We start from the raw sequence: 127,309 nt of genomic DNA, 5'->3' as shown, positions 1-127,309 counted from the left end.
GTCTGCACAAACTAACACTTTACTAACAAAACAACAAAACAGAATATACACTGAGATGTCCCAAAACACGTACAAACAATTTATAGGAGGTCTATAAATCTTAATATGTGCCTGTACCTAGCTACCTGTTATAGTTTACCTGTAAGACTTCTGCTCTTCCTTTCAATACAACTTCTCATTGCAGTTCTGTTTACCAACCCCATTGCCAAAATTGTGAGTTTTAACTCCCAAATACATGTACAGGCTTAAAAAGTATCTTTTAATAAATAAATCTAGAATAAAAATATAGAAAAGAAAAATAATATGAACAGCAGGAGTGAGTGGAGACTATACAGCGAGTAAAACTCTGACTACTTATATAAGCTGTAAAAGTGTATACATCATAGAAACATAGAAACATAGAATGTGACGGCAGATAAGAACCATTCGGCCCATCTAGTCTGCCCAGTTTTCTAAATACTTTCATTAGTCCCTGGCATTATCTTATAGTTAGGATAGCCTTATGCCTATCCCACGCATGCTTAAACTCCTTTACTGTGTTAACCTCTACCACTTCAGCTGGAAGGCTATTCCATGCATCCACTACCCTCTCCAGTGGCGTACATACCAGGGTCGCAGGGGTCGCGGCTGCGACCGGGCCCGGCCCACCAGGGGGCCCGGCCGCCCCTGCGACCCGGTATGTACCCACAGGGCCAGCCTCTTCTGCTGGGGGGCCCAGGAGCTGGCCACCTCCGGGCCCCCCGAGGCTGGCCCTGCTGTCACCCGGCTGGCGGGCGCGCGAGGGAGCACTGTCCCCTGGGTGCTCCCTCTTCAGCTCCCTCGCGCACCGCACTGAAACCGGAGCCGGAAGATGACGTCATCTTCCGGCTCCGGTATCAGTACGCGGCGCGCGAGGGAGCTGAAGAGGGAGCACCCAGGGGACAGTGCTCCCTCGCGCGCCCGCCAGCCGGGTGACCAGCAACACCACTGGACCCCAGGGAATCCCCCCAGCTCTCACACAGGTAAGGAGGCTGGGGGGATTAAATTAAAAAAAAAAAAACAGAAAAAACGTGTGTGAGTGTGTGTTAGTGTTAGTGAGTGTGTTAGTGAGTGTGTGTGTGTGTGTGTTAGTGAGTGTGTTAGTGAGTGTGTTAGTGAGAGTGGTAGTGAGTGAGTGTGTTAGTGAGTGTGTTAGTGAGTGTGTTAGTGAGTGTGTTAGTGAGAGTGTTAGTGAGTGAGTGTGTTAGTGTTAGTGAGTGTGTTAGTGAGAGTGTGAGTGAGTGTGTTAGTGAGTGTGTTAGTGTGAGTGAGTGTGTTAGTGAGTGTGTTAGTGAGTGTGTTAGTGTTAGTGAGTGTGTTAGTGAGTGTGTTAGTGTTAGTGAGTGTGTTAGTGTTAGTTTGTGTTAGTTTGTGTGTGTGTTAGTGAGTGAGTGTGTTAGTGAGTGAGTGTGAGTGAGTGAGTGTGAGTGAGTGTGTGTTAGTGAGTGTGTGTTAGTGAGTGTGTGTTAGTGAGTGTGTTAGTGAGTGTGTTAGTGTTAGTGAGTGTGTTAGTGTTAGTGAGTGTGTTAGTTTTAGAGTGTGTTAGTGTTAGTGTGTGTGTCTGTTACTGAGTATGTTTGTGTGCGTCTGTCACTGAGTGTGTGTCTGTCAGTAAATGTGTGCGTCTGTTCATGAGAGTGTGTGTGTGTGTGTGTCTAAAGCACTTACCTTTCTCCAGTGCCGGGCTCCCTTGGCGCTGGGGATCTCTCCGTCCCGATCCGCCTCTCAGCTCCGAATGCACATGCGTGGCAAGAGCCACGCGCGCATTCAAACCGCCCATAGAGGAAAGCATTACTCAATGCTTTCCTATGGACGTTCAGCGTCTTCTCACTGTGATTTTCACAGTGAGAATCGCAGAAAATCCTCTAGCGGCTGTCAATGAGACAGCCACTAGAGATGGATTAACCCTCAGTGAAACATAGCAGTTTCTCTGAAACTGCTGTTTTCAGCTGCAGGGTTAAAACTAGAGAGACCTGGCACCCAGACCACTTCATTGAGCTGATTTGATCTGGGTGTCTGTAGTGGTCCTTTAAGTGTATGTGTTTATGCACTGACCCCATACACACACACTGACCCCATAAACACACTGACCCCATACACACACGTCCCCATAATCACACTGACCCCATACACACACTGACCCCATACACACACACTGACCCCATACACACACTGACCCCATACACACACACTGACCCCATAAACACACTGACCCCATACACACACGTCCCCATAAACACACTGACCCCATACACACACTGACCCCATACACACACTGACCCCATACACACACACTGACCCCATAAACACACTGACCCCATACACACACGTCCCCATAATCACACTGACCCTATACACACACTGACCCCATACACACACTGACCCCATACACACACGTCCCCATAATCACACTGACCCCATACACACACTGACCCCATAAACACACTGACCCCATAAACACACTGATCCCATAAACACACTGACCCCATAAACACACTGACCCCATATACACACTGCCCCACAAACACACACTGACCCCATAAACCCACTGACCCCATAAACACACTGACCCCATAAACACACTGACCCCATAAACACACTGACCCCTTACACACACGTCCCCATAATCACACTGACCCTATACACACACTGACCCCATACACACACTGACCCCATACACACACGTCCCCATAATCACACTGACCCCATACACACACTGACCCCATAAACACACTGACCCCATAAACACACTGATCCCATAAACACACTGACCCCATAAACACACTGACCCCATATACACACTGCCCCACAAACACACACTGACCCCATAAACCCACTGACCCCATAAACACACTGACCCCATAAACACACTGACCCCTTACACACACTGACCCCATAATCACACACTGACCCCATAATCACACTGACCCCATAAACACACTGACCCCATACACACACTGACCCCATAAACACACTGACCCCATAATCACACACTGACCCCATAATCACACTGACCCCATACACACACTGACCCCATACACACACTGACCCCATAAACACACTGACCCCATACACACACTGCCCCACAAACACACACTGACCCCATAAACACACACTGACCCCATAAACACACTGTCCCCATACACACACTGACCCCATAAACACACTGACCCCTTAAAAACACTGACCCCATACACACACTGCCCCACAAACACACACTGTCCCCATACACACACTGACCCCATAAACACACTGTCCCCATACACACACTGACCCCATAAACACACTGACCCCATAAACACTGTCCCCATACACACACTGACCCCATACACACACTGTCCCCATACACACACTGTCCCCATACACACACTGACCCCATACACACACTGCCACACAAACACTGTCCCCATACACACACTGCCCCCATACACACACTGTCCCCATACACACACTGCCCCATACACACACTGCCCCCATACACACACTGTCCCCATACACACACTGCCCCCATACACACACTGCCCCCATACACACACTGTCCCCATACACACACTGACCCCATACACACACTGTCCCCATACACACACTGTCCCCATACACACACTGTCCCCATACACACACTGTCCCCATACACACACTGACCCCATACACACACTGCCACACAAACACTGTCCCCATACACACACTGCCCCCATACACACACTGTCCCCATACACACACTGTCCCCATACACACACTGTCCCCATACACACACTGTCCCCATACACACACTGACCCCATACACACACTGCCACACAAACACTGTCCCCATACACACACTGCCCCCATACACACACTGCCCCCATACACACACTGTCCCCATACACACACTGCCCCCATACACACACTGCCCCCATACACACACTGTCCCCATACACACACTGTCCCCATACACACACTGTCCCCATACACACACTGTCCCCATACACACACTGCCCCCATACACACACTGCCCCACAAACACTGTCCCCATACACACACTGCACACCCATATACACACTGCACACCCATACACACACTCCACACACACACACACAGACACATACAGTGCCGTACACACACTGCTGCCCCCCCATACACGCATTGCCCCACACACACGACCCCCCCCATACACACACTGCCCCACACATACATACAGTGCCTCCCCATACATACAGTGCTCCCCATACACACACTGCCCCACAGACATACAGTGCCCCCCATACACACACTGCCACCCTCACACACACACTGCCCCACACATACACTGCCCCCTAACACACACACTGCAACCCTGAAATACACTGCCGCCCTTACGCACTCACACACACTTTACCGCTCACACACACACTGCACCTTTCACACACACCACTTCTCCTATGCCCTATATCCCAGCAGACCCCAGGTAAGTTGTCAAACTGTTCTTAAACGGTATGACTACTTACTCTGGGGTGGGATCCTGGCACTACTGGCACCATAACTACTATACTGAGCTGTAGTGGTTATTGTGCCATGATTATTTATTTAAATAATCTACAAGTGCCCCTCCCGAGATCAGGCTCTGGATCCGCCACTGACCTTACCATCAAGACCTTCTGCAATATCACTAATAAAAATATTAAAGAGAATGGGTCCAAGTACAGATCCCTGAGGTACCCCACTGGTGACAAGCCCAAGCTTCGAATATACTCCATTGACTACAACCCTCTGTTGCCTGTCACTCAGCCACTGCCTTACCCATTCAACAATATTGGAATCCAAACTCAAAGATTGCAGTTTATTGATAAGCCTTCTATGTGCAACAGTGTCAAAAGCCTTACTGAAATCTAGGTAAGCAATGTCTACTGCACCACCCTGATCTATAATTTTAGTTACCCAATCAAAAAAATCAATAAGATTAGTTTGGCATGATCTCACTAATGCTGAAGCAATACTGTTTTGCTATAATATAACATCAGGGTATTCCCAAGTAATAGAAGTGATACTGTATTAAATATCACTAATAGCTGTAACAAGAGGGGGGAGATAAGACGACTGCTAAACCAGTGATGTCAATAGTTAAAAGATTTATGGAGAAGTAAATCCCTACATGATAGTACAACTAGCGACATGGGCTAACTCCACATACAATAATTGATAATGTTCTATGGTGCTTAACCTCAGAAAGATTCAAGAAAATGGTTCAGCTGAGACAGATTTCTGACAGACTGCGATTAGCCAGTTAAATATCACAAAAGCTGCCTAGATCATAGCAGCGTATGGATAATAAACTAGGTTGCTGTCAAGCAGTAAAGTTTAAAATAAGGGGTTGCTGACCTGGCTCCGTTTTTCCTCCAAGATACCTAGCAGTATATTCTAGTGTAACAACGGCTGCCTGCACTGAATGATGATATCTTATGCTTGACCACAGTGGAGCACAAAGTAGTAGTTCACCTGTGAAGGTCTGCTGACAGACAGCAGTTAACCGGTTAAAAGTCACACAAGGGGGCGGGGCCTGACTGCAGAAGGGAGCAGACGCATGTCGCTGATGCTCCCGCAAATCAACTTGCCTAAAGCCGATTTTTGATTACCGGAGGCAGTAAACTGGACCCCCGGTGCTCCCAAGCGTTAAGGGACATCGGGACCAACATGTCGACACCACGCAAGTGGCTCCAAGTTCCGGACCCGACCCATACAGGTTTGCGGCCTACAAGCATGGTAGCGGTGGGGGGGACGGCCGCTCCCCCACTGCCGACTCACACAGCGAGGCACAGCTGGAAACCCCGTTCCCCCCCCTATGGACCGGCGGGGGTTATCCCGGTCCCCACCGAAGCGATGCACAGGGTTACACGGAAGGCATCTGCCAAGCCGGGCTTGGGCCCCGGACGTTCCGGGCCTAGCAACACTGCAGCCCCATGCCTCATGGCTCCTGTACCCGCACAAGCCACGAGCCTGGATTTAATCTTTCAGCAATTTCTAGAAAAACTGGACAGACTCTTTACATCTCCCAACGTAGGTACAGCGAGTGGGAAGGGGAATCAGGGGCGGAACGGGCCTCCTATGGGCACCACTTACCCTTCAGCATTACAGCCAAGCACCGACCGCCATCCCGGGCCAGGGGTCACCAGGAGGCTAACTCCTCGGCATCGGCCACATCGCCGGAAGCCTAACCGCCGCTGGGGGCGACGAACCACCGAGGCTCCCCGACGCGCCCTCACAGGGAAGAACTCGACCTCTCATGGCACCCGTGTTCGTGGATCCAGGATGCAGACCCCACACGGAGCCTGGGGCCAAGGGGAGACCCGAACGCCCTCACACCCCTCCCGCACTCAACGAACACAGCCCCTCGTCGGCAGCAGACATGAACGGAGGTTTTCGCCAGGATCTGTCGGAGAGGGCAACTCAACAAGGCAGCAACCCGACCTCGATGTCTGGCCTATCTATTCAGCACTCAGAGCTGGCATAGGCTGAGCAAACCGAACTGTCTAGGACTTAAGCATACCCGGTGCCCGACTACCAGCTTGGAACACAATAGGACTGGCGATGCTCTGAATGCCACTGCTAACATGCATACTTCACTGATGTCAGACATTTCCGTTTAGACTTTGTTTTATGTTGGACGTTTAAAATGTTGAGATAGGACATGCAACAATCCTTAGTTTAACCGTATAACTATTTTAAAGAACTACTGGGCCTTCCTAGCTGCCATGTTAGCTTGGACTGCACAACGACCTAGGGAAATGCAGTCGACAATAGTTTGCGTTCACTCTATAGCGACACTGTGGTTTATAGATTCCGTGTACACATCTTGAAATAGTTCTCAGCTAGCATGTACTGATGTTACTGTCTCTAACACGTTTATTGTTTTCAGCTGGAGTAAGTTGTAAATATGTGAAGCGTCCCTTAATGTGACTACCCCCTTCGCCTGGCCTGCCAGTTCATGTTCCAGATAGGAAAGTCGTATGCTCAGTACAGTGTAAAACACTTAGATTCCTGTACATTAATGATCGTATTGAGCCTGTACGACCTACCTCTTACTAACATAGGATCACTAGCCTGTTATGTTCTAAGTCTTACTAAACAATCTATGGTTCAGCCTGTCTCTTTAAATCTTTAAATGGGAAAAAACGCAACTGTTTCATCTGTCATGGCATTACATGCGTAGCTGATCTAGCACTGTTAAGCAACAAGTACCTTTATTATTATTTGATTTTTATTTTATTAACCAAGCTTGTATTAATCTGTTTACATGACGTTTCTAAAAACAAAAAATATGGCAGTCTTTCTTAGAGGTGTATTGTTCACTATCTTGTTATCGTCAACTCGTGTTCCCTCACAATGCCTCCTCTTTCTTTTCTGTACCCCATATCGCATATGCCATAATAAAAGAAATATTTACAAAAAAAAAAAAAAAAAAAGTCACACAAGTAGCCTAAGTGCTAGCTGCATCTAAATAATAGGTCAAAGTATAAAGAGAGGGTTTACAAACAGTTTTGAACAGGTTGCCTAGGTAGTAGAAAATATACAGGCAGTGACAGAGGAAGGCGTATAGAATAAAGATTCCTGAGTCTTGTGCCTTTGAGGGCACCCCTTAATAAAATGCCTGGTCTTATCAATCTCCCCCCATAAATGTAATAAAGGAAAAAGAAAGATAAATAAAGTGTGTACAGAGTACGCAAAATTAGTGTTAAGAGTCTCCACCATGCACTCCTGAAATGCTGGACATGAATTAACTTGATGTCGTCAATTTAGCAATTGATAAGCAGAGAGTTAGGTGCCAACACCAATAATGTGTCAGTATGTGTCCAGAGCCCCTGACGTGCACGTTTCGCCAGTGAAGCTCATCGTCATATCTCCCCCCTCTTGTTACAGCTATTAGTGATATTTAATACAGTATCACTACTATTTCTTGGGAATACACTGATGTTATATTGTAGCAAAACAGTATTGCTTCAGCATTAGTGTTATGTTTACACTTTTACAGCTTGTATAAGTACTCAGAGTTTTACTCGCTGTATAGTCTCCACTCACTCCTGCTGTTCATATTATTTTTCTTTTCTATATTTTTATTCTAGATGTATTTATTAAATGTTACTTTTTAAGCCTATAATCTTCTCAGCAAATCATACACAGGTAGAATGGCATTTTTTTTTTAATCTTTTTGTTTATTCTCTATGTTGTTTATTTGTCATGTTTCAGTGTGCAGATGACACAAAATGTAGAGAACTGTAGAGAAATGCAAAGTTATGCACTTCAGGGTTAAGAATGCACAAGCAACTTACAACCCAAATGGTAGTGAATTAGGGATATCCACACATGCGAAGAATTTGGGAATTGTTATAGACAACAAATTAGGCAGCAATATGCAATGTCAATCTGCAGTTGCTAAGGCCAGTAAGGTTTTGTCATTTATAAATAGGGGCATAAATTATCGGGATGAAAATATAATTTTGCCTTTTTATACATCGCTGGTAAGACCACACCTTGAATATGCTGTGAAATTTGAAACCTGTTCTAAAGAAGGATATCATGGCACTAGAAAAAGTACAGAGACGAGCTACAAAATTGATAAAAGGAATGGAGCATTTTAGTTCCGAAGAAAGGTTAAACAATGTAAATCTCTTTAGTTTGGAAAAACGGCACCTCAGAGAGGATATAACATTATACAAATTTTCCGGGGCCATTATCTGGAAATCTATTCATAAACAGGGCTACACATAGGATACGAGGTCACGCATTTAGGTTGGAAGAAAGGAGATTTCATCTAAGGAAAAGAAAAGGTGTTTGTTTTTTTTTACAGTAAGAGCAATAAGGATATGGAATTCTCTTCCTGAAGAGGTGGTTTTGTCAGAGTCTATACAGATGTTTAAATTGCAATTGGATAAATACTTGCAAAAACATAACATACAGGGATATAATTTCTAATTAGTGGGGTAATAGCTGCTTGATCCAAGTAGACATCTGACTGCTATTTTGGGGTCAAGAAGGAATTTTTTCCTAGTTTGTTGCAAAATTGGAAGCGCTTCAGACTGGGTTTTTTGCCTTCTTTTGGATCAACAGCAAAAACATATGTGAGGAAGGCTGAACTTGATGGACGCAAGTTTCTTTTCAGCTATGTAACTATGTAACTATGTAACTGGTTCTTACCCATTTCTGGCTGATGTTCTCTGGAGTATGTGACCCAGGCTTGGGTTATTTATTTTAAGTATTTCTGATTACCTTTTTATGTTCCAGGCTATTATTAATTTTACTTAAAATTGTCCTAACTGATATTACAAACCATACTTTACTAGGAGAACAAGTAAGAGCTTCCATTCTGTACACACACTCACTCACATTAACACACTCACTTTTTATTTTTATTTTTTTAAATCCAACCCCCGCCTCCTTACCTTTGGGAATGGTGGGGGAGTGAGGAGGGTTCTCCCTTTCCCTGGGGTCCAGTGGCTGCTGGGCTGCTTGGCTGGCGGCACTGGCGAGGGAGCACTGATTAGCAAGCTCTCTGCTCAGCTCCCTTGCGCGTCACAGAGTGATGCCGGGAGCCGGAATATGACGTCATATTCCGTCTCCCGGCATCACTCTGCGGCGCGCGGAGGAGGAAAGTGCTCCCTCGCCAGCACCGCCCGCCGACCGGATTGTTAGTTAGCCGCAAGGCTAACAAGACATTTGCCCTGGGCAAATCCTGCCTGTCAGGTTGCTCGTTCACCCCTTGTTTAGGCTGGTCCATTCCTTTTTTGGATGACACAGCTTATGGTAATCCAATTCTGATATTAACCACAGTATAACCTTAAACCCCCTCTTTACCCTAATCACTTCTAACATTATCTTTAACCCTGCATGCATTTACACAGCTGCTCTTTGCTCACAAATTCAAACAACAGATTACAAGCAGAGCACAAATATGCACAGACATACATTTATACATAAGCAGTTGTCAAATACGAATATGGTTTGTTTGTTTTTTAGATCTTTTTAGGCCTGCAATGTGCAGCTAATCAATTCATTATACCCAATTTATCTGCAGTATTTTGGTGTTGGGGAGCACAGGACTCAGGATTTTTGTGTCTACAGGCACCTGACATCTAAATCGGGCACTGACTATCTGTAAATGTTATTTTTATTACATCTTGATTTTCTATTCAATTAATTCAGTACTGGAAGAAACTGTTGGCTTTATATAAACAACTGATAATAAATGTTAGTTTAAACAAACAAAATGTGTTCTTTTGCAGACAACGAAACTTCCAAAATGCGTTACAGAAAGACATTAATTGCTTTTCCCTTACAATTCATCTTTGGCTAACAAACAGGCGGATGGATGGTAAGTTAGATAGCTAGATGGATGTATAGGTAGAAAAATGTATAGACAGACAGATAGATTGACAGATTTAATTTTGCAATTTTACATAATAGAAGATACCACTTCACTGGAATTTATATGTCAGAAAATTCAAATCAACTGAAAGTTCATAATACGAGAAATAAAATTTTAATAAAGTTCCATATAAATTCAAGAACAATTATTACACAAATATCTCACTATATATACACCTGGAGGTAAGAGCTAAAGGGGTGTTACAAAAGCTTGACTGGCAATGGGGAGAATATTTTGTTAACAGCGGGTCCAGCGCTAGGCTTTGGGAGAGCATAAAGGGAAGGAGATTTGAAGATAAGCACACTGTTCTCCCTTCAGTAAGCATACCTCTTAAGTCAGTCTATATATCTGGGAATTGTCTGTTAGCCAGGATACATGTTTTTCATATTGGTGGCTGAGTCTCTGTCATGCATGTCAGTCCTGTGTATGTCAGGTTACTACTCTGATAGCGTGTCTAGGTCACCACTTACATGAGAAGCTGTCGCACATCGTGAGATGTCATCACATATTTTGTATTACGATATATGCAAGAGACATGGGTATGAATCTATTACCAACCTTTTTTTATGTAAGCTAAACATGTATTGTATTTAGATGTATGTCCTACAGCACTGCAGAATATGTCAACACTTTATCAGTATTAATAATGTATCATGGTATAATAACAAAGGGTATTAGACAGTACTCTTGTGCCAGGGGGTATTTCCCTGCTACTGGAGTTTGTGAGTACACAATTAAAGTTTTAATGTATGCATTGTGTATGGTATGATTACTGCAACATTCAACCTGCAAGTTTATACAGCTGCTCTATCATTAGAAATGTTCTTCATGCCATCACACAGCACCTTAATAAATGCCTGTGATATATATATATATATATATATATATATATATATATATAATAAGTGATTACACATCTCTCCCATGTCCACCACATATGTAACAAAGTTTGAGAAGCCTCACATAAATGAAAGTGGAGTCACAATGCCACCATCATTCTACAGGACCTGCATTGGTCCTACTGGCATGGACTGTATCTCCACTGGTTGGACTTCTTCACAGATGTCTAGGGCAAATTAGATTTTTTGAATCTCTTTACTCAGCTCTACAGTTTTAAGTTTACAATTCTTCATAAAATTTAAAAAACATTCATTATACTTATCAGATCAGGTATTCTATAATATCCTCATATTTGTCCTATTCTCCTCTACTTCCTTTCTGTGTTATGAAGCCTTTTGCTAAACATAATTCAAAATAACATTGCATTTGTATGACATTCTTAATGGGTATTTTTTTTTCTATTCTGAACATATATATTAATATATATTAATCTAGAATGCAGATTTTTAAATGTTGATTCAATGTTTGTTGATGTGATGAGCATCTTTTAATTCTTTATGGACGTTCACTTGTTCACAGCTAACAGAAACTGATCATCTTTCCTGAACTCTGTAATGTGATACTTGTCAGAAGTTAGCTGGGCAAAATCATACTACATTCAATCAAAACATAGTTAGATGTGTTTGTCAAAATACATTCTACTCTATGTCATTTAACATGCTTGCTTTCTGTCTCTATGATATAAGGAGTTGCACATCGCTGGGAGCATGATCTGAAGCAAAGGCTATTATTAAAAATGATGTATCTATTCTAGGGAAATGTCACTGATTGATCTGTAATTGGTCTTTATAGCGTATCGGTACTATATGCATGGCTCTAAGTTAGCAGATATTGGCTCTCAATATGCTAGTATGGAGTTCAGGGCTCTGTATTAGGTTGTGTGGTTTCTAGTTAGCTAGTATGGCTCTGTATAGATAAACAGTGTTACGACACATGCCTCTGTATTAGAAAATGTGGCTCTCAGTTAGCAAATATGGCTCTATATTGTGTTACAGTGTTAGAAGACATATCTCTTTATGAGACAGTGTGGCTCCACGTTAGCTTGTTTGGCTCTGTAAGGAACAGCTGGTAGAAGACCTGTTTCTTGAATTGGATACGTAGCTCTAAATTAGCGTTTATAGCTCTATAGTAGCGTGAGGAAACATGTCTCTGTATTAGAGGGTCAGACTTTATTGCTGCGGTGTCTTTGCCAAGTTCTTCCTCTTTTTGTTCTCACGTACCACTGTCAGAAGGCATTGTGGTGATTAGAGACATGGCTCAGTGTTTTCTGAGGCTCAAGGTGGAATTACATGTCTCTGTTTGGAGGTGTTTCTCTTTGATTGAAAATTAAGGAGCAGCTTCCAGTGATGAAGAGGATGACATTGACTGGCTGCGTGGCAAGTTGCTTCCTCCAACCACCCTCCACTGAAAAATGCTGGCATCCTTCCCACCCAGTGATACAAGGTGCCTGTCATCATATGAAAAGCGGACGTTGGTCACATGACTTCCGTGACCAGCGTACACATGGCTGGGTGCCTGTTGAAGAGACATTATTTTCATAAAAGTAAGACAATAACTTCACACCAATTCCATGTGATGTGTAACCCTGTGCTACTTGCGCCATGATGGTGCGGATTGTTAATTACATGATGTTATTTGCTACATCATATTTTGACATATTTTTATAGAATAGTGAGTTTCCTAAACTATGTTAGACAAGGCAGATCTGGATTGGAAATTATTATCCCTGTAGATAAAACTCAAGAAACAGCAAATAAATTCCTATAGCCCTTGCACCATTCCCTTGTTACCTTTGGCTTATTGCATGGATAGCGGAAGAGATGAACTTTACAAAAATCATCAGCCACGGAGATTAATGTCATCCCACGCGAACGTGCAAGTGCATTAATATCTGTCCCATCTGACCCCTCTGGCCAGACCCCTGTAAACGTAAAGACACAAATAAACAGATGCACATGTGTAAAAGTGTTACTTGCAGGCATTTTATAATGTATTCATTCCACTAAGCACTGCTGCATATATCCTTATTCGTCAAACAGCAAAGGAAAGTATAATTAAAACCTGTCACCTCTGGCAACACACATAGATAACATGTATGTATCTGTAATGATTTGACCATGTAGGTCTATGTCTAGCCTTCACAAGGCCAGTTTATAGTGAGTCTACCTGCATCTAACACTCGGAACAACAGTTGGGATAAAGGAGACAAACCATTATGTATGAGAGTAGAACAGATTTCTTGAAAAGGCTAATTGGTTATCTGTGGTTTTTATAATAGACCCTCTGCCCCTGCCCCATGCAGCTTCTTTTATAACAGTGGTTCCCAACCCAGTTCTGAAGTACCCCCCACCAGTCCAGGATTTAGGGATTACCCTGTTGTGTCTAAAGTGACTTTTTTTTTTCTTTTGCTTTCTAAAAAAACCTTCGACACAACAGGGTAATCCTTAAATCCTGGATTCTTAGGGGGTACTTGAGGACTGGGTTGGGAACCATGTTTTATAGGACTATAATTGTAATTATGTGGAAGGTTATCAGAAACATCAGCTTGTCACCACATCCTTTATCTTGCTATTGATATCAGGTTAAGGGCCCTAATTTGCTTTCTACCAAACTTCATTTTAACAAATGTCTCTGGCTTAATCTCACTACATTTGTCTTTTAATTGGTAATATACTTTAAGCAGTATGCTATTTGATAATGTATGTTTTACTTGTCTTCACTTTTTTCTTCTGAAAAGTTATCTGCATTCTCTAGACATGAATACACTTTGTTCTCTAGCAGATATTTAGAACACTTGCAAAATTGTTTCGGATCTCTCTTCTTTCAGTGATGATATCTGTAGTCAGCCAACCCTACCAAACATTACAATCTTGATGTTATACAAGATGACAATATTAAGAGTTGCAGAACGAAATTTTAAAGAATTGATAGAGGAAGTGTGAAGTTCTATACCACAATTTTTTGTTGACTCAGCACTTGAAGAGTGGCCTGGGTGGTTGACAAGGGTGGTTACTAAATCCTATTTCCCATGACGGCTATGTCCTTAGTTCTCTGTCTCTCTGCTCCATCTTTACATGTGGACCCCAGAATATGGATGCTGGCATGGGATAGGTGTAAAATTCTTGGGTAAGAAATGCCCAGGTAGTGATGTCAGCTACATATATACGTGGACTCACTCACCAAACACATGATATCCCAATACACATGTATATGTGGCCCATTCACGGTCTCTGCTCTCAAATCTATTCCTGAGAAGTTTGCAGCCACTTGCAATATCCCCTGTAAAGTGATAAAAAAATAAATTTTAAATACTCTTTAAGAATAATTTTGTCAAATTATCTCAGATTTTAGCAAAATTGTCAAACTGATTAGTAGCTGCTAGTCTTTTTTACCAATCTTGAATGAATAAAAGAGTTGACTCTGCCTTGAACAGAACCTGCAACCCCGAGGTTTGAACACATAATAAGCTTGGTGTATTAACTAACCAAGGCCTCAATATAATATTGCTGGATAGGCTTTCCAAATGATTTAAAGCAATTCAGACCCAAGCACCAAAGCTTGACTTGGGTCTCCAAGGACCTCTTAAACTGGACCAGGCTGCAGTGATTAAAGGCTCAGGAGACCTGCTCTCCTGTAATGCAGAGACTATACCTTTCCCCCCACGCATTAGAAGAGTCTAATTTTAGGGGATATAATGATCTTTATTGCACAGCAACAGTTATTTATATACAGCAATTATATATATAAAATGCAATGTACAGTACAATTGTCACTTCCCAGTCACTCTGCTTGGGGACTCAATTACATTATCAGTCATCTAAAACAATAGGCTCCCTGCTGTGTCCTCAGAGTCCTAGAGGCACAGCACACAAAATGTCTGCCAGAATCCCCTTTTTCTGGACCATACACAATATTTAAGCCTGTCCAACTGGTGCCCTGATCTGAGAATGCATGTCTAGGTCAGGGCTATTCTCAGAACCAGCGAGGAGTTCCAGGTGTGTGGCAGTATAGTCCTGATCTCACAAAAGTAGTTCCCAGACCTCTGGGGAAGGGAGCACCCTGAAGCCCCAGGTGTCTTCCAATGCCTCCCAGACCTCCCCTCCAATTAGCGCTCTTTGGAGGCCGGGGAAACAAGCAGTACCCCCATAAAGATTCACTGGATCTCTGCACAGTCCCGATCTGAGGAACAGTTTCAGAGTGTTTAAGGGTGTCTCCCGGTCTGGTGCTCGATATGCAAAACAAATTCAGGCGATGCCCTCAGGTCCTCAAGTCCAGTTGAGAAACACAGGTAGCATTCCCTCGCCACAGTGACAATTAGCACTTTTAGGGGCTCTTGGGACCAGGTCCATAGTCTGTGTGATAGAGGCTGGCCTTCAAGCCTCTCCAAAAGTCAGTGGCACAGAGTTTCCATTACAGAGAAAGATAGCAGTTTCTCTAAAACTGTAATGATTAAGTGATCTGGGTGCCTATAGTGTCCCTTTAATATTCTTGGCTAAACTTTTTCAATGATTTAATATATATATATATATATGTATATATGTATATTTGTGTGTCAAAAACAGATACAATTTGTATCTTGTAATACCTTTTTTATTGGACTAACAGATTTTTTTAATGACAAGCTTCCGGAAGATCCTCCCTTTTTCAAGTCTGAATCATTTCTGAGCAAGACGACACATAGAATTCAAAGTTAAATTGTGATACAGAGGACAGGAGTGCAAAGAAGACACAGGTTTGATAAAAAATAGACAACATTCTTGCAGAGGGTCGTAAATATCTTTCTGAAGATCAGAGTGAGGGGGGAAAGGGCGAAAAAAACCAAGCAGACAGTGCAAAAGATAGTACACTTTATAGATACACACACACACACAAATATATATTTGTATATGCAAACACATGAATACATATACAAATACATACACAAACACATATACATACACATATATATACATGCACATGAACTCATATACACAAATATAAATGCACAGTCACATATATAAGCATACATGCATAAGAGCATGGGAAAGCATAGGTCTACACATAGTACTTTGTATATTGATAGAATAAATATATTGGAATGCGTTTTAAAGTGTTTATACATATGACTGAATAGTAAGATAATGTGGGGAAGTGTTCATGTAAAGTGTTGGTAGTGGGACAAGAAACCCAAATCAATATTTAGTCCTCTATTCTTGCTGTTAAAATGTATGACCCTCTGCAAGAATGGTGTCTATTTTCTATCAAACCTGTCTAATCTGCACTCATGTCGCTTTAACCCCTGTATCACAACTCAACTTTGAATTCTATGTGTCGTCTTGCTCAGAAATGCTTCAGACTTGAGAAAGGGAGGTTCTCCCGTAAGCTTGTCATTAAAAAATTCCGTTAGTCCAAAAAAAAGGTGTGACAAGATACAAATTTGTATCTGTTTTTTACATCTACATCACTGGACTAATACGGCTACAATCTCTACTTGAACATTATATATAGATAGTCATTCAAATTCCTTGCACTCCAGGCTCAAATATATCCTTGCCGGGTGCTTAAAGCCCAGGGCTAAATATCCAATAGGTACAAATTGATATAGGCTAGCACTCACTGTCTTGTAGTTAAAAGTTTTCTTCCTTTATTAAAAAAATCATTAAAATATGCAGATCGACGTTTCAGTCCCGGTCTGGGACTTTCCTCAGGATCATAAACCCTGATCCTGAGGAAAGTACCGGACCGGGACTGAAACGTTGATCTGCATACTTTATTAAATTTTCAATAAAGGTATGAAAACTTTTAACTACAAGACCATAGAGAGATGATCCTGATGAAAGTTCTTGGAGAGGACTGAAACGTTGATCCTGAATTTAAAATGACACAATAAAAGTTAATTTTTACTTGGAAGACCGTGAGTGCAGCCATCTACTTTCTACTGTTTATTTTGGAGCCCTGGTAGTGCACCGGGCCAAGAACATTTTTTGCAGCTTGAGTGCAAGGTACTGTAGTCTTTATATATATATATATATATATATATATATATATATATGATATATTTTTTGATATTTGAATATGTCAAGAAAATTATTTAAAACGTTTATCCAAAACTTAAATTATTCGGAAAGCTTATCTAACAATAATAGATCGAGACCTAAAGCATGTAAACCAATGCATGTTAACATTGCCTGTTACATACAATGAGTGTTCTTTTCTTCATCTAAAAATCAAGAACTAAAGTTAAATAAAAATATTACTTACAATACAGTATCTCATAGTCACCAGAATTTGACATGATATGTTTTCCATCTTTTGACCAGTCCAAATGTGTGATAAAACTGGAATGACCCTAGGATTGGAGGATAGAAAAAGTCGCAATGAGAGAGGAAAATAAATCTGTGTAGTTGGATTGTTACATTGATTTGAGAACACAAGAAATTAAATGATAGTGGCAAAGTACGTGAAGGTGGGGGAAAAGAGGAGAAGAAAAACAATGCGTACGTTGAAATTACATTACTAAAGGTGGACAAAACTGTGCAAAAATGGTTGAGACAGCATGTGCTGGAAAGCAGCTACTAAAATGCCAAATGGAGACTAACTCACCACACACTTTCCATATCGTGTATATCGGAATGTGCCGCCTTCGTCTGACTTGGAATTGTCCACCTCCTCTCTGAGAATGTCCTCTTCTATGGTGATATCTTGAAAGCCCTCTTTCTCGACCCGACGATCTCTCTGTCCTGTGCTGTATATATAGATGACGTTATCATGGGATCCAATGGCCAGGTAATTTCCATCTGTGAAAGGAATTGGAAGAGGAGAAAGGAAAGGGAGGGACAGGAGACAATATATTATGACATTGAAGAGGCAGATGGGACAGTGGTGAAATTGTAAGGAAGGGTGAACTCTGCTCACATGCATACACTCTGCCACTCACCAGGGGAGTATCTAACCACAGAAAGCTGCTCGTTTCCATCAGAGTGCACAGAGAGAGTACTGTGAGACAGCATGTCCAGTACTAACCATCTGCAAAAGGAGGATCAAACTGTGAATAAGACATGTAACTGGAGGAGTAAGAAAGAGTAGAGAAAAAGCATGAACTGATGGAAGAAAGGGAGTGAACAAGGAATCAGAGAGAAGGGCATTATGGCCAAACTGAGTGAGAATATGCAGATGGGTTGTGTCATGTCCCTTCTTCTGCTGTATATTTTTTATTCACCCTGTCCTTACCTTCCAGCGCTTAGTCCCACACAAGCCTCTCTTCCATTGGGATGGAAATCAGCACACAGGCCATGATCCTGTAATAAAGGTAAGCGGTCACTTTCCATGCCCCTGTTTATTAGTAAGATTAGCCATGTTACATTGTAACTGCACTTTCGATGGAATTAATTGTACACCAATCTGCATTATTTTGCATCCAATGTCATTTCACAGTGTGCATCTTATGGAGGATTATTTATCGAACAGTTAGATGTTAATTAACTTCAAAATTTTAGGACAAAATGCCAGAAATAGAAAAAATTTACAAAATAAATTCAGTTAAAAAAAAAAACAACCACACAAGTAGTGAAGGACCAGAGAGATTAATAGGAAATAAAATCAAAATGACAAAACTATTTCATCAGGGTATTTCAACTTGATAGGTGAACATCACTTCCCACGATTTTTAATGTTTAGAACTTCTTCTCGGCTTTCCGTCAGTCATTCTTACAAGCTCTGTCCTTTGTAGCTAGCAGACAGCATAGAGAACGTCTGCAGCGAAGAGGAGAAATTAAACAATGTTTCTGTTCTCTCCTCTTCATTTGCATTGTTTGCCATGGCTGTGACTGGACTAAACTAGATTTTGATGCGATTTGCTAACTATTTCATATACATGAAAAAAAATACAAGTTATAGGTGAATTACATTTTTTTTAAAATAGTGTAATCTCCAGATAAGTGGCAGTTCCCCTTTAACACATAGGTATTCACATGTTTGTCTCCATGTCACTTACAGCCAGGATTAACTGGAACAACATTTAGCTCCAACAGACTTGTGACTCATGGAACTGTGAAAGTACAATGATGACCACAGTATGAGGAAACAACTTCTCTAAAGTTGCAGTACAAGACTTAGATGGCAATCAGGTATATAGTGTTATGTATGTAATATACATCTTATGAATTTTACTAAGATTTCCACCTTTCCCCTGGGGGTCAGCTATGTCCCATTGTATTTAGTTTTCAACTTGGCCACTTTGCAAGATAGCTGTAAACCAACAACACACCTGTTTATTAAAATAAATATGTATTAACACAGGGGTACCCAAAAGGTAGAGCCCCTTATGTTGTAAAACTACAGCTTCCATAATGCTTTGTCATTCTGTAAGCATGCAAAGCATCATAGGAGTTGTAGTTCTACAATATCTGGGGCATTCCTGTATTAAAGTATGTTTCACATCAGTGCATACCCTTGTCAGATTCACATGTCCCACCATTGGTATGCACACCAAGCTCCCTGTTTGTGACTAAAAGCTAGGTGACTGTGTGTGTCTCACCTCCAGTACACAACTCCAACTCAGTGCGTGTTCATTGCCGTTCCAGACACACAACTGTTTATCATGTCCACAAGTTAGAAAGATGTTCTGTGAAGGGTGTGTGGCCAGTCCCCACAACTCATCTGTATGTCCCTGTAAACAACATTTACATACAATATTAACATTGAGGTATTGTCATCTTGCACTCAGACTGTTCAAACCAGGGTTTTTATTTTCACATTTTGATGTTGTGTCATGGCTCAGGAACATTATTTGAACTGTGAATTTCTAGCAATATACTAAAGTGAAAATTGTTTGGATTTCACAGTGAATTTCACATGTAAGGCCAAATCAGCTAAACTGGAAACAAAGATGACTTGGATAAATATTACGAGAAAACAAGGGGCTGGTTGCACTCACCTAAATATGCATAAATAGGGTGCTGCTTGGAGCCAATAAGTACAATAAAAATGAAAATCCAGTGCACTCCACTAATCCAGTTGCTCTTTAGTGGATAAGTGAGTGCGCTGTACCTTGTACTGCAGAGAACTCGAGATGGAATTTTTTCCCCAAGTAAGTAGCTCATTTAGTTGCTATTTAGTGCGCTGAATTTTCATTTTTTTATTGGATAAATATCACAGCATGGATAATCTAGCCTTAAAAAAACACTATAGGGTCAGGAGCACAAACATGTATATCTAACCCTATAGTGTTAAAACCTAAATCCTTTTCTGGTGGCAGTCTGGTTCAAGAAAAGAACAATGCAAACATTTATAGGTTCGCGCAAATCTGATCCTCCATGACCATGATGTGTGACGGCTCGGAAATTAGAATTTCGGCCAACCACCACATTGGCTAAATTGCAGTTTGGTCCAAAAATAAATATAGTATTCATTATGGATTGCAAATGGGCAGTCTGGACTTAAGGAAGGTTCGGGTTGCAGTAGTCAAGATAGGAGATAATCAGATCATGGAGTTAGAAATGGGCACACATGAACTATGTTTCTAAAATGAAAGTGAAAGGAATGACTGGATGTGGGATGTGATGAAAGATCAGAGTCACAGAGGTGGCCAAGGTAGCAAATTCCAAAGGTGATTATCAGGGTGTTTTGGTGAATTTAATTTCATACCATACTTTGTCCTTCTGTTTAAGGTACAAATGTTCCATGAGTCTGTTCTTAAATTAACACTCAGCTCACCTCATTCAAGTGGTGGCAATAAGCACTTGGCTATTTTGGAAAATATCTTCCATTATGTCTTCAGACAGCCAGCCAGTATGTCATCAATGATTTATACTATGACAGAAAGCCTGGCCTTTTTATTGAGTTTATGACACATGCTCTCTGTACTTTAATTAACGACAAAGATGAAGCAGATCAATTCCAACCTGTATAACGGGTATGAATCCATTATCCATTGAACCTTTGAACATAGCGTTCTTTGTTGTGCCAATTAACAATTCCCCACCAATGCCCTCTGCGATGGATCGAACTGCACCAAAGTGCTCAGGGATCTGTAATGGAAGGTAACTGTTAATTATGAGAAAGTGGGAGCTGTGCCGTGACATGCCATAAGAATGGCTCCACACTCTGCAGGGTTTCTGTGCTGCTGCTTCCTCACCTCACATTCCTTTATCTGGGTCAAAGTTTCACTCCACATCACCAGTCTCTTATCCTTTCCACCTGCACTAAGCACGAAGCCATCGCGAAGAGCAGTGAGCGAGGTCACGCTACCATCATGAGCGCGCGTGTGGCGTACAATCTGATAGGTGTCTGGCCAGAGAGCAAGAAATAAAAATAGTGTGAATATTACATTACAGTGATAAATATGTGTAAAGAAATGCATGCACAGACAGTATACGAAAATAAAAATATGAGAATAATTTTTTTATTTATTTCAGCATTCTTTCATGTTCATGTAATAATGTCTAATTTTCTTTGCCCATTACCTTATAATCCTATTATCTGATTTCTATTTCCCATAAATCATGCTATTAAAACCTTAATTACCTTACGTTAGGTATGTTGCAATTCAAGTGTCTTAGCTAAGTCTCGGTCACACCTATACTTTCCTCACACCATTGAGCAAAAATAAAATCTATAAACCTATCTCAATACCTAATATGAACATGTTTGGTTTTAAAATGTGTTTCAATATGAAATACATATAGGTTCCCTATTTCTCCTGCGTTGGTTCTCACAATCCGTTATGCCAGCATGAATTATAAACTGGCTTAAACTGCACTAAAAACTACAACTCAATTGCTTACAAAATTTCTCATACTTGAAAAAAAAAAAAAAAAAAAATTAAAAATAGATAAAAAAAAATTATTGTATCAATATTTGTATTAGGTGATAACCCTCATTTTTAATATTTGTTATTTTTTTAATTTTTACTAAATTATGAGTAAGGCGGTAATCCCCTTTTTTAGTCATACTTTTTAAGACTGATTATTTTTACATTTTATGGTGATTTTCCAAGTTTGATTTTTTATAATATGAATATGGAATCATTTTTTCCATATAGGTTTTTGAAGGGATTTTTGGTGTGTTTCTCTTTTTTGTTTCTCATTCAGGTGATTATTCCCCCATGAGGGAGGATTTACTGATGAAGTGGATTTGCTCCATGAAACGTGTTGGGCTATTGTGGACAATTAACCTTGGCAACCTGGAAGGCATGTGGAACGCACACGAGACGGAGCTACTGATTGAGATCCAGTAAGATACAGCGTGGGCAACAATTTACTACATATCTATTTGTGTGTTGGACTATTCCATTTAATGTATGTCTCCAATATCGATACAGTTTCTTGTATCTATAGTATCCATAATTTGTTTTGGACTCTAGTAGGCTAATTTATTTGTTTATTTATTTTGATTACTTTTTTATATTTTTGTTTTTCGAACTCTGGACTCCATGCATGGTGTCTCTTACTATTGATTTCCTTTGACACTTTTCGTAGACATTCTCCTAATTGTATTTTATTGGATCTGGCATTTTATTTCCTAACTGTTTAATAATTTATACTGTGCCCTGTCATTTTTAAATGATACAATTTATCATAATTTTCTCTGTCAGACAAAAATGTTTTGCTTCATGTCTCTTATTTCAGGTCATTACGAACAGGATTATCTACTAAAGTGAGACTTCAAAGTGAATTCATACAGAATTTCACATTTAAAAGGCTACTCAGTGAGATGGTCTGGGCACAGTCACCCTGTCCTCTTAACCCTGCAATGTAAACATTGCTGTTTTTGAGAAACTGCAATGTTTTACATTGGAAAATTATTTCCACCTCTAGTGGTTGTCAGTATGACAGCAACAAGGATATTTACTAAATTCAGAATTCAAAGTCCATTTCAAATTTAAGGGAAAATAGCTGAACAAGAAAAAGCATCTAAGTCAACTATGCTTCCAGTTCAGCTACTCTGGCCTTAAATTCGAAATTCACTTTAAATTCTCACTTTGGTGAATAACCCCGTGAGTCAGCAATGTTTTTAGTTTGGCTACCTTTGCCTTAATGGAACACACATATGTGTTCCTAATGTTATAGTGTCCCTGTCACTGCTCTTATTGACTAGCCTGTTTGCTATAAAATGAAAAAAATAAAAGCTTTACTTACCTTTTTCCAGCACCAAGGCTCCCTTGGCACTGCTTACTTCTCTGCAACCTGCAACGTCACCGATGTCCAATCCAACACTCCTCAGAGGAGCATTAGGAACTTTGCACATTCAAACTTATCTGTAGGAAAGCATTGAATCCATGCTTTCCTACATGGCTTAGGCATTACGTGACCATGTTTTACTTGGTCAGTGCAGTGGAAGCACCTCTTGTAAAGATACTTTTTCCAATTCACCTATTTTTACCTTAAAGGGACACCTAAGTCACCAGAACAACCACATCGTATTGTAGTTGTTCTGGTGAGTAGTCAGTGCCTTTAGGTTTTTTAATGTAAACTCTGTCTTTTCAGAGAATAGGCAGTGTTTAAATTACAGCCTAAGAACACCTCCAGTGGCCACTCTTTAGACAGTCACTAGACATGCTTCCTGGGTCTGTGCTGTACAATGTGTTTAGCCTCACCACCTTGGCTGAGATCATGAGAATTGACAATCTTAGCCAATCCAATGCTTTTCTATGGGAAAGCATTGTAACTGGCTGAGATCATCATGTCAGCCAAGGAGGTGGATCAGGGGAGGGGCCAGTGCCGGCGGACCCGCACTGTGCTGGAAATAAGGTAGGTTTTCTTTATACTGAAGGGGAACAACCTTAACATATATAACTACATAACTATAAGGGCAAGGTTAATTTATAAATGTGACAAATTCTATTGAAATCTGCACTTTTTCTAACATGAAAAGAGATGGCACACATTTCCCACCTGAACTACTTCAGCGAACGGAATTGCTTTAGGTGTTTGGTGTGTCCCTTTAATAATATGAACATATTTGAGACCAGAAATGAGACACCTATATAAATCTCCCCTATAGACACTTGGTTACAGAATATTTCTCTGTTCCCCAATCTCATATTTCCAAGCAACTGATTTCACAAAGGAGTTTGGGGTCTGAGGTTACAATTTTTTTTTCCTGATGGTTTTCTCAATATCATTTGTTTTGAAGAAACAAAGAATTCAGTTTTTTAGATAGCACACTTAAGAAGGACTTATGACCTTTCTTTTTATTACCTTAATGTATTATTTAATGACAGTTCACGGGGGTTTCACTGGCCTCTATAAAAAGTTCCACTACAAATTGAACACCCGTAGGGGATTATGCACTTGCACAATCATATCCTGTTGCATTATACACTTGTAGGAGTGTTTCATTTAAAAATAGAACGTGACTGAAAAATACAATTGTTCTAAAAAAGCATTAACTCCAATCTCACTTTATATTTTTTACATGCAATAATGTGCCCTCGGAAAGACCTCTTAAAATCAATGTCAATTCCACTAACAGCCTACCATTAAACAAATATAAAGTCCTGATGTGTCCAGGGAGCTGGTTCTGGGGAAGATTAGTTATACCTCCCCCATATTGTTTCCTATCTCTCCACTTACTCGTCTTAAAAATGTGTGTTTTATTTATTTCTCCTTTATTTTTAAATAAATAGAAATAATGCAATCCTCATGAAGAAACAACAAACTCCTCATAATCTTGAATATCCTATAAGAACACAGTAATCTTGAATATCCTATAAGAACACATGTATGTTGTATATTTTATGGACAACCAGAATAGCAATGTATGGCATAGAATGTGGGGTTATTAATATAATGCATGCAAAAATTACAGAATAAACAATTTGATAAATATCTGGATGGCATTACGGAAGTAACAATTCAATGGGAATCTCAATAGGAACTTTGCGTATTAAATATATGGTGTGGGGGGCGGAGCCGACACCCGAACCGTCTGGTCGCACTCACCGTGAGCTCCACAAGCTTACAGCATAAAAACTGCAAAATCTGACTAAATTTAACTTCTACTCACCTAAATAAGCCCTGCTCACCGTGTCCAACTGGCAGAGATGGGCAGAAAAAACAAAAAACAGAAACCTGAGCAGCCCAGACCCGGCATGAGCATCGGGGATCTGTGGCGGCGCGCACATGGCGCCCAGGAGCACGATGTGGCCTCGTACACCGACTACTTCGAGGAGTCAGATGAACAACCATCGGACCCTGAGGAACCATGCTCACCCACTAAGCAGACGCCACCGCAGCCCAAACAGCAGCCGGACTCAACCCCGATAACAAAAGCAGTGATACAAGAACTGCTGGCGGAACTCCGTCGAAATATTCAGACGGACGTAGCGGACATAAGAAGGGACATACAGGGCCTGACAGGCCGCACGGTCTCCCTGGAGCAGGACACCAGCAACCACTCACAGCAAATAACCGGGCTGCAACAAGAAATTAAATCACTGCGACTCCAGCACATGGCCTTGGACCTAAAAATGGCGGCAATGGAGGACGCACGCCGCGCTCAAAATGTTAAAATAAGGGGCATAGCAGACTCCATACTGGATGCAGAACTACCACATTACATAAGGCGCCTGATGACCGCACTGCTTCCACCGAGGCAGGCCAAAGGACTGTGCCTAGATGGAATTTTCAGAATCCCCAAACCGGCAACGGCCCCGGCAACAGCTCCAAGGGACCTAGTTGTTAGGTTCCAGAAACGGCAAGATAAAATGGCTGTCCTGACCGCCATTAAGGACAACGCACCAGATGCTTTCGAGGGCATGGCCCTCACTTTTTATGCGGATCTATCCAGGGGAACAATGGCCTGGCGAGCATCCCTTAAGCCTTTCACCTCACTGCTACGCACGCATAACATCATCTACCGGTGGCGCCCGACCCACAAGCTTCAGGTGACACACGGAACAACTATCATCTCGATAACAGACCTGCAGGAAGCGACGACGCACCTTTCAACACTGGGCCTTCAAGCAGACCTGACGCAGCAACCCCGCTCAGCTTCCCACCCCCACCAATGGAACCCAGCAACCTCAGGGACATTTGTTCCAAGGGGATCCAACCACGCGACGAAGACGACGGCCCCGACCTGACTACTCCCTGCAGACCAGCAGTACCACGCCAACCACCCCAACGGCAACCCTGGGGGTGACGAGGGACTGTTCATAGTTAGCCGATTTTAATTTGTTGATTACCTGTTTTGTTTGCACCTTTCCACTGAGGCTCCCACACGCCCATAGGGACACCCCCACTGCCACATAGCATTCAGCCACACATAGCCCTACCGTACCCACGACCTTCCAAGAGGCCAGGATAATGGCCCTCACTTAACACCATCACCTACCGATACTGATTCCCATGGCCGAACCCCAACGGGAAAGGTGGGGGACATGTTGAAAACTCCCCGTGGCTAAGGCAGTTCGCCTCCCCCCACTAGCACAGCTTACACCAGGCTATACAAAAGAGTACTGGGCAATTGCCCACTGCTCTCCAAACATTCATCTCACACATTACCAACCTATTGTTCAGACACCTAGTCTTTCATACACCCATGGCTCACTTTGTCAGCGGCACACAAAAGAGACACTACCCTGCTCCCCCAAGCATTCGCACAGATTGTTAAAGTTCGCCGTAATTTCGCTGAGTGATATATGCCTGTTTTTTTCTACATATATATGTTTAAATTTGTTTGTTGTATGTGTACCTCCCTTGCTGATCTCTTGATCTTCCTATCTGGGAACGAGGGTACCAATTGATCAACCGGTCAGCAATGACTGTCACTCATGTCGATTTGCCTATTAACTGTTATACCGCATTGTTGAATATAGATGGTAACCGCACTCTAGACTCATATAGGCGCGTAACACTGTCACACATAGCAGTGCAGCACAGCCAAGGTGTACATAGCCTGACCAGCACGCTTACAGCACAAAAACTGAGACAGACCAACAGGAATTTAGTCATTGACCACATATATTTAATTTTAGTGTATGCAACGATTCCTCTACTCTTTACTTTTATACAAAAATTGTGCAGAACCCTCCATATGCTGACCAACTGTTAACAAATGCTTACGTATATGCTTGTCAAAGCTGTTGGGGCATGACAAGCCCACCTGTTATTTTTTACATGCACGCAAAAATAAAGAATTTAAAAAAAAAAATTACAAAAAAAAATATATATATGGTGTAATACAGTACAGGGTTGATTTGTTTCTTACTGATATTTCAAACATACTTCATCTGCTGACTAGGATCAGATAATTGTAGGTCATTTCAATATCTGGGTGCTGATAGTAGATTTTTGTAGACCTATCATTGGTAATTTAGTTTGCTAATAGTTACCTTTTAAATACTAAGATAGATGGGTACAAGCTCAATGTGACCTTATAAACCACCTGCAAGCCTTCTTTCAGGTTACTTATGGATATATATATATATTTAAATCTGATTCAATCTGTGGGTTAGTTTGACCACAAATATATGCAAAACTTTTGTAGACAGTAGTGATTTATTTCTCCAGTGGTCTTTGTCCACCTCATGGTAATTAGCTTGCAACAAGATCAACATCAGAGGAGAAAAGCAGATGCCATGAAGTAGCCAAACCCTAACTGCTATAGTAAAACTGACTAAAAAAAATACAAAGTTTGGGGTCCTTGGAATTCTCAATGAGACAGATGTCAGGCTTAAACCATTTGTATACATGTTAGATATGCACCAAGGACCAAAATAGTCTGCTAACACCTAACTTTTTTTTCATATCAAACAGACTTCGGCTGTCTGGACAAATCTTGTTTGAATTGTCCAGTATTACCTGCCTGAAAACAACAATATGTTGGGATTATTTATCTTTATGTTTATAACTTAAATCTAATTGAAGAATTTTGAGTAAATATCTTTAGTAACCGATGGATTTCTGTGTATATTTTTTATCTTACCCTTTGCCCCTCTTCCCAAGGTCCTGGTATCTGCTGCACTTCTTCCCCAGGTCAATATCTGACCCTCTGAATCTCCAGTCAAGACATCCCCAGTTCGATCAAACAGCAGACATTGCACATAACGTGGCTTTTTGTACTTCTACAGGGCCATGAACAGAAATGTTAAATCAATAGAGACATTATACTGCACAAACCAATGCCACACGCCACAGATGAAATATTTACAGTGATATTCAAACTTTTGAGTATTCAAGGTCATACATGGCATATACGTATTGGTACATGTAAATGTATGTTGCCTGAAGGTATACCTGCATATATCATGAAATTATACAATAAGAGGGTAGCATAGAGACCAAGACATGGAGATCAGTGCCTAAAACAGATTAAACTGAAAAAAGAAGAGCAAAGATTGGTGAAGTTATCTTACCCCAAAAATACCCTGCTTCTTGGTAAGAGAAACTCCACTCCAGGTCCAAAAGTGCACATGAGACTTGCCAACAGTGACAATGTTGCCGCTATCCACTGGGTTAAAGGCCACACACAATACCGGCTCATTAGTGCACTGTCAGGAAAGAAAGATTCTGCTGTTCAACTGCTCCATGAATATAGATATTGTCCATGAATGCTTCATAAACAATGTCAAATAAAAAAAAGAAACTACTGCACGGGATTAACGTCTTACTAGAAATTGTTGCAATTCTTCAATAGAAGAAGGTTACGATCACTCTCTCAACACAGCATGAATCATATAAATAAATATTTTTTTCCCATGATCAGAATGTCCAACATGACATGGTTGATTCAATCCCAATGTCCTTATGTTGTTGGGCATTAAATTCCATTCAGTATAGATTAAAACGCTAATGTATTTTATTCCTTCACTGCATAAAGTCATGCACAACTTTTGTCAAAACATATCTAGTGCTTCCTTTAAACAGAAGAGCATTAACAGCATCCATTACTGCCGCAGAACACAATTCCAGCATAAAACGGCATTTTCTATGAACAGCACAGTGGAATTGATATGGTACTATAACCACTGGTTAAATTAACTTTGGAATAGTATAAAGAGAGAGCTTTGTCGCTTTAGGTTACTCAATCTTGGGTTACTTTAAACTTGGGGCTAACACAATACACAATGGGTTTGGGTATAAAACCTTTCTACATTGTTCTGTGGAGCAGCATAAAACCAGCCATCCCTAGCAGTATAGTGAGATTTGTACCTCTCACTGAATCTAGAGTAATATTAAGGAAGAATTTACCTTGGTCTCTGCAATCTTGTTCCCCTTTACTGTGTCCCATACAGACAGCACGTGCTCATTAGAATCATCAACTACACATAGGTATGAGCCAGAATCCTGGGATCAGAGATAAAGGTGTGGAAAAAGAGTCCATGAGGGGAATAAGGGGTCATTGTTTTTAGAACGGTGAAAGATAAGAAAAGTGCTATCTGATATACAGAGATAATTTCAAAAGCAGGCTTGTACTAGCATAGCACATTATATTTTATTTAATTTATTGAATATGCAATGAGTTGCGGTTCACATTCAATCAAATAGCAAAATTACTGCTAAGTAACATTTTAAAGCATATTAAAAATCAGCTGTTAATGTTCTACAATTCACTGTATATTAAACCATGCCTCGAGAAAATCTCAGTCAGTTGCTTTGCAATAAGGAAGAAGTGTATTGCAGGTTTTTTAAGTAACATTACCCTATCGTTCTCTTTAATTTTATCTTACCATAAATCTTTACAGTCAGTTGGCTGGGTATATTCACTCCGACACTTGACTTAGCAACCCTGTTGCCAGGGCAACTCTAAATGCTTACTAAATATTTTTATTAAGAGCTTAAGTTACCAGGAGACTTGAAAAAAATGAAAATAAATATCTGCTTCATTTAGGCTCTTTAACAATACTTTGTAATAATATGGGAAGCAGCAGGGGATATTTTAAGGAACTGTTTTATAAAACCAAAAAATACATTGTATTTTCATTGCAATGGGTATACAGAGCAATACATAACAAAATACTAAAAAGCAAATTGAAGTGTATGGAAAGTTATAAACTTGAGCTGTAATTTATTATTTTTGTTTTATTCTGTGGATGAAACTATTTATCAAGACAAAACAGGGATTTTTTATAGTAAATGCAAGTTTACCTAGCAAATCTAGCACGTTGCCCCAGAAGTGCATTATTAAAGTGTCTCTATCACCATCTGGGGTCTTTGCATAATTTGACATTGGTTGTCTGGTTGCCGCAGAGTGGAGGGGAAGGTGAATTACACTTACCTGAACCTGTCCTTTGCCACTTCCTCCACGCTCTTTGCCACTTCCTTCAGCTCCTGGCGCATCAGCTGTCAGAAGCCAATATCAGGGTAGTACACTTGCGCATGCACAAGAATACAACAATGAGGTCTATGAACACTGAGGGATACTCCACAGACAGTCTTTTTCCCTTCAGTCACTTGTGACTGCTGGGGGCTTGAAAAAAATTTAGCTCTGCCTTTTTTGTCAAGTGTCCCTAACTTGTCTTAATATAACTTTTGACTGGATTGGAGTATTAGTGGAATTCCAACACAGTCAATGTGATTCGTTAAAAAATATTTTACATTTATGAAAAAGTCATTTGTGGGGTGACAGTTCCGCTTTCATATGGTTTTGCGTATAGGTGCTGATATATCCACTGCTCAACTAATGACATGGGTCATTTTCATGCACATGGAGACCATGCGTTTGAGATACTATCATCTTGTCAGTTACATCTTTATATCAGAGGCATCCATTATTAGATAGCAAGAGAAGCCAAAAATGCTGGGGAGGAGGACAGGGGATATTGGAAGAAAAGATCACAATCACTAGGAATGTTATGCATATTATTATACTTATGAAACATAAAATTATAGATGTTTTAAAAAAGAAATATGATTAATGAATATAAATCAGCAGTTCTCATTTTAATATGGAAAGACTTACCACAGTGGAGAAGGTGAGACATCCTACTCCTCTTTCAAAAAAGCCAAAACCAATCTGATGTAATGCAAGAAGAGTGCAGGAGTCCCATATATATACCATAGGCTGAAAAGTAGGAAAACATGCAATTTAGTTGCTAAATATGTCATTCATAAATGGATGTTTTCAAACCATGTACTTCACAGTGTTACAATATAATATGTATTAACGCTTATATCATACAAATATAATAGTGAAGTTTGTATTTTGGGGGAAAAAAGCCATTCAGAAGTCAAAACTGCTTTATTTCCTCCTACTGCATGATTCCGCACTATGTATCTGTTATATTCCATGTTTTGTTCAGAAATTAGGATCAGGCTTCAGAGAACTTTTTTTTTTTTTAAATATGCAATGAAATAAAGAATGTAAAAAAAAAAAAACACCATATGGATAATTAATTATTCCTTAAAGAATGAGACGAAATCCTTTCTAACTGTTCCTTCCAATTGATCCAACTTATATTTAAATATTCTTGAGAGATAAAGGAGAAATTGAAAGAAGAAATGACCTGTTGGTTGACCAGGAGAGCGTTGAATTTAAGGAGAGGGACAACATTTTGCATAGAAATCTAAAAAATTCGGATGAGAAAATCGCGGATACCAAAAGTAAAAAATATAGGCGGGATAAGGAGGATAAAATTCACAATACGTTTGCTACGACTAAGAGACACGATGCCCGCTTATTTTAGAAAAGATCAGATCTCTAGGACTCCAATAAATAAAAGTAAAAAGATCAACTCAAGTGGGAATAACCATAAAAAGTTGAACTTTAATTCACACCACACCAACTTTAGGGGGACTAATTATACATCCATTAAAGATAGATTCAACTCAAGACCCCTTAGGAGAAGTTCTCAGGGGGATGATAAGAAATCAAGATTGTATGCCCAAGTGGTGAGGAATGAAACAGATACCAACAGGAGGAGTATTCAACATAATGATAGGGAGGAAAATTTTCAAGGGAGAACCAGGGCACCGAAAGAAAATTCCATCACTAACTACTTCCATCCAAGAGGAGAGACATGGGAACACCGCAACCGTTTCTCTCCTCTTTATGTGGACTCCCAACAAAAGAGATCAAGAGTGGAGGATTAAATAGGGATCCACAGGGACAGTTACTCGTAAGCGGAGAAACAGAGAAGGGCATATTTAATTTAACAGAGACCCCACTGTCAGATGATGAAATTAACCTTTTGGAGAAAGGCATGAAATTTACCCCCAATAAAATATCTAATGATTTTGATCTTTATATAGATCTTAAAAAAATATCAAATCCATGACTATTAAAAGACATTTTTTACTACACCACTCATCCATTCAATCATACAGCCTTTGGGGGAGATAAGCAGAGATTACAACGCTTTAAACCTAGGTCTTTATCTGGAAATCTTTGAGCTTATGGTGGATCAGGAATTTCTTTCTTTTGAAGCTAAGAGAAATGGAAAGAAACACACCAATAACCTTACTAAAAAAGAAAAATTAAGTTCAATAATGGAGTAATAATCGAAAGAGAAGCCAGAGATCAGTAACCAGAAAATCCAAATACAGAGTAACGCTCAATGGTAATCCAAAGACCACAACAGGGCACTGAGGCAAGGGGGAGGTTAGCTTTTATACACACAGGATGTGTCTTATTTGGCTAACCTCCAATTATTGTTAATCACATCACGTGGGAGGAGTTTCTTCCTTCCCTTGTGGTCTCTGAGGTCATCACTGTGTGCCGGGTCACATGACCGGGATAGGCACACATATAAGGATGCTGCTCTGGAGCTTGCAGTGTCAGACACACTGCCAGTCTGGAGTGTGGTGGCGGGGACAGCCGCATACCGCAGACAGGGACCAGATGACGCCCCTGGGGTGATGGGGTAAGCAAGGTCGCCACGGGCGGCGCGGGGGCAGGGGACCTAACAAGTTGGGCCACACTCGATATTTCATTTCTCTATACTGTTAGCAGTCACAACCTAGGCTTGGAAGCTATCAATCACTACATGTGCTTAGATCTTAATCTCAATCATTTATTTTGATTTCGGTTACATTTATTTTAGAACAATTATTTTTTCTTTAATGGCCAATTCTATTTACAAATCACTAGGACCACCATGGGCACCAGGTTTGCCCCCGGTTTTGCCAACACCTACATGAGGTGGGAGGATTTGTTCATGTGGAGTGCGGACTGGAGGGCAAACCTGGTGCTCTGGCGACATTATATACATGATATTATAATTTGGAAAGGGCCTTCTTCCTCATTTTATAATTTTGATAATTAGCTTAATCATAGTGAGTATAATCTTAAATTTACTGCAGAGTGGAGTAAGAATGAAATTAATTTCTTTATTTTAACTTTATTCTATGAAGAGGACCAGATAAGAACCAAGTGTTTTTTAAACCTATGGATGGGAATGGATATGTACGCCACAAAAGCTGCCACCATCGACCATGGCTGAAGGGAATAGCAAGGGGAGCATTTTACACGTGCTAGACGTAACTGTTCACATCTCAAGGATTTTAAATCCCGATCAGTACATATAAAAAACAAACTTTTGGAAAAAGGTGATAAAAAAAACCCTATAAAAAGAAATCAGGTTAACCACACAGATGGATAGAAATTATTTTTTGATTGATAAATTACATATCAAATCATCCAATGAGACTTTTAGGTATGCCTTTACAACGTAATATAATGTGGATCACTGGCAAATTAAAAAAAGTTTACAAAAACATTGGTCAATCCTATTACAGGATCCTGTTTTAGGAAGTACATTACCTCAACACCCCCAACTTATCAAATCAAAACTTAAAAAACTTATTGGCGAAACCTCCTAGCACAAAAGTGGAAGACCACCGACTGCCCCTCCATGCCCCAACTAATAGACAAAATTCACCAATTCTATATATATGAAAAGATGACGATTGACCTAGCGCACAAACGTCCTCTATTCGAGGAAACATGGGAAAAATGGGAAAAGACTATAGACGACAGAATAAAAGAATAGGATCCGATAGGACATAGATCTAAGACCAGAAAATAACAAATATGGACATGTACCCATGTATTGCAACATAAACCTAAACAACCACATACCCTAAAATACACTCGCTTCCCCTTCCACTCTCTCCCTGTTCGACTGATACCAGTTATACCCCTACCCCTACCACACAGGATTATAAGGAACCTGAACACAAGCACAGACCAAGATAGGTCCGTACCAGTGAAATAACTGACACCAACGTGTCCCGGTAAAATAACTGGTCATGGATATGTAATTCCTACTAAGCACACTATTGAACGACTGTCCAATCGATAACTAATCGGGCAGACGAGGTTGTTGTTGTTGTTATTATTATTATTATCAGTGTGTGATATATTGGATACCACCAATGTTGTAGATTACAGAGAATATTGGGAAATGCTTGTGATGTTTACCCCATACCCCTCTTATCTTCTGTACCCCTGACCTATATAAAGAAAACTAATAAAGAAATAATTTAAAAAAAATAACCTTATTGGCATCTAGTTATGCAACCAAGACCAACATAAACAACATAAGTAAAAAACAAGGATTTTTTAGAGCTTGTAAATCATGTAAAACATGTTCTACTGTTCACATCAACAGGTCAGATCAGTTTTTAAGCTCTACCACAGGCCAATGCTTCAATATGAAGTCTAATCTTGATTGCCGCACAAACTTTGCAGTTTATTTGCTGCAGTGTCCGTGCGGCATGCAATACGTTGGCCGTACAAAAAGAATTTTGAAAGTACGGATCCTTGAACATATTAATAATATCAAAAAGGGTCTTTTGTCTCATTCTGTCCAGGTCCATTGCATGACTTGTCCCCATTTTTCATTTAGCAAATTCACATGTATAGGCATTAAACATATTTTGTCACACTGGAGGGGAGGTGACAGGGTTAAAAAACTGGCCCAACGTGAGACTTATTGGATCCATAAACTTCAGACACTGGAACCTAAGGGAATGAATGTCGACATTATCCTTGTTTGTTTCTTGTAGTGGTCCCTTTTCTTTTATGAAAGTCTACCAATAAGTTTCTTCTGTATCATTTATATTCCAGTATGCTCCAGTCCTTGTTTTTGCTTTCGAAGTTTAGATGATATGGGAGTATTATATATTGCATTAGGAGGGATTATGAAAAACCTCATAAGTGTGCGTGGCTTCATATATATATATTTATTTATTTATTAATCAGTTTTATTTTTATTTTATTAGTATATGGATTATATTATTATATTTCAACATCTAGAATGGTGAATTGCAGATGGTCTCCTCATGCACTATGGATATGGCAATAATCATTTTGGCAGATCTAGGCTGCAGAGGGGGAGTATCATCTAAAATGTTTGTATGGAACATTGAATCAAATGCTATTGTATTGGCTTCAAATTAATGTTTATAGTGTATTAATCAAAGTCTCTCCTTAGTAGATGGGAGGTTTGGGCACTCCTGAATCCATGGGTAATTTTTTTGGTAAAGTTATATGATGATCATGGTAGAGAATCGCCTAATACGTTCCAAAGTGGAATGCATGGCCATTTTGGCAGCTGATGAGGACGGAAGTCGTCATTGGAATGTGGAAGTACCGTTGGAACGCTTGCCGCTCCATCCATTGCCCGGTTAACAAGTATCAGCTGAATATCCGAGATTCGAATGGGTTATCGCTCCTTGAACTGTATTAATTGGATTCCGGAAGAAAGAAGACACCCACTGGACCACCAATGAACTGAGGGACTAGCCCTATTTAAAGTGACTGGTGGGTGGGGTGGTTAGGCTGCTTTTTCAATTTCAATTTCAATTATTGTTCTGTAATTATCGCTGATTTATTTGTCCCTGAGGAAGTCCCATACACTAGGGACAAAACGCGTAGGACCTACAGCTAATTTTACACTATTTTAATTTATTTTAAACTTTGGTTTTATTTATACCAATAAAACTGATTTAAAAGTACATCTGTCACCCGGAGTCCTGTTTTACCTTGGAGAGGACAGATCCAGGAAGGGCTTGGAGCCCCCCATTTCCATCAGGGGAGGCGCCTTTGGAGCACTTAATCTACCAAACCCTTGTGAGTGCACTATATTACAGCACAAAAAACATTTTCATACTGTATTATGTTTTTTTTATCCTGTTCTTTCTATAAGTTAACAGCTGTATCCCATTTTCTGTGTATAGATATTGGTTGTCAAGGGATTACTACCTGGGAAGTAATCTAAGGGATGTTACATAGTTACATAGTTACATAGCTGAAAAGAGACTTGTGTCCATCAAGTTCAGCCTTCCTCACATTTGTTTTTTTCCTGTTGATCCAAAAGAAGGCAAAAAAACCCAGTTTGAAGCACAATTTTGCAACAAGCTAGGAAAACAATTCCTTCTTGACCCCAGAATGGCAGTCAGATTTATCCTTGGATCAAGCAGTTATTACCCTACATTGAAAGATTATATCCTTGAATATTCTGTCTTTGCAAGTATGCATCTAGTAGCTGTTTGAACATCTGTATGGACTCTGATAAAACCACTTCTTCAGGCAGAGAATTCCACATCCTGATTGTTCTTACAGTAAAAAAAAAGTTCCTTTGCCTTGGACGAAATCTTCTTTCTTCCAGTCTAAACGCATGGCCTCGTGTCCTATGTAAAGTCCGGTTTGTGAATAGTTTTCACATGATGGTTTGTATTGGCCCCGAATATATTTGTATAATGTTATCATATCCCCTCTCAGGCAACATTTTTCTAAACTAAATAGGTTTACATTTGTTAACCTTTCTTCATAGCTGATATGTTCCATTCCTTGTATTAATTTTGTAGCCGGCCTCTGCACTTTTTCTAGTGCCATAATATCCTTCTTTAGAACAGCTGCCCAAAATTGCACAGCATATTCAATATGTGGTCTTACCAGTGATTTATAAAGAGGCAAAATGATATTCTCGTCCCGAGAATGAATGCCCTTTTTCATGCATGACAATACCACTGCTGATTGACATTGCACATTGTTGCATAGTTTGTTGTTTATAACAATTCCCAAGTCCTTTTCGTGTGTTGTTATCCCTAATTCACTTCCATTAAGGGTATACGTTGCTTGTGTATTCTTTACGCCGAAGTGCATAACTTTGCATGTTGTCTTTTTATAGATAAGTATCATTTCATTTTACTATCAATTTGTAACCACCACAAGATGATACGTTTTTGAGGTGTTTTAAAAAAAAAAAAAAAGAAAAAAGTTAGGGTTAGAGTTACTTTCATCCTATGTCATCACCAGGAATATCTTCACCACTCACAAGCAACAGCCGCCATCCAGTGACATTCTATTGCTCAAATAAATAAAAAAAAACATTAGGGGTGTATCTAAAAAGAGCTTTCAAAATCTGAATCCTGGCTGAATCCGTTGCAAGCCTTCTCTTTCTGGACAGCCCAGACTTTCTGTGGCTGTCCAATCACAGACATTTCAAAGTGAAGTCTTTGCAAGGTAGGTGCTCTGCGCTAGGAAGTAGCAGGACCAGTTGTCTGATTGACAGCCAGGGGGGTGGGGGGTGTGTCCCTTTATATCGGCCTCTCTTTAGTTACTGAAAGTAAGGAGCCAGGGACTCTTCTGGTCCCTTCAGCCCCTCTCATGGTAAAGTGATGAAAGGAAAGAAGTTGAATTAAAAGAAAAAAGCTAATCATGTTTACAATGTATCAATAAAATTTGTGTGGTTAATATAAAATGTCATAAACTCATTAAATGTTGAAAAAACCTGCATCAAAGGTTTACCGCACATAAATCAAAGGATGTTTTTAAACATCACCCTTCCTACTGTTCTCCAAGTGTATGTTAATGTACCAACAAAGTTTAAAAATAATACTGGCACCCTTTTGTAAAAGGTCAGGTTAATTTATTTTTATTTTTTTGCGGGTAATCAAGATCAACAGGTTACATTGTGTGAAGTAAGGGTATCCATCAGAGATCACATTGTTCAACAACAGCATCACATGCTTACTATAAACCCAGTTTTGTAATTTTCTAGCTTAAATTCCTCATGACTGCACGAGCTGTTAGACCAAATAGTAACTGGAGTCTGCCGATTAGTTGCTTATGCACCCTCAAGGGTTTCAGGATATAAGGCTATGTCTTAGAGTAATACCGCTTAGGGTGCGTGTTAATTAATAAAAGTTGTCGTAGGGCATGTAAGAACCTAGTTCTGACCTGGCGGTTAGCCAGTAGGTAGTCGTGCCAGCTAGGTCGGCTGATTAACGTGCCCCAGAGCGATAGCTCGCTTGTTTGGGGAAGGAGCACGTTAAAATAGAGGGGAAGGAGACTGGCTGTGACTGGCTGTCAGTTCGCGGAGCCAGATATAGGTATCGGTCATATGTCTATACAAACTAAAATTACATAAAATATTAGTGAACTTATATAAAAATAATACAGTATCAAACATTGTTAGGCAGAACTTTGAGTGGTAGCACAGGCTGCAGTCCATGCCGGTTTCAGGTAGGTGAGTCATGTGTGCTCGTTCTTGTTCCTCTGGGCACAAATGGGTTGATGTTTGCGACAGACCAAGAAGGGCTGGTGTCCGCTGGGGCCGCCTCCATTGGTAGACCCAGGGCCCGAAGAAAAGCCGGTGCTTCTGATTTGTGCGTGAGGAGGTGCATTTCGCCTGCTTTCTCTGCCATCAGTCGGTTCTGCCCCCATTTATATGTGATGGTGTGCTCTCGAAGCTGCTGGGTAATTTGTCTGAGAGACCTTCTCCATTTCAGGGTGTGCCTGGAAATGTCTCTGTATAAAGTTAGGTGTGCCCCTTCAAAGGGAACCGTGGGCGAGCCTCTTGTGGCTTCCATGAGAGCCCCCCAGTCAGAGTCCCGAAAAAATTTGACAAGTATATCCCTGGGAGCCCCCCTGGGGAGCTTTAGGTGCTTTGGGGAGCCGAAAACAAGAGTCTACACCTATTTTCTTTACTTGTTTGGGTAGTAGCAGTGTGGCTATCAGCCTCCGGCAGTAATGGGGTAGTTCAGAGTCAGTGACCGATTCAGGCACCCCTCGGATCCTCACGTTCCGTGCCTTTGCCTTATCCTCCATAGTAGCTATTTGTGTAGTTAGGGTGCTGCATTGCTTTTGCAGTGATCCCAGGGCTGCATCTGTGGCAGTTTGGGCTACCCCAACCCTTTTAAGGTCCTCTTCCACCGTCTTCACCCTTCCTGTGAGCGTGGAGATTTCCTCCCTAATCAGGGCCATGTCAGCATGGAACATTGCTTTTATTTCCTTTACTAGAGCCTTTATGTCGGCCTTCGTGGCTGGAGCTGAGTCACCTAGCTCCATGTGTGTCGCGGGCTTTGCTGGTACCTTAGGTGGAGGTGAGTGGGTGGCCGTCTGGCTCTCGTCATCTGACGAAGGCGAGGTATAGGCCCCGGCCGGCGCCATCTTGCACGGGTCCTGCCGCATGGTCGTGCGCATAAAAGCTCCGATATCTCGGGAGCCCGAGCCGGGATCAACTTTATATTTTTTTGCCTTTTTGCCCATGATGTAAGGCACACAGGAGGCGGTTGGTGGCTCGGTAAAAGTGCCGTTTTCGCTTGTATTCAGCATTTGGGTGGATTTCCCCGAGGAGCTGCTGCAGGACGCGTCCAACTCGCTTGGGTGCTGGCTCCGCCCCAGGTCAGGTTAATTTAACCCCTTGGTGACTGACCATTTTCTGAGTTTTTGTCATTTTGTGAAAGACCTTTTTTAAAAAATATTTTATGCAATTATTCGTTATTTTGTTATTTCATTAGCTGTCCCCATAAATAGTACTTTTTTTTTTAAAGGATAATTAGGCATTTCTTTTTATTTGTATAAACATACATAATTTATTTGTTTATAAAATATTTCAAAAGGAAGGATACATTGAGATTTCTAGAGGTTTTTAGAGGAAAACTTTCAGCAGGACACACACGTATAATTATAGAAACACTATAGGCACCCAGACCACTTCATGTAAAATACATTGTACTTCCCTACAAAATGACCTTACTTATTTAGACGTGCACTCTTCTTTTCCTTCCATAGCAAAACATGGCATATGTTACTTTAACACTGTCCCATTAATTTTCCCACCCTAAAATTGCACATCATTCATTTAGGACAACCATACTTTATTTACACCTCATGCAAATCACCATGTTATTCAACAACTGTTTTAATAAATTATAAGAAGCATAACAAAATAAAGTGTGAAAGACCAGGTAGATGGTAGTCACTAGTCAATACGTCATTGTAGCATAGACCCCTGTCCGGGGGTAAGACCTCATGCGTACTCTAGTATATGTACTTTATAGAACCCAGGGGGCTTGACCACAGCTTCCAAACATCTCTTCCTTTGTGCCTGTTTTTTTTTTTTTTTATATTCTTTATTTTTGTAGTGCACAGCGTAACAATCAGAGTACACAGACAATTCCTCATGGGTATACTCAGCAATCACATAGTGGTAACATAGTAGAAAATGTCATGAAATACTGCACTTTTTATATTTATGGTAGCGAAAGAAATTCCAACAAGTACAGCTGGTATATCTATATGTTTCCAGCTGGGGAGACATCTTGTCAGAGGGGAGATGCGGGAAATTATGAGTGATAGACATTTATGTTCTTAGGCTGGCTATCTAGATATAATCATAAGAGCTGGCGAGTAGTGCTGATTATGGTTTAGGAAACAGGCTAGGTGACCATGGTAGTACTGACTATGCCAGGCTTAGAAAAGTGGGGTGAGTTATTCTATATTCAGGCCAGCCATACAACGGTATTTTTACTACTGAACCTACAGCTGAAGAAAGTCACGCCCTTTCCTATACATACAAGCATATTGAAAAGTAATTGAGTAAACTAAACAGCTTAACAAGGTGAATACGTATGGTCAATGCGTGATTGCATTTTGAGTATTTCCACCCCGGGTGACCCCCAGTCCAGCAAGGTGATAGTCGATGGTTTTGTGTCAGGAGAGCACGGCTGCACTGGCAAAAGAAGGGGGTGTAGCGGTACTTACCCTTTCCAGGGGCTGGCTGGGGTCCTCTGTTCGAGCTGCGCGCGGTCTTGCTGCTGCACGTGTCCCGCCTAACTCTAAGAGCGTGCCGCGGGTCTCGGGCGCGCTCTTAAAGGGACAGTGGGAGCCTAAATTGGAAAAGGCATCCCATTGGTCCCTGTCATGCCACACTCCCCATACACTTACCTTTTGGGGGCGTGGATGTGACAGGGACCAATCAAAATAAATGTTTAAGTATATAAACTCACCTTTTTCCCTTAGTTCCTTCCCCTATCGTGGTTTCTGTTTCAGTTCCCTTTAGCGCTTGTTGTGTTCAGTTGTGTTCCTTCGTACTTGACCTTGGCTTTGTTTCTGACTACGTTTTCTCTTTATCCTTATCTGTTCTGTTTGCCGGCTTGCTGTTTACTGTGTACCAGACCCCGGCTAGTCCTAGTTTACGCTGTCTCTTTATGCCCTTGACCTCGGATCGCTCCTGACTCTGTCCTCCTCTTATATACGTCGAGTCCGGCCACTCTAAGGTCCGGTAGACGTTTCTCCCCTCTGTGTTGTCTTCTGTTGAGTTGAATCCTGCGTGTTGGGGTATATTTTCGTTACATTACGATAGGGCCATGGACCCCGCAGATTTAGCTCAGCAGATGGCTTCTCATGAGGCTAGATTTGTAGAGCAGGATCACCGTATGGATCAGATAGCCCAGGCTCTCCAGATGCTCTTATCTAGAACTATTCCAGCAACCACACCTAACCCTCCTACACCTCTCCTTCCTGAAGTATCTACTTTGCCTAATACTTCGGCCCATTTAACACCTCTTCCTAGGTATGGAGGGGACTCTAAGACATGCAGAGGTTTCATTAATCAAATAGAATTCCACTTTGAGATGTATCCACGTTCCTTTCCCACAGATAGGTCTAAAGTGGGGTTCCTTATGCACCAATTTACCGATAAAGTACTTTAGTGGGCAAATCCTATTTGGGAGGTTAATGGACCTATGGTGCATAATTTCAATAGTTTCCTTACGGCTTTTCGTAGAACTTTTGACACAACTAAAAGGTCAAAGAATGCCGCTAGAACATTAATGAGAATTAAAGAGGGTTCTAGGTCTGTTGCTGACTATGCCATTCAGTTTCGTACCCTTGCTTCACAGGTAGATTGGACCAACAATGGGCTAACTACTGCATTCATGGAAGGTTTATCTGACACTATATTGGATGAGGTAGCAGCTAGGGAGCTTCCTATTGCATTAGAGGACCTTATTGACTACCTCATTGATATAGATAACAGGATTCGTGACAGGCTCTATACTAAAAACAGGAATAGACGTTTGGTTACACCTATTAACCCCAGTGTTAATAAACCAGAGAGTGTCAAAGTATCAGAGGAGGAACCCATGCAATTAGGGGTTGCCAAACTCTCTGATACTGAAAAATTGCATAGGAGAAGGGACGGACTCTGCCTATACTGTGGTAGGAGAGACCATATGATAAAAGAATGTCCCGTGCTTCAGGAAAACTCACACCTAAGACCTTATAGGGGACTGGCCTTGGGTGTGATATCTAAGTCTCCTAAATTGCCTCCTAACCGTTTGCTTCTCCCTGTTTCTTTGTATTTGGGAGAGAGTTGCATAGCTGAGCACATACAAGCCCTGGTTGACTCCAGGGCAGCTGATAATTTCATGGACTCGGTTTTTGTTAAGAAAAACAACATTCCCATCAGAGAGAAGGAGATACCCTTGGCCGTTGAGGCCATAGATGGTAGACCATTAAGTTCTCCAGTTGTTACTCATGAAACTGTACTGTTACACATGTATACAGGGGTTTTGCACTTTGAAACCATTCGGTTCCAGGTCATCACATCTCCCTCTTCTCACATCGTGTTAGGGTACCCATGGTTACGTACTCACAATCCCATTTTCGATTGGGAGTCAGGGCAAATAAAATCATGGAGCAAAGCCTGCCATGAGTCTTGTACTACTGAAGTCACCCCTTTGAATTATGTTAATGTTCCTACTACTCCTCCTTTGTCTACTGTTATACCCCCTCAGTACTTATTTCTCAAGACTGTCTTCGATAAAAGGGAGGCTGACAAATTACCGCCTCACAGACCCTACGATTGTGCTATCAATTTATTGCCTGGCACTATACCTCCAAAGGGCAGGGTGTACCCTTTATCTGTTCAAGAAAACCGTGTCATGGAGGAGTATATTAAGGAATCATTAGAAAAGGGGTTTATTAGGAGATCCTCTTCTCCAGCTGGAGCGGGGTTCTTCTTTGTATCAAAGAAAGAAGGTGATTTAAGACCATGTATCGATTATAGAGGTCTAAATTAAATTTACCATCAAAAATGCATACCCTATACCTTTAATCACGGAATTATTTGACAGGCTCAAACATGCTACTGTATTCACTAAATTGGATCTTAGAGGTGCATACAATTTAATACGTATTAAGAAAGACCACGAATGGAAGACGGCATTCAACACTAGATCTAGCCATTACGAGTATACTGTTATGCCATTTGGTCTATGTAATGCCCCAGCGGTATTTCAAGAATTTATCAATGACGTCTTAAGAGACTTTATTCACACATTTGTAATTGTGTACTTGGACGACATATTAATATACTCTACAGATTTACACACTCATCACAGGCATGTCACAACAGTTCTGTAGAGCCTTCTTGCTAATGGTCTTTATTGTAAATTGGAAAAATGTCTATTTGACCAATCCGAAGTCCAGTTTTTGGGGTATTTGATTTCCGCTAAAGGTTTTCGTATGGATCCCCAAAAGCTTTCTGCTGTCATGGAATGACCTCTACCACAAGGTTTGAAAGCCATTCAGCGTTTCCTTGGTTTCTCTAACTATTATAGACGCTTTATTAAAGGTTTTTCCTCTATTGTAGCGCCTATCACCTGTATGACAAAAAAGGATGGCAATACTCGTGTCTGGTTTCCCGAGGCACTTAAGGCCTTTGAATTTCTTAAAACTACTTTCGCTTGTGCACCAATTTTACAGCATCCTGTCCCCACACTGCCCTATATTCTTGAAGTTGATGCTTCTGATATCGGGGTAGGTGCTGTCTTATCCCAAAGAGAGTCGCCTGAAAAGCCATTGCATCCTTGTGGCTTCTTTTCCAAACTTGTTCCTTGTGGGCTGTTGCATCCGTTACCCATTCCCGAGAGACCTTGGTCTAAACTGTCCATGGATTTTATTGTTGAATTACCCCCTTCAAATGGTAACATTGTTATCCTAATGATAGTAGATCGGTTTTCCAAGATGGCTCACTTTGTGTCTCTTCACAAGCTGCCCACGTCTAGGGAACTGGCACTTATCTTCGCTAGAGAGGTGTTTCGGTTGCATGGCATTCCCGTTTCTATTGTGTCCGATAGGGGTAGCCAATTTATTTCCAGGTTCTGGAAAGCCTTTTGTTCGGAAATGGGTATTACTCTCTCATTTTCCTCCGCATACCACCCCCAGTCTAATGGAGCTGCTGAACATGCCAATCAATCTCTAGAGCAGTACCTTCGTTGTTTCGTATCCCACCATCAGAACAATTGGTCTGACCTTCTTCCTTGGGCTGAGTTTGCTCGGAATAACGCTTCTCATGATTCTTCCGGCAAGAGTCCTTTTTACGTTGTCTATGGCCAACATCCCGTTGTTCTTCCGGCTGCTTTCTCCTCACAGGGCATGCCAGTTCTGGATGAGCATTTGGCTGGTTTGCGTAATACTTGGGAGCAGGTTCAGCGTTCTTTGGTGGATTCCGCTGCTCGCCAGAAGGTGCAGGCTGACAAGCATCGCAGGGCGGCTCCTTCTTATGTCGTGGGGGACAGGGTTCTGCTTTCCATGCAAAATATTCGCCTCCGGGTGCCCTCTATGAAATTGGCTCCCCGCTTTATTGGTCCTTATCGTATTTTGCATAAGGTTAATCCTGTTTCGTATGCCTTGGGTCTTCCCAAGAATCTGCGTATTCCTAATGTCTTTCACACCTCGTTGTTGAAGCCTTACGTACGCAACCGCTATACCCGGCACACTCCTCATCCCCCTCTTGTCTCTGTGGAGGGTCATGAGGAGTTTGAAGTTTCTGCTGTTCTTGACTCTCATTTCCTTAGAGGTCATCTTCAGTACCTGGTACATTGGAAGGGCTATGGGCCTGAGGAGCACAGTTGGATTTCCGCTGACGCTGTTCACGCTCCTCGTCTTGTGCGCTCTTTCCATTCTCGTTTTCCTGCCAGGCCTGGCCCTCCCCGCCCGGAGGGCGTGTCCTCAGGAGGGGTACTGTAGCGGTACTTACCCTTTCAAGGGGCCGGCCAGGGTCCTCTGTTCGAGCCGCGCACGGTCTTGCGGCTCATCCGACGGCTGTAACAGGAAGGCGGGCAGTGACCGCGAGAAGCGGTCACGTGTCCCGCCTAACTCTAAGAGCGCGCCGCGGGTCTCGGGCGCGCTCTTAAAGGGACAGTGGGATCCTAAATTGGAAAAGGCATCCCATTGGTCCCTGTCATGCCACACTCCCCATACACTTACCTTTTGGGGGCGTGGATGTGACAGGGACCAATCAAAATAAATGTTTAAGTATATAAACTCACCTTTTTCCCTTAGTTCCTTGCCCTATCATGGTTTCTGTTTCAGTTCCCTTTAGCGCTTGTTGTGTTCAGTTGTGTTCCTTCGTACTTGACCTTGGTTTTGTTTCTGACTATGTTTTCTCTTTATCCTTATCTGTTCTGTTTGCCGGCTTGCTGTTTACTGTGTACCAGACCCCGGCTAGTCCTAGTTTACGCTGTCTCTTTATGCCCTTGACCTCGGATCGCTCCTGACTCTGTACTCCTCTTATATACGTCGAGTCCGGCCATTCTAAGGTCCGGTAGACGTTTCTCCCCTCTGTGTTGTCTTCTGTTGAGTTGAATCCTGCGTGTTGGGGTATATTTTCGTTACATTACGATAGGGCCATGGACCCCGCAGATTTAGCTCAGCAGATGGCTTCTCATGAGGCTAGATTTGTAGAGCAGGATCACCGTATGGATCAGATAGCCCAGGCTCTCCAGATGCTCTTATCTAGAACTATTCCAGCAACCACACCTAACCCTCCTACACCTCTCCTTCCTGAAGTATCTACTTTGCCTAATACTTCGGCCCATTTAACACCTCTTCCTAGGTATGGAGGGGACTCTAAGACATGCAGAGGTTTCATTAATCAAATAGAATTCCACTTTGAGATGTATCCACGTTCCTTTCCCACAGATAGGTCTAAAGTGGGGTTCCTTATGCACCAATTTACCGATAAAGTACTTTAGTGGGCAAATCCTATTTGGGAGGTTAATGGACCTATGGTGCATAATTTCAATAGTTTCCTTACGGCTTTTCGTAGAACTTTTGACACAACTAAAAGGTCAAAGAATGCCGCTAGAACATTAATGAGAATTAAAGAGGGTTCTAGGTCTGTTGCTGACTATGCCATTCAGTTTCGTACCCTTGCTTCACAGGTAGATTGGACCAACAATGGGCTAACTACTGCATTCATGGAAGGTTTATCTGACACTATATTGGATGAGGTAGCAGCTAGGGAGCTTCCTATTGCATTAGAGGACCTTATTGACTACCTCATTGATATAGATAACAGGATTCGTGACAGGCTCTATACTAAAAACAGGAATAGACATTTGGTTACACCTATTAACCCCAGTGTTAATAAACCAGAGAGTGTCAAAGTATCAGAGGAGGAACCCATGCAATTAGGGGTTGCCAAACTCTCTGATACTGAAAAATTGCATAGGAGAAGGGACGGACTCTGCCTATACTGTGGTAGGAGAGACCATATGATAAAAGAATGTCCCGTGCTTCAGGAAAACTCACACCTAAGACCTTATAGGGGACTGGCCTTGGGTGTGATATCTAAGTCTCCTAAATTGCCTCCTAACCGTTTGCTTCTCCCTGTTTCTTTGTATTTGGGAGAGAGTTGCATAGCTGAGCACATACAAGCCCTGGTTGACTCCAGGGCAGCTGATAATTTCATGGACTCGGTTTTTGTTAAGAAAAACAACATTCCCATCAGAGAGAAGGAGATACCCTTGGCCGTTGAGGCCATAGATGGTAGACCATTAAGTTCTCCAGTTGTTACTCATGAAACTGTACTGTTACACATGTATACAGGGGTTTTGCACTTTGAAACCATTCGGTTCCAGGTCATCACATCTCCCTCTTCTCACATCGTGTTAGGGTACCCATGGTTACGTACTCACAATCCCATTTTCGATTGGGAGTCAGGGCAAATAAAATCATGGAGCAAAGCCTGCCATGAGTCTTGTACTACTGAAGTCACCCCTTTGAATTATGTTAATGTTCCTACTACTCCTCCTTTGTCTACTGTTATACCCCCTCAGTACTTATTTCTCAAGACTGTCTTCGATAAAAGGGAGGCTGACAAATTACCGCCTCACAGACCCTACGATTGTGCTATCAATTTATTGCCTGGCACTATACCTCCAAAGGGCAGGGTGTACCCTTTATCTGTTCAAGAAAACCGTGTCATGGAGGAGTATATTAAGGAATCATTAGAAAAGGGGTTTATTAGGAGATCCTCTTCTCCAGCTGGAGCGGGGTTCTTCTTTGTATCAAAGAAAGAAGGTGATTTAAGACCATGTATCGATTATAGAGGTCTAAATTAAATTTACCAGCAAAAATGCATACCCTATACCTTTAATCACGGAATTATTTGACAGGCTCAAACATGCTACTGTATTCACTAAATTGGATCTTAGAGGTGCATACAATTTAATACGTATTAAGAAAGACCACGAATGGAAGACGGCATTCAACACTAGATCTGGCCATTACGAGTATACTGTTATGCCATTTGGTCTATGTAATGCCCCAGCGGTATTTCAAGAATTTATCAATGACGTCTTAAGAGACTTTATTCACACATTTGTAATTGTGTACTTGGACGACATATTAATATACTCTACAGATTTACACACTCATCACAGGCATGTCACAACAGTTCTGTAGAGCCTTCTTGCTAATGGTCTTTATTGTAAATTGGAAAAATGTCTATTTGACCAATCCGAAGTCCAGTTTTTGGGGTATTTGATTTCCGCTAAAGGTTTTCGTATGGATCCCCAAAAGCTTTCTGCTGTCATGGAATGACCTCTACCACAAGGTTTGAAAGCCATTCAGCGTTTCCTTGGTTTCTCTAACTATTATAGACGCTTTATTAAAGGTTTTTCCTCTATTGTAGCGCCTATCACCTGTATGACAAAAAAGGATGGCAATACTCGTGTCTGGTTTCCCGAGGCACTTCAGGCCTTTGAATTTCTTAAAACTACTTTCGCTTGTGCACCAATTTTACAGCATCCTGTCCCCACACTGCCCTATATTCTTGAAGTTGATGCTTCTGATATCGGGGTAGGTGCTGTCTTATCCCAAAGAGAGTCGCCTGAAAAGCCATTGCATCCTTGTGGCTTCTTTTCCAAACTTGTTCCTTGTGGGCTGTTGCATCCGTTACCCATTCCCGAGAGACCTTGGTCTAAACTGTTCATGGATTTTATTGTTGAATTACCCCCTTCAAATGGTAACATTGTTATCCTAATGATAGTAGATCGGTTTTCCAAGATGGCTCACTTTGTGTCTCTTCACAAGCTGCCCACGTCTAGGGAACTGGCACTTATCTTCGCTAGAGAGGTGTTTCGGTTGCATGGCATTCCCGTTTCTATTGTGTCCGATAGGGGTAGCCAATTTATTTCCAGGTTCTGGAAAGCCTTTTGTTCGGAAATGGGTATTACTCTCTCATTTTCCTCCGCATACCACCCCCAGTCTAATGGAGCTGCTGAACATGCCAATCAATCTCTAGAGCAGTACCTTCGTTGTTTCGTATCCCACCATCAGAACAATTGGTCTGACCTTCTTCCTTGGGCTGAGTTTGCTCGGAATAACGCTTCTCATGATTCTTCCGGCAAGAGTCCTTTTTACGTTGTCTATGGCCAACATCCCGTTGTTCTTCCGGCTGCTTTCTCCTCACAGGGCATGCCAGTTCTGGATGAGCATTTGGCTGGTTTGCGTAATACTTGGGAGCAGGTTCAGCGTTCTTTGGTGGATTCCGCTGCTCGCCAGAAGGTGCAGGCTGACAAGCATCGCAGGGCGGCTCCTTCTTATGTCGTGGGGGACAGGGTTCTGCTTTCCATGCAAAATATTCGCCTCCGGGTGCCCTCTATGAAATTGGCTCCCCGCTTTATTGGTCCTTATCGTATTTTGCATAAGGTTAATCCTGTTTCGTATGCCTTGGGTCTTCCCAAGAATCTGCGTATTCCTAATGTCTTTCACACCTCGTTGTTGAAGCCTTACGTACGCAACCGCTATACCCGGCACACTCCTCATCCCCCTCTTGTCTCTGTGGAGGGTCATGAGGAGTTTGAAGTTTCTGCTGTTCTTGACTCTCATTTCCTTAGAGGTCATCTTCAGTACCTGGTACATTGGAAGGGCTATGGGCCTGAGGAGCACAGTTGGATTTCCGCTGACGCTGTTCACGCTCCTCGTCTTGTGCGCTCTTTCCATTCTCGTTTTCCTGCCAGGCCTGGCCCTCCCCGCCCGGAGGGCGTGTCCTCAGGAGGGGTACTGTAGCGGTACTTACCCTTTCAAGGGGCCGGCCAGGGTCCTCTGTTCGAGCCGCGCACGGTCTTGCGGCTCATCCGACGGCTGTAACAGGAAGGCGGGCAGTGACCGCGAGAAGCGGTCACGTGTCCCGCCTAACTCTAAGAGCGCGCCGCGGGTCTCGGGCGCGCTCTTAAAGGGACAGTGGGATCCTAAATTGGAAAAGGCATCCCATTGGTCCCTGTCATGCCACACTCCCCATACACTTACCTTTTGGGGGCGTGGATGTGACAGGGACCAATCAAAATAAATGTTTAAGTATATAAACTCACCTTTTTCCCTTAGTTCCTTGCCCTATCATGGTTTCTGTTTCAGTTCCCTTTAGCGCTTGTTGTGTTCAGTTGTGTTCCTTCGTACTTGACCTTGGTTTTGTTTCTGACTATGTTTTCTCTTTATCCTTATCTGTTCTGTTTGCCGGCTTGCTGTTTACTGTGTACCAGACCCCGGCTAGTCCTAGTTTACGCTGTCTCTTTATGCCCTTGACCTCGGATCGCTCCTGACTCTGTACTCCTCTTATATACGTCGAGTCCGGCCATTCTAAGGTCCGGTAGACGTTTCTCCCCTCTGTGTTGTCTTCTGTTGAGTTGAATCCTGCGTGTTGGGGTATATTTTCGTTACAGGGGGCTAAAACATCTTTAATTTGTGCGTGTTCTTGTTTCTGTCAGGGTGTATGTCTATAGATATGTATGTCTGTGTGTCTACAAATGTATGGGTATTTGACTGAGGATGTGTGTGTATGTTTGTCTGTGCATGGCTGCCAGGTCGCCTGTGTCTGTCTGTTAGTGTGTATTGGTATCTGTGTGGTTCTAGCATCGAGTATCCCTGGGTGTAGGTCTGTCTGGCAGTTTATATGTGTGAAAGTGGTATATATGTGTCAGGGTGCATGTGTGTGAGTATGCAAGTATGAAAGGGTCACCCGATGTGCCTCCCCCCCCCCCCAGGGTGCTTGCCCCTGGTGCAGCAGCAACCATCTACTCCGGCGGTATTTCCGCTGCTTGATCCAGACATCGATTACTACGAACTGATGAGTGCACATAATGTGAGAAAACCCCAATGTCATTAAGTATAAAATAAAAAACAACCCAAAATATGTTGCAGTGCTGGCGGGCACCTTCATCAATGAAATTATAGATGTATGAGGCGATGCCTAATAGTTTATGGCTAGAGTAAGATTTATTTGAGTATTATTTGTAAGTGGATTTTTTCTGATTAGTGTATAATTCTGTTTAATCCATCCCAGACGCCAATACCAAAAGGTCTGGAAAGCATATCCTCACTGATGACCACATGATGTTTTTCACTACAATGTTTCCAGTGCTACTATCGAAATATCCTAATGTAGATATCAGACTGACCAGTGTCTAATTACCTTTCTACCCCCAGTACCTATTATATGAAGTGGCACTACGTGTTCACTCTCCAGTTGTCTGGTGCGATTCATGCCAAGAGTGACCAATTAAAATATGAGCTAATGGAGCTGTAAGCACTTTTAACAATTTAAACTAAGTGTGCTCTTGGAAGAGACCCATCTAAGCCTCAAGAGACTTATCCAATTTTAATTGGGAACGCTTCAAAAACACTCAATAAAACTTGAAACATCTGCCTTGGTCTTTGTTTACACCATGGTCTTTGTTTACACTTTGGAATTAAGTAGAAGTAAACATCCAGGTAGTCTCTAATTTCATACAGTGAGAAAATCTATGGTTGTGTTATACCTAAGAGGTATAGGAATGTTTGCACTACAAAAATAAAAGAAAACAGGACAGACCTTACCGAAAGAAAAAAAGAAAAACACTATTCCCTTTAAAACCTTTAAACAAAGCGCAAATTGCACAGATGATGTAGATGAGGTATACGATTACAATCTCCAATTAATCTCCACTATCTCTAAATTTAAAAAGGGAACATTACTGCAGCAGCTGTAATAGTTAGGCAGATAGTCATGGACACTATGCAGGACTGGTGCTAGACTATTTGTTACCCCAGGCAACACCACCTATTTACAACCATTATCCACCCCCAAAAAAGTTAAAATAAAAATTACCATAATTAATTTTTTAAAAACAAATTTGTAGAAAATTTTGTCCCCGAGCACCTCTGTGTGTTATTTTGTCCCCCCAGCCCTTTGTGTCTTTTTCCCATTAGCCCCTCTGTGTGCCTATTTGTCCCCCCGCTAATCATTCTTTATCTCTGTGTCATCCCCCTAGCTCATCTGTGTATCTCTTTGTCCCCCTCAGCCCTTATGTGTCCCTCTTTGTCCCACCAACCCCTCTGTGTCTCCCTTTGCCCCCTCCAGCCCTATGTGTGTCCCTTTGCCCCCTAACTGTTTGTGTCTCTTTGTACCTTCATGTAGCATGTCCGAGAGGACCGCAGTAGAGGATTTTCTGTTTCCTCTACCTGGTCTGACAGGAAGCTATCCAGGGCTCTCAGTGGGCACTTCCTGTCAGACTGGGTAGTGGATACAGAAGATTCTATACAGCAGTCAGCTCGCCCACGCTACATGCAGTAACCGGCAGGAGGCTGCCTAGTTTGCCTAGTAGTAGCACCAGTTCTGACTCTAAGCACTAAAACAACATTAGCTTAATGGAGTGGTTGTGGTGTACAGATCATGCCCCTCTAGTCTAACTGCTCAATTCTCTGCTATTTAGCAGTTAGATCACATTGTTTATGCAGCACTAGCCACAACTCCCTACACACTTACTGAAAAGTCTACATGTTTTATCTTCCCATATTGTGCAGTGTATTTAATATAGAATTTCATATCTCCTGTACTGGTAATAGCCTGCTAGAACCCATCTGAGCCTCATGTGTCATTAAAGTTTTTTTTTACAGAGCAGGAGATAAGAGCAGTAAGATCGAATTGAACATTAAAATGATTTTTTTTCACAAGAAAGCTGTTTGAGTCACAGCTAGGGAAGGTGTAGTTAGGGCTGCATAAACAGAAACAAAATTGATTTTATTTACTAAATGGCAGTGGTTGTTTTGGTGCTTAGAGTGTTCCCTTAAAGGTTCCAATTTAGAAGGAACAACTCCTATTTTGGGCTTAAACCATATACTTTCTATTTTCTATCTTAATGTCCTTCTTCACATTTTGACACTTTGGCTAACAATCGCGCTTAGCCGCAGTGATTCTTAGTGTGCCTTATGGATGAGGGACCCTTGTCAGGTCTCCCTGCATGTCCTTCTGTCCAGTGATCATCACTGGGATTTGCCAGCAGCCCAGAACTGATCTCTGTGTGTCCATCTCAAATTGCAATCACACTGTACAGAGTGCTCACTGAGTACTGACATCAGCAGAGAGAATCCCCCTGTGGTAAGATTAGGAGGAGGTTTATGAGTTGTATTAGGGGTTCATATCATCGTACCAGAACAGTAGTCGAATATTCTGTATTTTTCCGTGTATGAGACTATGTTTTTTTCTAATTTTTTTGTCTGAAATTGGGGGTTTTCTTATACACGGAATGTCACTGCAGGGGTTAAAAAACAAAAAAAAACACGTGTATGCGGGACCTAAGTTAAGATTGTGCCTGCCGCCTTTCAGTGTGCCACGGCCCACACACATACCTAGTCTCCCTCCCGCTGATCCACTTCTGAATGCTGTGGCAAGGAGGGAGAGGTCCCTATTTGTGTGGGAGCTGCAGCAGACGTCAGCACTTACCACCAACAGAGCTTCAGAGGCATGCCACGCCATAAAAGGAGCAGCCATATTAAGTTTTGCTCCACCTCAGGTAGGTCTTGCTTTCTGCTTTATATTTATGGGAGAGGAAATGGGTATCAGGGAGCAGAGGGAATACTACTGTGATGTCCCAGAATGCCCTCAAGCCACCTGCTGTATTCTGGGAGCTGTAGTCTCCCAGCATGCACAATGGAATTAACTTCACAGGATACTGTAGCACAGGGAAGGCATGAGAATCAGAAGTGTGTTCTCTTCAGAAGTCACCTCTAAAATATCAAAGTTGTTCTATTTGATGTTTAAAAAATTTATTTCTTAATTTTGGGCTCAAAAAATAAGGGTTGTCTTATACATGAGGGCATCTTATATACACGAACAAATATGGTATATTTGGGGTCTTTACAGTAGTGGGACTATACACGTGATCTGTGAATTTCCCCAAAATAAAACACCTGTGAAAAACACCAAAAAATTAAAGAGATAACGAGCAGATTTCGCAGAGTTTTGTGATAGAATTCTTAAATGAAAAGTATCAAAATGCTTTGATTTAAATACCTGGAGGGTGTATTTACTACAAATAAATACTTTGTGTAGCAGTTTCGGGTTCTGTGACTACTATAAAAGTTTTAATCCCCATTTGCTAAACTTTGCAAGTTTTTAGCTTTCAAACTGTAATTCACTTCTTGCAATACATCTAAAAATTAATTGACATATTGGGCATTTAACAATCAGGACTAATTAGAAAATCTATTTTGAGTTCGTTTTCTTTAGTTGCACGTGTTGTGTATACATTACTGTATGTAAAACTAAGAAAAATATGCAGTTTTTTTTCTAATTCTTTTTTAATATTTAATTCATTCAATACTAATTTGTCTTATGAATCAAACTAGAGGCTGATAAAATTTCTGCCATCAAGTTCTGCCAGTGTTAACGATAGCTTTGGCTTCTTCTCGTACACCGCAAAACAAGTTCCATGGTCTTGCGGGATGCATGTGTGTGTGAAACATAGATGTGAGCTGCTCGTGGATGAAACGATTTTGGAGCCTGTGAGGGAGTGTTTCAGGGTAGTGCATCTGACTTCAGGTACTCTCCCCAGCTTACTCACATCAAGCAGACAGGTCACCTTTGTGGGTTTTTGCAAAATATCCTAGGTTCCCCGAAAGGCAAAGGCACTTTTGCAGCCCCTGCCTGGCCAACCTCTCTAAAATGAAAGTGTACCTATAAGGCCATTTAAAACCTAGAGAGATACATACAGACTAACAGGCACACACATATACACCCTTTGGATGAGATATTTAGATATAACAGCCAGCCATAACACAGAAAGGTCTTTCTTTTTCTGTCCTGTATATTTGCTTAGTTTTCTAATTCTCTCTTTCTCCTGTCCACTGAGTCTACAGTAATTTAATTTTTAGAACAAAACTATTTGAGTCTGCAATCATTTAGTGGTGTTTTCCCCAAATCCCAAACAACAGTACAACCATTTTGGAAACTAATAAGAATATAAATCTCTCAGGGAAAATCAAATACTTTGCTGTATTTCTAGTTTCATAAGTTGTTTCTATGAAAGAATTTACAAAACCTTTGCACAAGCCACATGTGGCAGACACTGTGCTTGTCTTGCATGTCTTACAAGCCGTTTTACAAGTTATCTGGCCTGTTTGCAAGAAATAAACAATAAACATCTTAAAAGGACTCAATTCTCTGCATTTTACGACATTGATTAAACATTGAAAACCACTTGTAACTTGTGTTAAACTGTCTTCATGAGATGCTCCATTTTCTTTTAAATTTATAACAAAAATGTAGCAATTGACACCACAATCTCAGTTCAGACAAGGCAAAGCCAGGGAAAACATTGGGAAAAGATCATAACAGTGATTGACAGGGAGTAGATGGAGGCACCCAGTTGCAGCATAAAGTAATATGTACTTTTTACATTAAATGTTTTTTCCCCACACAAAACATGTACATATTTGTTAAATATAAGGATAAGTAAGCATACTATTAAAAATAGTTTCCTTTAACAGCAATAATAATTACATATTTACTTTATGAAGAATGGTTAACAATTTTAAATCTGTTTAGTTTAGGCGCCTCAGAGGAGATATGATAGTATTATACAAATACATTCGGGGCCAATACAAATCATTGTCTGGAAATCTATTCACAAACAGGACTATACATAGGACACAAGGTCACCCATTTAGACAGGAAGAAAGGAGATTTAGCCTAAAACAAAGGAAAGGGTGCTTTACAGTAATAACAATAAGGATATGGATTTCTCTGCCTAAAGAGGTGGCTATATCAGAGTCTGTACAAATATTTAGACAGCAACTGGATGAATACTTCCAAAAACATAATATTCAAGGATATCATTTTTAATAAAGTAACTGCTTCTTGATCCAAGGATAGATTTGACTGGTATTCTGGTTTCAAGAAGGATATTTTTTCCTAGTTTGTTGCAAAATTGGAAAGCAATTCAAACTGGGTTTTTTGCCTTCTTTTGGATCAACAATAAAAACTGACGTAAGAAAGACTGAACTTGCTGAGCGGAAGTCTTTTTTTCAGCCTACAGAGCCGTCTCACAACTTTTATCCAGTTAGCATTTACCAGCTATGAAAATCATGCAACATAAAAGAAGCTAGGATGACTGCATAATGTCCCCTGACTGAATAAAACAAATCTAGTAAAATTAATGCCAATGCAACAGATTTTAAGGGGGAGTAGAGTGTTACATATACACGGGCTTAACCTATGTATCGGTTTGACTATAGCAGTGATGGCGAACCTTTTTGAGCCAGAGTGCCCAAACCGCAATACATGCCAAACTTTTTTTTCCTTAAAGTGCCAACACGGCAATTAAACCTCAATACTGAGGTTTAAGTTTAGAAAAAACAACTCTTACTGTTGTCCGAACTGATTAACAACTTTTGTTTTAAAAGAACACAACAGCAGAGAGTTAATACAAATTTTAAATAATGATATAAATAGATCAAATTAAGCTTATATTTATTAGTATCTCCAACAAATGCAATACATACACACAGAGACTGCTGAATACATACACACAGTCTGCTGAATATACACACACACACAGTCTGCTGAATATACACACACACACACACACACACAGAGACTGCTGAATACACACACACACACACAGACTGCTGAATATACACACACACAGACTGCTGAATATACACACACACACACACACACACAGACTGCTGAATATACACACACACACACAGAATGCTGAATACACACACACACACACACACACAGACTGCTGAATACACACACACACAGACTGCTGAATACACACACACACACAGACTGCTGAATACACACACACACACACACACACAGACTGCTGAATACACACACACAGACTGCTGAATACACACACACACACAGACTGCTGAACACACACACACACAGACTGCTGAATACACACACACACACACAGACTGCTGAATACACACACACACAGACTGCTGAATACACACACAGACTGCTGAATACACACACACACACACACAGACTGCTGAACACACACACACACAGACTGCTGAATACACACACACACACACACACACAGACTGCTGAATACAAACACACACACACACAGACTGCTGAATACACACACACACAGACTGCTGAATACACACACACACACACAGACTGCTGAATACACACACACACTGACTGCTGAATACACACACACACTGACTGCTGAATACACACACACACACAGAGACTGCTGAATACACACACACACACACACACACACACACAGACTGCTGAATACACACACACACAGACTGCTGAATACACACACACACACAGACTGCTGAATACACGCACACACACAGACTGCTGAATACACGCACACACACAGACTGCGGAATACACACACATACTGCATTGAGGGGTGTAGTTTAAGGGGCATTGAGGGGTGCTGTGTGTGGGGTGCTGTGTGTGGGGTGCTGTGTGTGTCTGAGGGTTTCTGTGTGTGCTGTGTGTGTGTGTGTGTGTGTGTGAGGGGTGCTGTGTGTGTGTGTGAGGGGTGCTGTGTGTGTGTGTATGAGGGGTGCTGTGTGTGTGTGAGGGGTGTGTATGAGGGGTGTGTATGAGGGGTGGTGTGTGTGTATGTGTGAGGGGTGCTGTGTGTATGAGTGGTGGTGTGTGTGTGTGAGTGAGACATGGGTGCTGTGCTGTGTGGGGGGTACGGCTGCTGTGCAGGGGTAGGGGTGCTGTGCTGTGGGGAGTAGGGGTGCTGTGTGTGTTGTGGGGGTGCTATGTGCGGGGTAGGGCTGCTGTGTGTGGAGGGGTAGGGGTGCTGTGTATGGGAGGTAGGGGTGGGGAGCGATGCTGGGTGTAGGGGAGGGGAGCTGTGTGTGGGGGAGGGGAGGGATGCTGGGGGATAGGGGTGCTGTGGGGGTAGGGGTACTGTGTGTGGGGGGTAGGGGTGCTGTGTGTGTGGGGTAGGGGTGCTGTGGGGGTAGGGGTACTGTGTGTGTGGGATAGGGGTGCTGTGTGTGTGGGGTAGGGGTGCTGTGTGTGTGGGGGGTAGGGGTGCTGTGTGTGGGGGGTAGGGGTGCTGGGGGGGGGGGGTAGGGGTGCTGTGGGGGGGTAGGGGTGCTGTGGGGGGTAGGGGTACTGTGGGGGGTAGGGGTACTGTGGGGGGGTAGGGGTACTGTGGGGGGGTAGGGGTACTGTGGGGGGGGTAGGGGTATTGTGGGGGGGGTAGGGGTACTGTGGGGGGGGTAGGGGTATTGTGGGGGGGGTAGGGGTACTGTGGGGGGGGGGGTAGGGGTGCTTTGTGGGGGGGTAGGGGTGCTTTGTGGGGGGTAGGGGTGCTGTGTGGGGGTAGGGGTACTGTGGGGGGGTAGAGGGGCACTGTGTGTGGGGGGGTAGGGGTGCTGTATGGGGAGGGTAGGGGTGCTGTGTGGGGGATAGGGGTGCTGTGTGGGGGGTAGGGGTACTGTGTGTGGGGGTGGGGGTGCTGTGTGTGTGGGGGGGTAGGGGTACTCTGGGGGGGTAGGGGTGCTGTATGGGGGGTAGGGGTACTGTGTGTGTGGGGGGGGGTATTTAAGTAATAAAATAAAAAAAATAAAAAAGTATATTAAATCAGTCCCCCCCTTCCTCCTTCTTACCTCTAATAAAGGAAGGGGGGGACACAGCCATCCCTGGTGGTCCGGTGGTGGCAAGCAGTCTTCCGGTTCGGGAGGCAGGGGAGGGATCTTTGCAGCAGCTCCCCTGTCCTCCCGCGCGATGCTGTGTGGAGCGTTGCCATGGTAACGCGCGGCAACGCTCCACACAGCTTGCTCGCGGGAGGACAGGGGAGCTGCTGCAAAGATCCCTCCCCTGCCTCCCGAACCGGAAGCAGAGTAGGCGCCTGCCGTTTCGGGCAGGCAGGTGCCTACTCTGCATTATTGGCGAACCTATGGCCGCGTGCCCACAGAAAGGGCCATCACTGGACTATAGCATTCTCCCCATCCTTACAAAAACATGCTGGCCAGTAACATGCAAGCTTCTAGAACTAAGCTACTTAAACCCACTGTGATATAAGACCACCACAGCGGATGTAACAAAATAAAACTGGTTATGATACCGGAGAAACTGACGGAAGCCAAGCACAGAGAGATGGACACAGGTTTCTTCAGGAAGGAAGAGATTCTTTATTGGATCACCGATCGGGACTCAGAGGGACTAGCGTCACCAAAATACAGCAAAGTCTGAGTACTGAATACATAGAGTACATTCCTTATATAGCACTGTAGCTCCTCCCACAATTAACTACACCCACACATACCCTTAACCTATTTAATGAATAGAGTCTAAACTCATCCATCCGGTCTAACCACGTGGCTCATCTGATACAAAGGAGAGGGACGCGTAATTCCAGTTCTTACATTCCTGCACCTGGTCAGTACAGTGATGACAGTATCTTAGCTACGTGTAATTAACTAACTGATACTACAAACACATATACATACATATGCCTTGTGGCAATCTTAGCCTGCTAAACTTGTATTTTACTGGAATTACATCACATTCCCCCCTTTGATGCCTCTGATATTTCACAATTACTTGAGGCATCACTTAACCTTGGTTTGCTTACACCGCAAGTTACCTTGAACCAGACCAGACTTATCTTATGATGTGAATCTTCAACATTCATCTTCTTGCATTGGTTCTCCCTGATCTAGAGCCTTATACTTATATATCGCCATTATCTGTGCAGCAGCCTTCCTCTCTGCTATACTTCCTATCAGGCTTTGCACAGACCTAACTACTAAGGGTATAAGACACGGTAGGAGTAGACACAACAGTAAAATCAGTAGGACTCCACCTACCACTGCCTTAAGCCCTCCAAACCACTCATACCAGCTACCAAACCAACTACTTGGATTATACCCTTTCCATACCTGAGTAGGCACATGCGCTAGTTTAACCATATGGCTAGTAAGCTCAGCTATTGCTTGCCCTTCGTCATCTATTTGAAGACAGCAATTACTTAGGTTAAACTTCCCACATACACCTCCCTCTACTGCCAAAAGGTAATCCAAGGCTAATCTATTTTGGTAGACTGCGGTCCTCATCCTGGTGTTATGCTTCGCTAGAAGATTGAGCGCTTGTGATGTCTCATTTGTGATAATCTCAACCACCGCCTGTAATCTTATAATACGGTTGAGCATATAAATAGGGGTTCTATAACCAAAGGTACCATCCTCAGCCCACGTGGCTGGCCCATAGTAATCTATAATACGCTGGGGAGGCCATTCGTTATCTTCCCAGGTACCTATCTCTATGGGTCCCCTTTTCTTCCTATGATTCACATCATACACTTTAACACCTAAAGTCTCACCTGTTTCAATTGGTAACAAGAAGAAGGATGGTTTGAGCATACCCAACACACATGCCCCTTCCCAGTCCTGTGGCAACTCCGAATAGGCTTTCTTACCACAGATCCAGTACAAATTTGCTGGGGCTCTCCAAGTAGATGTGATGGATAGATCAAACCACACATCCTTTAAATTGGCATATCTAGCAAACGGGTTAGATGGTTCTGAGACATTTGAAGCCGACCACCAAGTTGTATTCTTTGTATCATCATCATAAGCTTTTTGCCCTAGACAAGTTAATTCTCCTACAGAAGTATTATACATTATTCCTTTCCTTGCTATGCAAACATAACCTATGATGGAGGTCTTTAATCTCCACTCAGATTTACCTCTAACACTCATATGATAATCGGCTTGTGTAGATATTAATTGGTCAACTGCCTCAGAACCGGACATTACCTCCTTTGCTTCCCAAGGCCATTGGTCTCCCATGTTAGTACCTCCACACACATAGCAGTTGGTAACATTAAGACTACCGGCAATACTTTCAGCTAAATCGATGAACAGGTTTTTAGCATTATGGGGGATCTTATTATCTATACTCATCTCTTCGTAAAAGGAATGGTATACTTGATGAGTCTGGGAGGATACCGTATCAGTCTCTATTCCTATAAACAATAATGTCCCAGGATCTAAACCCGTCCCGTATATTTGAAACCCAAATAAATTTCCATACTTATCTAAGAACTTGTCGGGGTTATTAATGAGTATATGGACTGGGTTGCATTCCATAGACTTACAATAAGGGCTAGTCGGCAACTTAGTCACTATCATGTCTTTGTCTACTGTCTGTCCCCAAGTTGCCCACCCCACACAAGACCAATATGGGCAAAAGTTATAATCTCTATTTGGGCATCTAGGACTTACATATTTATTTTTGCTACTGGGACAAATATATTTATCGTTAGACCCATACGTCCTCTCCCATCTAAGATCCCCACATACATTCCACGGCTTTCTACCACTCGATATCGCTTTACACGCATCAAATAGCAGAACACCCGAAGAATGTACGGATTCTAACACCGTTTTATTAATTAGGGTCCCCTGAGGATCTCCATTCCTGAGAGTCAACCAAATTGTACGAGGCTGATACTCCGGACTGAAGCACTTAGGTTCTCCTACTCCTAAATGGCACACACTATAGTCTATATTTAAGTATCTACATCTCGATACATCTCCTTTACACTCGTATTGTGAATGCCAAATTAGGGTTTGGGAAATATGGTTACCTGTTCTCGTAGTCTTAATGCATACCTCACAGCTAGGAGTGTCGGTACCTCTACCTTCCTGAATATAAAAACACATATAAATAAACACTATCAAAAGCACATCTTTCGCCGTCATCCTCAGTCTTCGTCCGTGCGATGGCGCCTCAGCTTCCAGGATGTGAGGGGCTGCAGGGAATGGAGTTCTGCTCATCTTCACAGGTGTCCCTTCGAGACTTTCCTGGCTTATACACTATGTGATGGTAAGCGGACAGGCTTTATTATGGCCTTCTCACTCACACCTGTAACAATAAAATTTGTAATCCACAATAATTCCTCGTTACTCCGACTGAGTAGTGCGTTTTAACCGGATCTTGCAGGGATTCTCTGGATCTGCTGTAACTTGCCAAGAATCGACTGCTGCTGGTTTAACCCTGGAGTGATGTATCCACGGAGTCACTTCTGCTACTTTTATTGCTGTAGGGGTAGACAAAAGAACAACATAAGGACCTCTCCACTTGGGCCCTAACGGTACATTATTCCACTCTTTAATCCACACTTGATCTCCTGGATGATAACTATGAACAGGGGGATAAATATTCACAGGTAATCTATCTTGTACCCATTTCTGTACCTCCTCCATAGTCTTACCCAACTCTACAACCTGCTGCCGGGTAATTCCTTCTCCCAACTGACTCAAGTCCCCCCTTAAGTTACCAAGTACGGGAGGTGGTCGCCCATACATGATTTCAAAAGGAGAGAGGCCCATCCTTCTGGTAGGGGTACTGCGGATTCGCAATAAAGCTATGGGTAAGAGAACGTTCCACTTAAGTTGGGTTTCCTGACACATTTTAGCCAACTGGTTCTTTATAGTTCTATTCATTCTCTCTACCTTACCAGAACTCTGGGGTCTATATGCAGTATGAAGCCTCCACTTTATACCAAGCATATGAGTCAGTTGTTGTAGGCACTGGTGAACAAAAGCTGGACCATTGTCCGATCCTATAGAACAGGGTAGTCCATATCGGGGTATTATTTCTCGTAGCAGGAATCTCACAACTTCTCCTGCTTTCTCTGTACGAGTAGGACATGCTTCTACCCAGCCTGAATAGGTGCACACAATTACCAGCAGGTAACGATGTCCACCCGACTTAGGCATCACTGTAAAGTCTATTTGTAGATCGGACATGGGGAGTCCCCCCATAAACTGAACTCCTGGTGGCTTTACTGGTCCTTGTCTTGCATTATTCTTAGCACACGTTACACATCTGCGTACAATGGCCTGAGTCAAGTTGGACAATCTTGGTATGTAGAAATGTTTTCTAAGAGATTCTTCAGTACTGTCTCTCCCAGAATGTGTCCCGTTGTGATAATTTTGGACAATTTCTACCGCTAGCGATGCTGGTATAACTATTCTTCCATCTTCTAGCTGATACCACTTGTTCTCCAGATACTTTCCCGGTTCAGTCTTTAACCACTCCTCTTCTTGAGCTGTATAAACTGGAGTCCATTGGGACAGTGGAGTTGGTATAAGAGCAGCTATATGCCCTACATACTCCTGTCTTCCTGATTCAGCAGCACGCTTAGCTGCACTATCTGCCATCCGATTTCCCTTGGTTACATCACCATCTCCTCTCAGATGCGCTCGACAATGTATGATACCGACTTCTTTCGGCTCCCACACTGCTTCCAATAGTTGTAGGATTTCAGCTGCGTACTTGATTTCTTTGCCTTCTGAATTCAGTAGTCCTCTTTCTTTATACAAAGCTCCGTGGGCATGAGTGGTTAAAAACGCATACTTAGAGTCCGTATAGATATTTACTCTTAAACCTTCAGCCAATTGTAACGCTCGTGTTAGTGCTATTAATTCTGCCTTTTGTGCTGATGTTCCTTTCGCCAGTGGCCGAGCTTCTATCACCTTGTCTATTGTTGTCACTGCATATCCTGCATAGCGGATCCCTTCTTTCACATAACTACTGCCGTCGGTGTAATATTGAACATCGGGGTTCTGGATGGGAAAATCACGAAGATCTGGTCTACTTGAGAATACTTCATCCATTACTTCCAAACAATCATGTTGACTTTCAGTAGGTTGTGGCAAAAGGGTAGCTGGATTTAAGGTGTTTACAGTCTCTAAATGCACTCTTGGGTTTTCACACAACATTGCTTGATACTTGGTCATACGGCTGTTACTAAACCAATGATTTCCTTTGTAATCCAACAACGTCTGTACTGCATGTGGGACTCGTACATAAAGTTCTTGACCCAGAGTGAGTTTATCGGCTTCAGCTACTAGCAGGGCGGCTGCAGCTACGGCTCTTAGACAAGGTGGAAGTCCGCTGGCCACTGCATCCAATTGTTTAGACATGTAGGCAACAGGTCTTTGCCATGATCCCAAGTACTGTGTCAATACTCCCACAGCCATTCTTCTTTGCTCGTGTACATACAGGTAGAATGGTCGTGTGTGATCAGGTAGACCTAATGCTGGGGCACTCATCAAAGCCTTCTTCACATCTTCAAATGCCGTTTGCTGTTCTTGGGTCCATAGGAAGGGGTCGTGCTCTGTACCTTTGATAGCTGCGTACAGAGGTTTTGCCAGTATCGCATAGCTGGGAATCCATATCCTACAGAAGCCTGCTGCCCCCAAGAATTCTCGCACTTGTCTTCTATTCTTGGGTACTGGTATTTGGCAGACAGCCTCTTTTCTCTCTGGCCCCATAATTCTTTGACCTTCAGAGATATGGAATCCCAGATACTTGACAGTTGGCAAACACAACTGAGCCTTCTTTCTAGACACCTTGTATCCTGCCTTCCAGAGAATGTGTAGTAGATCGTGCGTTGCTTGCTGACAGATTTCTTTTGTAACTGCTGCTATCAACAAGTCATCTACATATTGTAACAATACACACTCTCCTGGGATGGACTCGAAATCCAATAGATCTTGACTTAGGGCTGAACCAAATAGGGTAGGTGAATTTTTAAACCCTTGGGGCAGTCTTGTCCAAGTCATTTGGCGTTTTGAGCCCGTTACAGCGTTCTCCCACTGGAAAGCGAAAATACATTGACTTTCTGCGGCAATTCGGAGGCAAAAGAAGGCATCTTTGAGATCTAAGACTGTGAAGTAAGTAGCCCCGCCCGGAATTAAAGCAAGCAGGTTATATGGATTGGGTACAACTGGATGTATGCTAACAACCGCATCATTGACTGCTCTTAAGTCCTGCACAGGTCGATACTCATCTGTGCCGGGCTTTTGAACAGGCAGCAATGGGGTGTTCCAGGGGGAAGTACAGAATTTTAGGATACCATACCGTATGAACTTATCCAGATAGGATTGGATGTTCTTCTTAGCCTTCTGCGGGATGTGATATTGTCTCAGGCTCACTGGATAAACCCCATGTTTAAGTTCAATTTTTATAGGTGGAATATTGCGGGCCAGTCCTGGTGGGTTGTTCTCTGCCCAAACTCCTGGTATGTTAAATAATGTCTCATCACTCCTAGGGTTTTGGCTAGTCAACACTGTATAAAGTCGCCACTCTTCTTCCTTTGGTACGGATAAAGTCATAATACCTGAAGGTCCATTAAACTTTAAAGATGTTGTTCCATCTGGTAGGAACGTAATCTGCGCTTGTAATTTGGATAGCATATCACGTCCCAGCAATTGGACTGGACATTCAGGCATATAAAGGAATTGGTGTTTTACTACGTGGCCTCCCAATGTACAGAGTCGACTTTTAAGAACCGGTTTTTCAGCACTTCTTCCAGTTGCTCCTATCACAGTAATAGTCCTTCCGGATGGAGGAGCAACTAGATTAGTCACCACTGAATGTTCAGCACCAGTGTCGATCATGAACGCACTCCTTTTCCCCCCTATTGATACATCGACCATAGGCTCCGCTCGACCAAGGGGGATGGAGCCCGGTCGGTATCAATAGTCCTCCATGACCGTGTCAGCCAATCCTACAAAGTCCCTACCTTCTCTATCGCGAGACCTTTGCGCTGCTGGAATATACCTGTCTTCCCTAACACTTCCTCTGTTCCCATTACTCCCTCTATAACCATTACTCCCTCCGGGACCTCCTCTACCTCTCGCTCTGCCTCTAAAGTTTCCGTAGCCTGCCCTGGGTTGGTCTCTCTCGTACTGCTCTCTTTGCGGACATTCGTTCCTCCAATGCCCTTCTTCCTTGCAATACGCACACTGATCCCTACTCAAAGGCTCCCTACTCCATCTATTATTGCCTCTATCTGGGCCCCGTTTATCTACGCCTGCGATCGCTACCGCTAGCATATCAGCCTTTTTACGCATCTTGCGCTCCTCCTCTTTCTTGCTTTCTGTTTCCCTATTCATATAGACCTTATTAGCTACCTCCATTAGTTGGGAGATTGACATACCTGCAAACCCTTCTAACTTTTGTAGCTTGCGCTTAATATCTCCGTAAGCTTGGCTGACAAAGGCGGAGTTAACCATTCGGGAATTGTCTGCGTCTTCCGGATTAAAGGGGGTGTACAAGCGGTACGCCTCCAATAATCGGTCATAAAAGACACTGGGCGCTTCATCGCTTTTCTGGATCACCTCAACTGTCTTCGACATGTTAATGGCTTTCTTTCCTCCGGCTTTCATGCCAGCAATTATAGCGTCTCTATAGGCTCTGAGTTGAACCATATCAGCACCATTTACGTTCCAATCGGGATCAGTGTTGGGATAATGTGTTGCGGCCCATGCTGCTGGATTAGCTTGGTTCAAAGCACGGGCTCTATCCTCTAATGCTTTAATGGCTGCTTGATTTATTCTTGTCCTTTCCTCATTGTTAAATAAAGTCATTAATAACTGCTGGCAATCAGCCCATGTCGGATTATGTGTCTGTACTATTGAGGTGAACAGATCAGTCATGGCTTGTGGTTTCTCAGTATACGAGGAATTATGGGTCTTCCAGTTTAAAAGGTCGGTAGTGGTGAAAGGGACATATACGAAGACAGGGTCAGCGTGTGCCATTTGACCTGCGGCATCGATATAAGCTGACCCGGGATTTAAGCGAAGAGGCATCTGATAGTGCTTTAATTGTTGGGCACCAGTCAACTGTCGGGTTTGGATGGGGCTACGTAGGGAAGCGTCAGTCATGGGTTCCGGTCGGGGAGATATAGGGTATGGGGATGTGGGAGGTTGGTTTTGGGAAAAGGTAGTGAATAGAACACTTCGGGCCGAGCTAGATGAAGCTTGACCGGAAGTCTGAAGTGGCGCCAAATCAGGATATTCGTTTCTAATGGGGGTGGGTTCTGGTTCCGGAAGGGGAGATTTAGTACGAGGGGGGGTGGATCCTGTACTGGAGGAGGAAGCGGAAGTGGATGAGGGTAATGAGGGAAGGGTTACAGGACTTCCTGTATTTGCGTCACTTCCTCTTACCGGAAAGTAAGGGGGCGGCAAAGGGATCTCGGACTCAGGGGGCGTGTCCAAAATGGGCCTAACACCAGCCCTAGTGGACGAACAAGTCCTAGCTACCATGAGGCGACACTGTTCCTCGTGGCATGTCCGGAGCCATTTTGGCGAGTCATTTACGGCCTGTCTCCAACAATCAATATAAGGAAACTGGCCGTAAAGTTCAGGCCTACCTGATACAGCCACGTGTAAGCGCTGTACCAGAGTTGGATCCAAACTGCCACGTGGCGGCCATGCCGCAACCAAAGTAGGCCACTCCCTAGTGCACAAAGTGACCAAACGTACAGGGGACATCTTAACCCCAAAATCACAAACTTTGAATCCCTTTTTAAAATTCTTAACCATACATCCTAAGGGATCCGGAATCGTTGACTGCGACGCACCCATATTTAACAGTGGAACGTCGTCGACAACGATTACTATACACGCGTACTATTCAACAGTCACACCCGTTTCCTCTGGCAACAGCACCACGTGGTACGGTTACCAAGTGAAACGTACACAATAACAATAAACACTCAGGGAATTCCCATACACACACAGCTGCTACACCAGTCACTATATAATCAATATTATGCCCTTTGGCGTAACTACACAGTCACCCACGCTATAATTCTCTATATACGAATTACCCGTCTATAACACACCCCAGTAACATCGTCTTTTACAAATAGCGGTTACAGTACGGTTAGCATAGGTCAAAGCACAAGTTAAGGTCACAATACAATTATTAGTGGTTATGGTGTTAAACATGCAATGGACGACAATGATTAGTACTTATTATACAGTGTCAGTAAATATACAGGGTTATGGTACCGTGCACTATAATACAGCAACACACTATTAACACTCTCGCTAGACTATTTACACCAGGACCCCGCCTGACTAACCAAATCAAACGGTCTGACTAAAGAGCGTTCGATCGAGCGGTGCGCCTTCGCTCCTTCCCTCCGACAGAGGGGGCAGATACAGATTCAAAAACCCCTTTGGGCCTACCGCACAATCGGTATACCCCTAGCGGGTCCTGCCGTCTAAAACAGCAGTTATCTTACCTCCTCGTTCCTGAACCTGAGTTCACACTCATCGACGGGGACACCCCAGCACTTCTCACGTAGAGGCCGATGATCTCCTGGACAACAGACCAGTGGCGCCGAGACGAAGGGAGGTCCACGCAGAAGTTCAGGGGTGCAGCCGTAGAGAACGTGGGCAAAGATAGACCGTCTCACGCCTCTGCCTCTCAGCTACCGTTGAACGATGAGCTTCCCGGCCAATGCACCAAATGATACCGGAGAAACTGACGGAAGCCAAGCACAGAGAGATGGACACAGGTTTCTTCAGGAAGGAAGAGATTCTTTATTGGATCACCGATCGGGACTCAGAGGGACTAGCGTCACCAAAATACAGCAAAGTCTGAGTACTGAATACATAGAGTACATTCCTTATATAGCACTGTAGCTCCTCCCACAATTAACTACACCCACACATACCCTTAACCTATTTAATGAATAGAGTCTAAACTCATCCATCCGGTCTAACCACGTGGCTCATCTGATACAAAGGAGAGGGACGCGTAATTCCAGTTCTTACATTCCTGCACCTGGTCAGTACAGTGATGACAGTATCTTAGCTACGTGTAATTAACTAACTGATACTACAAACACATATACATACATATGCCTTGTGGCAATCTTAGCCTGCTAAACTTGTATTTTACTGGAATTACATCACAGTTAGTAATGGGTAAATTAGATCAAGTTTAAGCAAAAATAAAATAACCATATCAAGACCTAAATATTTCAGTAAACCAGGTTAAAAAAAAAATACAACTGTATCGCAGTTGGACAACCAAGCAATTCATTGTTTCTTTCACCATCTGCTGCCAGTGTGTTTGTAATAGTTCCACAATATCAAAAACAGGAATAGAAAGAAAGTCTAAACCAACACAAACGTGGGCTGATTAGTTCCTCTTGGTTACCGAAAGTCATCACCAACAACATACTGCCTTCTGAACACAAGTAATGCTGCTAAATTATCTCAGATGCAACGCATCAAAGGAATCCAGCCGCCTTGTGTCATTCAACTGAAAGTCAGTAGAGATTAATTTAGAATGAATTAGGTTGTAGACTTTTTTTTTGTCTCATTAAAATTATTACTCCCAAGCACCATCAGCACTACAGCTCCCTGAAGAGGGGTTAATTAGCTATATCTTCTGTCTTCAATGCAGCACCACTGACCCTTCCCAGTACTCCCTCTTTTCTTAATTTCTCTTTTTTTTCAGGCCCAACTAGCTGTCTGTTTTGGCACAACACACCTGACTTCCATCAAGTTTTTTTAGAATTTTATATATATATATATATATATATATATATATATATATATATATATATATTCTAGAAAACTCTGTAAACTGTGTGCCAGGATTATACACTAAAGTTTGAAATGTAGAAAATACAACATGAATTCACACTAAATATCAAATTTTAGCCCAACATATTTAAACTGAAAACATAGATGACTTGGTCTAAAATTAGAATTTCACTTTAATTTCGTATCAATTTACAGATCAAATAATAATCCTGCTAGTTACAAATTGCACAATTGGACAAATATGCCAAGGATGTAAAAAAAATGGTACTCTTTTAAACTTGGGGAACTTCCAAAGTCTACAAAAATCTTCCGTCCTTTCGGCGTATATTTGTGTCTGCAAACCTTCAGTAGATCATATTCTGTAAATTTCTGGCACTCCATGAATCTGAGGTCTTCATCACATGGCTGCACCCTCCATGTGATAAGCCCTCGGGGCTTGTTTACATATCCAATACAAACTCAAAATACAATAGCTCTATAAAATTGCCTGGATAAATTCTATTCTATTTTGTACTGTATATCTACTTGAACAGAACAAATGGAGTTTGAGGAGACACAGAATACTACCCATTGGTAGAGGGGAAGTAGCCAGTTATGTGTATCAGAGTGCACACGCAGATCATGACACTTCAGATGACCAAAGAGGGACATTCCATGGTGTAGGCATCTTGGCAGGCAGAGTGGACAGACAATGGGCTATTGCAGGAGGTTTTAGGTGGCTTAAAGGAACACTATAGTCACCTAAATCACTTTAGCTAAATAAAGCAGTTTTAGTGTATAGATCATTCCCCCTGCAATTTCACTGCTCAATTCACTGTCATTTAGGAGTTAAATCACTTTGTTTCTGTTTATGCAGCCCTAGCCACACCTCCCCTGGCTATGACTGACAGAGCCTGCATGAAAAAAAAACTGGTTTCACTTTCAAACAGATGTAATTTACCTTAAATAATTGCATCTCAATCTCTAAATTGAACTTTAATCACATACAGGAGGCTCTTGCAGGGTCTAGCAAGCTATTAACATAGCAAGGGATAAGAGAATCTTAATTAAACAGAACTTGCAATAAAGAAAGCCTAAATAGGGCTCTCTTTACAGGAAGTGTTTATGGAAGGCTGTGCAAGTCACATGCAGGGAGGTGTGACTAGGGTTCATAAACAAAGGGATTTAATTCCTAAATGGCAGAGGATTGAGCAGTGAGGCTGCAGGGGCATGTTCTATACACCAAAACGGCTTCATTAAGCTAAAGTTGTTCAGGTGACTATAGTGTCCCTTTAGCAACCTACTGATAAACTGAATTATAATGTAGCACAAACTACCTTAAAAAATGTTTTGTTTGTTTTTTACTATGAACCTTTTCCTGTACGATACATTGTGACTTTGCAATCTGCAAATGTTCACTCTTCCCTCAGATACAAACATACACAGTAGTCCTGCTAAATAACTTCATAATGTTGTGCGGAATGTAGAGTCGGTTTGAGAACAGAATATTTTAGGACTTCCTGTCACTATGAGAAAACCTATGGTGTGGTTTTATGTAAGCTTCTGACATGTACTAGCTATTAGAAATAAAACTGTTTGCTTTAACTAACAATTGAGGAAATGATGCTGCCAAGGGGATAGTCTGGAAAATAATATGGAAGCAGAATTCTTGGAAAAACATTCTTAGTTTTAATAAAAAAGCTAGAGCACATACATTCATTGCTCTACCTAGTGAAGGTTTTAGATGTTCTGAGGTTTTACTATCGCTTTGAAGCTGTGAGTGCAGCTTATTATTCTAATTACGAGTATTATTAATGGCATTTATATTTATATAGCATCAATTTATTCCACAATGTTTTTTATAGCATTATAATTGGGCAGATTTAGCAATAAATGAGACAATTACAAAATGTTACGGGAACAATGGGTTGATAAGGACCCTGCTCAAATGAGCTTACAATCTAGATGTTAGCTTTAAAATTGTGCATTTAGCATTTTTTCTTTGAAATGGCTGATGTCATTTACAAGCTGTATATATTGATGGAGCTTAAACTGATCAGGGATAAGATGGGATGTATGGATGGATTAGTGGTGTAAGAAGTAAAGGTTGGGCTCAAAGGAGGCTATATATAAAAAAATAATTCCACCAGTAGAATGATGCAGTTATGACACAATTAAAGGAACACTCCAAACACCACAGTACACTGTCTAGCCAGATGAATATAGTTCTTTCCAATGCAAATTGTCAAACTCCTCTCAAACGGATTGGCCTGCCACCTGGAGCCACCGAGCTTTGCTCTCCACCTTAACTACAGCCTACAGGATAGCTGAAAGCTTTCTGTCTAAACTAAGCCTGGCAATTAAACTAAGCTAAGTCAGGTTGAGAACAATTAGCTGATGCAGACAGCCAATGTGCTTGCCCTGCACTTCATGGCTTAGCTCAGGAGAGCCAATAGAAGCTCCAAAACCAGATCTTCTGGCTTTCCTGATAGTTAACAGAAGGCAGGGAGCAGCACTCGACGAACGCAGGCAAGAAGCCAAACCATCAGAAAACAGTTTGGCTATTTACATTGGGCGGCACCAGGGCACTTCTGGCACCATAACTACTACAGCGCACTGTAGTGGCTACGGAGCTTGGAATGCTCCTTCAAAGCTTACAATCACATTTTGGGTCAGTCATACACCCTAGCGCAATCAGCTGCAGCAAAACAGAAAAGGGGTCTGGGGGTGGAGCTTGACTGCTGAGCCGACCAGACGTGCTCAACGAGAGATTCTGGGTCGGGCACCGATAATCTTGGTTTAATCGGGGGCAAATTGACCAATCTGCCTACAAACAGTACTCACCCTGTCAAGCAAGCGCCGGTGCACAAGTGGATGCCTCACACAAGCTTCTCTGGGCACCGATAATCTTGGTCTACCTGGGGGCAAATTGACCAATCTGCCTAGAAACAGTACTCACCCTGTCAAGCAAGCGCTGGTGCACAAGTGGATGCCTCACACAAGCTTCTTCAGTGTCAGTTCGCCCAGAATGAGTCCTGCGGCCTACGTGAGCTTGAGCTGAGGAGAGACGGCCGCTCTCCCAGCCCTCTGGCCTCTGAGCAGACCACCACACATTGTGGCCCCCTCCCACGGACTTGCCCAACATGCCTGTGCTGAATCTAAGTACCTGCACTGACAGAAGCTTCAACAGCAGCGGACTTCCTCAAGATGGCGGATGCGCAGTTCCTCCACGTGCGAAAACCTTTGAGCGTCCAACAGAGTCCAGCTGAATGTATCCTGATACGCCTGGACAAGTTATTTGAGAGCTTCTGTGCAAAGTTGGAACCCCGCATTCCAACAACATCAACTCAACCCTAACAGAAAGAACGGAGAGGAGTGGTGAGGGAGGAGAGAGGGCTTCCTTGCATGCACCAAAGTCTCCCAGCATGGACCTACCTGGGCTGACAGCCAGACGGGAAATACTCCCGCCGCATCGACCACCAACGCAGAAGCACCAGCGCCGCTGGCAGCGACAACCCACCAGGAGCTTGGACTCACCACTAAAGTGTTAGGAATACTATCGTTTGTGCATCAGAAATGCAGGCCCTCATCAAGGCCTGGGGCTGGGGGTGGGCTCTACCTTACTCCTTTCTCACAGTGCCGCTCACCTACGTTCCCTGCCTCTAAGTCGGGACATTGGTTGAGGGGGAACTTCCCACATCGGGCCCACTGTTGGAAACCACCTAATGGCCTGCCAGACTGTCTACCGCCTGAAAGTTAATGTTTTTCCACACTAATAAGCGCATAATAATCACAGTATTCATTTTACTGCCTCTCGTGATACAATTACTTGGTTTTGTGCTGAGACAGTGGGGTAGTTCGTGGTCACACTATCTTGCCAGTTTCACTACTAATAATTAGCCTAGTTAGTTACTCTAGGCATTTACCTTATATTGTTTTAAAATCCACTTATGTACATCAGGCATTTTATTGTTTTATCACATACATCGATCATACTATCAATAAGCTCAGCCTACTTTAGAGTAGCTCACAAGTATATCTCTATAGTAGCATCTTGTCTCAGTGTGTCTGAAAGGCTTACCAATCGAGTAATTCTTACATGCCATGGTATGCCTTGTTTAATTAACTCTTGCAAACAAAATTTTGAATGTTTAAACTTTACATCTGTTCATAGTCTTGACGCAACAGTTTAGCATGTTTATATTTTACTTAATTGATAAAAAAAAATAAGGCAGTCATATCTAGGAGATGTTAAAACCCTAATGTGATATCCCTATCTTGTGTCCATCTCGTTCATCTCCGTTTCTTTATTCTGTACCACCCAAATCAAATGCCTTAATAAAAGAAAGATTGACAAAAAACTGAAAAGGGATCTAACAATCCTGCTAGGTGTGTGTTTTTGTGAGAACATTTGGAAAAGCCATTATATCAACTGCTACATGCAAAATGATCTTATTAGACAGGAGCAGAGGGTCAAAATTAACAGCTATGCATTCATGCAGTGGTAATGGTTTAATATTAGCCATCTGATGCTTGTCAGCTGGTCTGCTGCTGCCCCCTGTGCTGATGGCAGCATGTGTCACCTTGTCACTTGAAATGTATAGTTAATATATTTACACTTAAAACATCATCACAGGCCCATGTGTGGCCCATGGAGCTTCGATAAGCTTAAAATGTTCGTGTAGTGCACGTGGAAAGAAAATAGAAGACGAGGCTGGATATTTTAAACTATGTCTGGTGCATTAAAGATTATGGCTTAGTAGGTCTATCAATTAACCTAATTCTTTAAGTCGTAAGACCATCCATTAAAGAGAAACAAAAGGAATGTTAAGCTATAGCTAATATCTAACACAGGAATATGGAAATCAGTAATATCAGCAAGATTCTTATCCACACAAAACCATCAAATTTACACACACAGGGAAAGCATGTGTGAGATAATACTAAGAATAGACATGTTTGTAGATAAAATATCAACACCTGTAACACCAAATCTGAACCAGGATTTTCACAGTAATGTGTTGTGCCCATGCTATCTAGCAGAAAACTATACCCACAATCAACTTCCTGCTTTATGTGTTGCGATCTCTATAAAAACATTATTGCAGGGGACACAATATGTTAAAGACAAACAAATAGCCTCCTGACTGTTGTGGAACTACCAAACTCTCAGCTAAGAGCTCTGAAAATGCATACAGGCATTGTTTCACTTGCCCCACTGTATTTTCTGTATGATCTTGATTGGATTACCTGTGACTTCTCCATTAAATCTGGGGTCCTGACTGTCAATCGATGTTGTTTGACAATCAATACCATCGAAATCAAGACAAAATTGATATTGCTTATGGGGAAGTGTAACTTCCACATTAGCAGGTTTATTCAACTGGAACTGGAAAAATTAACCTGCAATTCTCCCTTTAGTGAGTAACCTTGAATGAAAATAGTGAGTAAGCGGCTGCTTCATGAGTGCCTATGATAGCCTGCTAACACCAAAACTACCACAATATGAAAACAAAAATTAAAAATAAAGCCACAGGTTACACTATAGGCACCCAGACCACTTCATCTCATTGAAGTGATCTGGATGCAGTGTCAATGTCCCCCTGTTTCAGAGAAATTGCAATGTTTATATTAAAGGGTTAAAACTGCCTCTATTGGTTGTCTACCAGACAGCAACTGGAGGCGCTTCTTGGCTGTAACTCTCTGAAACAACAATGGACGTCCTCACGCTTTGCATGAGGACATGCAGTGTCTTGATTCAATGCTTTCCCAATGCCCAATGGGAAAGGCCGAATGCGAGCCCGGCACTTGCAGAGGAGATGGAGAGCAATCCAGTGCCGAGGGACCTCCGTGCTGGAATCAGGTAAGTGTTTAAAGGGTTTTTTAACCGTGGGAGCAGAGGGACACTCAAGTGTTAGGAATACTATAGTGTTCATTTAATCAATAAAGGCAATGGGTCTGTCTCGCAAGCTGTCTCAATAGAAAGCAGCAAGATGTATAAGCAAACCTAGCTGAAATTTACTGTCATAAAAAAAAGGAATAACTGGCACCTAGCTTCTATAACATTATGCAAACAGCATTATTCATGTTTTTTTTATAAATCAAACTAATTGAGAGATAGGCAGCTTTTCGTTGCTATACTACAACTCCCAAAGCCCATGTTACGAAAAGAAAGGGAGCACTGGGACTGGGTTTGTAAATACCGGCACATTTTGCAGATTTGAATTAAGTGAAGGAATTTCAAAATTTGAGTATTTTCATTTTAGTAAAGATTTTTAAAGGAACACTATAGTCACCTAAATTACTTTAGCTAAATAAAGCAGTTTTAGTGTATAGATCATTCCCCTGCAATTTCACTGCTCAATTCACTGTCATTTAGGAGTTAAATCACTTTGTTTCTGTTTATGCAGCCCTAGCCACACTGGTTTCACTTTCAAACAGATGTAATTTACCTTAAATAATTGTATCTCAATCTCTAAATTGAACTTTAATCAAATACAGGAGGCTCTTGCAGGGTCTAGCAAGCTATTAACATAGCAGGGGATAAGAAAATCGTAATTAAACAGAACTTTTAGGGCTCTCTTTACAGGAAGTGTTTATGGAAGGCTGTGCTAGTCACAGGCAGGGTGGTGTGACTAGGGTTCATAAACAAAGGGATTTAACTCCTAAATGGCAGAGGATTGAGCAGTGAGGCTGCAGGGGCATGTTCTATACACCAAAACTGCTTCATTAAGCTAAAGTTGTTCAGGTGACTATAGTGTCCCTTTAATGCTTTATAAAGACATCCACTCCAGTAAAAAAAAAAAAAAAAAAAATACATCTGCATCAGTTCCTCTTTTCCTTACCTTACCATCCTTGTCCACTCCAGCCGTTTGTCCTGAAGCCACTCTGACTCCATCAGGATGAACTGCCAAACTGTATGAGGGGAGGACAAAATGTTAATAATAAAGAAGAGATCAGAGAGGATATGTTATTTAAAAAAGCTGCATTAATTTTAGACAATCTATATTATATCTTCTCTCTCAGTTATATCTATAGTTGTCACCTGCCCATAACCTTAGCAGTGCTTCTCCTCCTATGGGGTATTTCCTCTTTATTCTACTTCCATTAAGTAACTTTAGGTTACTTACCAACGAACGCAGTCAGTGTGACGCAGGAAGTGTCTTTGGGTTCCATTCGTTACATCACAGAGGACAATGACACAAGCAGTGAAATAAATAACCTCCCCAGACTGCAGAACACGGAGAGTACACCGGTTGTCCCGCCCACGGCAACCATAACTGAGTAGAAGGTCAAGGAGACTACACTAGTCAAAAATCATAGATAGAGCGTTAAGATGCGAAATCAGAGATCAAAAAGTCTACCGGGACAAAAAATTACACTGAAGAACATATATCAGAAAGAGGTGCAGACAGATCTGATTTAAGGATACACCCACTCCAAATGTAGCTTCTCACTAGGAAGTTCTGGCTTCTGGTCATCATGGTTTGGAATATTGGATGGTATGTACATAGTGATTGGACGGCCACGGAGAAAAACCTTTATACTGAGTCCCTCTGAAATGCAAAGAGAACATGTTCATTTCAATCCACTGTGAACAATTGTAAAAAATGCTAATAATAATAACAATATATATATGTGTGTATATGTACATACAAAGGGTATATTATCATGACAATTTAGATCAGGAAGCAAAAAGCACAGGTTGTGAAAAAAAAGCATGCAAAAGGTGAGTACTCTGCTTGCTTTTCTCTTATTTTCTATTACAAAATACACTACTGCCTTCAAAAAAATACTGAAGCTGCCATAGACATTTATAGAGAGCAAAAACCATGTAAATAGTGCAAAGACCCTACAGCAAGCATGCCAAACTTGCGGCCCGCGGGCCACCTGAGGCCCACAATTAATTTATTTGCCCAGCCAATAAAACCAGTGGTGTACCTTATCCCAGGAACTACCCTGAAAGTAGTAAACCGGAGGTAGGGTGGCTAAATAATGTTCAATTTGCATGTGTGTCTGATTGTGTTTATCTTAGTGTTTATTTGTGTGTCTGTATATGTTTCTGTTTGTGTAACTGTGTGTCTGTGTATCTGTGTGCAAGTGTGTGTGTCTGTATGTGTATCTGTGTATTTGCATGTGTCTGTATGTGTATCTATCTGTGTGTCAGTGTATCTGTCTGTTTGTGTGCCTGCTTGTTTGTATGTGTATCAATGTGTCTGTATTTGTACCCTTGTGTCTGTGTGTCTGTTTGTATGTGAATCTTTCTCTTTGTGTGCATCTGTTTGTCTGTATCTGTTTGTAGATGTATACCTGTGTGTCTGTGTATCTGCATAAGTCTGTATGTGTGTCTGTGTATCTGCATGTGTGTCGGTGTGTGTACCCCTGTGTATCTGTGTGTCATTCTGTGTATCGGTGTTAGTGTGAGTTTGTGCATACATCTCAGCATTCAAACGCCAACACTACACAAATTACACCCCTGCATTCAAATGTCGACACTACATACAGACACACCCCTACATTCAAAAAACACTGCACACAAGTAATGCACTGATTTAAAATGGCAAAAGTGCATAAAAACACACAGCACTACACCCCTACATTCATACACATACAGGGGTAGAATTTCTAATTAGTGGGGTAATAGCTGCTTGATCCAAGGAGACATCTGTCTGCTATTTTGGGGTCAAGAAGGATTTTTTTCCTAGTTTGTTGCAAAATTGGAAGCACTTCAGACTAGGTTTTTTGCCTTCTTTTGGATCAACAGCAAAAACATATGTGAGGAAGGCTGAACTTGATGGACGCAAGTCTCTATGTAACACACATACTCCATACAAAAACATGCTTACATTCAGACATACAAACACTGCTCAGTCCTAAGTACAACCCTGCAATAACACGTTTCCCAGCCATTATCACCCAATTGACTGGCAGTAGAGGAGCGCACAGCAGTCCTTTCCTGACGGTCAATTAATTTACCCTGGCCAAGCTTTGCCAGCATCTCCGTCCAGTCACCGGCTCTGGAGCATGCCGTAGCCTGTGTGGATGGGACATAAATCACCTCATATCCCTGCTCCCTGTATTCCTCACTCCTCACAGCACAGCAGCGCCTTAGTGATGAGGCTAGGCTGAGAGGAGCGGCAAAGTCAGGGACTGCCCCGGGAGGAAAGAGGTCTAGCTATGCCTTCCACTGTTGTCTAGGGCCCATGGTTGCCGGGTAACCAGCAGGAGGGAAGCGCTGTGCTGTTCCCTTCCTGCCATGGAATGTAGCGTGGCTGAGCGGTCTGACAAGAAGTGCTCACTGAGAGAGCACTTCCTGTCAGATGGGTACCGCAGCAAACAGGTTCCAGAGGGGAGTGGGGGAGAGACACATGTTTGAGACACATGAAGGGGCTGAGGGGGGAGGGGGGAAAATGAGGCATGTGAGGGGAAACCCAGATCAAATTTTCATACTGGGTTTCTAGTTATGCCTCTGGTTTCTATAAAAAAAAAAATATTTTTTTTTTGCGGCCCTCATAAACTCAAACCTTGCTTATTTTGCCCGTGTTAGCCTTTGAGTTTGACATGCTTGCCCTACAGAATCTCCTACAGACAGGGCCGGCGCCACCTGTAAGGCGACCTAGGCAGCCGCCTAGGGCGCAACTTACCAGGGGGCGCCGGATCCCTGTCCCCGCTGCGCCTCCTCATGCTGCGCCGCCTGAGCGCTTTAGCAAGCCCCAGGCGGCGCAGCACTGCTGCATGGAGGGCGGCCGGGTTTATGACCGGCAGGAGGGAAGCGCAGAGCGCTCCCTCCTGCCGGTCTCTCCATTTAGCGTGGCCGGGCGGCGCGGAACGCGGGACAGGAACCTTTGTTTCCTGTACCCGGCCGCCGGCGGAATGACAGGAAGTGCTCACTCAGTGAGCATTTCCTGTCATTCCGCCGGCGGCCGGGTACAGGAAACAAAGGTTCCTGTCCCGCGTTCCGCGCCGCCCGGCCACGCTACATGGGCAGGAGGGGAGGGTAAGGACCAATAAGGGGGGGGAGGGGGGTTTAAGGACCACCAAGGGGGGGGGGGGGTTAAGGACCACGGAGGGGGGGTTTTAAGGACCACTAAGGGGGGGGGGAGGTTAAAGGACCGGGGGGGGGAGGTTAAAGGACCGGGGGGGGGTTAAGGACCACTAAGGGGGGGAGGGGAGGGGAGGGGGGGTTTAAGGACCACTGAGGGAGGGAGGGGGGGGGGTTAAGGACCACTAAGGGAGGGGGGGTATAAGGACCACTAAGGGAGGGGGGGTATAAGGACCACTAAGGGGGGGGGGGTATAAGGACCACTAAGGGAGGGGGGGGGTATAAGGACCACTAAGGGAGGGGGGGGTATAAGGACCACTAAAGGGGGGGGTGGTATAAGGACCACTAAAGGGGTGGTGGTGGTATAAGGAACACTAAGGGAGGGAGGGGGTATAAGGACCACTAAGGGAGGGGGGGGGGGTATAAGGACCACTAAGGGGGGTATAAGGACCACTAAGGGAGGGGGGTATAAGGACCACTAAGGGAGGGGGGGTATAAGGACCACTAAGGGGGGGGGGGGTATAAGGACCACTAAGGGAGGGGGGGTATAAGGACCACTAAGGGGGGGTATAAGGACCACTAAGGGGGGGGGGTATAAGGACCACTAAGGGAGGGGGGTTTAGACCACTAGGGGAGGGATGGGGGGATAAGGACCACTATGGGAGGGGGGGGATAAGGAGCACTATGGGAGGGGGGATAAGGAGCACTATGGGAGGGGGGGGATAAGGAGCACTATGGGAGGGAGGGGGGGATAAGGACCACTATGGGAGGGAGGGGGATAAGGACCACTATGGGAGGGAGGGGGGGTAAGGACCACTATGGGGGGGGGGTAAGGACCACTATGGGAGGTTGGGGGGGATAAGGACCACTATGGGAGGGAGGGGGGGGGGGGTAAGGACCACTATGGGGGGGGGGGTAAGGACCACTATGGGAGGTTGGGGGGGATAAGGACCACTAGGGGAGGGGGGGATAAGGACCACTAGGGGAGGGGGGATAATGACCACTAGGGGAGGGGGATAAGGACCACTAGGGGAGGGAGGGAGGGGGGATAAGGACCACTATGGGAGGTTGGGGGGGATAAGGACCACTAGGGGAGGGGGGATAAGGACCACTAGGGGAAGGGGGGGATAAGGACCACTAAGGGGGGGAAGGACCACCAAAGGGGGGTAAGGAGGGAGGACTACTAAGGAGAGGGGAGGAGGGTGATTACCACTAAGGGGGTGGGGGGAGTAGGGGAAGGTCTACTAAGGGGTTTGGGAGAGGGAGGACCACTAAGGGGTTTGGGAGAGGGAGGACCACTAAGGGGGCGGGGGGAGTGAGAAGACCACCAAGGGGGACTGCAGAGGGACAGGGGGCCAAGGGAGAGCACTAAGTGACAGAAGGGGAGAACACGGAGGGACAGAAGGGAAGGGGAAATCAATAATTGAGGGGAGAGCACTATGAATTTTTTTTTTAAAAAGAAAGCTGTTCCCATCTCAGTCCCTATCCTACCCCACAAACCCTCTCTTTTACACTACACACATACACAATGCATCCCCCCCCCACACACACAGAAACATACAATGCATTCCTACTCACACACAGACACACCCGAAACACACAATTCATCCCTTACGTTCTCTTACATAATTAATGCACCCCTTACAGACACACACTGCATTCAATTACATACACAGAAACAAACCTTGCACCCCTTACACACACACACACACCCAGAAACATACAATGCATTCCTTACACGCAAACACACACTACATTCCTTACACAAATTGCACACATAAAACATCCCCAACTCATGGATGGGCCATGTAGGTGGATTTATGGGTGGGCATTGTAGGCGTATGCCCCCTGGGGGCCCAGACCTTGAGCTGTGTAAGGGGCCCTAAAAAATGGAGCTGCTTCCTGTTCGTTAATTGTTGTGAGCACTGTGGAGCCAGACTGAGCCCATCATCAGCCTCTTGTCCTCATCTGGTGGTAAGTAGGCAATCCAATATATTATAAGTGGCACTAATCTCTAATTTACCTCACATTAAATGGATACTATAGTCACCAGAAGCACTACAGCATAATGTAGTGGTTCTGGTGTCTATAGCCTGTGCCTGTAGGCTTTTTAATGTAAACACACTGTCTTTTCAGATAAGACACTTTGTGAAGACTGGCGTTGGCTCATATGGCAGAGCATATGGGCGGGGCATTGTGATGTCACATGGTGGGCTGGACATATGGGGGGGCGGCAAAATTTTTTTTGCCTAGGGCGGCAAAAATCCTTGCACTGGCCCTGCCTACAGAGCAGAGTTTTTGCAAAAATGTAGAACTGTGTGCTTCATGATGTTTTTGCCCTGCAATTAATCTAGACAATGTCAATCGCATCTATCCACGGTGACATTAGAAATGAGCACCATACCCACGTTAATAATCCATAGTGTTGAACTTCATCTCCAAAGCATTTCTCAAAGCCAAAATCCACATTAATCATGAAAAAAGGCACTTAGTTTTTATTGACCTTGTGATTGCATCTAAATTACTTGCAGATATACATTTCATGTTCTGTAAAGCAGCCACATAAAAAAAAAACAAAAAAAAAAAACATGCTTTTTGCTGCCAAATCTTGATAGGTTTCCGAAGACTAATTGAAAGGATTACTTTCTGGGAGAAATCGTATAATGAATATATTGTGACACGATATGCGCATGTGGTGTCACAGGCACTCACTGAAACATTCTGGGACAGTGGCAAAAATATATGTATATATGAGTTTATATATCCGCAAAGAAAAAAATCCAGAGCTAGATGATTAACAAGCAAGAGTAAAATAATGCTAATTAATATTCAAATATTTAAGGTTAAAAATGCTGTAATGTAAGAATGCTTTCAAAAATAGAAATTGTAATTGTTTATTTTTTTTATCCGTTAACAAAATGCAAAGTGAGTGAACATATGAAAAATCTAAATTACATTTTTTGACCACCCTTTAAAGCCTGCAGAACATCATCAATACTCAGATACACTTGCAGGACCGTCTTTAATATTGATTGGACCCTGGACAAGGATTTGCTTGGGTCCCCTGGGTACTCCGTGGAATGCAATCACGCCTTACACCAGGGATGACAAAAGGTAGAACCCTATCTGTCCAGCATATCCAACAATGCTTTGACAGCTGGGCTCTAACAATTTCCCAAGCTTGCATGGTTGTATTTAGCACTGTGTTTGAATGTAAGCATGTTTTTGTATGGAGTATGTTTGTGTGAATGTGGTGTTAGAGTTTGATTTATGCGTAGTGTTTGTTGAATGTAGGGGTGTGTTTATATATAATTTTGGTGTTTAACACAGAGGTGTGTTTGTATGTAGTTTTGACGTTTCAATGCAGGAGTGTGTTTGTATGTAATGTTGAAGTTTGAATGGAGGGGTGTATTTGTATTTAATGTTGGTGCTCAGATGCTCAAACACACAGCTATACACACTGACACACATACAGATCCACACACTGACTACACGCACACAGATACACACATTGACAACATACAGATACACAGACAGATAAACTGACAGACATACTGACATACATAAATACATACAATGACAGACTTACACACATATACTGACACACACAGGCATATACAATGACAAACATACTGACACACACATATACATACACTGAAAGACACACAGGCACATACAGTGACAGACATACTGACACACACAAAGGCACATATGCAGACATATTGACACACACACACACACACACACACACAGGCACATACACTGACACACACAGACACATCAACTGATAGACATACTGACACACACACACAGACACACATACACGCTAACACTGGCACATACACTGACAGACATACTGACACAAACACAGAGGCACATACACTGACAGACATACTGACACATACAGACACGCTGATAGACATACTGACACACACACACGGGCACATACACTGACAGACATACTGACACACACAGACACACTGATAGACATACTGACACACACACACATACTGATGCACACACAGACAGACATACTGCCACACAAACAGAGACTTACTGACACACACACAGATACACAGACAGGCATACTGACACAAACACAGTCAGACATACTAACATACATGTAACATTTAAATCTTTAAATCCACCCTTCAGTTTCCGACCTTTTGCCTTGAGGTCCAGTGTGGTGTCTGAGGCTAATGGGAGTGAGGAACCCCATCCTCACTGCCACCTCCTCCTTCCTCCTGCACACCTCCTCCTGCCCCCTCCCACGAAGCATCTCCTCTCTTTATGGGAGGAAGTGACTTGCGTCTGTCACTTCCGCCTAGCCGGTTTCCGAAAAGCAAGGGGCACTGTCGCGCTGTTAAAGGGCCACAGCACCCGACCGGGCCCTTGCTTGTATAAGCCCACCGAGTGGCCCTAAGTACATGGGACACTCAGTGGGGCTCCTTTGGTGTGGGGAAAAAACATTTTTTGTACACTTGCACAAAATGAAGATATTGTAGGCATATAGTCAGGTGTATGATTAAACAGTTATTATAAATGGGTGTTAATAATTATCAGTTCGGGGGGGCGGGGCCTGACCGCCATGCTGACCGGTCGCAGGCCAGAGAGGCTCCGGATGACTTTGGTCCCAAATGGCACAAAACCTCAACATTAACACAATTTGAGTGACCAGAGACCGTCTTGAACACCCTGGCAGGAGCAGGAGCCACCGCAGTCCCTGAGATCGGGAGTTCCAGAGCCCCAGGGAGCGAAATGGGACTTTGGGGCCTGCGGCCCATTGGGGTGGAGAGCGGGACGGACGGCCGCCGTCCTGCTTGTGAACCTGGCCACCCTGCGACAGCCCTGGGATATGCCTTGCAGGCCCCGCTTCCCCCCCCATGGACCGGGGGGGTTATCCCGGTCCCCATCGGAGGGAAACTCTGCCCTACATAGCTATGCGCTATGAGCCAGGGCACTAAAATGGCGGCGCCAGGATCCACAATGGCCGACGCAACCTCGCCGGTTTGCATGCGGGACCACAGTGCTAAGCAATATCCCTACCCAAACAATCCTGCCATCCGACTACATGGCGAGCGGGCTGGGGCTGGAGGGTAGCATCAGCATAGGGGGCCCACGGAAGCTCCACTCACTCTGTCCAGTAACCCTGCTAAACCACTTACCCAAGCCGATACCACAGCAACATCGATGACTCTCACCGCCCGCACACCACCAGGCACCGCTTGCCTACACCACGAGACTTTTATATACAATCTCCCATACCTCTTCACCCATTCAGGAGGGCTCATACCAGACCCGAACCTACTGACTACACCATTTGCGGCAAGCCCAAGAGATGCACCTGGAGAGACATCGCTAGAACCTCAGCCTAGAAGGACACTAACACCGAGTCACGCGAACAGGCAATGGCCGACCATGTGTCCACTACCACCCACGAAGCATCGGATACTGAAATGTGCAGTGTGCAGATCAATGAACTTTTGAGCAGTCTGGGTGATGTTATACCTGTGGATCATTGCCTGGCCTTAGCATGTTTAATACGTTTTATTAATTATTTTCTGTTTTTTTCTGTTTAACCACCTAAAAATTGCTAGCATTAAGGGCACCCTAAAAAAGAACGTTAACTAACCTTCACTCACGCATAACCTGCATTAGAAATGTTCGGCTCCAGCGCAGATTCACACTTATGATGAGCCTTAAAGATATACCTAACTTGTGATGCTGGAGATTAGGCCTGTCGCTAGAATATACAAGGCAGAGTGTATGTTGTGATGATTTAGACCAGACGTCATTGTATAAAATGCATGTCCCTCTCTTAAGCGTAGATAAACGTACCCAAACCAATATCGAGAAATTGAAACGATGACACTCAACATGAACACTAATCTTAAGCTACTGAACTACACGTGTATATAATTTACAATTACATCGAACACTCAAATGTTTATGCTTAATACGTTTACAATGTAAAAATGTTCCTAGCCTGTTTCATTCAAAAAAAAAAAATGTGCTGTATATTTTTGCCATTACAATGTACACCGTCGAAACGCCTGTAACCGCTGTTGTGGCGCCAAAGGCTACTCTGTTAAGTAATCCAATGCACGAGAAAAATAAAGAATTAAAAAAAAAAAAATAATAATAATTATCAGTTCGGAGACAATTGTACAAGTTCTGACCAAAACCTAGAGGTAAATAATGGTTGAACAGACATATAGTTCAAGTACTTTAATATATAAAGTGCACACACTCATTATATATCATTTTGTCCAGGAGAAATAGGGCTTTCATTTCACATCATATCTTTATATTTAAAACATAATTTAATATCAATGAAATAATGAATACGGGTGCATGGCAGTTTAACTGTGAATGTTATAACACTGTTAGCTTTTACTGCAATAAAATGCTGTGATGTCCCATGAGTACAACAATGCTCGTCTTGTACATGTTTTAAGGTGTTTTGGACAGTTGCAGGGTCAAATATAAGGCTTGCCCATTTCAGTCTTCACACCTGGATATTTGACAAAATTATTTTCTGGGCTTATGTCGCATTTGAGAGAGTATGACAGCCTGGGTAATAACATTCCCACCATTATGGCATACCATTTTTAAAGGTAGGCAATCAAGATTATTCCAAATGGCGTATTCTGAGATGTTTGGTCTAGCCATTTTATCACAAATGCAGACCCTATTTATTTGTGTTCTTTTCACACACAAATTCCATTTTCACACCAACTGATCCCCCCAGGTACTTGTTTTCCATGTTTTTTGGGGAAGTCACAAATATATTAGATACCATTTTCAGCTTGGAAATTTGACAAGGTGATTTTCTGAACCTATGTCACCTTTGAGACAGTGTGGCAGCCCAGGGAAAAAAATGACCTACATGATGGCACATCATTTTTAAAAGTAGGCATCACAGGGTAGTCCAAATAGCGTAATTATGTAGGGATCGACCAATATTGATTTTTTAGAGCCGTTACTGATACCGATAATCTGTGAACTTTCAGGCTGATAGCCTGATAGCTTACTGATATTCTGTACATTTACCGCTTTGAGGGAAAAAACATTTTTGCAAATCTTTTTTTATTAAGTGGTAAAGGCACAAAATATACATGCCAGTCAGATTTTTTTTTATGTTTTCAAGAATATTTATATGTGTGTGTAGTGGATGCAGTAAGAGAATTTGATTAGTAAATGCAAGAGTGTGTTTGTGTAGTGGATGTAGCGTGTTTGTGTGTAAATAGGTGCAGTAGGAATTCCCCCCCACCATTCCTCTTAATGCTCTTCTCCCTTATCTTTTAGTAGACCCCCCTTCCCCAGTGTTCATTTTCCCTTCCCTGTACCTTAGTGCCCTCCCTTAATGTTCCTCTCTCTCCTCACCTGGTGTTCTTTCCCCCCTCCCCTGTCCCATAGTGTTATCCCCCTCCCCCATAGTGTTCTTCCCCCCCTAAACCATAGTGTCCTCCCCTTTCCTGTCCCATAGTGTTCTTTCCTGCCTCCCCCATCCCATAGTGATCTTTCCTGTCCTCCTCCCCTGTCCGATAGTGTTCTTTCCTGCCCTCTTCCCCCATCCCATAGTGATCTTTCCTGCCCTCCTCCCGTCCCATAGTATTCTCCCCCCTCCCCTGTCCCATAGCGTCCCCCCGCCACATAACGTTCTTTCATCCCCTCTCCTGTTCCATAGTGTTCTTTCCCCTCCTCCCCTGTCCCATAGTGTTCTTTCCCCTCCTCCCCTATCCCATAGTGTTCTTTCCACTCCTCCCCTGTCCCATAGTGTTCTTTCCTCCCGCTCCCCTCCTTCTCCTGTCCCATAGTGTTCTTTCCTGCCCCCTCCCCCGTCCCATAGTGTTCTTTCCTGCCCCATAACATTTTTTCCTCCCCTGTCCCATAGTGTTCTTTCCTCTCCTCTCCTGTCCCATAGTGTTCTTTCCTCTCCTGCACCATAGTGTTTTTCCTCTCCTGTCCCATAGTGTTCTTTCCTCCCCTGTCGCATAGTGTTCTTTTCTCCCCTGTCCCATAGTGTTCTTTCCTCCTCTGTCCCATATTGTTCTTTCCTGCCCTCACTCCCCTGTCCCATAGTGTTCTTTCCTCCCCCCCCCTCCCCTGTCCCATGGTGTTCTTTCCTCCCCCCCCTCCCCTGTCCCATAGTGTTCTTTCCTCCCCCCCCCTCCCCTGTCCCATAGTGTTCTTTCCTTCTCCCTCCCATAGTGTTCTTTCCTCCCCCTTTCCCTCCCTCCCTCCACTCTCCCATAGTGTAACTTCCCCCTGTCTTGTCTCCTGCAGTACAGGAGATTCAGTCTCCTGTATCCGTCCGGACTGAGAGGAAGTGCTCTCTCAGTGAGCACTTCTCTTCAGTCCGGCCGGGTACAGGAAACATAAGTTCCTGTACTGAGGTGCGCACTGCTCCGCTCGGCCACGTTACACAGAGTGCCTGGCAGGAGGGAGCGCTGTGTGCCCACCTCCTGCCGATCACTCCAATCCACGCACCCCAGGCCGGTGCGCCCGAAGGCGGCCACTTGTTCCGCCTTATGGACGCGCTAGCCCACCTCATTATCGGTATTACCGGTGATTATCGTTGTTTGGTCTAGCCACTTTGTCACAAATGCTGACCCCATTTAGTGGTCCTATTTTCATTTTTCAACAAACAATTGTTGATAAAGCGGCAGGGTAGATGTGAAATGTGTGCAAAACCCTCTTAGGTCTTTCACCAATGTTAAATATTTTTTCTCCCAGCTCCCGCCTTCCCCATCACCCCTGCCGGCAGGCACAGGGTTCTATTTTTGGCCCGGTGATTATTTTTGTGGTATATTAGCTACCTGTTCTGTATTTTGTCATTTATGAGGTTAGCCTGCTATTCTGATGTCACTTTTGTTGTGATATAATGATGCTATTATTATTTACCTTGTGGATATTACATGGATGATAATGACTGCGGACCTTCTAGAGCGATGTGGTGATATTTCATATTGGATTAGTCCAGCACCAGTATAATGGATGCAGTGTTACCAAATAACCCACAGGACATGTGTTTTCTTTTTTGCAGGAGCGTTATCCCCTTTTGGATTGGCGTTGCGACACTAAGATTTCTTACAGGGGATCTCCCTTGGAGTTATGTTTATTATTCACTAATGGGGTGATTTAATTTATTCACCCACCTGCCTAATACACACTACCCATACTCACCCCCAATTCCCATTTTCACCTACATAAAGCCCAAAATCCAACCCAAAAATGAAAATAAAATGACTGATCAGCTGTGACTAGCACAAAAAGGGTTATTTAAAAAAAATATATAATAATAATGTTTAATAGAGCCTGTACAGTACAGTGTTCAGGCTGATGGGAAGTGGTTAAAAAATAAAAACTGCTGCAGCTGACAAAACTTTTTTTTGTGATGTGATCTTGTTTTAGAACATTTTCTATATGAAGTGGAAAAATACTTCTAAAAACATTTTTTTCCTTATTAATACTTTCATTTGAGTACGGTATTTTCATTCATTAGTGATGCATGGTGGAGGTTTCTGCAAGTTTGGGACCGCATTTCTGCGAATTTATATGGAGAATTGGTCACATTTAATGGACTCTGCAAAGCCGAGAAGCACAGGCAGATACTCATCCATCATGCAATACCATCAGGGAGGCAAATGACTGGACACAAATTTCTGCAGCATGACAATGAACCCAAACAAAGCCATTACAAGCTTTCAGCATGAAGAAAGATAAGGTTCTGATGGTATGACCCCACAGAGACCTGGTCTCAACATCAAGTATGTCCGAGATTAGATGAACAGGCAGAAGTAGCAACCTAAATCCATATAAGAACAGATGTTTGGAACAACCTACCTACCTAAATTCTTTACAAAACCATGTGTAAGTGTAGCTAGAAGAATTGGTGTGGTTTTGAAAGCAAAGGATTGTCACACACAATATTGACTTGAGGGGCGGGGCCGGGCCGCCGAGCTGAGCGTCAGCCATCCGAGCTAGCTCCGGCAACGAGCAGCCTAAATATAAACAAAATAATGCTTTAAAAGCCCACCTGGACCCGAGACAAATACGGGCATCGAGTGAGAGGTGGAACGGGAACACATCAAGTGAGCCTCAGCCGGATCATGATTGTAAAACCCGCCCGACTTGCAGGTTGAGCCCACGGGGCCTACGCACATGTGGCGACGAGAGACAACACGGCAGAGGGAGAGAGGGGGACCCGGCCCCGCTCCCCCCTCAGGCCGGCGGGGGTGATCCCGGCCCATAAGTCACATCTCCGGAGCCTGGAGGAGAGAGGCCTACATTATGGGGAGCCCTTCCCTATGAAGAGCCAAGAGGGCCGCAGAATGAGCTATCTGCAGGGAGGCACGCAGGGTCGCCTGGGCCTCCGTGGTGACGGATCCCACAGATAGACCCCTCCAGGCGGCAGAATGGACGGCGCGGAGCCAGCCCTAACCCCAGGATTTGGTGGTGGTCCAGGGAAGGATGCCCCCAACTTTGTGAGCCCTGTGTCGCAGAGGCGCGCTGGACCCCCGGCAGACCGGTAGCCGGGGAGGCGAGCACCGGTGACAAGCGTGAGACCGGAGAAGGGTGAGGCACCATGGGGCTGGAGCTCCGACGGGGTACTGCAGGAGTTGGGGAGGTGCAGGGGATAAGGGGCCGAGGACTTTTCGTGGGTGGGAGTCTGCCGGACTGCCGACATCCCTGAGTGCCCACAGCACTGCGGTGTACCCGGCTGCACGGCCAGAGCAGGCCTGGATGGAGAAATGGGGGGGACAGATGCACCGGAGGTGCTCGGGAGACTCTGCACAGACCGACCGACTGGACATGTTTGAGCACCCTTGTCAAGAGCGCACCAGAGGCCAAAGTGTACCATACCGTGCCAGGCATGACTATGCCACCTCCAGCGGAGAGACTTTTTTTTTTTTTTTTCATTATTATTATTATTTACTTCGCCTGAGCTCTGTCCCAAACAAGGAATGAACAACGCAACGAAAGACAGATAAGGGTATAGGGACAGTATTTAGATAATTTGTTTGAGAAACCGCTCTCTATGTAATTTTAGATTTCCCCTGTTTTGCTTATTTCATCACTTGTAACTACACGTCATTGGCTATTTACATTTTAAAATGTATCTATCTCTCTTTACTTTATTATTTCCAAGCAAGCATTTAATTTTTAAACGGTTACCATCATTGTGCAGGTCCTTTAAGAACTCAGGGAACGTTAGCTGGCCAGTTAAACATATAAACTGCCTCCATAACTACATAAGTGATTGCACTCCCATCTTATGGCGTGCTTACGTTGTCCGTGCCTAACTGCTAAAAACATGTTAATAGCTGGGATTTACTGATGCCTCACGATGCTAGACTAACATTGTGCCTCTGTCATGTATGATTACAATATTACACACTTCAACGGTTACCTGAGCTTCTATAGGGAGCATATGATTAATACGCGCTATACAATACATCCCGGATGCAAATTGAGGCCTATCTTTATTTAATTCCTTTATTAGTTTCTCTATGTTTACTGAGTCTTTGATGAGGCCTAGCCAGAGCAGCACTAATTAAATTAACTATGTAGCTAATAGAGGAGCATAATGTTTATCCTAAATGGTGCTTATGTTTTTTACATACTCCATGGCATGGTTAATACATAGATAATTACATACTCACGCCTCAGCCACAAATTAAATATGCTGCTAACGATTATACAGAGTGTAGGCTCAGTTGATTACCTGCGTTATACGTCGGACCATGCAGCTTTTAGTTTAACAGTGCACAGGAATACCCTGGAGCGTTTACCTACGTAAGGATCTATAATGTTTGCTTGGATCTTATAAGAAAAATTAACTACATAGAGTACACAATCAGCACACGAAGCGCTAATCCGAATTAATTACATGTATCAGTTGATAATGTGAACCAATATGTTCTGTTATAACAGTTATGACAAATCCGTTTCTACGTAAGCGACAATGTGTATGATGCACCTTTATTTACTGATGCTTATGCCCCTGCGCGGGAAAATATTTGCTTTATTACGAATCAGTTTGATATCTGCGTTTATATTGTGAAAACAATAAAAATATTCAAAACAATATTGACTTGATTTCCATTTTTCTTCTGCTCACTAACTCTGCATTTTGTTAATTGATTTAAACACTTTTATTATTATTATTATTATTATTATAGAAAAATAAAAGTGATCCAAAATGGAAGAAACAATAATTGTGTAAACCAAGCGCTTATGAATAAATAGTGAAACACTCAAAAACATTTGTGTAGGTTGTGCTTCTTTTCCCAGACCAAAATTTACAAAATTTAATTTGGTGAAACACCAAAAATGCATAAAGTGGTGCACTCACAATTCTTACCCCACACCTATTGAATCGAATAGGAATAATTAAAGGACCACTCAAGGCACCCAGACCACTTCAGCTTAATGAAGTGGTCTGGGTGCCAGGTCCCTCTAGGATTAACCCTTTTTTTTATAAACATAGCAGTTTCAGAGAAACTGCTATGTTTATACTGAGGGTTAATCCAGCCTCCAAAACCTCTAGTGGCTGTCTCATTGACAGCCGCTAGAGGCGCTTGCGTGCTTCTCACTGTGAAAATCACAGTGAGAGCACGCAAGCGTCCATAGGAAAGCATTTTAAATGCTTTCCTATGCGACCGGCTGAATGCGAGCGCGGCTCCTGCCGCGCATGCGCATTCAGCCGATGACGTCGCAAGGAAGAAGGAGAGGAGGAGTAGAGCTCCCCGCCCGGCGCTGGAGAGCCCAGCGGGAGTGGGTCCCTGAGGGTGGGGGCACCCTCAGGGCACTCTAGTGCCTGGCACTAGAGTGGTCCTTTAAGTCTTATGATACACATGAAAAAAAATAAACATACAATAGTGAGGCTTTTAATGGTGATCAGTGAATTGAAATAATAGTGATGTGGCACACTCACTTGTTGCCTACTAAGAGAATAAGGATATCAATCCTCAAATAAAAAACACAGATATAGGGAAACTAATAGTGCAGTATGAATCTATGAGTGGTGTAAAACAAAACAAAAACAACCAAATAAAAATAATGCTCACCTTGTTCAGAGCACTGGAAAATACCTGGCTCCGAGGTGGTAGACATTAGTGTCAGTATAGGGTGACACTTTCTTTAATTACCTGGGGTCCTGGAGCCTTATGATAAATCATTGAGACTTGATGCTTTCAAAATTGATTAAATTCAAAATTAACATATATGTTAAAACAATTAAAATGATATAAAACCATAAGCAGCAATTACAATTCTGAGTGAATGCTCTTCTGTGCCGAGACACATTTTGCTAAATTGATTGTAGAAGCACTGTAGTGAGATGCGTCTTGGCACAGCAAAGGACCCATTTGGATTTTTAGTAATGCTTATTATTTTATTTAATTTTAATTGTTTTAACATTTATGTTAATTTTTAATTTAATACATTATGATGGTATGGTGTAACTCAAAATCGGGCAGAGTATATATTTAGCCAGCCTAGAACAAGATGCACAGACACTCAAATAGCTGAGAGTGGTCAGTCAGGCAATGGTCTCAGCCAATGAATAAGAGGCAGGATTGACATCCGTAAACCTGTGCTCAACGAACCAGGTAAGAAGGCAAACCATTCTACCAAGGTTTTCCTGATTACTGTGGAATGTTGCCAGGGTATTCCTACCACAGGTTTAACATAAATATGTATTCAATTCAGATTAGAATTGTAACAAAAATACCTTTTTTTTTTTTTTTTTTTTTTAAATTGAGTGAAATTCCATCCAGAAAAAACTTTAAAAGTGGCCTTAACCCCCCCCCCCCCCCAAAAAAAAAAACTAAAGAAAAAGAGGGACAGAATGATTGCTATCTCTAGGGCAGGGGTAGGCAACCTTTTAGCAGCACTGTGCCGATATAGGATTGTGATGTCCCGTAGCGTGCCGGTCCTATTTTATTTTATTTTTTTAATCGAGGTGTGTATGCTGCCGTATTCTGCTTGTGTTATTTTTACTGTAATTGCTTTGTATCGTTGTATTTGTGCGTATATGCAGGGCCGTCTTTAATAGTGACTGGACCCTGGGCAAAGCATTTGCTTGGGGCCCCCTGGAACCTGTCCACCCTCCCCAGGCATGCAATCACGTCCTCCACCTCAACGCAGTGTCGGACCTAAAGTAGAGAGGTGCAAGAATTTTTGGGGGTCTCCCTGTTGCACGGGTGATTAAAAGGTGGGGATCTGTCGTGCAACTCCAGAATGCATTGACAGCTGGGGCTCTACCATTTACCCATGTTTGCAGGTCTGTATTTAGCACTAAGCATTTTTTGTGTGTTTAAATGTAAACAGGTTTTTGTATGGAATATGTTTGTATGTGGTGTTGGCGTGATTGCAAGCATGTATTTGTGTAGTGTTGGTTTTTGAATGCAGAGGTGTATTTACATATAATTTTGGTGTGTAACACAGACATGTGTTTGTACGTAGTGTTGAAATTTGAATGCAGGGGTGTATTTGTGTGTTGTGTTAGTGTGTGAATGCTGAGATGTATGCACATACACACACACACACAGACATACTGACGCACACACACACAGATATACTGACACACACAGACATGCTGACATACAAACATACTGACACACACACACAGACATACTGACACACATACTGACGTACACAAAGATATACTGACACATACTGAAATACAGACATGCTGACACACACAGATATAGTGACACACAAAGACATACTGACACACAAACATACTGACACACACAGACTGACAGACATACACTTTAAAACCCACCCTCCAGTTTCCTACCTTTCTTGCTGGTGGCCTAAAGGTGTTGAAAGTTGGGGTCTAGCGCTCTCGACCAGCCCCCCTCCAATCTGCCTTCTCTTCTTACACGCGCGCTCCTCTCTTTGTGGGAGGAAGTGATGCGCGGCCGTCACTTCCTCCCAGCCTGCTGCCGAAAAGCAAGGGGCCCGCTCGCGCTGTTAAAGCGCCTCAGCGTGCGACCGGGTCCCTGCTGACAGAAGCCCACCGGGTGGTCCTTTGTGCATGGGCCACCCGGTGGGCCTCCTTAGTGTGCGGATTACCTGAGTAGTTTATGGTATTGTGTATGATACATATGAATGTGGGCTGTGTATGGGGGCTGCTTGTGGAATTGTGTGTGTGGATGGATATGTCACAGTGTGTGTTTGGTAGTGTGTGGGGGCTGTTTGGGGTATTGCATGTGGGGTTGTGTGCATGTATGTGGATTGTTAGTGGTGTTTCATTTGTGCGGATTGTGTGCATGTTTGTGTGTGGGCTGTCCGTATTATTTGTATCAGGGGAGGGTTATTCTGCATTTCTGTGTATATCGAGCAGTGTGGGTGGCTTCCAGTAGGGACCAGGCCAGCCAGGTACATGTCAAGGACAGGAGCTGCAACAGCAACTGCAATCTGCTCTACTACAGTGTGGATTCCTATTCACAAGTGCTGGGAGGAAGTGATCTGAGATCACTACCTCTACGTGCTGCAATGCATAAATTAAGGATTGTCCTTCACCACCTTTTCGGATTAGCAGATATCTGAAGTTTTACTGGGACAGAGCCTGTTTGGCTCTAGCAGCCTTGAGTGCCGTGCAAATACACCTCGAGTGCCGTGCATGGCACTAGTGCCGTAGGTTGCCTACCCCTGCTCTAGGGTGTATATTTTTGAGAATAAATGCTGATAAAAAAAGAAAGAAAGAAATTGGGAAAAAATTTAAATAATTAATGTGTGACACATCTATTACGGTAAGTCATTAATTTTCTATCACCTATATATTAAGTTACTCACCTACGTTATAATTTCCACGTCTTGATCCAGAAGAGCCTAAAAGGTAATGTGAAAAGCATTAGGTCCTCAGAGTAACAAAGACATAAACATTAAAACTAAACTATTAAAAATGAAGAGTATTGTGCCTTCATGTGACTAAAAGCCATTTCAGGAGATGCTACATTTGGACATAAAGTATAACACACAGTCATAATGATAAAGCTATAAAACATAACAAAATATATTGTATATATTTTGGGGAAATAATTTTTGTCTAGTGGAAATACTGAACATTATGGAATTATGTCTGTCAAAGTCTTGTTTCTTGCATGGTACATCTCATAAGAACAATAGATTTCAAGGGACGCTCCAGACCCCTAGAGCACTTTAGCGTACTGAAAAGCTTTATGTGTGAAGAGTGTGTTCTGTTTTTTCATTTTGGAAATAGTGCAGATTTCCATAGAAATTGACACTTTTCTAAACTATGCTAATTACACCCCAGGCTTTTGAAGCAGACAGCAGGTCCTGTTACTTCCTGGTTTGGTTACCCTATTTGCACTGAACTCAGGAGGCGGCAAATTCCCAGAGCACCTGCCTTGCAAAGACTGTATGTGATTGGACAGCCACAGAAAGTCTGGGCGGGGTTAGAAGAGGAGGGCTTGCAAAGGCAGCAGACAAAATATCTGCAGTTTTTGCAAGCGGTTTTTAGATACAACTCCAGTGATGCATCTTCCCTTTGCCCATGTGCTTCTGATCACTACCTGGGGTGGTGTGTCTGCATTCTCAGCCTGTGCAGCAATGCCTGATTTATACTTGGATGTAGCTCCCCACTTCTGGGATCCAGCAACCAATTACTATCCTAAGGTACCTCACAATGTCAAAATGCCATGCCGAAAAATACAGACTATCACACACGCACAAGAATAATAAAAAATATATATAATAGCAGGAGTAAATTATTAATAAAGCTCTGCAATTTTCCCTAATATTTGGAATTCTCTGATCAATTGCTGACAACTATCCCTCAAGAAGTATTAGGGTATGAAAATGTGATTTTATGAAATGATTTTATTACTAACAGGGTTATTCTAAGTGAATTTCAAAATAAGGCAAAAGAAGTCAAACTGAAATCATAGTTGACTTAGACAATGTTTCCAATTTGGCAACTTTTTTTTTTTTTTTAATTCTTTATTTTTGAGTGCATTGCAAAGATAACAGCTTGTTAGAGACATGTCAAAACATCACATTGGAAAATATCAGTTTGCAAACCGTATGCATGTTTGAGTTACAGCACATTTTTAGAATTATAGTAGTAGGTAACAGTAAGCATGGTGTATAGGCAGGGCCATCTTTAATAACGACTGGACCCTGGGCAAGCGTTTGCTTGGGCCCCCTGGGCCCTGCCGCCGTCGCCCCTCACTCCCTGGTATGCAATCACGGCATCCATCCCAATGCAGTGGCGGCACTAAAATAGAATGAATTTTATTGGGACACCCAATTGCAAGATTGGACTAAAGGTAGAACCCCATCTGTCGTGCAACTCCAACAATGCTTTGACAGCTGGGGCTCTACCAATTTCGAATGCTTGCAGGGCTGTATTTAACACTGTTTTGTGTGTTTGAATGTAAGCATGTGTTTGTATGAAGTATGTTTGTGTGAATGTGTTTGTATGTGGTACTGGAGTTTGAATGCAAGTGTGCATCTATGTGTAGTGTTTGTTTTTCAATGTAGGACTGTGCTTGTATGTAGTGTTGAAGTTTGAATGGAGGGGTGTATTTGTATTTAAAGTTGCTGCTCAGGTGCACAGGTACACACTCTGACACACAAGCAGATGCACAGATACATACACTAACTACATACAGATAAGCAGGCACATACACTGACAGACATACTGACACACAGGTACATATATTGACACACACAGACACATACACTGATAGACGTACTGACAGACACACACAGGCTCATATACAGACATACTGACACACACACTGATCAACATACTGACACACATACACTGACAGAAATACTGACACCCACACACAGGCACATACACTGACCGAGATACTGACACACACACACACACACACACACACACACTGACAGACACACCGACACCCACATACACTGAGAAATACTGACAAACATACAGGCACATATACTGACACACACACAGACTGATATACTGACAGACACACACACACACACACACACACAGAGACTGACACATGCATGCACATGCACTGACAGACATACTGACACACACACAGACAGACATACTGACACACACACAGATATATTGACACACAGACAGACCTACTGACACACACAGATATATTGACACACAGACAAACAGACATACTGACACACAGACAAACAGACATATACAGACACACACACAGAAATATTGACACACAGACAAACATACATACTGACACACAGACATACTGACACACAGACAGATATATTGACACACAGACAAACAGACATACTGACACACACACAGACATACTGACACACAGACAAACAGACATACTGACACACATGTAAAATGTACATTTTTAAACCCACCCTCCAGTTTCCTACCTTTTGCTGGAGGGTGGATTCCATGGGGTCCAGTGTGGTGCCTGAGGATGATGGGAGTGAGGATCCCCCATCCTCACTGCAGCCTCGTCCTCTCTCCCTCGCGACTCCTCCTGCAACCTTCCATGCAGCTCCTCTCTTTATGGGAGGAAGTGACTTGCGGCTGTCACTTCCTCCCAGCCTGCTGCCGGAAAGCAAGGGGCCCGGTCCCGGTGTTAAAGGGAAACAGCGCACGACCGGGACCCTGCTGATACAAGCCCTCTGGGTGGCCCTAAGTGCATGGGCCACCCGGTAGGACTCAGAGGACGGGGAAAAAAGAAATTGATGAGGGCAGCGGGGCCCACGGGTCAGGTGCCTCGGGCACCTCAAGAGAAACTAGGCCCGGGGCAGCTGCTCCGTTTGCCCCACGTTAAAGACGGCCTTGTGTATAGGGATATTAAAGCATAACATTGATAAGGATACTTTCCATGCTAGCTTGGGTACAGGCTATACATCGCGTTTCTGGATTAAGTGTGAAGGTAAGTATAGCATGAGTAGTGGGTGCATGCTAAGTAAAACATATACGCTTGTGGCGCCACCACAGCAGGGCAGGCGAGGAAGAAACACAACGGAAAACGATACTATGGCATGCTATGTAGTTGCATCAATTTTGCAATTAAGGTGTTTCAGTAGGCAAGCTGAATGTATGAAAATAGATATAGTGCATGCCTAATAAGCATGACTATATAGTTGTTGCTTGGTATGAGAGAGGGAGAGGAGAGCGAGGCGTGTACGGCACAGAAAATAAAACTTATTAATAGCTGGAGTCTGCTCATTTAAACAGGGTCTGCATTAAACAGGATCTGCATTAACTAGGCTCTGCATTAAACGGACAGTCCAGACAGTATGGTGAATCTAGTCCGAGGTATGTTTAGCGGTATGACACGTGAAGCTATATACTGAGCAATATGGAGCTCACGGCTTTTAGAGTCCAGTCCGGGTTGTTCACCCGACGCCTGATGCTCGGAGGGTGGTGCTCGCGTGATGGTTCGTATGCAGATCTTCGTCTGTGTCTCCTTGCCAGATCCTTCCCTTGGTGAGCCCCACTGGGCCGGGTGCTTCGCTGCGGCTCTGGGACGGTCTCTCTAGTGCGGTCTTTTCGGGCCTCCCGCCCTGCCGACCCACCACTCGTGTCAAGCTCTGCATCTCCTGGGCCTGCAGTGTGAGGGACATCCGCCATCTTGCGGGCTGCAGAGGTGTTAGGCCCGTGCCTCCTTGTCTCTCTCTTCCCACTCTGCCGGGGAGTTGCATAGGGGCGGACCGGGATGACCCCCACCAGTCCATAGGGGGGTGAACAGGTGTTCTGGCACACTTTCCTGGCCGGTCTTGGCGGAGGCACGGCGGTTGTCCCTCCCGCTCCCACCATGCTGGTAGGCCTCATCCGTGTGGCCGGTACGTACCGGGGCATTTGTCACTCGTTTGATATCGCCATATGTGTCCCGGTGTCGTCTATCACCTGGTGGCCTTTGATTAGTTTAGTAGTGCCGTTTTTGTAGCTTTTTCCTCGCTTTTTTGCGCTGTTCGGCAGGAGCTGCAGAGGTTTGCTTCCTCTCAGTCCTGCGGCCAGGCCCCGCCCAGCCCAATTTGGCTACTTTTACCTTAAATTTGATATTGACTTTGAATTCACTTAGAATTCTAACTTTAGAGCATAACCCTGTAAATGTATCTATTTCTATTCAAATCTCCGGGGCAGAATCTTAACCACAGAAATCATTGGACAAAATCATAGCACGTAACATGCAAAGCAATGCTACACAGTGGTAAAAAAGACTGTGGCTATTCATTTTTTGCCAATAAATTCTCTCTGCACTTGCTTTGCTCTCTTCATCTCTCCCTCACATTCTCTCTTCTTCACCCTACTTACTCATTCTTCCATTCTGCTACAGGAAATCTCTTCTTACCAGTCAGAAGATTTGCTGAAGAGACAGATTTTCTCTCTAATTTTCTGTTCTTATCTTTCGTGTCTCTGATCAGTTTATCTGAAGTGCTGTTTCTGCGAAGCCTTTACGAGAAAAACAAAGGGCCTTTATAAGAAAAAGACAGTATAGACTAGCTTTGCCTTCTCATAAAACTCATAGAGCCACATTCCAACTCATGCTTTATACAAAATCAGTCTATTACCGTTGTGCTCAATTTTATACTCACAAATCCTTCTTTCCTTGTCGCAGATTATTCACAGTACGTACATTAGAAACCGTTTCATCTATTATAGGGCTCCGAGCTTCCTGTTCAATGTCTCGTTGTCCCTCAGAGTCATTAACGAGATCTGTGATCACTCCATTTAGTGAGTCGCTGTCAAATGATCCAGTCCCTTCCACTGGATCAGTGCTCTCCTTGGATTTTGTCTCCACCACGGACCATTCGGTCTGTGTGCTTACTGTGCTCTGTGAAGAGCCTCGGGCAGGTTGAGGAGGTAAAGACTTAAGGGGGTCGCTGAAAAAAATAAATGAAGATATATCCACTAAATAGTATACTGAAATAAATTGAAAAAGAAATAGTTAATCTGTGATTGTAGCTGTGCTGGACATTTTCTTCCCATTGTGTTCCCAAATCAGCTATGTTGGCCTAATGTTTGCAATTCGGTATTCACTTCACTAAAATTCACTGTTTTACAAATAAACTAAACATGAATATTCTAATGTTCACTGAAAATCTATCCATTAAGCTATAATTTACATGTAATTGCTAAATACCTGGCATCGTTTTTTTCTTTTCTAGATTTTATCTTCAAAATATATTGTTGGGTAGTAATCTGATTGATATCTCTTTACAACCAGACTACTTGGCTCCAGAAAGCAGAAAATGGCCACATTTGACACCTGCAGGGAACTGCAAATTCTTATATGTTCAGATATTGTTAATAAACAGTATAATTAGTATAATGTATGGCTGCATTATCAGCAATGCAATGTGGATATCTGTACACAACCCAACTACGGTATATGGATTATAGTTATCTACCAATAATCAGATAATACAGACAGATCAATGTAGATTGGTATCAGTGACAGATTAATAAAAAATGATATATTCAAATAAAATAGGTATTATATATTTTCCAATTATTTAGCATATCATTTGCACTTTATTAAAAGTGAATCAACCACAATTACAATTTTACATTTTACAAATAGTAATATATCAATATTTATTTATAGCCACACTACTTTCCAGTACTTTGTGAACCCACCTCTGCAAGGATAATGTACACCTTCCAACATTTCAAATGGTCAAAAAAGGGACATTTACATTTTAAAGGTGTAAGAGTGTTTGTCGCTAGGGCCAGGGCTGTCCTGAAACATTTTAGGTGACTTACTAATAATTTATGCAACTAAAATGTAAATTGGAACAAGAACAACATAGCTTATTTATAGAGAGTGATTTCTGAACAGATTATATATAGTAATCTAAAGATAAATTATTTAATATTTTTGGTTAAACTTTTTAATGATGTGATATTTCGAAAAAATGCTTTAATATATTTATATTTTTTGGATACTCATATTAGGCAAGTGGAAACTACATTTCCATAATAAATATCAACTGTTCAACAGGATATTTTGCATTTACAGTAAGCTTCTTCCAAAATCACAATTTATATGTGTGTGCTTGTGGCTAAACAGCTCCATTTGCATTATATCTGACCATAGTATCAAGTTTCAATTCGTGTTTGAAAGCAGTTTAGCAAATTGTATACGTTTCTTTTGCAAGGTTGTTTAAGGTTGTCACGTATCATTTGTACACTTTAGTGAAACATGAGGTAATAAAATGTAAATTGCTTTATTTAGATTAAAAGGACACTATAGTCACCAAAACATCTTTAGCTTTCATAAAGCAATTTTGGTGTATAAACCTTGCCTGTACGCTCACTGTTCAATTATCGTCCATTTAGGAGTTAAATTGCTCTTGTTTCTGTTTATCTACTCACATACCCACAGCCAACCTCCCAGGGCTCTGACTGACACAGCCTGCATGAAAGAAATGGTTTCATGTTCAATCAGATGTTAGCTTACTTTAGAAGTTAACTCCAGCTCTGTAAATTGAACTTTAATCACACACAGGATGTCCTTGCAAGTTAGCTATTAACAGTATATGAGATAAGAAATTCTAAATTAAGCAGATTGTACAATAAGGGAAGTGTAAACATTAGATGTCACTTTACAGGAAGGCTGTGTGAGTCACATGCAGGTAGGTGTGACTAGGGCTATATACTATCTACTATCTGTATATCAAAACTGTTTTACTAAAGAGACACTATAGTCAGTGGCGTACACATGACCTATGGGGCCCCGGTGTGAAAATTGATCCGTGGGCCCCCCCGCACGCTTACTCTGCGCAGACCGGGGCTGCAACACATGGCGGCGGGCACCTGGTCGCAGGGGTTGCAGGGTTGCGACCCCTGCGACCGCGGTATGTACACCAGTGCATGCAGATGCACACACACTTAAAGGACCACTACAGACACCCAGATCACATCAGCTCAATGAAGTGGTCTGGGTGTCAGGTCCCTCTAGTTTTAACCCTGCAGCTAAAAGCATAGCAGTTTCTGAGAAACTGCTATGTTTCACTGAGGGTTAATCCAGCCTCTAGCGGCTGTCTCACTGACAGCCGCTAGAGGAGCTTCCGCGATTCTAAGACACTGAACGTCCATAGGAAAGCATTGAGTAATGCTTTCCTATGGGCGCTTTGAATGCGCGCACGGCTCTTGCCGTGCATGCGCATTCGGAGCTGAGCGGCGGAGGGATCCCCAGCGCCAAGGGAGTCCGGCGCTGGAGAAAGGTAAGTGCTGAAGACACACACACACTCTCACAAACAGACGCATACACACTAGCTAACAGACACACACATTTACTGACAGAGACACACTCAGCGACAGACATACATACATACACACTCACTTACAAAACACACACTCTCACTGACAAACACACACTCACTAACAGACATCAAACAGACTCACTAACACAAACACACTCAGTAACAGACACACACAGTAACACACACAGTAACACTAACACACACTAACACACACAGTAACACACACAGTAACACTAACACACACTAACACACACAGTAACAGTCACAGTAACACTAACACACACTAACACACACAGTAACACTAACACACACAGTAACACTAACACACACAGTAACACACACACTAACACACACACACTAACACATTTTTTTTTTTATTTAATCCCCCCAGCCTCCTTACCTTTTGGAGTGCTGAGGGGATTCCCTGGGGTCCAGTGGTGCTGCTGGGCTCCTGGGGGGGCCGGTCACCCGGCGGGCGGTCAGGCTGGCCGGTGCGCGAGGGAGCACTCTCCCCTGAGTGCTTCCTCTTCATCTCCCTTGCCCGCCGCGTACTGATACCGGCGCCGGAAGATGACGTCATCTTCCGGCTCCGGTATCAGTGCGGTGCGCGAGGGAGCTGAAGAGGAAGCACTCAGGGGAGAGTGCTCCCTCGCGCACCGGCCAGCCTGACCGCCCGCCGGGTGTAAGCAGGGCCAGCCTCGGGGGGTCCGGAGGTGGCCGGCTCCTGGGCCCCTCAGGAGAAGAGGCTGGCCCAGAGCGTACATACTGGGTCGCAGGGGCGGCCGGGCCCCCTGGTGGGCCGGGCCCGGTCGCAGCCGCGACCCCTGCGACCCTGGTATGTACGCCACTGACTATAGTCACCAGAATAACTACAGCTTATTGAATTTGTTCTGGTGAGTAGAATCATTACCTTCAGGCTTTTTGCTGTAAGCACTGTATTTTCAGAGAAAATGCAGTGTTTATATTACAGCCTAGTGATAACTTCACTGGCCACTCATCAGATGGCTGTTAGAGATCCTTCCTGGGTCATGGCTGCCTAAAATGCATCCAAACATTCAGTGTCTCCTCCCTCTGCATGCAGACACTGAACTTTCCTCATAGAGATTCACTGATTCAATTCATCTCTATGAGGAGATGATGATTGTCTAGGGCTGTGTTGGAATCATGCTGGCTCTGCCACTGATCTGCCTCTTTGTCAGTCTCAGCCAATCCTATGGGGAAGCACTGTGATTGGATCAGGCTACCACTTCTGATGATGTCAGCAGACTGCTTGGTTTTTTTTTAGGCAAACAGCATGCAGAGTTACAGCTTCTGGCTTGAATACAGGAAGATTTTGCTATATTTATTGAGGCATGAGGGGCCCAGGGGGGTTGATGGTGTGTTTAACACTATAGGGTCAGGAATACATGTTTGTGTTCCTGACCCTATAGTGATCCTTTAAGCTTAAGTTTTTTGGTGACTATGGTGTATCTTTGATCCTTAATGATTATAACACTTTTGTCTGTAACAAGATATTTTAACATAGATTGTATGCTGTCCTAAGCCATGTAGGCTTTTCTATTTACGTATTTGAATATGAATCTTATTTCTACTACCTGCTTGGTTCAGAGGCTGTGTTGAAATCACCCACACTGTGTACCACAGGAGAAGAATGATCTGCAGGAGGAAATAAAAAAAAATTGAAAAGTATAATTAGATGAAGAATAAATTCAGAACTGTCAAATAGGTTGTGTGTGTATTGTCAAAGCATCTAGCAAAAGCATTGACTTAAGTGGTATCATCAATGCTCCATGACTCCTCGAACAATTGAATTTCTGTCATATTGGTATTAACAACAATACTAAACAGGCCACTTAGAAAGATTCTACATGATTGGGGATCTTCAGGAGTAAGTGAAATTAGTTTACACAGTATTTTATTGCAAATCCCCTGAGTATATGCTTGTAACAATCATTTGTCAATGCCTGAAAAAACAGGCAGGCTTAGAATGTGCTGAGGCAGGCTTAGAATGTGCAGGCTGAGAACCCGAGAAGGAGAGGTAACAGTAAAACTAATCTTTAAATCTCAATAGTTCCAGTGAATATGAATGGCCAATTTCCAACATCATTCCCTCCCATCCAAAATAAAGTAACTTGGAGTGTCATAGCTGACAGGCTGATGAAAAATTATGAATGAATGCCAGTTACTGCCAATTGTTTTTAAAGTACTGTGCCATAGTGAGTCTGATGAATTCTACTGGAAATTCACTTTTTTTTTTGGCCCATATTTAACCCCTTAAGGACCAAACTTCTGGATTAAAAGGGAATCATGACATGTCACATGTGATGTGTCCTTAAGGGGTTAAGAAGCAGTAATGGACCCTGCCAAACGCCTTCACATGATTTTTTATATTTTTTATTATTTTGTGAAAATCCTTTTATTGAGGGCTTGATTGATTGCTTGAGAGATTTGTTCTGATCAAATTGGGAACCTCTATGATTTTTCATAGCTAATTGGTAGTTTGTAAAAATCTCCAGAGATTTTTCACAAAAACACAAAAATGATTCCTAAACTTGGGTAAGAAGTAGAATTAGACCTTTTTGAATCAACCTTGTGGTATTAAGTTTTCTTTGTGGGTACAATTTCAAAAAGATGGCTGAATGTCAAAGTTCAGGGAGCACCATCAAAACTGGTAGGTTAGAAAAAAATATATATACCAAATTAAAATTGGCAAATATTCCTAAAACTTGGAGTACATAATTATATTTGATTGATCTCTGCAGTATAATTTGTGGCCTCTGACATCATTGCTCTTTAGTTCATTACATTTATAATACCAATGTTTAACTGAACATTGTGCTGAAGTAGTTATAGTGCAAGGAGTGCCCTGGCACACCAGCAACGTAAGTTTTCAAACCGTTTAGTAAAAGGTTTGACTTCTTACCTGGGATCATCTGGCCATTGTAACATGCTATGCAATGCAGTGCAGCCGAGAGTTTCAGTCTGTGTGGAAGCAGTGTGCATTGCTCATGAAACCCCAATGTGGGGGTGGGTGCCACAGTACTACTGGCACCATAACCACTACAGCATGCTTTACCAGCTAATGAGTGTGGTCCTTTTCACAGTGAAGGCATCCAACGTCTTCTGCAGGGGAAGACCAGCTGTGGTGCTGGCCCCTGTTAAACCGTCCTAAAACTGTTGGACAAATTACACTGGGAGGTGGCCAGGGCACTCCTGGCACTATGACCATTAGAGCAGGTTGTAATGGTTACGGTGCTTGGAGTGTTCCTTTAATAATAAAACAGTGAAAGTGATAACACAGCCAGAATTCATTTTTTCTCTCCAAAACACTATGACATACGTCTGATCAGAATTAGAGAGTTTAGTGGACATGTATGATTATACTGTGTTTCACTGCCACTACGCTTCTAAAAAGTTTTTAATAGGTCACGAATCAGATGCCATATTTTGTGAGAGAATAATGGTCCTTTTGTGGTCCCATTTCAAAGAAGACGGCAAATGTCATAGATGGTAGTAGCACAGCCTTTAACAAGTTTTAAAGAGCACAGTTAGCACAGCACGTCCAGGGCCTGAAATCAGATTTCAGATATGGTTACATTTATCATGTCACAGATCATTTGTCACAGTCCTACAACTAAAAATGTTCAGAGTTTGTATCAAGTCACTGATCTCAACTTTTCTCAGATGACTGTCCATCCAACGGAAGCCGGAGTTCTAAGGTACATATTCTCTGTAGAACGTCACACAACGCAGACTTCAACAGCATAATCTCCTCCTCCTGCGCTCGTAACCGGTTCTCCCATCCCGTAGGGGGACCCTCACCTGGTAAAGATTGACAGTAAATGGAGCAGGAAGAGATTACAAAACTACAACTGCTAAACATCTACTTGTACGCCTTCAGTTTCTTATTACTGTCCCACAAATCAGTCACATTACATGTTATTCCAAATGATATGCTGGGGGGGCTGTGTATGAAGAGCTGTAGTAGTGACTGGTTGTAAATAAGACGCAATCGCCAAGGAAACCAATGGAGCATTCTTACCAAGTGCTCTAATTTTAGAATTTTGTTCCGTGATTGCTCTTTGTACAGAAAGAAAAAAAACTGTAATTGTCACTACTCCCACACCATTAACAACATTCTTTCTGTGTCCTTCCACATACCCTATCTGGTGTTCCACAACACATACATGCACTACAAAAACTTCACTCCATTCCCAGATTTTGAAGCAAAATTCTGGTGTTTATGTACACACACACAAACCCTCCTAATCCCATTTTCTGTTCTGTATTACCAAATCAACTTTCTATTCTACCATCTCTTTACTGATACCACCCTCACATTTCACAGCACACAAAACCTCTGTTGTTCAAGCACACAACATACCCCAGCAGGGAGAGGCAACTTCTGGTATTTAATGCTGCTGTGTAGTGCAGCTCCTATCCTGCTCAAACAGCTGGATAAGCATGATAGGAGTTATAGTACACAGCAAATGGAGTGCCAGAAACTGCATTTTATTGACTCTCACTACTTCGCCTGAACACATCCCCTAAGCTGCTCTTCATAAAAGTTTTCAAACACCCACCTCATACTAATATATCTGGACTACTCACCTGCAGCACATTCCTCTTCCATTCCAGCTGTACCTCTCCTCAGAGGGAGGGTGTCACAGGCTTGCTACCCTCCTGCCTGGGGGGCAAGAGCACTGGGAATAGGACAGGAAGAGACCAGTGCAGAGTTTGGCACCACCCCAAAAAAACTCATTAATTTCCTGCACTTCCCCACCCCTCCTGGCTCCCTGTTCCTGACAGATTCCTCTGCAAGCCCTCCAGACTTTATCTCTCCCTCTGCTACTTTTTTCACTCAAGTTTCTTCCTCTCTCTAGCACTGTGTGTCTCTCCCTCCTTCCCCAACCAAAGAGACAGTCTGTGTCTGTGTGACTGCTGTCCCTCCCTCAGGAAGCGCGTCTCACTTCCCCATTGAAGAGACAAGCACTGACAGTGAGAGAAGAGAGACGGGGAGAAGGAGGGGACTCATTTAGAGAGTCTGAGATTGTTGTAGAACAGAGAGAAACGTGCTACCTGGGTGGGAGAGAAATATTTAAAGGCTTGGTGGGAGGGGGACATAGTAAAACTGGACTCTTGGGTCATACAGACATCATGTAAGCCTGTCACCTTTTATACCTGGTACTTTATACCTTCTCAGTGTGGTAGCACAGGTAGGTAGGATGCAGGTAGGTAACTGTAGGTTGGCAGACACACCTGACAGGTTCTAGTTTGCCTGTTGCTCAAACAGATTACAGATTTTAGAATGGTATTATAATATAATATATTTTTAAAGTTATCTGATGATTTGCTGATGAAGCGTAAAGTCGGTTTTTTTTTGGTTTTTTTTATGTATATAAACAAAGTAAAACCTTACTAGTTTGTTAATTATGTTGCCTTTTAACACAGATACAGGCTTATCTCATCACAGATAGCATTGGCAGACAATGATACAGGATTCATGATGGTGACAATTGTGCAGATATACTAGAAAACTTTATTACTGAACTCCTGCAGACAGATGGCAAATCTAGCATCAAAACAGTCTTTTTATTCAGAGATGTTGACTTGACAGGTCTAAAGGACGCTCCACTGCCCAAATACAAAAATAAATACATTGTTTTTTAGTAAATATACCCAAATGAAAATACGCATTTAGTTATGCATTTTATTTCGTTTAGGGTATACCTAAAGACAGTGTGCAAAAACTGCAGATCTCTTGTCTGCAGCCTTTGCAAGCCCTCCCCTTCTAACCCAGACCAAACTTTCGGTGGCTGTCCAATCACAGTCTTTCAAATGCAGCTCAGAAGAGAAGTCTTTGCAGAGAATGAGAAGTCTTTGCAAGCAGGTGCTCTGAGCAGTTGCCTGCCTCGTATAGTATTTTTCTTGAGCTAAACAGAAAGGAAGTAACAGGACCAGTTGTCTGATTGACAGCAAAGGGGGGCGTAACAAATTCAATTTATAAAAGTGCCAAATGCCAATTACTATTGAAATTTGCACTTTTTATAAAGTAAAAAATTAGAACACATTTTTAAGCAAGCTGAAGTGCTTTATATTAGGGTCCAGTGTCCCTTTAAGGCTCTGAGCATATAAGATCAAATTACTAGGCACAAGACTATGCCACATAAACACACAAGCACAAGGCACATGATTTAGGAGATAATTTGGGTATAACTATTTTTGAATTCTAAGGTAGGGAAGCCCTACATAGCCGTAGGCTTCCTAGTAAACACATGTGACCTACATCTTTCATCTCTAAAACTGTCAGATGTGATTCAACCTTTAAAACTCTGATGATACTAAAAAAAAAAAAAAAGAGTCCATGCACCACCTGACTTATATTCTATTAAAAAAGGAACAAATGCCCTACACTGGGAAGAAACTTTAACATAAAAGGATAATTTGAATACATATTACATAAGTTAAAAGCATTGCATAATAATCATGAGACAAAACAAATGAGGAGCCAAATAATGCAAATAGGGCAAAGTGTCCGTTGGTTAGATGAAAATACATTTTCAACTCCCAGACAACAATTATTTCCCTTTTTGTTGTCTCAAGGAAATTAAAATGTTAAAGTCAAATAATTAAACAGGACCAAGCTTGTAATAAAGTAAAACATAACTTTATTACTATTATATATTTTTAATAAAATAATAATGGAATAAAAAGGCCTTGCACCCCTCACACACACACTGCACCCATCACACACACACACACTAAACCCTCTACCCACACACAAACACTGCACCCCTCACACACACACACACACACATTTTGCACACCTCACCATTCACACACATGTTGCTCCCTCACACACTCACTGCACCACTCAAACACAGTGCACTCCTCACACACACACACACACACACTCTTTACAGCACCTGCACACACTACATCACCTATACACACATACACTACAGCCTGTTATACACTATGCCCTTTATACACACACTTTCTCACATTCTACAGCCCCTAGCCACACATATTACACAATACAACTAAAACTGACCTATTTACACAAAACATCACACCACAATCGGCTTAATCTACACACATACGCAATCCCTCGAGCAGCCTCCAAATTATAGACACACCAGAGACAAATCACTAGCAACTTTGCTTGTGCTGTGCAGAACAAATACAGGCCCTTTTTCTCATGTGAGAGCTCTTTAGTAGGGCTCTGCTCATGCATTGCCCTGGAAAAGCATTGAACCAACATGCTCACTTTGAGGGTAGTCATGTTCTCTCTGGCCCGCCCCTTCTCACTGGTCCACTGTAATTAAAAAATATTCAGGACAATTGTTTTACCCAGTCTGGCACAAAACACGACCAACACCATCAGGAATATTCTGTTACTACAATCATCGTGATCAGTAATACTTGAGATAATGCTTATACATGGAGTTGCTATGAGGACCCATATTTTTAGTAACATTGTATCCTGATGACATTGGGACCCTTGTAATCAGGAATTCTTCAAGTGTATATCTTTAGGTGCATCTTACTGCTTATGTAAAAATCTGAACATTTACTGTTTTATTGCTTCCACTTAATAGCATCTAAAAAATCCCTGGAAAATTATAATATCATATTAATGAAATCAGAAAAGAATCATTTCATTTCATCATGTCATTGATTGCAGGGATTAGGTGTTGCGTGGATGGGTGTGAGACGAAGTCCATTGTATTCTTCACCCACACATGGTGTTACAGGAGGAAATATGTCCTGGTTTACTTACAGATAAAGATATGTAGAATTAGTCACTTTCTTGTTGGCACCTGCTTAGAATATATTTTGCTAGAATTATGCCTAAAAAAATCCTCAAGTAAATTTGTTATTCTTCATTCTTCAATCCTGTGATGAAACACTTCTAGGTAATAGGAAGATGGCTAAATACCCAGTCCGCAGGAGAATCAGACAACTATATATTAAAAACCACTTTTCCCATGGATGGAAAAGTGGTATTATTAGAAAACTTAATCTGAAGAAGTGACTGCCATATTCTCCTTGCGCTCCTTGTGATAAAAATACACTATTCTTGCTCCAAACAACAACATCAGGGGGGCTATCTAACAAGCCTACTGGACCCCAGAACATCTTTTTAACACTCCAAACTGGGAACCTTTACGTCATCTTTATCTCATCACAACCACCACGCACTGGGAGCTTCTAATCCTCCAAAGCCCCACTGCCAGTATCCTCGTTATCAGACCATGACAAACTGCCTAAAGGGACACACTGAGCTACACTACTGAAAGCCTTGCCAACCAAAAAAAGTGAATCCTGCACTGCAGGCATCAACATGCACAGATCTGAAGGTCATTCGGGAAGATATACATCCATAAAAGACAAAGTTGACCAGGTGGAGGTTGACTGTCACACTCTAGATATCCATGCATGGGATTTTGTGTGCTGATATCCTACACAGCGACACAACTATAGAGAACAAGCCACGCGTTTATATGCTATCCTATCCTTTCCCCTCTCTCTGGGTTATCATAGGACCAGGAAACCACTCACTTATCCAAAGCCAATATATATAGTATCATTGGCAGATGCCTACTATCCTGATGGTCTCTACACTCAATGTTTGCCTACATCCACAAAGACTTTGTTGTTCTAGGCAAAACATTCCAATTACTAACCATATACATGTGGTTACCAGATCCACTAGGCTTCTACTCACTAGACCCTCCTCAGCCTGATTGAGGTACCCTTCAGTGACTAGAGCTGCAGGTACATTGAACAAGTGCTCATTGAAGTCCCTATGACAGACTCCCCTGCAAGTGAGATATGAACACACAGCCAAACTCATGCACGTCCTTACAGTCAATGCACCTCTAACTTTCATGAATAAAACAAATTTAATAAAAACTGATATTGTCAGATACTGGACTAACTTGCCAGCATGCCTCAGCATCCATAACTCCACAAAGAACTCACACCCTTTGACTTTCTGTTTTAACATCTCACTCCTGTACGCTGCACTGCAAGAACAGTGCAGTCACCCAATCCTGTCATTATTTTGCCAAATGGCAGGAAGCAGAGGGTGGGGTCCTGACTCCCAAAAATAGCCTAAAATATGCGACATGGTACACCACTGCTCAATAGCAAGTAAAGCATAGGAAACCGCTTACAAAAATTTTGACACTCTTGTACCGAGCTTCATCCAGAAAGCAATGGTTGGCCTACTACCTGGTACTGCCATGCACCTGGTCTCCTTTAAGGCTGGCTTCTGCCGAGCTATAGAGCTAGGTGCTGATCCTGCCAACTATTCGGCAGAGGAACTAATGTACAGAGAGCCCTGGTGAAAGAATGTTGTGGGCCCCTCTACATCGCAAGAGAGGCCAAAAGGTAGATAGATCTGTCGTACAACTGCCACAATGCTTTTCCAGATGGGGATCTATAATTTGCTCATCATTGCAGGTTTTTATTTAGCACAGCAGTGTTTGAATGCAAGTATGTTTTTTGTGTGAAGTATGTGTAAGTGAATATAGGAGTGTGTTTGTTTTGTAGTTTTGGCAATGGAATGCAGGCATGAATTTGTGTGTATTGTTGATTTTTGATGCAGAGGTGTGTTTACATACAATATTAATGTTTTAAAGCTGAGTTGTGTTTGTATGTAGTGTTAACATTTGAATGCTGAGATGTATACATTAACACTGCCACATACACACAGATACACATGCAGATACACAGACTCACAGATACAAACACTGACACACATACAGATATACACACTGCAGATACAAACACTGATGCACATACAGATAAACACACTGACACACATGCAGATATACAGACACATGCAGTTACACAGACACAGAGATACAAACACTGACACACATACAGATACACAGAAACACATATACAAACACTGACACATGCAGATACATTGACACGCATACTGACCATTGCAGATACAAAGACACTCAAATCCACACACTGACACACATGCAGATACACAAACACATAAATACAAACACTGACACACATGCAGATGCACAGACAAAAAGATACAAACACTGAAACAAATGCAGATACACAAGCACACATATACAAACACCGACACACATAGAGATGCAGAGGCACACAGATACAAACTCTTACATACAGATACACAGAGAAACACACATACACACAAAGACTCACATACAAATACACAGACACATATGCTGGTCAACATTTTAGCCACCCTCCAGTGTCCTACCTTTTGGGTGCAGGAGGGTAGCATATGCTGACTATGGCTTTTGGGCGCTAGGGACTTGCTCTCCCGGTATGCCCCCCCACACACCACCTTCTCTTCCTCTCCCTCCTGCACATCTCTGTTACCTGGGTGGAAGTGAAGCTCCCACTTCCTCCCAAGCTATCGGTATGATAGGGGCCACGCTGTTAAAGGGCTGCAGTTAATGACCAGACCCCCTGAAGACACTTGGCCACCCGATAAGCCCCCTTATCCTGTGGTCTCTGGAGCATTGTATGAAAAGTTCAGCTGACTGCTCTAAGGCAATGACTGCAATTCAGTGCATAGAAATATGTACAGAATTGACATTAGTCAGCCTGGTTATTCTAGTTCTGGGCTGGCTAATGCTTTCCTGGCTAATGCTGCTGTTGCTCTGGCAGCAAAATGGTTAATTTCCATAAGTGAAGTGTTTCACACCAAAATGCTGCATGTGCAGACTCTAGGCACCCTGTCAACTACAAATCACTGAAGCATTTATAGTGCTTGGAGTAACACTTTAATATACCTTACCTAGGCTGTGTATTTGCATGGTAACATGAAGACTCCTTTACAGTGTGGGACAAGAATGTTATGGTGGTGGGGGCCTGGCCGCTGAACTGAGTGGAAGCAGGCAGCAAGAGCTCCTAAGACAAACGGTGTTTTAAGCTACAATTTCCCCACGTAGACGCTGAAACTGGGTACCCACAAACTGGCAAACGACGGGGTTACCCACGATCTACGCAACGATACCACACGAGTGGATGCCCCACTCAGACTCGCTCAGCGGTACCATGAGGCCTACATTCACGTGCGGCGCGAGGGAGACCGCCGCTCCCTCGTTGCCTTCTTACTTGACTGACCCCATCAAAAGCCTGCGTTTCCCCCCCCCATGGACCGGTGGGGGTTATCCCGGTCCACACCGAGCTGGCACACGAGCCACCGCACTCATCCACGACCACAGGCCACCCAAGCCTTGATGGCAAGATGGTGGCGGACGACCATGCTTACAGGCTGTTGCCCACCCGGCCTCTATCCGAGCGACTGGACATCATATTCCAGCGCTTCTGGGAAAGGCTAGAGCAGCGGGCCTCTCAACTACCCCCCAAACGCAGTGGCGCAGCGGGGAGGAGCGGGCACGAGGAGCAGCACGGTCCCGTTCCGGGCAAAGCGACACGCCAAGCGCCTACTACCCGTACCAAGAGCCCATCCAGGCCAAAGGTCATAAGGGAACCCCCTCCGAGGCATCGACCACCACACCGGAGGGCCACACGCCGCTGGCGGCGGCTGACCATCAGGCCCCTCCAAGACACCCACAAAGGGAGAGACCGGACCTCATGGAGAACCCGAGTCTGTGGCCCAAGGATGCTGACCTTGAACGAGGCCTGGAGCCAGGAAGACTCCTGTCCGCGCACCAAGGCTACCAGGGACCAGCTCCCAAGATGCCCCGCAGAGGAATTGGCTGACACAGGAGCTTGAGCTCTGAGCTCCCCACTACATGCAAAGCGGACTGAGCGGCAGAGACAGAGTGCCCCTTAACACCTTACTGATAAGTTTGAACTCCCAGCAGATCCCTAATATAAAGCTGCTGCTCTGATTGAAACGGGACATGCAGACCTGATCTCACTGTAGCAGCCATCGTGCGTTTTTCCTGTTTTTCCTGTTTAGCCTCTGTCAACATAGTATGTGAAAATTTGGTCCTCCCAATTTGAGGTACTCAGCCATGCCCTTCCCCAGGTTAGTTAGTCTAACAATAGAGGGGGGGTGTCAGCCAACATAATAGCCTGCTCGGCTGCCTTGTAAGCTCTCATACAGTCACTGCCCAGATAGGGGGCCTAACAGCAGCATTATGAGCACTACTCATGTATACCACACCAAGATACCCGATTACGCCTACACCTGAGGTGGCTCACCTGGGGACGGGGGGTCTGGAGACAGCGGCTGAACATATAAACAACTAGTCTTAATACCAGCTCTGCGTTTTCACTCTCATGTATGTATAACCTGAGATAACTTAATCTAGATGTCTGTCAGCTCTAAGACACGCTTCTTGAAACGTTATTCCTTTATTAATCATTGTGTCATGCTTTCATCTTGTCTTTACGAAATTAGTACAAGCTATAACTTTAGAACCGAACATCCTCCTGTTAAACTGGCTGACTCACCTAGGTGTCACTCACGCTTTAAAGTTACTGGACATCACATGTGTTTAGCTATTTCTACTATTACTATACTAAACTTGTTGACAATATGTTGGAATGCTTAGTTAACATAAAATTAGGCTGCTACTCTTAGGAGATGCTACTCAGTGTTACCATGCTCCCAACTTGAATGAATACCGTAAATCCCTTTTTCTTTATTCTGTACCCCTTTTGACGCTTGCCTCAATAAAAGAAAGATTGACAAAAAAAAAAAGAATGTTATGGTATGTGCACTGTGTATGTAATCCTCATGTGCTTAGTTGTGCTTAGTGGTAGGATGAAGACTTTGTGGGCTTTGCTATATGTAGCATTTAAGAGGTGACAGCTAGAATTCACAGTGTAAATTTGTGGTTCCCCAAGCCTAAATTGAGAATTGTGTTTTCAACTGTACCGGCCAGAGAACCCCAAGCCATGACAAAAAAATACAAAGAAAAACATACCAGGTAACAATAAATTGAAAATTATGCTAGCTTTACTGTACCTATAATTAACAAGAGAACTATAAACCAATAAGGAAATGAGTAGGAGGTAATATCAGGGAATGATAATAAAAGCACCTCTTGTTTCTTTGATGCAATAAACAGTGGCAACAGACAGAAAAACACAAGACAGAAATCATGAAAAGAAACAAAGTTCCAACTGATCACAAGAACAAAGAGGAAAATATCCCAACTCTGGAAAACCGACTTGCTTAGGTTGAAGTATAAAATAGAAAAAGTATATAATACCTATAACTAAACCATAATATCAATACTAGCACATGGATAGATTAACTAACCATAACAAACATGAACAATTGTGAGCAAGATAATGACATACCAAACTCAACAAATACAGAAAATAACGAAAATAGACAACAACAAAAGAGAAGACAGTGTATCCATCTCCAAGGGAGGGAGGGCAAGAAAATATTTTCCTTCTGTCCTTACTTAAATTAAAACTATAGGTGCACTACAGCTAGTGTAGTTTTTAATTTAACTGCATGACAGATTAAATTTAACGTAGAGAAATGCAAAGTTATGCACTTTGGGGTTAAGAATGCACAAGCAATTTACACCCTAAATGGTAGTGAACTAGGGATAACCACACACGAGAAGGATTTGGGAATTGTTATAGACAACAAATTGGGCAGCAATATGAAATGTCAATTTGCCGTTGCTAAGGCCAGTAAGGTTTTGCCACGTATAAATAGGGGCATAAATTCTCGAGATGAAAATATAATTTTGCCTCTTTATAAATCGCTGGTAAGACCACACCTTGAATATGCTGTGCAATTTTGGGCACCTGTTCTAAAGAAAGATATCATGGCACTAGAAAAAGTGCAGAGACGAGCTACAAATTTGATAAAAGGAATAGAGCATTTTAGTTATGAAGAAAGGTTAAAAAATGTAAATCTCTTTAGTTTGGAAAAACTGCGCCTGAGAGGGGATATGATAACATTATACAAATATATTCGGGGCAAGTACAAACCATTATCTGGAAATCGATTCATAAACAGGGCTATACATAGGACATGAGGTCACACATTTAGGCTGGAAGAAAGGAGATTTCATCTAAGGCAAAGAAAAGTTTTTTTTTTACAGTAAGAGCAATAAGGATATGGAATTCTTTGCCTGAAGAGGTGGTTTTATCAGAGTCCATACAGATGTTTAAACTGCAATTGGATAAATACTTGCAAGAACATAACATACAGGGATATCATTTCTAATTAGTTGGGTAATAGCTGCATTATCCAAGGAGACATCTGACTGCTATTTTGGGGTCAATAAGGAATTTTTTCCTAGTTTGTTGCAAAATTGGAAGCACTTCAGACTGGGTTTTTTGCCTTCTTTTGGATCAACAGCAAAAACATATGTGAGGAAGGCTGAACTTGATGGACGCAAGTCTCTTTTCAGCTATGTTACTATGTAACTATGTAACTATGTAACTATGACAGGAAGTTTCATATTTTGCTTTTTCAATGCTCAAAAAAAGAGGAAGCAGCACGAGAAGCAGTACAGGAATAAAATGTATGAAACGTATCTTCCCTAGTCCAATCTGTCAAACGTAAAATATTGGACAAGGATGCCCTGAGGCAAACGCTCGATATGCCGCAGTGCGTCTAAAACAATGAGCTCAGAGAGAAGCATCAACGCCTTCCATTATTATTATTATTATGTCATTTATATAGCGCCATCAAATTCCGACATGTAGTTGTAACCAGATAAGTTGGACACACAGGAACCAGGGCCGGACTGGCACACCGGGATACCGGGAAATTTCCCGGTGGGCCGCGGCACCTTGGGCTGGGCTGACAGCCCCATTCAGAACTGATCAGGCTCTTGTGATCCTGGCCGGCTATGTGTGAGAGCCCCATGGCTGGCTGGGATCATTAAAAAAAAAAAACATTTGCGGCGGGGGCGGAGCTAGCATGCAGTGGGGGCTGGGCTTAGTGTGCGGCCGGGGCCCTGGTTAATGCAGCATGGGAAGCAGGAAGGAGTCCCTGCTTCCCCAACAACCAGCCTCCAGGAGCTCCAAGGGATGTGGAGGTAAGAAGCAGGTCAGTGTGTCTGTGTGAGACTGCCTGTGTGTGTGTTGTGTGTGATTGTGTGTATGTATGACTGTCTGTCTGCCTGTGTGTGTGACACTGTCTTTGTGTGTGTGACTGTCTGCCTCTGTGTGTATGTATGACTGTCTGCCTGTGTGTGTGACACTGTCTGTGTATGTGTGACTGACTGTCTGCCTCTGTGTGTATGTATGACTGTCTGCCTCTGTGTGTTACACTGTCTGTGTGTGTGTGACACTGTCTCTGTGTGTGTGACTGTCTGCCTCTGTGTGTATGTATGACTGTCTGTCTGCCTGTGTGTGTGACACTGTCTGTGTGTGTGACTGTCTGCCTTTGTGTGTATGTATGACTGTCTGCCTGTGTGTGTATGTATGACTGTCTGCCTGTGTGTGTGTGTATGTGTGACTGTCTGCCTGTGTGTGTATGTATGACTGTCTGCCTGTGTGTGTGTGTGTGTGTGTGTGTGTGACTGTCTGCCTATGTGTGTATGTATGACTGTCTGCCTGTGTGTGTGTGTGACTGTCTGCCTCTGTGTGTATGTATGACTGTCTGCGTGTGTGTGTGTGTGACACTGTCTGTGTGTGTGTGACTGTCTGCCTCTGTGTGTATGTATGACTGTCTGCCTGTGTGGCTATCTGCCTCTGTGTGTATGACTATCTGCTTGTGTGAGTGTGTGGCTATCTGCCTGTGAATGTATGACTATCTGCCTGTGTGAGTGTGTGGCTATCTGCCTGTTAGTGAGTGAGCTTGTATGTGTGTCAGTGAGCTTGTCTGTAGGGATCATGTGTGTGTTAGTGAGCTTGTCAGTAGGGAGTATGGGTGTGTCTGCTCCTGTCTGTGGTGAGCATGTGTGTGCAGTGAGCTTGTCTATAGTAAGCTTGTGTGTGTATCAGAGTTTGTCTGTACTAAATTTGTGTGTGTACCAGTAACCTTGTCTGTGTGTGTCATTGAGATTGTCTGTCAATGAGCCTATTTGTGTGCATCAGTAAGATTGTCTGTGTCTGCATGTGAGTATGCATTACTGTATAATTTAATTACCCTAAAAGGACTAATATTTTAATTGAAAAATAAATATTCCAATAATATATATATATATATATATATATATATATATATATATACCGGTGTATATATAGATATGTGTGTGTGTATATATATGCTATGTAGTGTGTGTTATATAACACACACTACATAGCACAATGACTTATGGGGCTGCCATAGATTTTTTCCAGGGCTGCTTCGTGTCCCCAGTCAGCCCTGACAGGAACAGAGGGGTTGAGGGCCCTGCTCAATGAGCTTACATGCGAGAGGGAGTGGGGTAAAATGACACAAAAGGTAAGGATAGTATTAGATTAGTGACAGTTGCAGAAGAGGAATCAGTCGGGAGCTATTAACAGTTTAAGTGATACGCTTTTATGAAGCTTTTATGCCATAGTTAAGAGCCAACGAATCCAACATGCAGGCATGGTAGTTAATACTGGTTTGTGTGGACAGACATAAGATACAAGTAGTTGCCCTAATATGGAATGATGCAGTGGAGACATAACCTCTACAAAGCTCTGAAGAATAGATACTAGGCAAAGTTTGGAAACGGTGTGAAAAAAAGCCTACATAATGGAAACCTGTTGATATAAAATGAGGCACAAGAGAAGCATACATTTCTCCAAAAACTGATGTTAGCATAGGCCCTCGTTGTCCTAACAGTTCCAAAAGAACCGTAAGATCAAATCCACATCCCACAGGTGTGCATACAGTATTTAGGAGCCAGCAGAGTAGCCAACTTAATGCCCATCAGCAGTGCATGGCCAGAGGGTCCTGACTGGCTGGAACTCACTGCATTGAGACATTAGCAGCCGAAATAAACAATCGTATAACACCAAGCGACTGAAAGGTCCTACCTAAGCCGAACAGATTAGAGAGAAAATTAAGGAATACGGGAATAGGAGCCATAAAGGGACCATCAATTGTGGTATTTCTTCCTCTGCTAATCCAATATCACCAATGATATAGGTAAATTTATCGATGGTGTGTTTGGAGTTGTAGGAAACAGAGTCTATCTCAGTGTGCTGCTTAGCTCCACCCCCTCAATAAATGGACATTTTAGGATCCCCTGAAAGAGTCCAAGCCACCAAAGGAAGGCAGAAGCGGATCCCTTTGGGATTGCGAAGAAGCAGAGAGAATGCTCTTGCATTGGGGTAAGCCCAAAACTTAACAGCCTGAGCATAAACCACAGCCGATTTGTTCAGTTGACCATTAAAGGGACACTATAGTCACCTGAACAACTTCAGCTTAATGAGGTTGTTCAGGTGAGTGCTACAGCTACCCGGAGCCTTTTTCTTGTAAGCACTGTATTTTCTGAGAAAATGCAGTGTTTACATTGGAAGCTTGGAACACCTCTTGTTGCAGTCAATCAGAAGGCCACCAGAGGGACTTCCGAGTTCAGAGGCCCTAAAAAGGCCTCTCGTCCGATGCATTCTGGGTGAATGCATCAGACGGGCTATCAGCACACAAAGCACTGTGAACGCGCTTTGTGTGCTGACAGCCTGTCAGCACTGCTGTGGGCGTGGCTTCAGCTGACAGCTTCAGCTTCAGCTGACAGCTGAAGCCCGAACCCACAGGGGCGCTTACGGTCCCCAATAGTGGTTGAAGGGGGGGGAGACCTACTCTCCTCCCCCCCCCCCCGGCCCCCACCGCTGTGCGGCGGGTGGGGGCCCTAAAATTATCAATAAGGGGGGGACCTATTGTCCCCCCCGGCCCCCACCCCTGAGCGGTGGGTGGGGGCCCTAAAATTATCGATAAGGGGGGGGGGGACCTACTGTACCCCCCCCGGCCCCCACCCCTGTGCGGCGGGTGGGGGCCCTAAAATTATCAATAAGGGGGGGACCTATTGTCCCCCCCGGCCCCCACCCCTGAGCGGTGGGTGGGGGCCCTAAAATGATCAATAAGGGGGGGGGGACCTACTGTCCCCCCCGGCCCCCACCCCTGTGCGGCGGGTGGGGGCCCTAAAATTATCAATAAGGGGGGACCTACTGTCCCCCCCGGCCCCCACCCCTGAGCGGTGGGTGGGGGCCCTAAATACAAAGGGGGGGGGACCCTAGTTAACCCTCCCCCCCCCAAAAAAAAATATCTCCCTACCTACCCCCCTCACCCTAAAAATAATGAGGGGGGGAACATTAACTAAAAACCTGTAAAAAAAAAAAAAAAAGAGATAAAAAAAAACTTACCATTCGATGTTTTCTTTCTTCTAAAATCTTCTTTCTTCAGCCCAAAAAAGGCCAAATAAAAATCCATAATAACCGACGCAATTAAAAAAAAAAAAAAAAAAAAAACGAGCGCAAAAAAAAATAATCCATCTTCACCCATGGAGGGCTCCGCGCAGACTGAGCTCCGCAGGGCGAGGGAAGGCTTATAAAGCCTTGCCCCGCCCTGCAATTATGCTAAGAACACTCTGATTGGTGGGTTTAAGCCAATCAGAGTGCTCTGTGTCATTTTACAAGCGTGGGAAAGTTCTTTGGAATTTTCCCACGCTTGTAAAATGACACAGAGCACTGTGATTGGATGGATTTCAAGCCATCCAATCACAGTGCTCTGTGTCATTTTACAAGCGTGGGAAAGTTCTTTGGAATTTTCCCACGCTTGTAAAATGACACAGAGCACTGTGATTGGATGGATTTCAAGCCATCCAATCACAGTGCTCTTTGTCATTTTACAAGCGTGGGAAAGTTCTTTGGAATTTTCCCACGCTTGTAAAATGACACAGAGCACTGTGATTGGATGGCTTGAAATCCATCCAATCACAGTGCTCTGTGTCATTTTACAAGCGTGGGAAAATTCCAAAGAACTTTCCCACGCTTGTAAAATGACACAGAGCACTCTGATTGGCTTAAACCCACCAATCAGAGTGTTCTTAGCATAATTGCAGGGCGGGGCAAGGCTTTATAAGCCTTCCCCCGCCCTGCGGAGCTCAGTCTGCGCGGAGCCCTCCATGGGTGAAGATGGATTATTTTTTTTTGCGCTCGTTTTTTTTTTTTTTTTTTTTTTAATTGCGTCGGTTATTATGGATTTTTATTTGGCCTTTTTTGGGCTGAAGAAAGAAGATTTTAGAAGAAAGAAAACATCGAATGGTAAGTTTTTTTTTATCTCTTTTTTTTTTTTTTACAGGTTTTTAGTTACTGTTCCCCCCCTCATTATTTTTAGGGTGAGGGGGGTAGGTAGGGAGATATTTTTTTTTGGGGGGGGGGGGAGGGTTAACTAGGGTCCCCCCCCCTTTGTATTTAGGGCCCCCACCCACCGCTCAGGGGTGGGGGCCGGGGGGGACAGTAGGTCCCCCCCTTATTGATAATTGTAGGGCCCCCACCCGCCGCTCAGGGGTGGGGGCCGGGGGGGGGCAGTAAGTCCCCCCCCTCATTGATAATTTTAGGGCCCCCACCCGCCGCACAGGGGTGGGGGCCGGGGGGGACAGTAGGTCCCCCCCTTATTGATAATTGTAGGGCCCCCACCCGCCGCTCAGGGGTGGGGGCCGGGGGGGGGCAGTAAGTCCCCCCCCTCATTGATAATTTTAGGGCCCCCACCCGCCGCACAGGGGTGGGGGCCGGGGGGGACAGTAGGTCCCCCCCTTATTGATAATTGTAGGGCCCCCACCCGCCGCTCAGGGGTGGGGGCCGGGGGGGGGCAGTAAGTCCCCCCCCTCATTGATAATTTTAGGGCCCCCACCCGCCGCACAGGGGTGGGGGCCGGGGGGGACAGTAGGTCCCCCCCCTTATTGATAATTGTAGGGCCCCCACCCGCCGCACAGGGGTGGGGGCCGGGGGGGGCAGTAGGTCCCCCCCCCTCATTGATAATTTTAGGGCCCCCACCCGCCGCACAGGGGTGGGGGCCGGGGGGGGACAGTAGGTCCCCCCCCTTATTGATAATTTTAGAAAGCGAGCTGAGCTGTCAGTCAGACAGCTCAGCTCGCGAACGCGCATTCCGCGCACATGCGCGGTAAAGCGCTCAGGTTCTTCATAGGGCGGCATTCAATGCCGCTCTATGAAGAACGCGATTGGTGCAGCGCGAAGCCGTCCCATTGGGCCCCGCGATTTCGTCATTTTGACGAAAAAGGGGGCGCGGCCGAGCGGGGAGCTCGGCGCTGGAACGGAGGTAAGTTTTTAATATAAAAACACCGTTTTTTTTTTTTTTAATGAATGAAAGTTCATATAAAAGCAAGAAGGAAGGCTGGGGGACCTGTCTTTCTTGCTTTTATATGGTGACTATAGAGTCCCTTTAAGCCCAGTGCAAAGCAAATTGTGCGTTGCTTTTGTAATCTCAAGCATCAGGCTGAATCGCAAAAGAACAGAAGATCATCCAAGTAACAGACAATGAAATCCCTTTGTGCTCAGAGATGAGCTTTAACAACTTAGTTAAATTCTAAAGGGTGGAATTCAGAGTGAAAGTGTCACAGTTCTCACTGTGACATCCAGACTGCCAGACGAGATTGCCCCAACAGGGGATTTGAACCTGGGTGATTTATGGTTCTCAGCATGTGTTCCTGCCTCTGAGCCACTTCGGTTCTTGGTTTGGCCTGAATCTTATCCTTGCCAAGTCTACAGCACTTTGACTGCTCCTGTCAATCGTAGTCCAGCTGTAAAGTATCACTGATTAGCCAGGTATAAGACACTGCCTCTCCCTGAGGGCAGTGTCAGTTCTGCTGTCTGGTTCCTGTTTTTGAGTTTCCAGATCGTTTGTTCCTGGATCCTGGCTTATTCGCATCGTGTGTCCTGACTTCTGGCATCCTCTGACCTTGGCTTTCTTACCGTGTATCCTGACTTCTGGCATCCTCTGACTTTGGCTTACCCTTGACTATTCTCCTGCTTGTGTCCTTACCTGTACTGCGACTTGGAGCAACATCCTGCACAGACCCCGTGCACAGACTCACAGGCCAGGTGAATTCTTAACTGACCACCTTGGCCTGTGTTTAATTGCAAGGGTGAGCATAAATCTCTGCCTACCGGACTCCCAACTAAGGTAAGGCAAGTGAACTAGCAAGTTTCAATGGAAACATAGGAAAAGTAGACTTTCTTGGGCCACCTGTACCAGCAAATGCACATTCTTTAAATCCAGGCGTGTAAACCAGACATCTTTTGGAGTAGGTCTCTTAAAAGATGCATACCCTCTGTGAAGAAAAGAGACTGTTCATTCGAGACTTTTAGGGCCATTCATGACTTTTTATGCTGTATTAGTTCGGTAGATAAACCTACTGAACACCGATCACTCCCTGGCTCATTATCTACAAAGGAAACTGTTGATTGAGCGCTCTCTTTGGGTGGCCGCCGTTCATATAGCCGAATGCCACATGGAAGAAAAAACGGCGGTCATCTTGTTTGCATGAAAGGAGGCAGCGGGACTTGGTCATCGAATGTCTAGAACTAAAATCGGACACTCGACTTCCCAAACACCGGTGAAAACAAATGAATGCCTGCTTCCTTTTCACGAACAACTAGGAGGGCGCTGTTCAGTAGTTTACTGCCCACGAACAAGGGGAACAATCGCTCCTATGAGCCAGGGGGCTCCGTTCATGTTTTCTTTTGTTTATTTGACTTTATCGAAATAGACCAACCGCACAACCTAAACTCATGGAACTGTTTCGGGCAGGAGCCTCGTGTGGGCTCGGTAAAATGAGACTTCGATACAATTCGGAAACACCGAACTGATCTGGGTGATTTTTGAATATGTATGTCACCCAGATCAGGGCTATCGGGGGATATGTAATTTATGGGGATACCGTGTGTTTTAGGGTACTTTCTAAGTTTTGGGGAAAATATGTTTTGTTTTTTTCTGCCTGGAGATAATTGGGATAGCCTTTAGTTTACTTAATTATCTCACAGGCAGAGAGGAATGGGAGTGTTTCACTTTGTCAATGTAAAATGATTGGTTGTAATCTTTGTGTCCTGGTGCCCAACAAGGTCCAGGTGGGAGGTCCCTTTGCATGGGGACTTGCATAAAGGCCAGTGTGGCATCAATAAACCTTCATTCCTGTTGTACCATTCATGAAGTCTAGGCTCATGTTTGGATAACTATCTACTGGCTGGCGAGAAACTACTTGGAAGCTGCATTCGTCCAGAACTATTTGTATCTACACCTGAACTGCAACTATAATGACTAAGGCTCAGCAGTTCAGGAGGAATAGGTGAACAAGGAACTATAACTACCAGCGGTCATAACAACCTCCATCCTGAAATGTCTGTACACCACCTAAAATGTGGTGTCTTATATGAGCTCTGAATGGAATTTGATTCCATAACCTTTGACAGTCTGCAAATTCCACACATCTGACGTCCACATCATCCTTTCCTGTAGGAACAGAGAAAGTCTTCCAGCAGTGAGAGAGTGAGAAGAATTCACAAGTGGACGACTCACCTGTCTGAAAGCAGGTTCTACCTCTGACTCTTGAGCCCTGACATTTTTTGGAGGCGAAGGTGTCCAGCACTAATTAGCCAAGAAAGAAGGAGGTTGCTTGCCCAATTCGGTGACTGGAGATTGCACATCCCCGCTGCTGACCAGCCCATCCAAATACAACTCTAGCTGGCAAAGGTCTGAAGATTTTTCTCCGGGATATTTGGGTTTTATGCAAGGTGTCAAACAAGTTCACATGTTTTTGAAGCTCCTTCAGGAAGGGTTTCCCAAAGAGGAGTCCTTTGGCTAAGGGTCCTTCTTTGCCAGTGTGACGGAGCTACTGTACCACGACCGAGACCCTTCACCAAATCTGCTTCCTAGCCATTCGGGAGAGAGCCTGGAACGCTTCAGCACCAGTTGCCGAAGCCTGACACTCTGGAACTCTTCCACCCGACCAGACTCTTCTTCCAGGCAGGTATTGTCCCCTCTGCCTATTCATCAATAGCTCTCCTCAGGCAGGTATTGTCCCCTCTGCCTATTCCTCTGCAGCTATGCTTATAGTGATTGCTCCTGTCTTTACAAAGACATTTGCGACTCTCAGGCCTAGCTCTCTTGATTCGCCAGTTTGCTAGAGGGATCCTGCCGCCAGCCAACAGGTCCAAAGACTCTGTTACTGGGATACCTAAAAATCCACACAGGACATACAGTTCCAAAAGGAACTAACATAACATTCTTTATTTTTACTCGGGACTAGCCCATATGCTCATAATATTTAGATCACTGTGACAACTTCAATACAATACAAATATAAAGAACATTAGCAAATGAGCAATTTAACTTAATACATGAACTACATAATACAAATAACATTTCCAAACACAATATTATATACATTTAACTAATTATTCCGTTGCCCTTGTATGGATACAGGTCTTATGCAAATTTGTACTCCTCTAGTCAGTCAGCAGTGGACGCAGCAGTGTTATCAAAGTAACAATGTATAGTTTGTACATTGATTGCTGCTGTCACACACCTCTTTCAGGGACTCCTGGGACCATGTCCATGGTCTGTGGCCTTCAAGCCTCTCCAAATGACCTTGGCATGGGAATTTTTGTTATAACCGGTAAGAACAGAAAATTTTGAATCAATTCTCTCCTCTTCTCTGTACATTGCACCGTGTTGGCACTGCCTAGTAGGCAGAATGAGCACTGTTAGATAAAATAAAGGTAAAAGCTGCGCCAAACAAAATAAAATAAAATAAAATAAAATAGTCCAAATATGAGAAAACGTCCAAATAGAATAGGGTAAAAGTCAGTCTTAACTGGGTATGTCTTCTTTAAGGTAAATTCCTACAGTGGTGTAATCCTTGTTTTCCTTCCTCAGGTCATCCAATGATATGAAAAGATAAAAACAGAAATCCAAAATAGTGCAGTAAGTTCTTAAAGGTATAATGTATATAAAAAAAAGGAGAGGTGTAGCACTCACATTTGGTAGAGCTATGACCAGCTCTAGTGTAGAAAGCGTACAGTGGTACAAATCCCCGCTTATGGGATACAATGCGGTGTTACTGGAATACAATGCAGTGTTCTTCTTGTTCTTCTGGGGTAAGTGCCACTCAGAAAAAAAGTAAAACAGACCAATAGTGTTCTCCGTATAAAAACAATGTGAGAATAAAACAAATAAATGAAATGGTACTCACAAATATGGAGCAGGCTGACTGCTCCTTGATGACAGCGTAGGTGGAATAATCCCCACCAAGGATTTCTTGGAGTCCAGAAGTATAAAATGCCCGGTGAAGAAAAGTATATTCTAGATTCTAGTGACCAAAGAAATCTTTAATACATAAAATATAAAATTAAATATCCATAAACGCGTTTCGCCCACAATGGCTTTATCAATATGGAATAAAAAGACATATAACCTGGCAGGGTGACTTTAAATAGGGGTACAGATGTTTGTAAATGGCGCCTAAAACAGAGGTTAGCCAATCAGATTGCAGAAAATTCGATTAAAATGAAACACTTATAAATGCACTTAAAATACATATATATTAAAAAGTAGCAGTAATAAATACTTGTAGCACTTTAAATAAAATATAATACATTAAAAACGAGCATTATATCTAATAAAATAAAATAATTTATTGCGGTCACGTGACCGGCTGACCGCAATGGGTTATGGGGTTTGTAGTGATAGAATCCCTATTCTATTTGGACGTTTTCTCATATTTGGACTATTTGATTTT

The 127,309-nt window shown here is 43.0% G+C and overlaps 1 protein-coding gene across 1 annotated transcript; it reads right to left on the bottom strand.

The window, feature by feature from the left end:
• Positions 1 to 11,270: 11,270 nt before the first annotated feature.
• Positions 11,271 to 107,596, bottom strand: EML3 (EMAP like 3). Its single transcript, XM_063438006.1, has 23 exons — positions 107,295 to 107,596; positions 106,359 to 106,505; positions 104,279 to 104,339; positions 100,011 to 100,298; positions 99,767 to 99,867; positions 95,265 to 95,300; positions 76,842 to 76,965; positions 76,540 to 76,689; positions 76,255 to 76,324; positions 31,175 to 31,276; positions 29,464 to 29,559; positions 28,629 to 28,763; positions 28,199 to 28,337; positions 21,405 to 21,556; positions 21,172 to 21,297; positions 19,806 to 19,937; positions 18,500 to 18,567; positions 18,207 to 18,295; positions 17,873 to 18,066; positions 17,531 to 17,618; positions 14,471 to 14,569; positions 13,081 to 13,211; positions 11,271 to 12,805 (listed from the first exon to the last, which is right to left on the bottom strand). The coding sequence occupies exons 1-23, from the start codon at positions 107,314 to 107,316 to the stop codon at positions 12,617 to 12,619; spliced, it is 2,739 nt and encodes a 912-aa protein (XP_063294076.1). The 5' UTR covers positions 107,317 to 107,596; the 3' UTR covers positions 11,271 to 12,616.
• Positions 107,597 to 127,309: the final 19,713 nt, after the last annotated feature.

The sequence above is a fragment of the Pelobates fuscus genome, chromosome 12 (genome assembly GCF_036172605.1).
Source record: "Pelobates fuscus isolate aPelFus1 chromosome 12, aPelFus1.pri, whole genome shotgun sequence".
Classification (NCBI taxonomy): domain Eukaryota; kingdom Metazoa; phylum Chordata; class Amphibia; order Anura; family Pelobatidae; genus Pelobates; species Pelobates fuscus.
Note: the sequence above shows the minus strand (reverse complement) of the source record. Positions and strands in the feature narration are given on the sequence as shown.

What these genes read in the sequence shown, in the direction of transcription:
- EML3 (XM_063438006.1), bottom strand. Translation starts at nt 107,316, where the DNA reads ATGGAAGAGGAATGTGCTGCAG. An exon ending in TTCAGCAAATCTTCTGACTG is followed by an intron (nt 95,301 to 99,766) that starts GTAAGAAGAGAT and finishes ATTACCTTTTAG; the next exon opens with GCTCTTCTGGATCAAGACGT. An exon ending in AAGCTACATTTGGAGTGGGT is followed by an intron (nt 76,690 to 76,841) that starts GTATCCTTAAAT and finishes CCTTCTACTCAG; the next exon opens with TTATGGTTGCCGTGGGCGGG.